Source organism: Loxodonta africana, chromosome 7 (genome assembly GCF_030014295.1).
Source record: "Loxodonta africana isolate mLoxAfr1 chromosome 7, mLoxAfr1.hap2, whole genome shotgun sequence".
Taxonomy (NCBI): Eukaryota; Metazoa; Chordata; class Mammalia; order Proboscidea; family Elephantidae; genus Loxodonta; species Loxodonta africana.
In genome coordinates, this window is record NC_087348.1 from 50,311,350 (window position 1) to 50,455,528 (window position 144,179).

At 37.8% G+C, this 144,179-nt stretch overlaps 2 protein-coding genes across 14 annotated transcripts; both read right to left on the minus strand.

Annotated features, from left to right (window-relative positions):
* Nucleotides 1-276: 276 nt before the first annotated feature.
* On the minus strand, nt 277-82,623 carry QSER1 (glutamine and serine rich 1). 11 transcript variants are annotated; one of them, XM_064288319.1, is made up of 14 exons: nt 63,262-76,228; nt 63,068-63,136; nt 51,382-60,855; nt 50,829-50,990; nt 43,724-47,410; nt 26,604-26,932; nt 25,400-25,516; nt 24,683-24,816; nt 22,872-23,089; nt 18,516-18,653; nt 15,531-15,628; nt 6,175-6,327; nt 4,884-4,979; nt 277-3,901 (listed from the first exon to the last, which is right to left on the minus strand). In XM_064288319.1, the coding sequence occupies exons 3-14, from the start codon at nt 51,545-51,547 to the stop codon at nt 3,761-3,763; spliced, it is 5,439 nt and encodes a 1,812-aa protein (XP_064144389.1). In that variant the 5' UTR covers nt 51,548-60,855; nt 63,068-63,136; nt 63,262-76,228; the 3' UTR covers nt 277-3,760. The 11 variants fall into 11 exon arrangements, 10 of the variants coding, with proteins under 10 accessions (XP_064144389.1, XP_064144386.1, XP_064144384.1 ...); XM_064288316.1 differs by lacking the exons at nt 63,068-63,136; nt 63,262-76,228 and adding an exon at nt 82,424-82,623 and having other exon boundaries at nt 26,604-26,809; nt 51,382-51,494; XM_064288314.1 differs by lacking the exons at nt 63,068-63,136; nt 63,262-76,228 and adding an exon at nt 82,424-82,623 and having other exon boundaries at nt 51,382-51,494.
* A 14,870-nt stretch (nt 82,624-97,493) lies between these two features.
* PRRG4 (proline rich and Gla domain 4) lies at nt 97,494-121,371 on the minus strand. Of its 3 annotated transcripts, none has more exons than XM_064288322.1 (7): nt 120,519-120,640; nt 116,926-117,064; nt 114,063-114,226; nt 112,258-112,306; nt 110,440-110,572; nt 101,150-101,348; nt 97,494-97,888 (listed from the first exon to the last, which is right to left on the minus strand). In XM_064288322.1, the coding sequence occupies exons 1-7, from the start codon at nt 120,531-120,533 to the stop codon at nt 97,844-97,846; spliced, it is 744 nt and encodes a 247-aa protein (XP_064144392.1). In that variant the 5' UTR covers nt 120,534-120,640; the 3' UTR covers nt 97,494-97,843. The 3 variants fall into 3 exon arrangements, with proteins under 3 accessions (XP_064144392.1, XP_064144393.1, XP_023406526.1); XM_064288323.1 differs by lacking the exon at nt 116,926-117,064 and adding an exon at nt 121,288-121,371 and having other exon boundaries at nt 97,609-97,888; XM_023550758.2 differs by lacking the exons at nt 97,494-97,888; nt 116,926-117,064 and adding an exon at nt 121,288-121,371 and having other exon boundaries at nt 100,140-101,348.
* Nucleotides 121,372-144,179: the final 22,808 nt, after the last annotated feature.

Here is a 144,179-nt window from a genome sequence, read left to right on the forward strand (position 1 = left end):
GAGCTCTTAATCACTGTGCCATCAGGGCTCCAAACAAAAATTAGAAAGGTAGAATCGAATGGATTTATAATTCTTGATAGGTGGAAAAGGACTAAAAGAGTTGTATCTTAAAACAGAAACTCTTAAGTATTTTCAGATATTACCAGTTAAGGCTGTATAATTCATCAAATGTTGACTTAAAATAATCTGAGAAAATGATGAACCATTTGTACCTATTTGTGTTATTACTGCTAATACTGCTTCCAACTGTTTTAATTCTTAAAAAAAAAAAAAAAAAACAAACATTTTGATTTTGTTGTTTAAAAAATTGTTTTCATTTTAATGATCTGAGTTAGTAATAAACAAATACACAAAATTGTCTTTCACATTTCCATACATTGCATTATGGACCACTTGAAACTCTGGGCTACAGATGCAGAAGGTTTCTTTGTATCCTTATCTTCAATTATTGTCACTTATAAATAAAGGTGATTTTTGAAAACATGCATTGTGAACATAGATGCCAGAAGTTGTACAAGTAAAATAATGCACAACCAATAGTGAACATTGTTCATTTGTGCAGTTATGTGTCAAGTGCCCCTGACACAGAAGCAGTTTTCCTGGGATATTTTACTCTATTTGAAAAGCATTTTTGAGAAATAGGTGGAAATATAATTTAAAACAAAACGTTTTCTACAAATATAATAAAATTCAGAACTTGCACATGTGAAGCAACTCTTGGGAAGTCTGATCAAAAACACTACTGCTATACTGGTTTTATGGGTATTATTTCAAAGGTCATAGGTTGGAATATAGCTGCTTTAAAGAAAATAAGTGTTCATTAGAAGAAAAATGAGACTAAAAATTTGGGGGAAAGCTTTGAAAAACAGGTCTAATACATGAGTCCATCTACGTAATTTCATCTTTTGAGTTTTAGTAATTTCAAGTTATTTCTGGAAAATTCCTAAAACATTTTAAAATAAGATTTTCCACCTTACTAATGTTTCATGTTTGATAGTGTACCAGAATCATTATAAATTTATGACTTCATTAGAGGATCGGATGAATGGAAACTGGGATGTAGTGAAAATGAAAACACGGAAGGCCCCTCTCTAACCCCTAATCTGAACTAGAAATGAGCACCAACACAGAATAATTTTCTACATTAAATTGTTTTCAGATCTCTGTATGTAGGAAAATCCAGTCTTTCTTTAAAATGTTTCCTGGGTTGTGGCAACATGTGCTTTACCTCTTGAACTCTATCTACAACCTAAAGTATTTCTATATCATAAATTTCAAACTCTATGGCAAGAAATGTAAATGCTAACTAGCTATTTATTTAACTTCATACAAAGAGAAGACTTGTGTATGGTTGTCATAATAGTCTCCCTTTTCTCTAAGGCCTGAGAATGATGTTTTTTTGTCTAAGCAATACAGACCAAATGAGAGAAGACAGTGCAGCAGAACAGTAGGGTCTCCTCGAGGCAGTATCATAGAATTAGCCTCCAATTTTATGAAAACACTTGTTTTACTAAATTGAATGCAAGTGCAAACAGTTTGAGGGCAACTGCGGTTCAAAAAGAAACAGGTTATTTTCTATAGGAAACAAGAAATATCTTTGTTTTTCAAGGGGCTTACCATGAAGAAAATGTGGCTAGTGATTTCAAACATCTACTTCCAGTCACCTAAATGCAAGGCAGCTTTCAAAAATATTTAAACCACCTATGATTCAGGAAAGTAAGCTAGGGGAGTAATGTAGACATAGACTTGTAATACTACCTTAGAAGATGTAGTTCTCTACTCTGCACTTTGGAAATGTAAGAAACCAATTCTGTCCAGAGTCGGTACTCTCAGAAAGAAATATGGCTGCTTCCTACTCTTCTCCACTTAGCAAAAATCATTTTATGACGCTCCCACTGCTGATATTGTGCATCTCTCATGTAAGTCAGGTAAAATGAATCTAAAAGGCTACTTCTGTTTTCAAAATAAGCTGCCCATGCAGGTTTTAAAAAATCTTTCAGAAATGGAGCATTTTAACTCAAGAGAAACTTCCATTATTGAGGATCTTATTGTCTAACAGCAGGTACGAGTATTAAGGATTATTGCTTTTAACAAGATAGCCATCAGAAATAAGTATGTAAGCTTAACTCAAATCCAAATACTGATTTTTCGCCCAATGTTACAATGTTGTTTTCCTCAAATCAAGTCATATGTTATCTTCAACTCTTTGCTAGTTTGCTGAGGTTTTAAGTATAAGAAGTTGACTGTTAATTCAACATCAAGACAATAGCAATAACCACATATACATGTCTTATCTGGGCATTGAGCAGTAACACTGCTTTCTTTCATTTAGGACTTAAGGCACTAATGGTGGTAAAATAAACAAAAGTATGATGATTAACAACTTCTTTAGAATCCTAAAAAAAGGACAGAGTTTAGAATGACACTAGTAAATCTTTTTTTTTTTTCCAAAACAAATAAGGCATCCTGTTGGCAAATGCAAATAAAAACAAGGTCATGTAGAACCTAATACATTCACTGTCTGAGCTAAACTACTTGAATTGCTAACTACTGAACTCAAGGAAGCTACAATAGTGTGTATCAAGGTTGGAAAGGCACCAAAAGGAGAGCTCTACCACTTCCAGTTCTAAGAGTTAGGTAAGCTATGTTTTACACTGCATATAGTCTAATTATCAACCTTATTTTTCAAAATGTATAACGTGGTTAGATTTTTACTTCAACAAATCAGTTAATCAAGTGCTAGTTCGTAAGAAATTTATTTTCATGAATTAGAAAAGTTACTGCAGTGTCTAACACAACCTCATTTATAAAGCTAAACTAATTTTAGTACTGAATGCATATTGTGGGTAACACTGAAGCTAGTCTGTACCAACAAAAATGGTTACCTCAAGATAGAGTTTACAACAGAAATCCAACATATAACTAAATAAGATTTACTGAAAATAATGAAAAGTGTATTACAGATATATCAAACATAATTATAACCACATTTTCCTTGTGAAAAATACACCTATTAGTGAGATAAAATGTACAATTGAAACATTTTCCAAAAGAAAAAAAACACAGTATAAAGGAGAATACTTTTCTTTGAGATAGGGAAAAATAGTATGTCATTGTTTGTTTTCATTACAATATAATTTGACACAAAAAGCAGTCATAGAATTGCACCAATTCCACATCCAGTTTCCTGAACATGTTAAGAGTAAAAGGAGTCCGGAAAGCAGAATGCCGTTTCTGAATTTTATATTTTAAATTGGTGATATTCTCATACAGAATGTCACATCATATCTGATCTGTTTACATAATGTACAATACTTTCCATTTTGCGGCCAGACATAAATGCAAATATATGCTTTCTGCCACTTCTCTTTCATTCTGGTGTTTGGCCAGAATAAGGGAAAAAAAAAAATCAAGTGTTATCTCTTTAGCAATAAAGAAAAATTATATTTAGTGCATGCGTCATCATTTGTCAAAAAACATTTCTGAAAATAAAACTCAGTTACCCAATGGTTTACAAAATAGAAAAATCATTCATTAGGATAAAATTGTGGTGGGATTTAGGTCCATTTCCAAAGGACTAACTTCCTTGGCAGCACCACTGTCCTTTAGCGGAGGTCACGATGTGAATTCCATGGTGGAAGCAGGCACGCCAACAGGAGCTCACTGCTTGACGCTCCATGAGCTGAGGACCTAGCCCCGTCTTTGCCGCCCGCCTCCGCCATTTCATTAGTGCTATGAGAGATGGGAGTCTGTGGCAAGATTATGAACACTTCTGCTGTACATGATTCAAAAGTTCTCCAAATTTTTCAAATAGATCCTCCACCCATTTTACATTTTTCATACAAAGTTGAACAATTTCTTCCTGTCCTAAATCTTCATTTTTTTTCTGCACAGAAGAAATCTAAAATAAAGAAAATTGCCACATTAGCTTATCACTTTATAATAAAGTTCTCTACAAGGGCTTATTCTTTCTGTATCTTGAAGGAAAGGAGGATTTATTAATTCACCTAAAAGAATTTTTTTTTTTTTAATTTAATTTATCCTTTCCATGGAGAATGCTTATTTCAGATAGGTTTGGTAAAGACCAATCCTTTCATCTTGGCACCACAGGGGTGGAGAAGACTCGAAAAAGGGGCCCAAACTTTCTCAATTCCTTCCAACTGTGTTAAAAGCTAAATTTCAAAGCATTGTAAAAATTGTCAACATATTTTGTATCACTGCCTTTACCTTCTCCTTTGCTAGGTTAGGAAGTTGAATTTATGAACATCTTTCCATACCATTGTCAAACACATCAGGTATGGGTTTGGGCCAACTTAACTCTTTAATTAAAAAACCGATAGTGCTGATCAGATGTAAGGTACTAAGTACTATCTACAACCACTTAAACTGCCTAGGGAAATTAATCTTTATATCCTATCCAAAAGGTGGTATTAATGTCATATATAATTTCTGAGCAATGAATATTTATGATACCTAAAGTTACAATTAAATTTTAACCTTTATTTCTTCACACCAAGGCACAAAGACCCATTTCTCTGCAATTAAGTGGGATAAGGCAGACAGTGAGATATCAAAGCAGTTACTGAAGTGAATTAAAGCAGGATCATTATATGGAAGAACAAAATGCAGTAAAACACCATTTATTATGGCAGTGTAAAGCAATTATAGCTCCTACAAGAGGTGGTGAGCCTCAGATTAATCTAAGCACAAAACGTAGGCGAGAATCAGAACAATAAATCTCCTAGTCATTACTTAGAAGAGAATTATGGGACATACATGCTTCAACAATTCTCTTTACAGTATTCAAAAAAACACTACGGCTCAAGTCTCCTTAAAGTTCAGAAAAAGAATTTTTTTTTTAAATAAGTGAAAAAATAGATTACCTCATCCTTACATATCAGATAAACATGATATTTATAATGATGAAGTGAATGATACAAAGAATACAACTGTATTTTCTCTGGATCTACAGCAAACTCCTATAAAAAGAAAAAAGTTTATAAATTTCATGAAGCATCTGAGCTATTAGGAAAACAATGGACTAAGTCTCAACGAAAACCTTGAAAATGACTTATTTGGATAGGTATTAGCTTGTAGTAATATGGGTAAAAGGCTTATTCAAAATAAGAATTTAAATTGTATTTTAAAATCCTCATTCTTTTTCCTGGATATAATACACACTATTCAAAAAAATTTAAACATTATGGAAATAGCTGACTTACATACTAAAAGCTTCCTATAATCCCCTGCTTCAGATATATATATATAAAATAGCATGTTATATATTCTTCCATATGGTTTTCACTTATGTATAACACATATATTAATAATAATATTAATATATGTGTTATACATGTTATTAATTACACTAATTTTGTACTGCGAAGGGAGCCATACTATCCGTATTGTTCTGCAACTATTTTTTTTCTTTTTGCCACTTGTTTTATACCTTACTAAACCTTGGCTATCTTTCCATTTATTACATATATCCACACTTCCCTCCTCCGAATGTAAGTTATATGGGGACAGGGATTTTTGACTGTTTTTCACTGTTGTATTTCCTAGACTTAGAACCATATTTGGCACTGTATAAGCACTCAAAAAAAAATTTTTTTGAAAGAATGAACGAATCAATCTCTTCTTTTAAAAAAGTGCACAATATGACATTGTCTGTGTGGCTCTTTATTGATCCAGCCTCACAATTGTTCTTACAAACAATTCCGCAATGGCTAAGGCATATATTTTATGTATTTGAGAATCTGTTTCTACCGAATAAATTTTTTTCTGTGGATTTATGTTGCCAAACTGTTTTCTGAAAAGGCCCTAACAATTTCCATTTGAAGAGGAATGAATTCTAATTTTAATGATTTTGCAGATATGGAATTGATACTGAAGTTACTTACGGATGTGTATCCAGTGACAAAAAAAAACTATATAACAAGTATATATAAATACAAGCATGGGATGATTCCTTGCTTATTAGTTTATATAAAAAAATTTGTGAGCACTTACTACATGTCAGGTACTGTGCTTGGCACTGGAGAAAAACAATAAACAAGAGTTCCCATTCCTCAGCCCAGAGCTGCCCATTCCTAACTGAAAAGACTTCAGACTTAAAAACAACATGGTAAAATATTTGCTTGTTTCAGTGTTTTAAGTAGGAATTATACTTACTTGTGCAGATTTAGTGGTTGTTTTGGAAGTCCTTAGAGTTTTCTTATTGTAAGCTTTGCCATTCATTTTGATTTTAGAAATAGCAGATCCCCCAGTTTTTGCTTTAGAGTCTCTAGTAATTATTGTCAGTTCAGGAAAACTTTCCAAAGCATTCTTTAAAACAATGAAGCAAAATAATTAAGATCAGAAGTTCTTTAAAAAAACAAAAGTTTGTTTATTTAATACATACATATTAATATAGACACACATATGGGGCGGGTACTTCTAGGGTCTAATAAATAGCTACATATGTATGTATACATCTACACACACTCATGTTGGGGAGTACTGCTGGGGTATGGTAAATTAAGCATGGTCACAAATTCTTTGTACCTTCTCTCAACAAGACGCGGAGTCTTTGAATCCGGGCTGATCTTATGACCTGCATTTGCAACAGCATGGTACACTGTGGGACTCCTGAGCAAGGCTGAAAGTTCTTTTTAGTAATGCCTTTCTGGCTTTAGGAAACACTAGTGACGTAGCGGTTGGTTGCTAAGCAAAAGGTTGGTAGTTGGAATCCACCAGGCATTCCTTGGAACCGCTAGGGGGCAGTTCTACTCTGTCCTATAGGGTTGCTATGAGTCGGAATCGACCTGATGGCAACGGGTTTGGTTTTTTTGGTCTCTGGCTTTACTGCCAGGGGAAAGAAGGGCATGTGTAAGTTTCTTCAAACCTCTGCCACTTGAAATCTCTGTTAACACCCTGAAACTCGGCCACCCCTGCTATAAAGAAGTCATCTGATCCTGGATGACGATGACAATGACAACAGAGAATGAGAAGCATTATGATGCTCTTCTTGCTTTGCCATTTCTCTTGCATTTTTTTGAGGACAAGATCCGGAAACAGAGCTTAAGTTTTCTGACCACAATGACAACAGTAGCTACTACTGATAATACCCTAGCCATGTGGCAGGACCAATTCCAGTTCATTCTTTAAAAGCCACTGGCATTATTTATGCCCTTACCTACTTGCTTCACATGAAAAGCTTCATGCTGAAATGAAAAGCTACAAACAATAACTGAATGATACGGCTAGATGTAGTTTTGTGGTAATTATACTTTTATAAAATTAAATTGAGCTGCCAGTATCATTTATTACTGTGACACTAAAAGGGTCAAAGTACTTCCATTAATATTTATGATTCAGAAAGTAGTCTTCATTTGATAAGCTCAGTTGTTTTATAAACATTTCTAGCCTTCAAGGCTGGTTTTTTTTTTTTTTTTACCAAACTCATATACTATCTTCCAGCACCTAGTATTGTGACCCTGATAACAGGGCCTTTTTAAAAAACAAAAACAAAGTCAGATTACATACTTCTTCCTTGGCTATAAATGTAGGAGGGAACTACATTTCATGTGCTAGAAACAATAGGATTTTTGATATTTCCTATCAGAGTAAGTTACCATTCAATTTCTAGCTGCTTTCTTTCTCAGATTATTTGTGCTTTTACCACATATTCCGGTACTTTCCATTTAAAATATGCCCAGGTTTGAAAAATTTTGGACCCAGAGATACTATATACAGCAAATGGAATTTAAAGACTAGAAATGGCGCCTAAATTTGGAAAGAATGAATGCTAGGTCAATGGCAAAAACGAAGAAAACTTAAATGATCTTTCCACTGAGCTCAAGGTACGTAAAGATGATCTGAAGTACATGGATTTCAGAGGAAAACAGAACATCCTAACTTCCAAAGGCTTTGAGACTCTGAAATCACCATCATGGGAACTAGTTGACAACTGTTTCTAAAGAATAGGAAATCTTTCTTTATCTGCTATTTGTAAATATTTACACTTACAGTCAAACCATTCTAACTTTTAATGTTAGAATGGCTTTAAAATGCAAACTACTTTCTGAGAAAAATTTCAGAATACTGTAAATTAGTTTTTTAGCTGTTCATGAACTATTACATAAACTTTAAATACCTACTGAATCTATTAAATCTCAACTGGTGGCATTATTTTAATACAAGTTATTAGATAATGGATTTGACATTTCTAAAATAGTTAGCCAAAGCTGATAATTTTTAAGATTTAGCAAATCTTTTTTTCTAGTGTTGCTATCATATTAACTACACCAAAGTTACCACTTATCTATTGTCTGTTTAGTGTTTTTCCATCCCCATCCCTCCCCTCCCTCATAACCATCAAATATTGTCTCTTTTTGTGTGTAAACCTTCTCATGAGTTTTTACAGTAGTAGTCTCATACAGTATTTATCCTTTTGTGATTCAGTTCACTCAGCATAATGCCCTCCAGATTCATCCGTGTTATGAGATGCTTCGCAGATTCATCACTGTTCTTCATTGTTGCATAATACTCTATTGTGTGTATGTACGATACTTTATCCATTCATCTGCCGATGGGCATCTAGGTTGTTTCCACCTTTTTGCTATTGTGATCAATGCTGCAATGAACATGGGTGTGCCTGTCTGTTCGAGTGACGACTCTTATTCCTACAAGATATGTTCCTAGGAGTGGGATTGGTGGATCATATGGTATTTCTATTTCTAGCTTTCTAAGGAAGCACCATATCATTTTCCAAAATGGTTGTATCATTTTGCATTTCCGCCAACAGTGCAAAAGAGTTCTGATCTCCCTGTGGCCTCTCTGATACTTGTTATTTCCTGTTTTTTTGATTCTTGCCAGACATTTTGTTATTTCTTTTTTTTTTTTTTTTATTTTTGCCAGTAATGCTGGGGCGAGATGGTATCTCATTGTGGTTTTGACTGGCATTTCTCTAATGGCTAGTGATCAAGAGCATTTCCTCACGTGTCTGTTAGCCACTTGAATGTCTTCTTTGGTGAAGTGTCTGTTCATTTCCTTTTACCATTTTTAAATTGGATTATTTGTCTTTCTGTTGTGGAGGTTTTGGTTTTTCCTGTAGATTTTAGAGAGTAGACCTTTGTCTGATTTGTAATAGCCAAAAAATTTTTCCCAGTATCTAGGTTCTCTTTTTTACTCTTTTCGTGACGTCTTTTGATAAGCATAAATATTTAATTTTTAGAAGATCCCAGTTATCTAGCTTATCTTCTGGAGTTTGTGTATTGTTATAGTTTGTATCCTGTTAATGCCATGTATTAGGGCCTTTAGCTGATCCTATTGTTTCTTCTATGAACTTTATACTTTTTGGCTATATATTTAGGTCTTTGATCCACCATGAATTAGTTTTTGTGTATGGTGTGTTTCATTTTTTTGTGGATGGACATCCAGTTTTGCCAGCACCATTTGTTAAAAAGACTGTCTTTTCCCCATGTGATGGACTTTGGGCCCTTGTCGAAAATCAGGTGACCGTAAGTGGGTGGATTTACATCTGGGTTCTCAGTTCTCTTCCACTGGCCACTGTATCTGTAGTTCTCCCGTACCAAGCTGTTTTGACTACCGTAGCTGTATAGAAAGTTCTGAGGTCAGGTAGTGCGAGGCCTCCTACTTTATTCTTCTTCTTCAGTAGTGCTTTACTTATCCGGGGCTTCTTTCCTTTCCATATAAAGTTAATAATTAGTTTTTCCATTTCTTTAAAGAATGTTGGTATTTGGACTGGGATTGCATTGTATTTATAAATTGTTTTGGGTAGAATTGTCATTTTCACAATGAGCCTACCTATCTGTAAGCATGTTTTTCCTTTTATGTAGATCTCTTTTGGTTTCCTGCAGTAGTGTTTTGTAGTTTTCTTCATATAGGTCTTTTACATCCCTGGTTAGATTTATTCCTGAATATTTAGGGGCTATTATAAGTGGTATTGTTTTCCTGATTTTTTCATCCTTCTCTTTATTGGTATATAGAAATCCAACTGATTTTTGTATGTTTATCTTGTATCCTGCTGATCTGCTGAATCTTTCTATTAGTTTCAGTAGTTTTCCATGGCATCTTTTGGGTTTTCTATGTATAATATATCATCCACAACTAGGGACACGTTAGCTTCTTCATTACCAATTTAGATGCCTTTTATTTCTTTTTCTTGCCTTATTGTTCTAGCTAGGACTCCCAGCACAGTGTTAAATAGGAGTGGTGATAAAGGGCATACTTGTCTTGTTCATGTTCACAAGGGGAATTTTTCAGCCTCTCTCCATTAAGAATGATGTTGGCTGTTGGTTTTGCATAGACGCCCTTTATTATGTTGAAAAATTTCCCTTCTATACCTATTTTATTGAGAGTTTTTATCAGGAATGGGTGTTGGACTTTGTCGGATGCCTTTTCTGTGTTCAGCTGAGATGATCGTGTGATTATTTTCTTTCCTTTTATGTATGTGGTGGGTTATGTTGACTGATTTTCTAATTTTGAACCATCCTTGCTTACCTGATATGAATCCTACTTGGTTGTGGTGTTATTTTTTTGATATGATGCTGAATTCTTTTGGCTAGAATTTTGTTGAGAATTTTTGCATCTATATTCATAAGAGATACTGTTCTGTAATTTTCCTTTTTTGTGGTGTCTTTGCCTTGTTTTGGTATCAGGATTATGCTGGCTTCCTAGAATGAATTCAGAAGTATCGCTTCCTTTTCTATGTTCTGAAATAGTTTGAGTAGTAGTGGTGTAAGCTCTTCTCTGAATGTTTGGTAGAATTCTCCAGTGAAGTTTCTAGAAATCTGTCCATTTCCTCTAGGTTTTCAAATTTGTTGGAGTATAGTTTTTCATAATACTCTGTTCTCTGAATGTTTGGTAGAATTCTCCAGTGAAGTTTCTAGAAATCTGTCCATTTCCTCTAGGTTTTCAAATTTGTTGGAGTATAGTTTTTCATAATACTCTGTTCTGATCCTTTTTATTTCAGTTGGGTCTGTTGTAATGTCCTCCATTTCATTTCTTATTTGGGTTATTTGCGTCCCTTCCTGTTTTTCTTTTGTCAGTTTGGCCAGTGGTTTGTCGATTCTGTTGATCCTTTCAAAGAACCAACTTTTGGTTTTGTTGATTCTTTCTATTGTTTTTCTATTCTCTATTTCATTTATTTCTGCTCTGATCTTTATTATTTCCTTTCTTCTGTGGCTGTGGGCTTTTTTTTTTTGCTGTTCTCTTTCTATTTGTTAGAGTTGTGTAGCTAATGTTTTGATTTTGTCCCTTTTTTTAATGTGTGCATCTATTGCTATAAATTGACCTCTGAGGACTGCCTTTGCTGTGTCCCAAAGGTTTTGTTATGATGTGTTTTCATTCTCATTTGAGTCTAATTTTTTGATTCCATCTCTGATTTCTTCTATTACCCAGTGGTTTTTAAGCAGGGTCTTACTCAGTTTCCATGTAACTGATTTTTTTTTTCCTTGTTCCTCCTGTTGCTAACTTTTACTTTGATGGTGTTGTGGTCAGAGAAGGTACTTTGTATTATCTCAGTGTTTTCAATTTTGTTGAAGATTGCTCTGTGGCCTAAGATGTGGTCTGTTCAGGAGAATACTCCATGTGCGTTGGAAAAGAATGTATACTTTGCAGCTGTTGGGTGGAGTATACTGTATATATGCCTATGAGGTCAAGTTGGCTCATGGTCCCCTTTAGCTCTTCTGTATCTTTGTTGAGTTTCTTTCTAGATGTTCTGTCTTTTACCGAGAGTGCTGCTTTGAAGTCTCCTATAGTTGTTATGTTGGAACTGTCAGTTTCTCTTTTCAGTGCTATTATAATTTGTTTTATGTATTTGGAGCCCTGTCATTGGGTGTGTAGATGATTATTATGGTTATGTCTTCATGATGAATCATCCCTTTAATCATTATATAGTGTCCTTCCTTGTCTTTTATGGTGATTTTTGTTTTAAAGTCTATTTTATCTGAGATTAGTATTGCCACTCCTGCTCTTTTTTGGTGGCTGTTTGCTTGATATATTTTTTCCATTCTTTGATTTTTAATACATTCTTGTCTTTGTTTCTAAGGTTTGTCTCTTGTAGACAGCATATTGATCGATCCTGCTTTTTGACCCATTCTGTCACTCTTTTTCTGTTTATGGATGCATTTAGGCCATTTATGTTTAGTATAATTATTGATAGGTGTAAGTTTATTGCTGTCATTTTGTAGTGCCTTTTTTTTTTTTTGTGGTGCATTTTCTTTGTTCCTCTTACTCTCCTGTGCTGAATTCCTTTTGTTTGTGGACTTTTTCTCCATTTGTTTTTGCTGAGACTTTGTTTTTCTTCTTTATTTTGATGAGTAGGTTTGTTAAATTTCTTTGTGGTTACCTTGAAATTTACCCTTATCTTCCTAGGTTTGAAACAGTCTATTATTACTTGGGATTGCCTTGGCTTCCTCTCCATTAGAAAGTTCTATACCTACATTGTTAATTCCCTCTTTTATTGTTCTGATGCAGTTGTCATTTGCAGATTAACCTATCTGGTTCCCTGTTGTATATCTTTTGGTTTTCACTAGTCCTTGAGAGTTAATTTCCTAGGTTGATATGTGGCTGGTGTAATCTTACATCCTAGATTCAGGCTGTGGTCTGATGTTATTTGTTCTCAGACTGATGGACTCCCTTTAATAATTCTTGTAAGTTTGGTTTGGTTTTTACATATTCCCTTAATTTCTGTTTATCTGGAAATGCCCTAATCTCAACCAACATATTTGAACAAGAGTTTTGCAGGATATATTATTCTTGGTTGGCAATTTTTTTCTTTCAAGTTTTTATATGTCATCCCATTGCCTGCTTTCCTGCATGGCTTCTGCCGAGTAATCAGAGCATAGTCTTATTGTTTCCCCTCTGTATGTGACTTTTCGTTTTTCTCGAGATGCTCTCAGAATTCTTTCTTTGTCTTTGGTTTTAGTGAGTGTGATTATGATATTCCTTGGTGATTTTCTTTTGGGCTCTATCTTATATGGGGTTCATTGAGCTTCTTGAATGCAATATTAGGGAAGTTTTCTGTCAGCAATTCTTCAGTGCTCCTCTCCGTGTTTTCTGTTTTCTCCCCATTCTGGAACTCTGATCACTTGTAGATTTTTGCTTTTGATTGTATCCCAACATAATTCTCAGGGTTTCTTCATTCTTTTTTCTGATTTTTTTCTCAAAGTTGTATCCACATGTTTGTCTTCAATTTTGCTGATCCTGTCTTCCACTGTTTCAAATCTGCTCCTCAGCCCTTCTGTTACACTGTTCATTTCTGAAATCTTGTTTATCTTTTGGATTTCTAATTGTTGTTTTTGTATGATTTCTAGTTGTGAATTTATTTTGTCATTTTGTTCCTGTATTATTTTCCTGAATTATTCCATTTTTTGTCCGTATTTTCCATGAAGTTGTCTATTTTTTCCTCGTTTTTTTCTGCTTTTTACTTTAGCTCTTTGATAGCTCTGAATATTGGAGATTTGAATTCCCTTTCAGGTAGTTCTAGTGCTTGTCTTCTACTGGAAAGTAATCTGGTGTTTTACTTTGGATGGCTTCTGGAACTATCCTGTCTTTTTTAAAAAATATTGTCTGCTGTCTTCAGGACATTCAGTTATTTCCTTCGTTTACTGATTGTAGATTTGTTTCGTCCTGTTTTTTGTTTTATTTTGTTATATCTGAGCAGGCAGGCTGTGCATTCTTTTGTTGTTTGCTTGTCTGTGGGCACCATACTTTTCACCTCCCTGTCCAATGGGCAGGGCCAGTCGCTCAGCTATGGTGCAGCAGGGCAGGTACAGCTGAAGGGGAGGGGTTGGGATGGGTGTTTGTGGCACATACTAGGGCCGAAGGTGGGCTGAGAGTCAGTACAGGGCAGTGTCTGGTAGGCTGTGCCTGTGCAGCTTGGGGATGTGATGTTCAGCACACAGTGCAGGAAGAAGGGGAGAGGTTGTGATGTGTGGAGCTAAGATGGGTATGGGAAAGAAGGGAGAGAGGAGAGAGAAACAGGAACCAAAAAACAAACAAAAAAAAGAGTGTTGAGGGAACGGGTACTCTGTCTCCTGCTGGGAGCTCCATGAAGCTGCTTTCCTGTACTCCCTGTCCACCGATCTCCAGTGTGGGCAGGGTGAATTCAAGTGGCACGGAGCTAGCACTTCCTGGCCAGCCAAGCAACCACAGCCAGCTAGAAAGTGCCAGAGGCCGAGCAGGAGGAAGAAGAATGCGGAGTGTAAAAGCGTGCGTATATCAGTAGTTACTGGGTGCTCTGTCTCCGGCTGTGAGGTCCATGAAGCTGCTTTCCCATACTCCCTGTCTGCTGATCTCTGACAGGAGTCCAAGATAGTGAATCTGTGCTGCATTAGCTGATAGGGGACCTCTGCTCATATCTCTCCTGGTTCTCCATTTTCTGTCAGTTTCTTATTCCATTCCATGCTTAGCTGAGTTCTTCATCTCTTCATTTGACACTTAGGGTTCCAGGATTGACGTTTGTCTCTGTTTTACTTAGTTTTTTGGGTCTTTGCTATGGAAGGATGGCCTGGTGCTTCTGTCTATAGCACTATATTGGCTCCGCCTCAAGATTCAGCAAATTTTTAGAAAACACCTGTTTAAGAACATTCCCTTACCTGCAGGAAATATGGCACTTCCTCAAAGAATATTCCATTTCAAGGCTATAGTTAAGCGGAAAACACTGGACTAGGGGTCAGGAGACCAAATTCTTTGTACTAAGCTTCTTACCAGCTTCTGGCTTTTTTCCCTCTTCAAGTACTTGACTGCTAGTACAGCCTGGTGCTGTTTAACTTTGAACTTAACTTTGTACCTAATCTCAGAGCCTCAATTATCACCTAGTTAAAATGAAGTCAGTATTCACTTTTAAGTGGCATTCAGATAAAACAGAGATGTGAAAAAGTTACACAAATGTATAACGTTATCACCATCAATAAAAAACATCTCCCAGGTAAAGATTCTAGATGTGGTAACATTATATTTTTGACTAAGAAAAGTTGGAAATTTTTCAAATATTAACTAGCTGCTTTGACAGATTTTCTGATTTTAGATTATGAAGTTGTTCAATTCATGGTGCCGAAATATATTAACAGATATAATTACATATATATCTCCTCCCATTACGCAAGCATTGATTTTTCCTTGGTATTAGATAAGTCAGGCAAGTAAAGGGAATTGTGAAAAGTGTGGTAACAAAAGGGCAGTTTTAATTATAGATAAGATGTGAAAATTTTGGAAAAGTTTAAAAGAAAAACAAGATTGAAGCAGTTTAAAAGATGTACTTTTGGAAAACATTTGCAATTATTATGTAGAATAAATACTAGATTAATATAAGTGCCTGAAAGAGATCATTTAAGCAGAGGAGAGCAAATAATTAACACTAAGAATTTGCTTAATAAAATAAAGACATGCTAAACAGACTTACAATGAATAAAAACCAATGTTTGTTAGGTGAAAATTTTTGTTAAACTAAGAATGACTTTCATAAATTTTCTTTCCAGTCAGACTATGATTGCCACGGAGTTTTCCTAATAAGGAAATACCTTGAATGATTGATCCAAATGAAGATTCAAAAGAAGCCTCTTTCGGTTATCATTCAGCATACCATCTATTTTTTTCATATGAGGCAAAAGTAGCTCATCTGAAACAACATTATAATTTATTTTAACAGGAAAAACTATCAACATAAAAACTTGTTAAAAATCCAACTTTTTGTCAAAACACCGATACACTAAAACACTTTTAAATTCACTGGCTTATGTAAAATACTGTTCACAAAAAATTGGACATGAAGCGTTCTGAACAAAGGCTAACTTGAAAAGTAGGTTTATACTAGCAAGTGATGAAGAGGCAGCTTAGTATGATGATGAGACATACTCTGTACTAGGATCAAAAGCCCTGGGTTTAAACCCCATCCCTGCCTCTAGAACTAATGGCAGCTATGGGATCACTGTGCAAGATGCCTAATTTCTCCAGACCTCACTTACCATCTGAACAATCTGAATAATAACAGTGTTACAAAATATAAATTCATCGGACATTATAAAATTTTATAAAATACTGAGTATGACCAAAGGATATTCTTAATTCATTGCAATTTGGGGCAAAGAAAAAGTAGGGGAAGAAAAATGATCAACATCCAGTGTCAGAAAAAGAAGAGTCAAATAATTATTTTAGAAGAGAGTAAAAGTATGCTAATGATTCCTACCCAAAAGTTTTGTTTTCTTTTCTCATTCCTAGGTACCTTATATTTTTTCAAAAGCACCTTTGGAGTGCAGGGTAATTGCTATTGGTACAGCATTAAATATTTTAGGTTATATTAGACTATTTCTTATCAGCATAATACTATGTTATGTAATACTAATTGCCTTTAACAACTTCTCTGAAAATGTATATACAATCCTCAGAATCTAGGTTACTACACAGCTAAATAATGTGACTATATATTTGGAATACAAACATAAGCACAGTGACCTGGGAAGAAACACCTCCTCACACTGAAGAAAAAGTCCTTAGTCAAGAAAACTCTGTTAGGTCACTGCAATACACCTGGAAGTTTTATCTTTGTAGTATTGATTAAATCTACTAAAATACTATAAAAATTTATATTTCACAGAAACAAGCTTTTGTGGATTACTTTAAAACATAACCTTTAAAAAAAATATTTTGTGTTTTAGGTGAAAGTTTACAGGGAAAATTAGTTTCACATTCAACAAATTGTACACAAAGCGTTCCACGACATTGCTCGCAATCCCCCTGCTGTGTCAATATTCTCCCCATTTCTGCCCTGGGTTCCCTGTTTATTTTTATCTGGTTTTTCTACCCTTTCCTGCCTTATCATCTTTACTTTTGGGTCAATGTTGTCCTTTTGGTCTCGTATAATTGTTTGTTCTTTGGATTAACTGCTTCCTTGAGTCTTTGTTTTTTTTGTTTTTGCTGTCCTTTACTCTGGATGGAAAGAGACTACTAGCTCTATCTCAAATGGCCACTTCCAAGCTCTTAAGACCCCAGACCCAATGCACCAAGTAGGGTGGAGTACATTGTTTTTATCCACTATGTTATGCCACTTGATGGAGATGTCTCCTGAATCTATGGTCCCCAGCCTTCAAGCCTAGTATCTTTGTCATGGGAAGTGTTTGGTTGTACATAAGAAATTTACATGTCCATGACTGTTTCCCTTGCATGTTCTAAAATATAACCTTTTAATTTTTTCTCCCTTTTATTAAATGGAAAAATATCAGAAAACACTGATAAAGCAGTAAAAAAAAAAGTTCCAAATCTAACCACCCTGAAATGACCACTATTAAGCGATGTACATTTGCCCATTTTATGATGCAAGGAGTTTTGATTGAGAACGGAAAGCTTTAACGGCAAAAGAAAAGTGCAGTTCAGGGGGGATATCTATATGGGTCTTAATCTTGGTTCTTATACCACTAAATGTTCTATAACTTTAGGAAATATATTTACTTTTTTTAATACCTTAGTCTACAAAGTAAATGTTTTAGACTAAGTAATCTCTAAGGTCTCTGCTAGCTTCACATGACTGTAAAATGATTGATATAGGGAGTGCTGTCTGATTATATGGAAAGAAAGGCACTGATCTAGAAATGAGACCTTGGATTCTAATCCTTTCTCTGTTACTTACAAGCTATGAGCCTTAAGCAAGTCACTTAACCTCTCTAAACCTCACTTTTTTGAGCCACAAAATACCCTCTCAATTGTTCTTGGGTTAAAATAATATATGTCAAAGTATGTGGAATTATAAAACAGTATGTATTATTAGGTATTATTGTTGAATTATATTCGTTATTGATTACTTTGTTTTTACTATCTTTTGATTTTACACCACCACCACTCATTTTGATAGACGGGTAAAGCAAACTGGTTTATTAATCCTTTTATTCCTCGGCACTGGCAGATGCTATAGTAGCTGAAGGGTAAAAATTACTGGACAACATTAACATTAGATCTATGAGTTACTAGCTTATTTCATATACCAATTTTGTCCCTGTTTTAACAACAACAACAAAAATTAGCAAAAGAATAAAGGGATAATATTAATGGGTATAACTCAGTGCATATACTGCTTTAATTAATTAGGGAATAATTCCTCTGTGATGTATCTTTTGCTGAAGACACAAATATAGTGTTCCAATTTTTATATCATTATCATCTAGTTCATCTTTCCAATTACTGGAAAACAGAATATATTGACATCTGGACCTTCAACTCTAATGTCATGTAATGCAGTCTTAGTGAAATACTATGACGATAACAAATATTCTAGAATTAAAAGAAACTGGTGGGTAGTTATGTAATTTTCCCAATTATAGAAAGCAATAAAAATGCATTCAGTATAAAGTTCAAATACTCAATGTGTGAAAAAATATGATCCATTTTACAGAATCAAGACATTATGAATTTGTACTGATAATATATAGGTATATAATACACAAACCATATATAAACAATAGACAAGAATGGGAAAAAAAAAAAAAATCCAAAAAGTACTACTTAGAAGTCTGTACCATTGCTCTTCTCTAAGGCTTGCATTGTGTCAGGGTCCAAGGCAATGCTAACAAGCAATTCCATGTAGCTCTTAAAGGTTTCCTTCATTGCTCTTGTGTTCAAAAAACGAGTGACAAAGGGAGCTGGAGGATCAAATTCTGGCAGGGGAAAGAAATGAAATATTAAATTTTCCCTCCTGACAACTTTAAAAGTGTTTGTCTATAACAACAGTTCATAAACATATGAAAAGACACAATTTCCTCAGAGTTCTCCCACAATGCATTAAAAATACTCTAGGTAAGATTCTCAAAGCTGGTTTGCACATCAGAATCAATGGAGAGTTTAAAAAAAAAAAAAAAACCAGATTGCTGAACCTACTGTAACAGAATCTCTTGTAGATGGTGGTAGTAGTGGCGATGATGCTTAAACATTTTTTAAAAGTTTCCCAGGTGATTCTGAACCCAGCACCAGACAATATTTGGAGACCTAGGCCCTGCGGGAACCTACTTCTCCTCTCCTGGCCCCCACCACAGATATATGCTGCCAGAAGGTGCTACTGTAGTCCTGATGCTTTCCTTATCTTCATCAGATAGTAAAGAAACCACAACACATCTAAAGTATTGGTTAATATCTATTCTTTTTTGCTTCCACACTTAAATTACTACAAACTTCTGGTATAGGACCAGGACATAATAAAAAAAATTTTCATGTGAACATAACCCATGCATAGAGAAAATTTCATTCCAATTCAATGTCAAGACTTCAAAATTAAAAGTTCATCTCAAGTGTGACTTTTTACGTTTGAATACATAATTACTATCACAGCCTATAAGAGCAGTTCTTAGTTATGGACTCTTGGGGCTACTGAGACATATTCAGGGGTCTTTGATGTCAAAACTATTTTCAAAATAAGATTAGATGTTACTTGCCTTGTTCACTGTGTTGACATTTGCACATATGGTGCAAAATAATGTTGGGTAAAACTGCTGGTGCCTTGCTTAGCATGAGTCAAGGCAATGGCACCAAACTGTACTAGTAGTCATGTCACTGCCATGCACTTGCAGAAGAAAAAAAAGAAAAAAGCCAGTTTCACTTAAGAATAGTTCTTGATGAAGCAGTCAAAATTAATTTTACTAAATCTCTACTCCTGAGTAAATTTATTATTATTTTTTAAAATTTCTTGGGGGCACTGAAAGGTAAAGTTCTTCCTAATTTTATAGAAACATTAAAATCAAGCTAGCATGATTTTGAAGTTAAACGGCTTTAAGAAGTTCTTGTGAAAATTGAGCAAGTATCTTTCTAATACTTTGTGTGATGAAATGGGAAATACACATAAAGCACTTATGCTGCAAAGTATAATGGTTATCATCTCCAGGAAGAGCACCTGGGAAACTGAGTTACATGATGAACTACCTACTTTTTTTTTCAAGGAAGCACTGTTTTTATTTGAAAGAATGGCTGACAGACACACTATACACCTATTTGGGTTTCAATATTTGGCAGACGTTTTCTTAAAAACCAATGAAGTAAATCTGTCACTTCAAGGAAACAGCTGACAGTATTTGTTGCCAATGATAAAATTTGGGTTTCAAGCGAAAACTAGAATTCTGGAAAACTTGTATCTGTCACTGTAAGCTTGACAGTTTCCCAGCCTTTAAAGACTTCATTGATGAGATCAGTGGTGGTATTTTCATTCATTTTGATACTGTAGAATGAAATGTGTGGACATTTGGAAGACCTGCATCATTGAGCCAACTAGCATTTTGCAGTGACCAGTGCATAAAGTTATAAAATCATGCATGGGTGAAAGATGCATTCAATGGGCAAGATAAACCAATAGATTTTAATGTAACAGAGCAAGAAAGTTCAACAAACTATCACTTGTCAAGCTTTGAGCATCAAAGAAGAACAACTTTGCTGTCAAGTCGATTCTGACTCATAGCCACCCTATAGGACAGAGTAGAACTGCCCCATAGAGTTTCCAAGGAGCGCTTGGTGGATCTGAACTGCCGACCTTTTGGTTAGCAGCCATAGCATTTAACCACTATGTCAACAGAGAAAAATATCCAGAATTATTTGAAAAGGCAACTAAAATAATCCTCCCTTTCCAACTACGTATCTATGTGAGACTAGATTTTCTTAATATACTTTAACCAAAACAATATACAACAAACTGAATGCAGAAGCAGATATGAAATTGTGACTCTCACTAAATATTGCTAGTTTTGAAAAGTATAGTTATTTTAAAAAAAGTATGTTAACATGTAATGGATTGATTTTAAATAAATATTTTAAAATTTGTTTTGTTATTTTGTAAATACCAGTAGATATAGCCTACATAAACACAAGTTTTTTTGGGATACTCAAAAAATTTGAAGATTGTAAAGCGGTACTGAAACAAAAACTTTGAAAACTGCCAGCCTATGAATCTGTTTTTACCGTCAATATTTACTTTCTTAAAAGCACTAAAAATGCTTAACTACTAGTGACACCTAGTGGTCACTCAGGTTGCCAATGGAAAGGAAATTTATTTTAATTATCATTTGAGGAAACTATATAATTGAGTGTAAATTCAGAACTCAAACCTCCCTATTATAAGCAGTAGGCAGGACTGCTAACTGCAAAAATACCAATGCTGTCTATTCATACGCAAAGCACTGATTTTTATAAATTCTGGTATGTACACTTCTATTACAACCATTCGTTAAGTAGGTTAAAACAGTACATTTAAAGTACACTGCTGCACTGGAGAAGACATTTTATGACTCTATTAAGTAAGTCTGTGTGTGGCTCCAATGGTTATGCATTCAACTACTAACTGAAAGGTAGGTGGTCAAACCCACGCAGAGGTGCCTTGAACAATAAGCTTGGCAATCTGCTTCTGAAAGGTCACAGTCTTAAAATCCCTATGGAGCAGTTCTTTTCTGCACACATGGGGTCACCATGAGTCAGAATTGACTCGGTGGCAATTAACAACATTTCTATTAAATTAATCTCTAAGATTAGCTCTCAAGCAACAATACTTATATTACAATGTTGGAAACCGTCCTGGACATCAACCTCTTCCTTATCCCAACACCCAAGCTATCATTCAGGTTCTGCCAATTTTACATCCTAAATTTCTCACATCTGTAATCTCTGCTTCATCACTGCTACCATTACTTAGGTTCGGATTCTCAATTCATGCCTGGACTATGAATTCAATTTCAGATTTTACCATGTACTCCTCCACTTAAATCCGTCCATGTACTCCCCTTTCCCTACAGAATCCCATGCTTTTTAGCTTTAGCACTGCATACACAGCCTTTTATGATTCCTTTATCTTCTCCTCCCTATCTTAAATTTTATACTTTAGAAGAAATGAGGTTAGCAAACTTTTTCCGTAAAGGGCCTGAGGGTAAATATTTTAGGCTTTGCTGGTCATATCGTCTCTGCAGCAACTACTCAGATCTCCCTCTATAGTGGGGAAGCAACCACAAGCAATATGTAAACAAGTGAGCACGACTGTGTTCCAATAAAACTTTATTTACAAAAACAATCTGTGGGTTAGAATTGGCAAACCGGCCATAGTTTGCTAATCCTTGCTCTGGAGTTCGGAACTGTTCAAAATTTCTTGCAGATATTACACACCTCACTTTGATAGCCAGTGGAATCTGTGCTGGTATATTCTCATGTTTTGTAACTATTTTAGTTTTAATTTCTAATATGGTAAATATCAATAGTGATAAGACTATTGTTGTTATCATAAACATTCTTTGGGCTTTAACAGTTTTTAAGAGGGTAAATGGGTTCCAAGATCAAAAAGTTTGAAAGCTGCTGATCTATTTCAGCCTTCTCATTTTATAAAAGAGAAAACTAAGGGACAGAGAAGATACCTAGCTTAGTTAGGGGCACATGGTTGGTCAGTAGCAGATACACAGTAGTGTGTATATATGTATACACACACACACGTATATAATACATTATTATATAAATATAACTACAGTTTCAGAGTTGCTGTTTCCTCAGCTTATTTATTGTTTTCCTTTAGCATGAACTTAGACCCAGAAGGTTAGAAGTAGAGGGCTCTTAGTAATCATTCGATCTAATCCCTGTCCTACCCAAAGAGGTGAGATAACTGGGATTACTAAGGCTGGAACTCACAAAGGTCTTCTTTCAGTTCACTTCCTTTTCCGTTTTACAAGGTGGCGTGTGAACAGCACTATCTGTTGAAGTGCTCAGGGAATGTGAATTTATTTTCATAAAAGCCTGAGCAGAACCTAATTAGGTGAATAAATTCCCCGAAAAATATATTCGGAATTGTAAGTATCACTGCTCCCCTCTGTCCATGTAGGTAATCTCACATTATCAAGGTATTTACTTCATGGAGAACTCACCCTCATCATCACTACTACTAGAATGGATTTCAGGAGACGAGTCAGATTGGGATGATGAAAATTCTTCTTTCCATTTCTTCCGTTTCTTTGGTGGTGGTTCAGCCTTTACTTTTAGCTGTTTAACTTTGGGTTTCATGGAAGGGGCTTTTGTAGTTGTAGCTTTTAGTGTTGGAGGATCAGAAGTTTTACTGCTATTGCTCAGCTTAGCCTGAACAGTTCTGCAATGTTACAAACAAACTCGGTTAACACTGAAATCTTGTCAAAATAAAATAGAAAAAATAAATAAGGGAATCACAAAAGAAGACAAATTGCCTCACCAACACCTCAAAATTATAGGTCAAATTCCTACACATCTCCAATGACGATTTCCAAAAAACTCTGTGAAATATATTCTTTAACTACTGACATTCAGTATTCAGTTATTAAAAACCCACTGCCGCAGAGTCAATTTCGACTCATTCTGACCCCATAGTTATTAAGGGGGTAGTAATTTCAATCTCTCTTCACTTCTCCCCTCTCCTTATGGACTCACCCAGAGTATGAACAACAGATGATCAATGGGCTTAAAGACAAAATGCATGATAAACCCCAGTGGCTACACCTAACTCCAACTCTCAGAACTCTCACAGGCTCTTGTTTTAGTGCCAGGTTTTGATGCGGACACTCAACTACGTCTGTCCTACAGCCCTCAAGAAGCTCTGCTCTATGCTGATCCTGAAGATTTGAATAGATAAAAGTCCACCATAATGGACACTTGACACGAGGTTGGCATCTCCTGCCTGGAGGGGAGATGAAAGGGTGGAGGGGGTTAGAAGCTGGCAAAAAGGACACGAAAAGAGAGAGTGGAGGGAGAGAGCAGGCTGTCTCATTCGGGGGAGAGTAACTGGGAGTGTGTAGCAAGGTGTATATGGGTTTTTGTGTGAGAGACTGACTTGATTTGTAAACTTTCACTTAAAGCACAATAAAAATTATTAAAAAAAAGTCCATCATAAACATAAGGTGGGCTGTTTCCATTAGATGGGAATCTTAATTAAACTAGACCTCCCCGGCACTGGAGCCCTGGTGGTACAGTGGTTAAGAGCTTGGCTGCTAACCAAAAGGTCAGCAGTTCGAATCCACCAGCCGCTCCTTGGAAACCCTATGGGGCAGTTCTACCCTGTCTTATAGGGGTCACTAGGAGTTGGAATCGACTCTACGGCAACAGGGTTTTTTTTTTGGTCCCTGACACTAGATTGAGCATTATCGATGGCCACATCTCATTTCCTACATATACCACAGGGAATCTGGCTACATCAGTTATCTTCCAGAGTCATGCATCAGACACCCCAGAATCACGTTAATGATGATGATAATTCGACTGCGCATTTGTGTAGTACTGTATAGGTCTCATACTGCTTTCTCAATATTTATCTTATTTTAAATTTGACACAGTGGTAGGTAGAAAAGGCATTATTATTTTCTTTTATAGATGAAAAAAAGGACTTCAGAAAGGCTGGTCTTAGTCTAGGTTACAAAGCTGGATTCAGACGTTTTCTCTCTAAATCTAATGCTATTTTCACTACATCCAAGTGACAGCAAAAACACTCAGGGAAAGAAAAGTGAACCCATACCACCACAAATGGCCAGAAGCTTTACAATGCCTGCCTCAGTACTTCAAAAAGAATAACTTCTTCCATCAAGCACTGAATTTTCAGACTTGTATGTAATGAAAAAAGTCAAGTCTCTTCAATTGATGTAATTTTTTGTACAATGACATCACCAATAATAAGCCTTCCAATAATTACTACACAAGCAGATAAGAAAATAAATACCGGATAGTTTGTGATGGCTTATTTCTGGGCTTTCTGGAACACACTCTGACATATTCCTTTTTGTTTGTGTTTTCAATGAACTTCACATATATCCTTTTGTATTTACTCTTTGCATCTCCAAAATATCCAAGGTACTAAGGAAAGAAACACTTTATGTAATTGTACAATCTGTACATAAATATTACTTTGTTCACTTGACTGACCATTGCATAGCCATTCAAAATGCAGCTTTGGCTAGGATTTTACCCTGAATAAAAATGATCTCAGGCTTATTCTTTACTGGAGGCCAATGCATAGGAGCCATCTCATTTGGCAAATCAGCTGATGCTAATTTACTCAAAGCTACTGAACAGCTACATAAATACAAAAGAGTAACTTCTGTCAGTCTCCTAACATATCAGGGTATCTGACTGATAAAAAAATCAATGTAAGAGCCTCTGAATCCATCTGAACCCTTTACAGACTAATTCTAATTCCTTTCCTTTATAAAAAATGTTACATAATACTAAATAATTATTGAATTTTAAGCAGTTTGCATTTATCCATTTGATTTTATTTTTAAATCAGACAATCATTTTATACTATACTTTGTAGTTAAAATTTTATGCTATTTTATATCAGAAATACTATAACATAAACCTAAATTTAAATCATGTATTTTCCCCAGGATCACTGTCAAAAAACAGGAAAGCTAATGTAAACAAACATTTCACTTACACTATTTGTAGCAGCAAATTCTCTTTGCCCATCTCTAATTTCAGGAACAAACTTCTGTAATAAAGCTTTTTGTACTTTCCAAATAGCTGGGGGTTCTTTTCCTGATCTTAAAGCCTCCTGTAGCAAGCAGTAAATTAATTATATTTATAAACAGTAGCATCATTATTTTAGATTTATAGAATCTTAGAACTGAAAGTAATCTTAAACACCTATCTACTTCATCCTCTTATCTCTTACCTGGCTCAACTTCCATAATAATTCTTATAAGCCTGTTATTTAGCCTCTACTTAAATTATTCTAGAAACAGAGCGTTCACTAACATGCAAAGTAGCCCAGTACCCTTTTGCATAGTTAAAAGGATTGGAATGTTTTCCCTTAATGATACTGTCATATATTATTTATGTAATTTTATAACAGTATATATACATGGAAAAACAGACCAGGAACAAATATGCTAAAATACTAACAAAAGTTCATTGTGATTGGTAGGGACGCAGAAGATTTGAATGTTATGTTCTTCATTGTACTTTTAATACCATTCTTCTCCACCCCCATTTAAAAAAAAAAATCAAAAGCAAACAGAAGCCCCCAAAATAGGTTTTCTTAACATAGCTAAAATTTTCTTGTATGAAATCATAACACTCATTTGAAATTCTGAAAATAAGTCTAATTCTACTTTTACGTGATAATCCAATTATTTTTCTTTAAAGTTTTAAATTGGTTAAGTAACCATTTTCTCCAAACTCCAATATGATGACTTGAGAACCTTTAAAAAAAATTAGCATTTCAAAATGCTCTAATTACCAGTACTTAAATGCAATATGGAGTGGTTAAGAGCTCAGCTGCTAACCAAAAGGTTGGCAGTTCAAATGCACCAGCAGCTCCTTGGAAATGGGGCAGTTTTACTCTGTCCTGTAAGGTACCTGTGAGTCAGAATTGACTGGACAGACAGCAATGAGTTTTTTTTTTTTTAATGCAACATAGTGAGGACTCAGAAATACATAAAACTAAGATAAAGTTAAAATTATTTTAAGCTATTTCATTTTTTAAAATATCTGATTTTATTATTTTAACACTTTTGATAACTTAGAAAAATTATAAAAATATAACCTTTTGCCATTTAAGCTAGATGCTATTGAAGTCATTGCAAAGACTATTATAGGCACTTCAAACTGATCTTTACACCTGTGAACATTCACATCACCTTAAAAGTCTCTATGTCTTCTATCTTTACCACAAATTCATCACGCTCTCTGTATTGGCCTTCTCCTCCACTTTCTGTGTTCTCCTCATCTGTACAACCTTCTATGGCAACAGTGTCCTGTCCTTTCGCAAACTTGTTTGAAGGAAGACCGTCATGTTCGACGTGTTTTGGGGGTTCTGCAGAGTTTATATTTTCTGGAATATTTACTGTAGATGAAGTAGAGCAGAGAGGTTCTTGTTTGTCAGCACCCACAGTGGTGGAAGAATTAGTAGCAGTACCAGTGGTACTGGCAGTTGGGCTAGTAGTTGCCACCTGTAGGGCTTCTGAAACTAAAACAAGCAAATACAAAACAGTAATATAAATAAACATTTACTTGTTTTTAGTAAAACTTGGAACAGTTTAAAAAGAAAGACTTGATTACTTTTGCAATCAAATTGGCTGAAACACTCAAAACCACAGTAAGAAATTAAAGAATGGTTGTTAATTTCCAAGAATCAGAAAGGAGAGAATTGCATCTTGATGAAAAACAGACTGAACCACTCAACAAACTAGGAATAAAGGGAAGTTTCCTCAGCCTGATAAAGGGCACCTACAAAAAACCCACAGACTGAATGCTTTCCCTCTAAGACCAGGAACAAAATAAGATTGTCCACTATCACCATTCTATAAAGTACTGTACTGGAGGTTCTTTTCAGGGCAATTACGCAAGAAAATGAAATAAAAGGCACCAGGAGAGAAAGAGAAGAAGTAAAATGATCTCTATCTGCAGATGGTATGACCATGTATATAGAAAATCCTAAAAAACTGTAAGAAATAACAAACTAGTTCAGCAAGGTTGCAGGATACAAGACCAATGAACAAAAATCAACTGTTTCTATAGACTAGCAATGAACAATCAGAAAATGAAATTAAGAAAACAATTTACAACAGCATCAATAAGAATAGGAATAAATTTAACAAAAGAAGTGTAAGACTTTTACCCTTTTCACTACAAAACATTGTTGAAAAAAAAAGCCTAAAAATGGAAATGCATTCCATGTTCATAGATTGGAATACTTAATATTGTTAAGGCAATCCTGGTGGCATAGTGGTTGAGAGCAACAGCTGCTAACCAAAAGGTCAGCAGTTCGAATCCACCAGGCGCCTTCTGGAAACCCTATGGGGCAGTTCCACTCTGTCCTATAGGATCGCTGAGTCGGAATTGACTCAACAGCAACAGGTTTGGTTTGGGGATTTAATATTGTTAAGATGGCAGTACTCCCCAAGCTGATCTACAGATTCAACACAATCCCTATCAAAATTCCAGCTGCATTTATTCGTAAAAATTGTCAAGCTAATTCTAAATTCATATGGTAATACAAGAGAACCACAGTAGCCGAAACAATCCTGAAAAAGAATGAAGTTGGAAGACTGACATTTCCCAATTTCAAAACTTAATTCCAAAGCTACAGTAATCAAGATATTGTAATACTTGTACAATGACAGACATATAAATCAATGGAATACAGAGTCCAGAAGTAAACTCTTATATTTATGGTCAATTCATTTTTGACAAGGGTGCCAAGACCATATAATGAGGAAATAATAATCTTTTCAACAAATGAGTTTTGGGACAACTAGATGTCCACATGCAAAAGAATGAAGCTAGACCCCTACCTCATACAAAAATTAACTCAAAACAGATCATAGACCTAAATATAAAAGCTGAAACTATAAAACTCTTAGAAGAAACAGGCATATGCCTTTGTGATCTTGGGTTACGTAATGGTTTCTTAGATACACCACCAAAAGCAGAAGTGAGAAAAGAAGAAGTAAACTAGTCGTAACCAAAATTTAAAAATTTTATGCTGCGAATGATACCATCAAGAAAGTGAAAATACAATCCAAATAATGGGGAACATACTAAAATTCATATATTTATCAGGGACTTGTATGCAAAATAAAGAAGTCTTACACCTCAAATATAAAGACAAATAACCCAATTAAAAAATGGTCAAAAAATCAGGATATTTTTCCAAAGAAGTCAATAAGCACATGAAATGATGCTTGACATCTTTAGTCCTTAGATATACGCAAATCAAAACCACAATGAGATACCACTTCACATCTACTAGAATGGCTTAATAAAAAATACAGACAAATTCACTAAAGAGAATATACAAATGGCCAACAAGCACATGAAAAGATGCTCAATGTCATCAGTCATCACCAAAACCAAACCCACTGCCATCAAGTTGATTCTGACTCATAGCGACCCTACAGGACAAAGCAAAACTGCCCCATAGGGTTTCTAAGGCTATAAATCTTTACAGAGGCAGACTGCCAAATCTTTCTTCCATGGAGTGGCTGGTGGGTTCAAACCACCTTTTCGTTAGCAGCTGAGCACTTAGCCACTGCACCACTAGGGCTCCCATTAGTCATTAAAAACTCACTGCCATTGAGTCAAATTCCGACTCACAGCAACCCTATAGGACAGGGTAGAACTGCCCCGTAGGGTTTCCAAGGAGCAGCTGGTGGATTCAAACTGCCAATCTTTTCATTAACAGCTGAGCTCTTAACTGCTGCGACACCACAGCTCATTAGTCATTAGGGAGATGCAAATCAAAATCATAATGAGATACCACCTCACCCCTACTAAAATGGCCATGACAGGTATTGGCAAGGATGTGGAGAATGCTGGCGGGAATGCAAAACAGTACAGCCACTGTGGAGAACAGTTTGTTGGTTCCTCAAAAAGTTAAACACAGAATTACCATATGATCCAGCAATCCCAATCCTAGGTACATACCCAAAAGAACTGAAAGCAGGAATATAAACACAAACCCATACACCAATATTAATTTCAGCACTATGCACAATAGTTAACAGGTGGAAACAACTTAAATATCCAGCAGACAAATGGATAAACAAAATGTGGTATATACATACAAAGGACTATTACTCAGTCATAAAGAAAACATGAAGTCTGATAAATGCTACAACATGGATGAACCTTGAAAACATGCGGTGAGTGAAATAAGTCAGTGACAAAAGGTCAAATATCATACGATCCCACTTATATGAAACAGGGAAATGTATAAAGACCAAAGCTGATTAGTGATTATCAGAGACGGAAGGAAGGGGAAAACAGAAAGTCATTGCTTAGGGGGCACTAGTTTCCATTACTGGTGGTAGAATAATTTGGGAAAGGATAGTGGTAATGATGCACAACATTGATGAACATAATTAATGTCACTGAATTGTAGATGTAAAAATTATTGAATTGGTAAATGTTCTGTTATATATATATATTTACCATAATTAAAACAAAATGCAGATAAATAACAAGTATTGACAAGAATGTGGAAAAACTGCAACCCTCATTCAGTGCTGGTGGGAATGTAAAATGGTGCGAGAATTTTGGAAAACAGTCTGGCCCTTCCTCAAAATGTTAAACATAGAATTATCACATATATCACGGTATATAACTCAGTTATATAGTACATATCTGAGTATCTGAGGAGTAGTAGAAGGAAAAATTTATCAATAAAAAATAATCAGTAAACAAGAGACAAGAAAGGAGAGAAAAAGAAACAGAGCAGGTAGAACCAAACGAAACCACAAAGAGGGTAGATTTCAGTCCAAATATGTCTTTAAAGATAGAAGGTAATTCTGACCAGCCCACCCAACAAAAGGTTATTTTAAAAATTAGTTGAAGTATAACAATTTCTTCTTTAAAACATGAAAGAATGAGTAAGAAAATAAGCTACCACCAGGCTGAAATTCAGGAGAAGATGGATATTCAGAAAGGGGAAACTGGTGTCTGGGGCCACTTTTGTCCAGAGGTATTTGTGGCCAAGAGGGGAAAAACATTGGAGTCCATGGCATGCATCATATGGGCTGCAGCCTAGATACCCTAGAAAATCCCAAGCCCTGATAGGCATCTGACAAAAGCAAAGGAAAATCTTCTATGAAGGGAGAGAGTATCAATTTCGGACTCAAATGATTTCTCCAAATATTTAGGATATAATATCAAGCATTTAATCAAAGGTAACTGAGCACATTAGGAGAAAAGACTACATAAATAGGAGAACTACCACCAAAACAGACAACAGATACAGACCTACAGCTAGTCCAGATAGTGAAATTACCAGACATAGACCTAAAAACAACTATGCTTACTATATTTGTAGGGATAAAAGCCAAACTTAATTTCAGCAAAGAATTGGAAATCAGAAGTGACACTCCAGTTTTTTGAACAAAATCTCAAACTGGAAAATATAATAATTGAAATTAAGAACTCAAAAATTTGTTTAATAGACTAACAGCCACAGCTGAAGAAGGAATTAGTAAAATGCAAGATAGGTTGGAAGAAACCATAAATGATAGAGACAAAATGAAGGAAAATAAAACTTTCAGTTTTGAAAGCAAGCACAAGGAAGAAGAAAAAAAGACTTCCATTCTCAACAGAGCTAAAGGCTAACAGTAACATGAAACAAGGATGAATGTCAAAATACAGTGGAATAGTATCAATGTACCAGGAAAATAACACTCATAAACTAGAACCCCACACCCAACAACATATCATTAAAATTGTGTTAATGGCTATAATCGGAAAGACAGACAACAAGAATTCACAAGAATGTGGAGAAGTTAGAACTCTAATACTCTGCTGAGGGGAATGTAAAATGGTACAGTATTTTTTGGAAAATACTTTGGCCATTCCTCAAAATGTTAAACACGGAGTTGCCATATGATCCAGCCAACTCCACTCCTAGGTGTGTATCCAAGAGAAATAAAGCATACATCTACACAAAAGCTTGCACATGAATGTTCATAGAAACATTACTCATAAAACGCTAAATGTAAAAAGCCAGTCTTAAAAGGCTACATATTATGATTCCTTTTATATGAAATATCCAGAATAGGCAAGCATATGGAGACAGAAAGTAGACTGATAGTTGCCTACAGCTAGGGTGGGGGTGAGGAGTGACTGCAAATGGACATGAGGTTTTTTTTTGGGGATAAAAATGTTCTAAAATTAGATAATGGTGATGGTTCCAGAATCTTATGAATATACTAAAAACCGGTAAAATGTACACTTTAAATGCATGGTATATATCACTAAAGCTGTTAAAAATGTAGATAATAGAGAAGATTTGATAGAATTAAAAAATTAGTTTTGAATCCATAATGAATTCAGGGATCTGGGTGCTGATCAACAATTGCTATTAGACATCACAAAAAGAGAGATAATCAAGATGCTGAGGGCCTCTTGAGGGAAGAAGAATACACTAGCATATATGAAGTAATCTTGCCAAAAACACAAAAAGAAACTAAGTCTGTTCAAGCCTGGCAACCCAACTATGAATTTTCAGTAAATACGAGGACAAAGGAATATGTTAAACACATTGTAGGATGTAATCAACAAAATCCTCACTATGTGAAATGCTACAGAAAACCCACTTTCTTCAACAAGTAAATTACAAAAGGAAATGGAGGAGAGAACCTATGGATTAAAAGAGTTTTAAGAGACATATCAATCAACCACAGCATTTGGACCTTACTTGGATCGTGATTCAAACAAACTGCCAAAAAGTATTTTGAGACAGTGGCAAAATTTGAACACTAACTTAGTGATGGTAGTGCCCAGTGAAAGGCCAATCAAAGGAACAGAACAGAAAGCTCTGAAACAGACCCATATATACACAGATACTTATAATACTCTGGAAAAAGAATTTTCGATAAATGTGTGGCATAATTGGGCCAAATGGATTACAGAATAAATGTGAAAAGTAAAACTATTAAGATTTTTAAAAGGTAAAGGACAGGACTGATATGTCCTCTCAACAAAAAAAGGGAGCCCTGGTGGCGCAGTGGTTAAGTGCTGAGCTGCTAACTGATAAGTCAGTGGTATGAACCCACTAGCCGCTCTGTGGGAGAAAGATGTGGCAGTCTGCTTCCATAAAGGTCACAGCCTTGGAAACCCAATGGGGCAGTTCTACTCTGTCCTATAGGGTTGCTGTGAGTCGGAGCCGACTTGCTGGCACACAACAACATTCAACAAAATGAGCCCTAGTGATGCAATGATTTAGTGCTGGGCTGCTAACCGAAGGTCGTTGTTCAAACCCACTGGTGCTCCACAGGAGAAAGATGTGGCAATCTGCTTTGGTAAAGATTTACAGCCTTGGAAACCCTACAGGGCAGTCTGCTTTGTCCTACAGGGCTGCTATGAGTCAGAATCGACTGGATGGCAACAGGTATTCAACAAAAAGACACCATAAAAAGTGTAAAAAAAAACCCAAAACACAAGTAGGAGATATTTGCTTGTATGTAACTAACATAGTAAAATCTCCTACAAATAAATTTTTTAAAGGGCAACAGGCTTTAACAAAAGAGGAAATCCAAATGGCCTATAAAATATGAAAAAGTGTTCACAGTCATTAATAATCAGGGAAATGCAGATTTAAACCACATCAAGAAACTATTAAATATCCAGCAACATGGCAAAAAAGAAAAGGCCTGACAATGCCAAGTTTGCTGAGGATATGGTACAAGAGGAACTCTCATACACTGGTGGACGGAGCATAAATCAATATAATCATTTTGGGAGAAACAGTATGGCACTATTTAGGAAAGCTGAACATATACATAGCCTATGACTCAGTCATTCCACTAAAGGTATAAAATCGGAAATACTTTCACATGTGTATCAGTAAGGCCAAGGTCCATTCATAACCACATTATTCATAAAAGCTAAAATGTGGAAACAAGCCAAAATGCTCAACAGAAGAATGAATAATAAACTGTGGCATGTTCATATAAAGCAATCAACTACTAATGGAAATAAACTAAGGGTATATGCAACAATATATAAATAAATCTTACAAATATTGAACAAGAGAAACAAGACAATAAATACTGTATGATTGTCTTTATATAAAGTTTTAAAAGAAGCCTAACAAAAATGTTTTTAGGGATGCATACACTGGTGGTAAAATGATAAAAGTAAAGCAAGGAAGTAATTACCATCCAAGTCAGTCAGTGGTTAGCGCTCAGGGTTATGACAATGTTTTAATATGAGTGGGACCCACAGGGTAGCTTCTAGGGTGCTGGCGACATTTTATTTCTTGATCTGGGTAGTGATTTATACTTGTATATGCTTTATAAGTCATTAATTATTCTGTAGTTTGCCCTCTTTCTTGATCCAAATGGTTATTTGCAGCTTTTTTTCTTAATGTATTCAAGGTTTGCCTATTAAACCTTTGCCTTTAAAAAGAACCAACTTACATTTTTTTGTTCCTGTTTTTATTTTTCACTTATTTTTTTAAATTTCTGCTTTTATTCTTTTCTCGTATATTCTTCAGATTTAATTTAATACTCTATTTATTTGTGAACTTTCTTGCTTTCTAATGAATGTCATTTAGAGTCACAAAATTTCTTCTTTGTACCACACCATGGCCACATCTCACTGGTTTCAGTATATGCTGCTCTTCTGTCCTTTTAGACAGGTTGTCATTTCCTTTTTAAGCCAAGAGTTATTTAGAAGGGCAAGTATCTTTCTTCTATTCATCCTTTCTTTCATCTCTCTCCCTTCCCCTCTGCCTGCTATTCTCTTATGAAACTATTGCATTATGATCAGAAAATATGGCTTGAATAATGTCTGGATTTTCAAATTTATGGAAATTTCTTCTGTGTGTTTTTCTTTAAGTGTGCTATATTTTCATACATGTGCTATATGTCACAAGAAAAAATTTTGAGAAAGAAAAAGAAAGACATGGAAAATATACTAAGAAAATGTTAACAAGAAGATTAGTATGGCTATATTACAAAAGGATATTATTATGGGAAAAAGAAACATTTTGTCATGTTAAACTGTAGTAAACTTTTACGCACCCAATTACATGGCTTCAAAACATATCAAGTAAATAATATTAGAAAAGCAAGTAAAACATAGTGGGAAACTTTAACACACCTTTCTCAGGAATCAACAGATCAAGCAATCTAAAAACAAATAAGGATAGAGAGAGGGTTTTTAAAAACATTGTATTATTAAAAAATTCAAACATATACAAAAGTAGAGAATACAAACTCATAAGCCCCATAGCCCAACTGTTAACAACCACAAACATTTTGCTATACTTATTTCATCTATCCACCATCCCTTTTATATTTGCTGGAGGATTTTAAGGCAAATTCTAGACATGTCCTCCAACATACACATTTTCTTAGATAACTCAATGTCATTTATCATATTAAATAATAATAAAATTTAGAGGACTGGACAGTATTACCAAATACAATCTATTAGCACTTGGTACTCATGGAACATTTACAAATATTGACCATGTACCACCCCACTAACAAAATTTCAATAAAGCACAAAATGTAGACATTATGCAAGCCATATTCCCTGACCACAATATCTTATTGGGCCATAAATTAATACTAAAAGAATGCAAGAAATAAAAATAAAACTTCGAGGAAAAGGGGAAAAAGCCCACCATTCTAAATAAATTTTGGATTAAAAAGGTAATTAGAATGGAAAGGACAAACCATTTGAAAAAATCAGCACGAGCATTATAAATTAAAACCAGTGGGACAGGGCCAGAATATGGTGCAAAGAAGAAGACATATGGGTTTAAAGGCCATCCATTAGAAAACAAAAATGCACAAAAATAAACTAAGTATTAAACTTGAGAAGTATAGGACCGGGCAGTGTTTCTTTCTGCTGTACATAGGGTTGCCATGAGTCAGAACTGACTCGCCAGCACCTAACAACAACAAATTCAAGAAGCCAGAAAAGAATATTAAATTAAAAACACAAGATGGGAAAGAAGGTAAAAGCAGAAATTAACAACAAAAAAAATGAGTTAAAAATGATAACAGGAGTAAAAGATGTAAATTGGCTCTCTGAAAAGAAATATTTCATGGGCAAACCTTTGACAGACTGGTAAGGAAAAAGATGCGAACCATCATATGGAACAACAGAAAGGGCATAATCATAGAAACAAAGGAGATAAAAAACTTGTGAGGGGATACTGTGTACAACTTAATAACAAATTTTAAAATCTAAGTTTTTTTTTTTAAGTGAAAGGAATGATTTTCCTAGAAAATCTGCCCTTTTTAAATTGACCCAGAGAGACCAAACGACCTCAGGAAAAAAATCAGGAAGATAGTCCCAGATCAACTCTTAGAAAAAGTTCTATCAAATCTCCCAGTTATATGCAGTAAGTGTTCTCAAAGCTTAGACAAATATGAAAAGTTTCCCAACTCAATTTATCTGACTAGCATAATCCTGAATACCAAAGTAAACAAAATTAAGGGGGAAAAAAACCCACAAAAACCTATAGGCCAATCTTATTTAAGAATATATGGAATCCCAAATAAAATACTAACAAATTAAATCTTGCAGTGGATTAAGATAATTTATTATGATCAAGCAGATTCCATGGTAGAAATTTAAATAAATAAATAAAGTTAAGCATTAAGAAATCAAGTAATAATTTACCACAGTAACAGACTAACAGAGGAAAGGGGAGAAGAGAGCAGACTTGTCAGAAGAAGCTTAAAAACAACCTCTGACAAAATTCATCATCCAGTGTTGGTAAAATAAATACATAATCTTAAGGCTTCAAACTAGAAGGAAAAATTTTTAAAGAATTTAAAATACCAGAAACCAACAGCAAATACATTTCATAGTGAAACACTACATATAACACAAAACATCAGGGAGACCAGGATGCTTACTACTACAGTGAAACCTGTGAAAGCCAGAACTCTAGGGGACTGCCTTGTTTTTCTGGATCTTGCCGGTTTTCCACCTCTGACAGGTGCAGTCTTACCACTTTTCTGTGGCTCTCTGTTAGTGGAAAATATTTGAGTTTTCCTTCTCTGACAGGTTTTTGCTTTACACAGGTCCTGGCTTTTGCAAGTTTTACATTATACTAGATTTACATTTAACATTTTACTAGAGGCCCAAGCCAATATGATGACAAGTTTAAAAAAAAAAAAGTATAAGAGCTAAAACTATGCTTATTTTTAAAAGATACAATTGTCCACTGAAAAATGCTAAGAGAATCCATTGGAAAAACAGAATAAGAATTCAGCAGAATTACCAAATACAGATAGAGATATGAAAATCAGTGACTGTCACACATCATCAGCAATCAATTAGAAAATACTGTTGGAAAAAGTATATTTAAAAAACTGTTCAAACTATACTATACAAACTTTATGTGGTAAGAACATTATAAATACTGATGGATGTGAAGTAAGATCTGAATAAACAGAAAAACATATTCCATAAGTGGATGAGATATACAGAAGACAATGTTGCAAAGATATTAGTTATCCCTTAAAATTTATTTATGAATTCAGTGAAATAACAAAATCCCAAAATGTTGAAGGGTCTCCTGCTGGCTCATTATAGGACAATGTGAGCACCAGAAAGAAATAACTATAATTGATAAAATGATGAATTTTTAAAAATTCTGGTGCCAATCATGATGGAGTCGGTGCACTGGAGCACATTATTACCCGCTGATTACAAATAAAAACAGAACAAAATATAAAATGCAACTACCTGAAGACTGAAAAGTTAGTAATAACAGTAAGGGGAATATAGAACGAAGAATTACTTTAACCAAAGACTTTGGCCTTAGTCCTCAGTTTCTGGGAGGTAACCTCTAAACTCTTGGAATTTCCTAAGTGACTGAAGTATTTGTTATTCATGAAGGACCTCCAAGACTTCACCTGATAGTTTATGCTAATGAGGCAATTCATGTGGGAGGTGGGGCACAGAAAGACCCACCAAAGTGGTATCAGCCTGACTTCCGGGGAGAGGAAAGGGACTGAAGATTGAGTTTAGTCGTGTAGCCAATGGCTCAATCAATCATGCCTCTGTAACGAAACCCCAGTAAAAACTCTGGACACCGAAGCTCAGATAAATTTCTCTGATTGACAGTACATCGATGTGCCAGGAGCATGACACATCCTGACACTATGGGGAGAGGACAGGGAAGCTTCACATTTGGGACTCTTCTAGACTTTACCTTATGGGTCTCATCTTTTGGCTGGTTCTAATTTGTATTCTTTTTTGCTATAATAAATCTGTAATAGTAACTGCAGAGAAGTCCTGTATCCCAAGAGTCACTCTAGTGAATTGTCAAACCTGAGGGAAGGAGTGGGAACCCCTGAATTGGTAGTCAGTTGGTCAGAAGTAAGGGTGTTCTGGGAACCCCTTGAACTTAGTTGACTTGGCAGTCTGGAGGACTGTGTCCTTAATCTGTGAAGTGTGGCCTAACTCTGGGTAGTCAAGTTTAGAGGAACAGATTTTGTAGGGAGGGAGGCCCAAACTTAAGTAAAAATTCATAGGGAGTGTTTCCCAGGTTTCTTTCATCTCTTCTCACCTGGTATTATTGCAGAGGGCGACTCCTATGCAGAATTAAACAGTGCACAGGCAACAAAACTCTAAGAAGCCTCTCTGGCCAGAGCAGCTGGGAAAGAAGCCCCATGCAAGGCTAAATCTGTTTCTTGTTTTTTCCTTTTTCTCTCTCAGCCCTGCCTAGAGGGCAGCCAGAGTCACTGAGCCGCACTACAGTGGCAGTGAACAAACCCTGGCTAAACTCTGACAGAACACCTGTCTTTTTGGCCAGAGGAAACTGGAAACAAGGTCCCTATGGCATGAAGAGTGTAGGGTGAATCTGTGTTCTTTTTCTCTTCTCATTGCATTGCCCTAAGGGCAGCCCCAGTTGCACAGACCTGTGCCGCAGCTAAAACTCAGAAATCCCAGCTTTCTAGAAAAAGGACTAGGAAAGGGGTCTTGGGGTTCAGCAGCGTGAGGAAAAATCTGAGAGGAGAAAGAATGGGATCATCTAATTCTGTATGAACCCACACAAATCCCAGTTTCACACTCGAGTTGTACAACTGCAGGATATACCCAAACTAGCACAGCAAAAGTTTTGAGATACGAACACAGTCTCTACTAGCCAAGTTCCAAACAAACTGGTGAGAGGCACATTTGTGGGACAGATCCAAAGCAGCATGGCAAAGGCTTTGAACACTGAACTAACATTGGAACCACCATTCCCAGAAACAGAACCTGCTAATAACAAACAAACAAAAATCAACATTCTCCAGAGGATTTTAATAGAACCCAGAGACTTAAAATACTCAAAATGTCCAGGATACAATCCCCAAATTACTCAACATCCAAAGAATCAGAAAAAAATGTGACCTGTCCTCAAAGTGAAAACATAATCAAAAGATGTTAATCCCCAAATAACTCAGATATAGGAATTGTCAGGCAAAGGCTTGAAAGCAGCTGTTATAATTATGCTGCAAGAGGTAAGGTGAGCTTAGCCTCAAAATGAATGGAAATATGTAAGCTCTCAGCAGAGAAAAAGAAAAATTCTGCCTTCTCCATTTTGCTATTGAGTCCATCCAGTGAATTTTTAAATCTCATATACTATACTTTTCAGTTCTAAAATTTCCTAAAAATACAGTTCAAGCAGAATAAAGGAAATGAGAACAGCAGAAATTAATGAAATTGTCAGAAAAGAGGAAAATCAATGAAACTAACAACTGGCTTCTTGAAGAGATCAATAAAATTAATAAATCTCTACCCAGACTGACCAAGAAGAGAGAAGACACAAAGCAAAACATCAGGAAAAATGAGGGATAATCACTACAGACCCTACAGACACAAAAAAAGATACAGAATGCTACTAACAACTCTTTGCCCATACATTTGACAACTTAGATAAAATGGGCAAATTCCTTAAAAGATACAAACTACCAAAACACAGTCAAAAGGAAACCAACAATCTGGATATTCTGTATCAATGAAACTGAATTCATAGTTAAAAACTTTCTGACAAAGAAAACTCCGGACACAAATGGTTTCATTGGCAAATTCAACCAAACATTTATGGAATACTCCTATACAATCTCTTGAAGAAAAAAGAAAAGGAGCCAACACTCCTCAACTCAGTTATGACGCCAGCCAATAGCCAGATACTAAAACCAGAAAAGAAATGAAAAAGATGTAGGTTGGAAAAGAAGAAATAAAACTATATTCTTTAGCTTGGCCTCTATTTTGAAAAAATATACCACTCACTTTGAATAAAAGCAAACTAGTTAGACTTTATTAGCATAAGCCTAACAGACTGCTTCCACTGGCTATGTAAATTACTTGATATAGATTTGGAAACATTTTAGTAGTTCAAAAACTAGTTTCATACTGCATTTGAACTCAATTTGAAAGGAAGAGGTATTGGTGAGAGTGACATTCTTCCCTAGTCTCAGCATTCAAGCAAGTCTTCACCTCTTTATATATTCCACTGGTCATTTTAATGTAAACATAGAAATGACTGTGTTAAGCACCTGTGCACCATCTTGCCCAAGTCTAGCATTTAGTTTACATTGATCCCAGGCAAGGTTCCATTGGTTTTTTTTTTCATAATGCAATTTAATAATGGAAGTAACAGATAATTTTTTGACAGTTCTTTCATCACAAAAATTACTATTATTTACTAGAAAACACTGTTATTTTAGAACAAGGAATATGCTCTTTAGGTATTTGAATAATTTAAAATCAACAAACAGGAGGAAATATCTTCTCATATAAGGACATCTCCTTCATATGCTAACATTGGCTGTAGCAGCAGGACATAAAAGCTAGCAAAAAGCCTACATTTCAGGAAATTTACAAGTGTTTAGGGTTGCTATCAATGAAATATCACCCTTCCCCCTTAAAACTTCCTATTTACCATGAACTCATGGAATTTGGGGTACCACAGGCCCATCATATCCTCTCTGTGATCTCATTCCAACTATTTCACATTGTGCGACGTGTGTGCAAAACTCAGAATTCTAGCCACAAAATTGAAGCAAAACCCTGCTACTTAACTTTCACCCACAGCCATCCCAATGTTCCATTTTTCTTTTACATATCCTCATTCAATCAACAAACATTTATTGACCACCTACTATGTTTCAGGCCTCAGAAATACGAAGATGAACATGTTGTGTGCTTTCAAGTCAATTCCGACTCATAATGACCACATAGGACAGGGTAGAACTCCTGCCCCCACAGAGTTTCCTAGGCTGTAACCTTTACAGGAGTAGATCACCAGGTCTTTTCTCCTGTGGAGCTGCTGAGTGGGTTTGAACTGCCGACCTTTAGGTTAGCAGCTGAGTGCTTAACCACTGCACCACCAGATGAACATAAACTCATTGCCATCAAGTTGATTCTCACTCATAGCGACCCTATAGGACCAGGTAGAACTGTCCCATAGGGTTTCCAAGGAGCGGCTGGTGGATTTGAACTGCCAGCTTTTTGGTTAGCAGCAAAACACTTAACCACTGCACCACCAGGGCTCCAGATGAACATAGCAAAATAAGTTAATGTGTCAGGCTAAGTGCTTTATGTCTTTGAATCCTCCCCAAAACAAAACAAAGCAAAACACCTTGAGGCACATACTATGTACTAGATACTTTATCATTATCCCAGTTTATAGATGAGCTAAGGGCCTAAGGCCACACAACTATTAAGTCAGAATTTGAACCCTAGGAGATTTAACTTCAAAGCCTAAATTTTTAACCATAACACTTCCCTGCCCTAAAGAGACTCATATGTAATGTAATTATATACAAATGTAAATAAGTTAAAACACAAAGATAAACATTTTCATGAATATTTAAGTACTGTGGGGTTCAGGAAACCCTGGCAGCATAGTGCTTAAGAGCTACCACTGTTAACCAAAAGGTCGGCAGTTTGAATCCACAGGTGCTCCTCGGAAACTATATGGGGCAGTTCTACTCTGACCTGTAGGGTCGCTATGAGTCAGAATCAACTCAGTGGCAACAGGTTTTTTTTTGGCGGGGGGGGGATTCAGGAAAAGAGGAGTAAATACTTCCTGGAAGAGAGTAAGGTTGGCAAACGAACGTAGGAGGCACCGTTATTTGCGTAAAAATACGGTTAAGTGTCTGTCTGCTGATCTCAAGAACTAAGAGAGCCCTCTAGATAGAGAAAAGCATGTTCAAAAGTTCAAAATTATGAAGGGGGTTCACAGGTCTAATAAACAATGAGAAATTCCGTCATGATGGAAGAAGGAAAAGTGAGAACGTAGAAATATAAGGGATAGATTTTAAAGAATTTTATGTATTGTTTTTATTTCTTTCTCATGAAGCAAAGAGAGGCGTTTTGAAGCAGAGAAGTAACAATCAGCTTTCCTTTTTTTATAAAGATAAATCTGATGACAGGGCAAAGGATGAACTGGTGTACAAACTGTTGGGGAGGATTCTAGTTAGAAGTCTGCTGCAATAGTCTAAGCAAGAGATGACGGGTTCTTAGAGAAGAGTCAATGGGAATGAGGAAGGGTTTCGAAACTTCAAAGTCCAACTAGCAAGGACTAGATCGATGGTGATGATTTTAACTGAGATACTGATAATGGCTGTCTGGAAGAAAGTTTTAGACTAGAGATTACAAAAGGTTTGTTCTAGGAAGGAAACCCTGGTAGCGTAGTGGTTAAGTGCTATGGCTGCTAACCAAAGGGTCGGCAGTTTGAATCCACCAGGCGCTCCTTGGAAACTTGACGGGGCAGTTCTAACTTGTCCTATAGGGTCGCTATGAGTCAGAATCCACTCGAAGGTACTGGGTTTGGTTTTCGGTTTTAGTTGTTCTAGGAATGTAAGAGAAATATAATAGTGGGGAGGGAGTGTAAAGCCATACCAGGATTAGCCTCATACATAATGTCTTTGATTCTATGACTGACTACATTATGCTAATTCCCCTCTGTGACAAAATAAGAATTCTATAAAAATGTATTATGAGACATTTGTGCTAATAGGTTACTTGGAATAGCAATTGTCGTATATTAGTTTAGTAGTCAAAAGTAGTCTCACACAGGTCAGGAACCATCCCCGAAGACAACTCATCAGAAATGAAAGGGACTGGTCAGCGGGTGGGAGAGAGACACTGATGAAGAGTGAGCTAATTATATCAGGTGGACACTTGAGATTGTGTTGGCAACTCTTGTCTGGAGGGGGGATGGGAGGATAGAGAGAGAGGGAAGCAGGCAAAATTGTCAAGAAAGGAGAGACTGAAAGGGCTGACTCAAGAGGGGGAGAGCAAGTGGGAGTAGGGAGTGAGATGTATGTAAATTTATATGTGACAGACTGATTGGATTTGTAAACGTTCACTTGAAGCTTAATAAAAGTTATTAAAAAAAAAAAAAAGTAGTCTCACATCCAGAAAGAAACAGAGAGGGCATCAAAAAACAAGGTTTAACTCATAAAGCGCCATCCTCTTTATACAAAAGAACTGAGCAGGAATATAGGCTCCAGAGCCAAACAGTCCTGGGTTCAGAGTCCAGCTCTGTCATTTACTAACTGTGGGGACCTGGTCAGTTTATTTACTCTCAGTTACATCATCTGTATATTGGAGATATCAATGCATTCCTCACAACACTACTACTAGTTCCTGGCACTGAGGTGGAAGCTATATCATTATTATAAATATTTTTTCCTTAGCATGTTCCTTAAAATAGTAATTTTTATACTTTACTGTCAATTGTTTACATAAAGCAGTACTCTTTAAAACATGTCAGTTTTGATGGAAGAAAGAAAGAAAGCAGAGAATAAAATGGAGCACATACTCAAATATCTGGGCATATAGTCCGCAGCCAGCACAAAATTATTTTTATGTTAATAATGTTAAAGTGCATGCTGCATATAATGTAACCATATTTAATAGTAAAGTGCTAATCTTCAGGTAAAATGGGTGTAGCAAGAAAACGTGCCAGGTTATTACCACAACAGGGCCCTCAACACAATGCCTTATATCTGTAACTACCCCAAGATGTCTCACATTAGAGAAGTCTGGATAGCATATTGTTTACGTTATGCTGCATGTGGCAGAAAGCCAAGAAAAACCAGAACTACGCAACATAAAACCCAGCACTTTCCTGTAGGCAAGGAACATTTAAAAAAATAAGTCCCTAAGATACCTACCTATGCATTTTGTCCTGAAAATTTATTTGCAGAACTGTTTTACTCTAAGAAAGCTTAAAATCCAGTCTATAGCTAGAAATATAATAATGAAAGTCATAATTATGAATCTAACTTTTAAAACTTACCTGTTTTCTTCTTTTTATCAGAAGTAGCATCCAAAGCAGTTAAGGTAGTAGAGATACTTTTATAAATATCGTGACTGGATACTCCAGGATCTTCTTCGTCGGAAGAAAATGAAGATAAATGTTCCAAGTTTTTAAGTTCATTATCCATTTTTTCTGATGGACTGTTAACCCCAGTTTCAGACACTAAAGACACGGGTGTTGTAGATAAAGTCTTTGGAAGAGGTGGGGGACAAAGTGTACGAACAATCTGCGTCCCCGGTCTTCTAGTCCTGTTAGGCATTCGTACAGCAAGAGTAGAAAACTGCTGCTTGGGCCCAGATTTCAGAAAATCTAAGAAAGAGGCAATAAATCCTGTTTTGACCTCTGGCTGTTTTTCCTCTACTTCTTTGATCTTTTGTCTCATTTTTTCTTGATGCTGATAACCATCATGGCAGCTTTCCGAGGATGGAGGAGTATATGGCAAATATATATCTGTTCCCCTTGGATTCTGGCGTTTGCCGTGGGTAGGTCTTTTCAGCTGTTTCTGATTATTGTTGTCTTCTTCCTTAATTTGCCCCTTTCCTTTAGTTTTTTTCTTTTGAAGGTTAAAATGCATTAAATCTTGGTTTTCTTCTTCAATCTTGACGTTGATTGCATCCCCAGGTTGGGCTATAGCCAGCGGTGCAATTGCACTCCTAGTCGGATTCCCTGACACACTACTGTCATCACTCCCTAAGGTAAATTCACTCTCTGATGTAGCACTCTCTCCACTTATACTTCTACTACTAGAAACAAATTCTTGGTTTCTGTTATTATTTAATGTATTATCAACAGGAACTTCACTGTTTTCTTCAGATTCATGATTGGTAGCAGAGTGTTTTTTGACTGAGCCAGAACTTTGCTCCTGGCCTTCATGACTTGGTCCAACCACTGATGAAGTTACTTTAGATGCTATATTTTGATCACGTGTTTCAGTGTGCTTTTGATCAAGGATAATTTTTGACTGAAGGGTAGGTACTGGTGAAAGATTGATGGCAATCTGACATCCATTTAAAGAAATTTCGTTTATATTATGTGGCTTTCCCACTGTGGGTGTTATAGAGTTAAAATCTGAAGTCACATGTCTGACATCTAATGTCTGCTGAAAATGAGATTTAGAATCACCTTCTTCAACAGCCTGAATACTTTCATTTGAAGTTGACCTGGAAAACTCAGAAGGTGTAACTCCACAAGCTGCTGCTGTAGCTGCTAAGATATCATCTACATTTGATAAGATATTTCTTTCATCACTGAGAAGCATTGCCTCAGGGAAACATATTGATCCAAGAGAAACAAACTGATTCTTGGACTCATGTTGATTTGTTTCATTAAAATGGTCCTTGGTTGTTAGATGCTGTTGTAATGGTTTTGAAGACTCAGAGAGGTTCATTTTCATAATTTCAGAATTTTGAGGATGGAGCTGCTGCTGATCGCCATTGCTCTGAATAATATGACCATCCATTTGAAGGAAAGGGTGTACTATTTGCTGAGGACTTTGAACACGCTGTACTTGTAACGATGCCTTTACTTGTCCTAAACCTGCCTGCAGTAATGACTGTTGAAGAATTTGTAAATCACAAGCAGAGTCTAAAAGGACCTGTGTATTAGGAACAGACACCTGATGGCCATGCCCTAGAGCATGAATTGGAATTTGGATCTGCGATGAAGCATTAATTATTTGATCATGCTGTTCCTGGATCTTGGCTTCAGGGACCTTACGCATAAGAGAATGTTGCTCATTGAGGTCTTTAGTATTCAAGCTTATTTGTGGAGCTTGCATTAAATTAGTTGCCTTCTTAATATCCAGGGTTGGTGTATTATTGACCTGGCCAATTTGCTGACTAAGTTGTGTCACTGATCCACCCATGCTTTCTTCTTTTTTTGACGCTTGTAGACCAATCCCAACAACTTGATCTTCAAGACGAGAATTACTTCTGATTACACTCTGAGAATACCTGTCATCTGCCTTTGATACCTTATAAGCTGATTCTTGGGCATTAATTTCCCCATCAGACAGCCTTTGGGTTGATGACTCAAGAGATGTTTGAGGTTGTAATACCTGTAACTCTTGCATTGGAAAATCATTTTCTTCCTTTGAAGATGTATAAACATTTGAGTCAAGCTTTCTTTCCGAGTAAGACTTTGCATCAGGGGAAGGTATATTATTCTGTAATGTCTGACAATGAGTAGAGGATGCAAAAGATGTTGACTGGACAGCAGGCAAATACTTTTGGGACTGGGGAGATGATGACCCTTGGGTCTGAGAATTTTGGGAAGAATGCAAAGAAATGTAATTCTGGTTTGGGCTAGATGCTGGCAAATTCTGAGAACGAGAGGCAGAAGAATAAGAAAGAGAAGGGGCTGTTAATGTTAGGGACTGCCCTGAAGCATAGCTTTCTGAAGGACTAACTGACAAAACTTGTGATTGAGATGAATAGCTAACCTGTGACTGGCTAACTGGTGATAAACTCTGAGAGTGACCAGATGAATAACTTTGAGACTGACTAGCTGAAGACAGATCTCTTGTTTGGGCAGGGTAATTCTCACTTGTAACTGAAGATAATACCTGTTGCTCATTAGGAGAATAACTAAGTGTCTGATTTTCAGAAGTTATAGTCTGAGATGACCCAGAAAAAGTCAATGTCTTGTATAAGGATGGCAACTTCTCAACCTTGCTAGACCTATAAACCTGTGAATGAACAATAGATGGCACATTATGTGGTTGCACTAAACCATAATTTTGGGACTGACTAACTGATAAAAGGCTTGGTAGCTGCGCTGTAGAATAAATCTGTGCTTGTCCTGGTATTACAGAACTCTGGTTATGTAAGGGTTTGGAATAGCTTAGTGTTTGCAAAGGCGGAATTACACTTTGAGGTTTGGGGGTCTTAGTTGACCTTGGTGGTTGTTTCATAGAACAGTTTTTTACTTTTGTAGAAGGAGGATACCCTGGTGATGGAATTGCAGATGAATAAGACTCAGCAAGTTCCACTGAGACCTGGGAGGTCTTTTGTTGCAATCCTCCATTGCTCACCTGAGTAGAATCTCCAACTGAGCTGCAGGATAAAGATGACTGTCTGGTTGTTTCCTGAAAATTAACTACACTTGCATTTGATAGATAACTATGTAAGGAATGCTGCGAACCAGTCAGTTGTGCCTGAATAGACTGGGTACCTGAAGGCCGCTGATGGTGTTTAATAACACTACATTCTCGAAGAAGAGCTCTTTCAATGGATGCAGTAGAGCTAGAAAAGAGAGTTGGATTGTAGGCTTGAGGAGTTTGCTGGGCTCCTCCAAGTGCAGAAGGCAACAAACTAAACTGAGGTTGTAAAAGATGGGGTGCAGACTCTTGAGCTGAGCGATATGTTGAAGACTGAGGTGGTATGCTGTTACTTAACGCAGAACTGCCCAGGCGCTCAAATGCCAAAGCAGTTGGAACAGTTCCCTGGGAAGTCTTGATTTGTAGCACAGGATCATGAGGATTTAAAATTCCATTTGATGTAGTGTTAAAAGTTGAATCCTGAAGCACCAAAGGTGAGGTGGTAGCAAAGTTTCTGTTGCTAAAGGTGGTAGGATGCTGGTAAGCAGAGAGGGCAGATGGTGGAAGCGTTCCAGTGGTTGGCAAAGGTCCAGTAACAAACAGCTCAGTTGCTGCTGAGGAATGCATACCTAATGAAGAGAAAGCACAAAGGTCTTTATAAAATGATAGCACAAATGCTTAAACATATATGTTTTCATAGTAGTGAAACCATCAAAATCTCTGTAAGACTGAAAAGCCTGATAAATTGGTTCTGCATGTAAATTTTGAAAATGACGTTTCAAAACAGCTTTCTTAAAGCAAAAACGAAGTTACAAAAGTATCAAAATTATAACTGTTATGTAAAAATGAGTTTACATATAGTTTACATATAGGCCATTTGGAAATTTAGAAACCAGTAAAAATGTACATGATCTCTAGTGATTTACCCTGCAATCCCAAAGCAAAATAATAACTGACAAACTAAAATGTATGTGACATCAAACTTGAAACATCAATACTCAAATGCCTACATTTAACATGATAAATAAATCTAAAAATAACAGTAAGTTTATTTAAGACTGCAAAGTTTCTTTTATCAAAATACATGCATTTCAAATTTTAACTTCCTATTAACCACTTCCCAATAACAACAGATGCATGCTTGTCATGAAAGGCTGATCAGAAATGGATAAAGTACCATCAAGAAGAGAGTCTTAACATTTGAGGACAGAATTCTAGCAACATCAAAAAAAAAGAGTAAAAGTAAAATGTGTATACCTTTGTGATTCAAAAGTTTTCATTTCTAGAAGTTTATCCTTTGGAAATAAGTGGACACAAGGATATTTGTACAAGATATTCCTCATAGTTATTATTTATAATAGTAAGTGGAAAAACCCAAATGTCCATCAACAGGAGTTGTTGTGTGCTGCTCAGCCAATTTCTGACTCATAGCGACCCCCATGTGGCAGAGTAGAACTGCTTCATAGGGTTTTCTCTGCTGTCATCTTTACTGGAACAGATTGCCAAGTCTTTCTCCTGTGGAGCTGCTGGGTCAGTTCAAACTGCCAACCTTTTCATTTAGCAGCTGTGTGCTTAACTGTTGTGCCACTGGATCGGTTAATAATTATGGCATATCCTAATACTATTGCCATAAACATTGACTTGGTGGATATATATGCTTTGACATAGGACAATATCCAAGAAAAATAAATATGAAAATGTGAAATACTTTCCAAAAAGTTTAACTGTAGTTATGAATAATTATTTTTCATTTTATATGCCTTTTCATAGTTTTGTTTTATAGTGAGTTTCCATTAAAAAAAAAAAAGAAAAGAAAATTGAGGGGAGGGAGGAAGATTCTCTGATCCTTTGAAAGAAATTATTCTCTCACTTCTTTCCAGTAAATGCCAAAAAAGTATTACTACTACAAAAACAAAACAATTCATTGCACTTGAAGGAAAAAACATTTGAAATTAACTTCTAAAATAATATAACCATAAGAACTACAGTAGACTTTAAAGATAATTTAGTTCAACTCCTTGCTATAGCAATGCAGAATAGGGTCCAGAGAGATGACGTGATTTGCCCAAGGTCACGGTCTGTTTAGTGGCATTCGTGAAACTCCGATCCACTTATTCCCCGGCTCTTTTCATTTCACTAGGTATCCCCTCTTTTGTATGTGTTTGTGTGGAGAGGAGTAGAAATATAAAAAGTAGATAGCAATAAAGAATTGAAATTTAACTAAGTTTAAAGTTATAAATAATTGATTCAGCCATAATGTTTATTCTAAAGTAAGAACAGGTTTCATGTTACATATGTCATAACTGTGCTTAAGAATCAATGGTAACTGCAGTGGTAACTGACACCCTCAGAGTTATTCCTAGAATGTGGATGAGGCTAGTTATGAAGACCAGAGAATTACATGGGGCTTAAAATACTGGGCGAGGAGCTTCTATTACTTGAATTTCTTCTCGTATTCCACAGAGTAATGAAGGATCTTATTTGACACATTTCTGCATGATTTATTAGACCAGCGTAGAAGGCAGTCCCAGAAGCTAGAAAATTTGCCACACTATTTTACTAGCAGAGCATATTTTGAAATGTATCTCATGTCATATTATAATCTCAGACATTCCAACTGAAAGATGCTCCTTTATCCTAACACATTAACACTAATACCCTCTTCCAACTAAGGGTATATGTATATGGTGTCCCAATTTTTAGATACAGTTTAATGTCTTCAAAAATCCATCAATATTTCTTTTAAGTGGGCATATGGTAGTGGAGCCTGTGGTGCTCTCGGGAAAAAAAGAAAAAGAAAAAAAAAAACCTCTATCTTACTAACCTGAGAATCCAAGGCCCTTCTGAATTCAATTATGGGGCCAGATACAAATTGCAAAAGTGAATTTTTGAAAACTGAAACCTAAAAAAATTACAAAAAAAATTGCACAAGATAAAAACATTTTATAGAAAGTGTTGGTTTACTTAGATGTGAATTAAAAGCTTTCTTGCCTTCATTAAACATATACAAAAAAAAACTTATATTTTTCTTTGCATTAATTTATTAAAATTCTTAGTATCAAGTTTTAGCATTAAGATACTGATTAACAGAAAGTCCAACTAAATACACAAAATGTAAAATTATTCCAGGAAGCAAAAAAATGAAGCTACTGTGTTTTTTTAAATTATTATTATTATTCTGTTTTATTTCACACTAAAATATTAATTACCCCTTAACAGCAGAAAAACTTGCTAAGGCATTTTAGAATCTCTGTGAGGGGAATTTATATCAGAATGATAAACTACTACTTCCTATATTTATGTTTAAAATATCTTCTTAAATACGCGCTGACATTACTTATCCTTTGTTTATAGAAACAAACCTCCCCGCCAAAAAAACTAACCTTTATGTTGACCTGATTTATGTATATCTGTGTATATGTGTGTGTATACATATATACACATATATATAAAACACACACACAAATCATTTTTGAGGGGAAACAGTTGAGAAATAAAATAAGTAAAACAGTAGAAAAGGGCACATATACTTTGTAATTATTGTTGAGAAATGGGTACAATGTAATAAAATATGAATGTGTAATGGTTTTATTAAACTAAATAGTGATTTCACCTGTTCATTTAAGAATATTTGAACATTAACACTAATGATGAAATAAATCAATTCCAAGATTGTTTTTCAATACCATCTACCCAACCTGAAGTCACTAAAATAAATGAAATTTAATCTTCGCTCCTTTCAAGCAGACAAGTATCTACTTAAATTGTCAGATATAAGCTTTACATCAAGGTATATCTCTAATAATATCTACCTTCTTCAATGTAAACTTGTTTAGTTTTCAACCAAGGGCTAAAACTGAATTCCTGCCAGGAACAAATGCTTGAATTTTGTCTACTTTAAAATTGTGAAAAATTTCAGGTTTTAAAGTTCACTGGAAGATCAATAATTAACATCACTCTGGGCAACACTACCTTGATGTGGTCATACAGAGTATATTTTTGTCAGTGTTTTTAGAAGATTTAAAAATTCCAAAAAGAAAGAATTACCTGTCTGCCAGGATGGAGCCCTGAATTGTGGTAAAAGAGTAGTTCCTGAAGAATCAGCCTGAGCAGTTCGGGATTCAACAGCAGAGAGAAAATTCATCACTGAAGATTCTTTAGTGTTAGTGATGGCACTGTTCACATTTGTTTCAAATATTCCAGAAAGACCTACATTTAAAGATAAAATATATCTCAAAGAAAAAAAAAACATAGACTTAAATAAAATTATATTCCTATATTTTAAAAAGGAATTTCTGAAAATTGAGGCCAAAAAATTCTACAACCCTAAGCTGTTTAATTTTGAAAAAGCAAATATTAATTTGACCAAGCACATTTATAATTTAACACTTCCAAAGTTGCAAAAAAATCTCCCAACCTATTTTCTAGATATTCTCTATCAGTAAAAGACATAGCTTTTAATCTGATTTTCATTTTAATACTTCCCATGGTATGTTTACACCCAAACACATTCATAACCTAACACATGCAAATTTTTTTTTTTTTTTTCTTATTCACTAAATGGTCCCAGATTCACAGCATATTTCATGAGAACTGTTACCAGTTGGCTGAGGTGTGGTAGCATATCCAGGAAGCTGGTGAGAGGCTGCAAAAGTCTGTCTCTGAAGGAGATCTGCTTCAGAGTGTGAGGGATGTCCTTCTTCATAGCTTAAACTAGAGGATATTAAAACACAGTGATCAAAAACATATACCCAAACCATATGCATATCAAAAAATTTCTAGGATACCAACTCTCAAAAGTGGCAGTAGTCTTTGACCAAATCCCTGACCTATATAGATCAGTAGATCAGTCTGACAATACTGTCACAATGGGAAAAATACATTGAAGATATAATTGGAAGAAAAAAATCCATAATATTTTCCTTAATTCAACTTTATCTCCAACAAAGCCCTTTTGCAGGGACAGACAGCATGGTACAGTGGAAAGAATAATATCCTAGAAAACAGGGAAGCTGAATTCATTGTCCAAGCTCTATTACTAGTTTACAGTGTGACTTAAACAAGTGATTACTCACTATGGGACTAATTTCCTTATCTGTATGAAAAAACGGCTTAGACAAAATTAACTCTAAGGTCCGTTTAATTCCAACATTCTATGGAATCAAACCATTCAAATGAATTAATTAACATTCTTTCCAATTACTCACCTATATAATTTCAAACATTTTAAGCAACTGTTTAAATGCGTGTACAAGTTTTGTGTAAACCTAAGTTTTCACTTCACTTATTAAGCAAATATATAGGAAGGCGAATGCTGAGTTTATGGTAATATATGTTTAACTTTCTAGAAACAATCTGTTTTCCAGTGGATTTCCAAAGTGGCTGTACCATTTATTTTGTGTTCTTACCAATTAATGTATGATTTTCAGTCACTCACATCCCTTGTTGACTAGGTATTGTCGATTTGTTAAAAAATTTTTTTTTATTTTAGCCATTCAAATTGGTGTGCAGTAGTATCTCAACTGGTTGTTTTTTTGCATTTCCTTAATAACTAACAGTGTTATCTGCTTATCTGTCATCCAGAAATCTTCTTTGGGAAAGCATCTACTCAAATCTTTTACCCATTTTTTACTGGGTTGTTTAGTTATTGAGTTTTGGGGGTTGTTTATATATTCTGGAATCAAGTCCTTTACTAGATACATATTGCAAATATTTTCTCCCAATCTATGGCTTATATTTTCATTCCCATACAATGTCTTTAGAATTAGAAGAGTTCTTAATTTTGTATCAACTTTTTATTTTCTAGATTGTACTTTTGGTGTTGTAGTCAAGAATCTTTGCCTGATCCCAGGTTTCAAAGATTTTCTCCTGTTTTCTTAAGAACTGAAAATATGTTCACACAAAAACTTCTACATGAATGTTCATAGCAGCTATTCATGATAGCCAAAAAGTAGAGATAGCCCAAATGCCCACCAACTGATGAATGGGTAAACAAAATGTGATATAGCCATAAAATGGAGTATTATTCAGCCATAAAAAGGAATAAAGTACTGATACATGCTAAAACTTGGATGAACCTTAAAAACATTATGCTAAGTGAAAGCCAGTCAAAGAAGACCATGTATGATTCCATGTATATTAAATGTCCAGGATAGACAAATCCATAGAGACAGAAAGTAGATTAGTAGATGCCAGGTGCTGGAGAAAGACAAGAATGGGGAGGGACTGCTAACAGGTATGAGGTTTCTTTTTGGGGTGGTGAAAATGTTCTGGAATTAGTGATGATAGTTGCACAGCCTTGTGAATATACTGAAAACTACTGAATCGTATACTTTAAATGGTGAATTTTACGGTAGGTGAATTAAATCTCAATAAAAAGAATAGTCACTCAGTCTTACTGATCCTTGCTAGTTTTCCATGAACTGACCTATACAGATCAGTAGATCGGTCTGACAATACTGTCACAATGGGAAAAATATATTGAAGATATAATACGAAGAAAAACAATCCATAATATTTTCCTTAATTCAACTTTATCTCAGAGATACACTATCAAACAAGGTGGTTATAGATGAGCCTTCTTGCCATGTACATCTTCAGTCTCCTATGATCTGCACACATCTCCATACGCCATATAACAGTGATGTTAATCTGTATATAATATCCTTCTTGTTTTAAAATAAGTTTTCAGAAGGTATTACAGCTGATGACCATTGTTTTGTTGAGTCTTTGTTTATTTTTTAAGTAAAACCCAATTATTTAAAAAAACTTATGCTGAAGAAATAAAACCACATGCCTCAAAACATGGTCTTTGTTTCTAATTCCTACATTTGGACTAGTATATGATCTTCTTTGAATACATGTACATTTGCTTAAGAAAGGACCTGGTGTGGCCCAGCATAGCCTTTCCTAGCCCCTAAACTTTAGATAGGTGGTAGGGATACAGGACTTTTCCCATCCTCTCCAAGCACCAAACATTACATGAGCTAAGGCCTAGGGAAGTAGAATGAACTGAAGAATAAAGGTTACATCTTCCTCAATCTTCATACTCCTAGCTTAGCATAAAATTTCAATCAACCATCTTCTCCCCACACACTCTTCAGTGGGGTGCTAACTCAATCTTTAGAATAACGAAGGTCAGAATACTGCAGGGGAAATATAATGTTTTCTTCAATTGCTGTCACTTACATTCCAAAAATATCGACTTTTTCCTCAAAATCAAAACAAACCGAAAAAGATAAATTATTCATCATTACCACTCTCTACTTAAGTATGAATATTCTTTCCCTAACATAATTCAATTTAACAAAGAAAATAATATTTTAGGGCAGATGAGAAAACTGAGACAAAAATCTAAAAATGGCAATTCATGGAGTGAAGATGGTATATGCTCCTAAAGGAAACTGCTTTTGAATACACTATTGAGAATATTTTGTTTCATATCCAGATGTTAATAACACATACAGATCTATTCCCTGGGTAGCCTACTCTTATGTCCATAATGCTTAAGAAATAAAGTACATTATAAGTTTAAAAATCAATTAGCAAAAGTTCCATGAAATATTTTAAAGCCCAGGTAAAGAAGCATTAAGTTATTTAAGCAGTGAATGAATAATTTTTGCCTTCACTAGTCATATCATTTTCTTAATGTCAAAGAATCTGGCCACTGGAAACTCTCCTTAAGCTTTGAAAAGACTGTGTTAGTCTTAGATATATCAACTTTTTCACAACTGAGAAAATTAAGAACCCCGAATTGGAAGTTCAGAGCCCCCGATTCCAGTCCTGATTTTGCAAATATGCTACAAGACTTTGAGCAAAGTCACTTAATCTTTTAGAGTTCTAGGTTTCTTATTTAAGAATTCTAATGTTCTTTTTTTTTTTTTAACGTTCTTTGCAATTCTGATACTCTGAATTAAGCTAAATAACTTTACTTCATCTAGCACATATGTACCTGTATTCTCTAGCATAAAATCTGTCTTCTAAATTGAGTACAGAAATAAACATTGAGTTCATTGAATTAACCTTGTGTGTGGAACTGTAGCATGCCTCTAGATTCATCCATTTCAGCATGCTCGACATTTTTTCATTCAACTTAAGTCAGTTTTGCTCCCATTAGATGCCAAATATTTTATATGTATCCTTATTTTATTTTAGCTAACCACAGTGTGAGAAAAACAAAAGCCTGAAGCCTAGAAATAATCATCTCTTATTAAGGAATTCTTAATCGTGAAATTGAAAAAAGTTAATTCATGAACTTTGAGGAGCCAGATCGTGGAAAATTATATGTCTAAATAAAGTTCTCACAGAATCTCTCAAAAATTATTTATCAGTAATTCTGGGATGGGACCCTGCAAATTTCTTCTAAAAAGCTCCTGAAGAAGTTCTGTCGTGCTCCTGCAGTAGAGAATCGCTACCTTAGAAAGATAATCTGATAGGCAGTGTAGAAAAGTGAAAGCAGGATGACCAACATCCTACAGCAGAAATCCAAGTGAGAAATTATATGGACAGAACAGTGGTAACTGACATTTGAGAACTCTTAAGAAACAGAATTGACAAGACTTGGCCAATGGTGATTTGTGGGGGAAAACAGAATGACAGCAAGCCACTCACAGGTTGAACAAATTTTTAAGGGTTCAATTTTGGATGCATTAAGTTTGAGGTGTTCATAAGTAATATGACAAATACTCAAAAGACAGTTAATGAACATTTCCACTTACAGCTCCGGAGATAATTTTTTCCCCCTATTTTTTTTTGTCTTTTAGATGAAGGTTTACAGAACAAACTAGTTTCTCACCAGTTAGTACACACATTGTTCTGTGACACTGGTTAACAACCCCACAACATGTCAGCACTCTCACGAGAGATATTTGAGCTAGAAATAAAAAAATTGGGAGTCCTTATCAATTGGGCTTTTTTGAAGTCCTAGAAGTAGGCAGAACTGCCTAAGATCATGTTGCAATAGAAGTGGGCTGAGGACAGAGTCTTTGGAGATCCTACCTTTACACATATAACTGATGATATTAATTAATTAATCTCAAGGATATTATCTGAAATTCAAAATACCTTGCAACCCAGCTAAAATCCTACCCTCTCTCTTCCTACTCAAGATATCATAGAAGAACATATATGAGAGTAAAATTATTATAGGGATCTGCTCTATTTTACTTAAAGAAACAAGGCAATAATCCATAATTTATTACTTTTACAATGTATTACTTAAAATATAAATTTAAGGGACAGAAGGAGAAAAAGGAAACCACAAAGGAGAATGAGAAAGTTTAACTCAAGGCTTGGGAGGAAAACAAGGAATGGGGTCTCAAAAAATCAAGGAAAGAGTAAGTTTTAAGAAGGGAAGGATCACCACTAAACACTGCAGCAGAATCAGGCAAGAGGAAAACTGTTAGAGAAAATAGTTATCAGACATCAATCATCACTATAACACAGATATTACCTTCAGGCACCATTATAATATACCCCTTCCCCTCCAAACTAGAAAGTTCTATAGACCTGAAGGCTATAACAAAAACAGAAAAAGCAAACTGAAACAAGGAAGCAGTTATAATGGCATACAGCAGTCGCAAGGAGTAGGGGAAAATACAGAAGAAATTGTATGTAAATCATAATTTAGAGTCTATATCTAAAATGCTTTTTGATTTTTACTCTACCTTTGATCTTAAATTTCATATTGAAAAAGCCCTTATTATACTGGCAGTTATAACTGTAGGATATCTCTAACTTATCCATTTCCACACATTCATTATTTTTCAGTTAACTCCAGTCAACATATATTTATTGAGTACATACAACACATATTTATTAAGACATACACATGACAAAGGTCCAGCCATCAAGACCATGTAATAGTGAGGGGTTAAACAGGATACATATGTGTAGCCTGTAAAATAGAATAAAACAAAAAATATGGCAAAGAATGATAATTCATTTCTTTATTCAACACATTGGATGTTATGTGCCGGGTACTGAGGAAACCACAGTAAACAAGACAATCACTGCCCTGGAAGAACTTACTAGGTGAGATGAAGTAACAAATAACAGGAAACAAACTATTAATTACAAACTCTATCTAGTAAAGGAAAAAAAAGGGGCTACAGAGACAGAGAATGATGGTGAAAAGAGGACAGAAGTGATCAGCGAAAGAGTCCCCGAAGGAAAAAAAAAAAAATTAGCCCTGTGCCAAACCACAGGAAGAGAAGAGGAAACAGCTATGCAAAAGTCTGAGGTGGGAAAGAGTTGGTACATGGAGAAGCTAAAAAAAGACCAGCATACTTTAAGTGTGCTGAGGGAAAAAGATAGCAAGTGGAGAGGTAGTAGGCAAGGGTCAGGCATGTGGAGCCTTATAGGTTCAATAAGGAGTTTGGCTTTTATTCCAAGTGCAATGGAAAACAACTGAAAGATTTCCAAGCATGGGAGTGACTAAACTTACATTTTAAAGTGATCACACTAGCTGCTACCTGGAGAACAGACCAGAGAGAGTCAAGAATGGAAGCAGGGAGTCCAATTCATGAGGATTTGGTGGCAGTCCGGTAAAGGATGATGGTGCCTTGGACCAGAATGATGATAACAGAAATGGAGAAAAGTGGAAGGCTTTGGGATATATTTTGAAGATGTAACTTGTGGATACATTAGAGGGTAGGGCATGGGTTGGTTTAAGCAAGTGGATGGATAATGGCATCTTTTATTGAAATGGGGAAGGACTGTGAGATGGGGTAGAAAACAGAATTAACGGGGGGGGGGATTATTTTGAGACATGTTAATTCCTGGAAAGTTATATACTGGTAAAACATCAAAGTATCAGGTAAGCATGTGGATGTAAGTCTAGAGCACAAAGGAGATGTCTAGGCTGGAGAAACTATTTTGATTCTTCCATCTGTGTTCTGGGGATTCCCCCTCTTTCAATTATTGCTCCTGCATCATCAGTCTCCTCTACTGAATCACTCCTCTCTCTCTGAGTAGCTCCTATGTTTAAAAAAAAAAACTTTTAATGCTGATGAGATACTTTGGGAATAGTGATAATGCTTGTAAAAAATGATAATGTTACTGAATTATACATGTAAAAATGTTGAATTGGCAAATGTTTTGTTATATATATATTTTTACCACAATAAAATTAAAATCACCTTTTTAAACCCTAAAACATAATCCAGCTACCCTTACTTTTTTTCCTGTTCCTGTTTAAAACCAGTCTCCACTTCCTTTCTTCCTATTTATTCTTCATCTCCCGCCCTCTGATTTGGCTCCTGCTTCTTCCATTACAGTGAAACAGCTCTTGTCATGATCAATAAGGACGTCTTGGCTGCCAAATACAAAACACTCTTTCCTGTCCTCATCCTATCTGATACTCTAAAGCTTTTGATCAGGTGACCAAGATCATTTCTTCCTTGAAACAATCTCTTTTCTTGGCTTCTCTGATATTGCTGTCTTCTAGTGCTACTCATTCTTGATCTGTCTTCTCCATTTCCTGATCATCTACCGAAAACCTCTTACTATAACTTCATTCCTGAGACTTCTCTCTTCCCTATCCCTATGTGAATTCATCCTTTCCATGGCTTTAAATATTCCTGTGACCCAGCTTTTCCTAGGGAAATAATGAAAAATACGTGCAAATATGTATTCTAAGATGTTTATCAAAGCATTGTTTACAGCAGCAAACAACAGTAGACAGTTTTAATGTCTACCGATGGAAATTGGTTAAGTATATTATATGCATATAAAGGGTAATTATGCAGCCTTTTTTTTTTTTTTTTTTTGGCTGAAGATAATTCAAAAATGGCTATGGGAGTACATCAGCAAGGAACTGCCAGAAATTCAAGCCGGATTTAGAAAAGGATGTGGAACAAGAGATATCACGGCTGATGTCAGATAAATCTTGGCTTGAAGCAGAGAATACCAGAAAGATGTTTACATGTGTTTTACTGACTATGCAAAGGCATTCAACTGTGTGGAGCATAACAAATTACAGATAACATTTCAGAGAATGAGAATTCCAAGACATTTAATTGTGCTCATGCAGAACATGTACATAGACCAAGAGGCAGTTGTTCAAACAGAACAAGGGGATACTGCATGGTTTAAAATCGGGAAAGATATGCATCAGAGTTGTATCCTTTCACCAAATGTATTCAATCTGTATGCTGAGCAAATAACTCGAGAAGCTGGACTATATAAGATTATATCAGGACTATATCAGGATTGGTGGAGACCTACTAATAACCTGCGATATGCGGATGACAAAACCTTGCTTGCTCAAAGCGAAGAGGACTTGAAGCGCTGATGAAGATCAAAGACTACAGCCTTCGGTATGGATTACACCTCAACATAAAGAAAACAAAAATCCTCACAACTGGACCAATAAGCAACATCATGATAAACGGAGAAAATACTGAAGTTGCCAAGAGTTTCATTTTACTTGGGTCCACAGTCAATGCCCACAGAAGCAACAGTCCAAAAATCAAACGACATATTGCATTGGGCTAGTATGCTGCAAAAGACCTCTTTTAAAGTGTTGAAAAGCAAAGATAACACTTTGAGTATTAAGACACGCCTGACTCAAGCCATTATAATCGCCTCATATACACGCAAAAGCTGGACAATGAATAAGGAAGACTGAAGAACTGGTGAATTTAAATTATGGTTTTGGCAAAGAACACTGAATATAGCACAAACACATCTGTCTCAGAAGTACAGTCAGAGTGCTCTTTGGAAGCAAGGATGGAGAAACTTCGTATCACAAACTTTGGATGTGTTTTCAGAATGGACCAGCCCATGGAGAAGGACGTCATGCTTGGTACGGTAGAGGTTCAGCGAAAAAGAGGAAGACCCTCAACGACATAAATTGACACAGTGGCTACAACAATGGGCTCAAACATAGACAGCAATTGTGAGGATGGCACAGGACCAGGGAATGTTTCATTCTGTTGTGCATAGGGCTGTTAGGGGTCGTAACTGACTCAATGGCACCTAACAACAACATGCAGCCTTTAAAGATGGTGTAGTATAAATTTGTTTAATGACAAGGAAAGAGGATTAAGGTAAATTAGATTTGGGGAAAACAGACTACACATATGTACAACAATGACATTTTAAATAGATAATGTATATGGTCATGTGTGTCAAGGTAGAAGAAGGGCTGGGAGTGGCTGCCTTGATGGTGTCCTCAGCCCATTCCTCATTGCAACAGTCTTCTTGGGCAGTTTCACCCATTTCCATGGCTTTAACAAACTCAGTTGCAAATGATTCCTAACTTTTTCCAAATAAAGAAATTCGAATGACAGACATGTTAAATCTAAAAATGCAATTTAGAGATATCATTTTAAAATTGCTGTTGTTAGGTGCCGTTGAGTCGGTTCCAACTCATCACAACCCTACGCACAACAGATTGAAACACTGCCCAGTCCTGGGGCATCTTTACAATCGTTATGCTTGAGCTCACTGTTGCAGCCACTGTGTCAACCCACCTCTTTGAGGGTCTTCCTCTTTTTTACCTACCCTGTACTTTGCCAAGCATGATGTCCTTATCCAGGGACTGATCCCTCCTGACAACATGTCCAAAGTATGTAAGATGCAGTCTCGCCATCCTTGCTTCTAAGGAGCATTCTGGCTGTACTTCTTCCAAGACAGATTTGTTCTTTTGTCAGTCCATGGTATATTCAATATTTTCTGCCAGCAACACAATTCAAAGGCCTCAATTCTTCTTCGGTCTTCCTTATTCATTGTCCAGCTACCACATGCATATGATGCGATTGAAAATACCATGGCTTGGGTCAGGTGCACCTTAGTCTTCAAGGTGACATCTTTTGCTTTTCAACACTTTAAAGAGGTCCTTTGCAGAAGATTTATCCAATGCAATGTGTAGTTTGATTTCTTGATTGCTGCTTCCATGGGTGTTGATTGTGGATCCAAGTAAAATGAAATCCTTGACAACTTCAATCTTTTCTCCATTTATCATGATGTTGCCCATTGGTCCAGTTGTGAAGATTTTTGTTTTCTTTATGTTGATGTACAGTCCATACTGAAGGCTGTGGTCTTTGATCTTCATTAGTGAGTGCTTCAAGTCCTTTTAAAATTATTAGGTTAACAAAAATAATAAAAGTTCATTGGTGTTGGTGAGTTTAAGTTGGTGAAGATGTGGAAGAGTGGGCATATTCTTATAGCCTTTCTGAGGAACAGTATAACAATTTTATCAAGAGTCTAAAATTTTGGGTCATGGGGCTGTACTTTTATTTCCTAAGATTTATCACCTGAGCTCTAGGTGAGGTTGTCCTTTGTCCATTCTTCTTTTGGAGTGTTTTGACTTTTTCATATTGATTTAAGAAAGCACTTTATTTTTTAATGATATTATTTGTTATATATGTAGCAAATATCTTCCCAGCTTATTTACCCTTTACCTTTGTTATGATGGTTTTTCAGCGAGCTATTTTAAAGTTTCATGTGGGCAAATCTCTACTCTTCTGCCTAATGGGTTCCTCTCTGAATGTCATATTTAAAAATATCATACCCATCCAAAGATGAATACAAATCCTCATCTCTATTTCTTCTAGAATTTAGGTGATTTCATTTTTAACATTTAACTCTTTAATTCATTTGGTATTTGTGTATCTGTTACAAAGAATAAACTTAATTATCAGTAATTAACCAATTATTACAGATTATTAAAGCATATATCATTTCTCTATTGGTTTGAAATGCCTACTTCATAACACACTAGATAATTTTACATAGTTTGGCCTTCCTATATCATTCATGGATGTCTATTTAGTTATGACACGCTGTTTTCACTACTGTGGCTTTAGAGTACATTTAATATCAAGAAATACAAGTCCTCCCCATTATTCTTCTTTTTTCACTATTTTCTTGGTTATTCAAATAAGTATTATATCAGCTTGAACGCTAAGCTCACTTTGTCACGTACACACACATATGCACACATGCAGATTCATGTCATGATTTTAATATATATCTATATTTATTTACTATAGGAGATGTATATTGAGCTTCCCATTCATAAGCATGATACAACATCTCACCATTTATAAACAATTTCTTGTAAAATCCCCAGTGCTAATTTTCTCTATGTAGGTCCCACATATGACTTTAAGGTCAGTCTACATGATTCTTTTTTATGTTTTTATTGTGACTGCATTGAAGGATTTTGAACATGGAGTGACATTAGATCAATAATGTGCTTACTAAGTATTATATGAAACAAACGAATTTCCATTTGGGGTCAGTTCAAGACAAGTGTCGTATTTTCAACTCATGAGTTTTCCTCTTACGTATTTATTGTACTCTCATGTTTTTGGAAAACCAAAAAACATTTCCCATACTGCTTCCATCTTCTCTCCAAACTTAAATATGCATCTACTCCTCTTATTGCATGCATACACACATATACTTTTTCCCCAATTTGAAACACCAAATATTGTGAGTACCTTTTGAAAGAAAACCAAAAAAAACTAACCCATTGCCAATGAATCGATTCCGACTCATAGCGACCTTCTAGGACAGAGTAGAACTGCCCCGCTAAGTTTCCAACGAGTGACTGGTGGATTTGAACTGCCGACCTTTTGGTCAGCAGCCAAGCTCTTAACCACTGCACCACCAGGGCTCCTTTGAAGCAAGGCAGGGCTTAAACAGAAAAAAACTCTAGCATAAAAAATGAGCTTTATCCTTGCAAAAGAAAATAAAAGATTTAAAAACAAACCTACTGCTTGCCAATGACTGCAGCACAGGGATAAGCAATCACAGTTAAGTCAATCCTGAATTAAATACTTACTTAAAAGCCACAGTAAGTCACTTAATTGAGAGTTTCAGTTTTTTCATATTTAAAAGGAGGCTGATACTTGCACTGCCTCCTTTATAAATTAATATAATAAATGACAGTAAAATTACTCTACTTCTGTAGAACTATTTCTCACTTAATCTGTTTTGCCCCATCATAGCCTAGACATGGGGCTGTCATTGTCTACTGTACCTCCAGCCTAATGGTAAAATGTCAGAACTAACACCTGCTATGAAACTTTCCTCAGTTTCCAAATTAAAATTGAAAGCAGAGGAATCCTACAATCAAATGTACTCTTCAATGTCATGATCACACCCCAACATACATATTAGTACCCAAGTAGCTCTAAGTGTCACTAAAACACTGCCTTAAAAAATGTTCAGGGATCTAGAGTTTAATAAGTTGCTTATCAACTGGTGAATAATTCCTTGTTTTTTTAAAAAAGTGAAAATAACAAATAATAAAGTTTTTTATAGTAAAAAGATACTTCCTGGGAGGCAGGACCAAGATATCTGAGTAATCAGACACTTCCGGTGATCCCTCTTAAAACAAAGACCTGAAAAAACAAGTGAAATGATTATGACAAGCTAAGAGACCTGAACATCAAAGGCAAAGTTAGGAAACAGACTGAGCGGCAGGAGGAAGGAGAGAGGGTTCAAAAGCGGAGAGGAGTTACCGGACCTGAATCTCCAGGAACCATCAGGCACCATTCCCTGGAGCGACCATGGCAGGGCTGGCGGTAGCGTTCCAATCACGGTTTCCTCAGGGAGAGACAGCGAACCGCACAGCCTACTCACACCTCCAGAACGAGAGAAGAATAGCACTCTCGGCAAAAGCTAAATACATGCGTTTCTTTTACCGTGTCCCCAGCCCCCAAGCCAGCATCAGTGGCTATCAGTTTCCTTGGGCCCAAGATAAGCCCTGCTGGGCACCCTGAGCCATTCTCCCAGCCTTGGAGGAGGAATAAATTCACAATTGGGGGAAAAGATAATCTGCCTACTCCACTGAGCTGGACAGAAGCGGCACCTGTCCATGCACAAGTGGGCCATGGACTTTGAATACTTTTCACCCCGGAATGGACCTGTGTGGGCCCTTTTCAGGAGAACAGGCCCTTGTTGGCAGACTGCAACTGTTTCAGCTGTGTGGCGGAGAGGTGGGTGTTTGATGTTTGACACCACTTTGCCTATTTAACAGGCCTACCCACATCAAGGCATAGGGCCTGGTGGCTCCACTCACGTTACCTAGCCACCTGCAACAGGGGTCCAAAGTTAAGTGGTACCTCCCAGTCCTTACAAACAAGAACTTTAGGTGCTTGTGTGATGCCTGCAGGACCCACCCACCTGTGCGCTCTAGGGAAGAGGGACGTGCTTTCCTCATATACACTCGGGGGATGGTTGTCAGCCCCCTGCCTTGTTCAGATCGTGACCCCCTGCTGCACCATGATACCTGTACCCACACCAATCACCCTGCCCCTCTAAGACTGTAGGACAGAGCCTACACCACACACCTGATGACCAGCTACTTGGACACCTGAGCTGAATCCACACAAGAAAAGTGAATGGACTCCCAGGCTCATATACCTTATAACAGCTCTAGCCATCTGGTGACAGAAGGTTAGAGCTTCAAAGGGGAAAATAAGCTAGCTCACTCAAGCAGCTTATTTGGGCATATCAAAACAAAACCAAGCAGGAAGTTAGGATACAGTAAGAAAACATACAATAAACTAATACAAGAACTTATAGATGGCTCAGAGACAACAGTCAATATATCATATAAAGAAGCAGACCATGATCGCTTCAACAAGCTCCCAAAACAAAGAATCAAGGGATCTGGATGAAGGTGTCTTCCTGGAATTACCAGATACAGAATACAAAAGATTAACATACAAAACTCTTCAAAACATCAGGAACGAGATCAGGGAAAATACAGAATGAGCCAAGAAACACACAGGTAAAGCACTTGAAGAAATTAAAAAAGCTATTCAAGAACATAATGAAAAATTTAATAAGCTGCAAGAATCCATAGAGAGACACCAATCAGAAATTCAGAAGATTAACGATAAAATTACAGAATTAGACAACTCAACAGAAAGTCAGAGGAGCAGAACTGATCAAGTAGAAGGCAGAATTAGTGAGAATGAAGATAAAACACTTGGTGCAAATACATTTAAAGAAAAATCAGATAAAAGAATTTTTAAAAAATGAAGAAATCCTAAGAATCTTGTGGGACTCTATCAAGAGAAATAACCTCTGAGTGATTGGAGTACCAGAACAGAGAGGGATAACGGAAAATACAGAGAGAACTGAAGATTTGTTGGCAAAAAACTTCCCTGATATTGTGAAAGATGACATCATATCTATCCAAGATGCTCACTGAACTCCACAAAAGGGAGATCTCAAAAGGAAGTCACCAAGACATGATCAGACTTGCCAAAACGAAAGATAAAGAGAATTTTAAGAGAGGCTAAGGATAAACGAAAACCTACAAAGTAGTCAATAAGAATAAGCTCGGACTACTCAACAGAAATCATGCAGGCAAGAAGGCAATGGGATGACTTATATAAAGCACTGAAGGAAAAAAACTGCCACCCAAGAATCATATCCAGCAAGACTGTCTCTCAAATACAAATGCGAAATTAGGACATTTCCAGATAAAGAGAAGTTTAGGGAATTTGTAAAAATCAAACCAAACCTACAAGAAATACTAAAGGGAGTTCTCTGGTTAGAAAATCAGTAATATCAGATATCAACCCAAGACTAGAACATGGGACACAGCAACCAGATATCAACCCAGATAGGGGAATCACAAAAATAAATCAAGACTAAAAAAAAAAACCTCTCAAAACAGGGAAACAGCGATGTCATTACATAAAAGAAGACAACATTAAAAAAATAGAGAGGGACTGAGAAATGTAGTCATAGATCTTTCATATGGAGAGAAAGACAAGGTGATACAAGGAAATAAAAGTTTGGTTTAAACTTAGAAAAATAGGGGTAAATATTAACCACAAAGGAGACTAACAATCCTACTCATCAAAATAAAATACAAGAAAAAAATAAAGACTCAGCAGAAACAAAATCAACAACAACGAATAATAGGAAAAGACATTATATGAACTACTCAGCACAGAAAATTAAGTGTGAAAAAGAAACTGTCAACAACACAAAAAAAAAGGCATCAAAATGACAGCACTAAATTTATACTTATCCATAATATGCTGAACATAAATGGACTAAATGCAACAATAAAGAGACAGAGAGTGGCAGAATGGATTAAAAAACACGATCCATCTATATGCAGCTTACAGGAGACACACCTTAGACTTAGAGACACAAACAAACAAAAACTCAAAGGATGGAAAAAATATATCAAGCAAATGACAATGAAAAAAGAGCAGGAGTGGCAATATTAATTTCTGACAAAATAGACTTTAAAGTTAAATCCACCACAAAGGATAATGAAGGACACTATATAATGCTTAAAGGGACAATATACCAGGAGGATATAACCATATTAAATATTTACACACCCAATGACAAGGCTGCAAGATACATAAAAAAAACTAACAGCATTGAAAAGTGAGATAGACAGCTCCACAATTATAGTTGGAGACTTCAACATACCACTTTCGTAAGACATCCAGAAAGAAGCTCAACAAAGACACAGAAAATCTAAATGCTACAATCAACCAACTTGACCTCAAAGACATATACAGAAAGCTCCACCCAATAGCAGCCAAGTATACTTTCTTTTCCAACACACATGGAACATTCTCTGGAATAGACTACATATTAGCTCATAAAGCAAGCCTTAGCAGAATTCAAAACATCGAAATATTATAAAGCATCTTCTCTGACCATAAGGTCATAAAAGTAGAAATCAATAACAGGAAAAGAAATCAAACACTTGGAAACTGAACAATACCCTGCTCAAAAAGGACTGGGTTATAGAAGACATTAAAGATGGAATAAAGAAATTCACAGAATCCAATGAGAAAGAAAACACTTCCTATCAGAACCTTTGGAACACAGCTAAAGCAGTGATCAGAGGTTAATTTATATCAATAAACGCACACATACAAAAAGAAGAAAGGGCCAAAATAAAAAAATTATCCCTACAACTTGAACAAATAGAGAGCAACAAAAAAAAACCCTCAGGCAGCAGAAGAAAGCAAATAATAATGATTAGGGCAGAATTAAATGAAATAGAGAACAGAAAAAAAATTGAAATAGTTAACCAGACTGAAAACTGGTTCTTTGAAAAAAAAAAAAATCAACAAAATTGATAAACCACTGGCCAAACAGACAAAAGAAAAACAGGAGAGGAAGCAAATAACCTGAATAAAAAATGAGATGGGCAATATCACAACAGACCCAAATGAAATTAAAAGAATCATATCAGACTACTACGAAAAATGGTACTCTAACAAGTTTGAAAACCTAGAAGAAAAGGATGAATTTCTAGAAACATACTACCTACCTAAACTAACACAGGGGTAGAACAATAAACCCATAACAAAAGAAGAGATTGAAAAGGTAATATAAAAACTCCCAACAAAAAAAATAGCCCTGGTCCGGACAGCTTCACTGCAGAGTGCTACCAAACTTTCAGAGAAGAGTTAAAACCACTACTAGTATAGGTATTTCAGAGCATAGAAAAGGATTGAATACTCCCTAACTCATTCTATGAAGCCAGCATAACCCTGATACCAAAACAAGGTAAAGACACAACAAAAAAAAGAAAATTACAGACCTATATCCCTCATGAACTTAGAGGCAAAAATCCTCAACAATATCCTAGCCAATAGAATTCAACAACATATCAAAAAAAATAATTCACCATGACCAAGTGGGATTTATACCAGGTATACAGAGATGGTTCAACATAAGAAAAACAATTAATAATGTAATCCATCACATAAATAAAAGACAAGAACCAGATGGTTTTATCAATTGATGCAGAAAAGGCATCTCACAAAGTCCAACGCCCATTCATGATAAAAACTCTCAGCAAAATAGGAATAGAAGGAAAATTTCTCAACATAATAAAGGGCATTTATACAAAGCCAACAGCCAACAGCCAACATCACCCTAAATGGAGAGAATCTGAAAGCATTCCCCTTGAGAACAAGAACCAGACAAGGATGCCCTTTATCACCACTCTTATTCAACATTATGCTGGAGGTCCTAGCCAGAGCAATTAGGCTAGATAAAGAAATAAAGGCCATCCAGACTGGTAAGGAAGAAGTAAAAGTATCTCTATTTGCAGATGACATGATCTTATACACAGAACACCCTAAGGAATCCTCAAGAAAACTACTGAAATAGAAGAGTTCAGCAGAGTATCAGGATACAAAATAAACATACAAAAACCAGTTGGATTCCTCTGCACCAACAAAAAGAACATCGAGGAGGAAATCACCAAATCAATGCCATTTACAGTAGCCCCCAAAAAGATAAAACACTTAGGAATAAATCTTACCACAGCTGTAAAAGACCTATACAAAGAAAAGTACAAGACACTACTGCAAGAAACCAAAAGAGACCTACATAAGTGGAAAAACGTAACTTGCTCATGGATAGGAAGACTTAACATTGTAAAAATGTCTATTCTACCAAAAGCGATCTATAGGTACAATGCAATTCCGATCCAAATTTCAATGACATTTTTTCCTAAGTTGGAGAAACAAATCACCAACTTCATATGGAAGGGAAAGAGGCCCTGGATAAGAAAAGCATTACTGAAAAAGAAGAACAAAGTGGGAGACCTCAACACTACCTGATTTTGGAACCTATTATACCACCACCGTAGTCAAAACAGCCTGGTACTGGTACAACAACAGATACATAGACCAATGGAACAGAATTGAGAATCCAGACATAAATCCATCCACATATTAGCAGCTGATATTTGACAAAGGCGCAAAGTCAGTTAAATGGGGAAAAGACAGTCTGTTTAACAAATGGTGCTGGCATAACTGTAGATCCATCTGCAAAAAAAATGAAACAAGACCCATACACAAAAATGAACTCAAAATGGATCAAAGACCTAAATATAAAATCTAAAATGATAAAGATCATGGAAGAAAAAATAGGGGCAATGTTAGGAGCCCTAATACATGGCATAAACACTATATAAAACATTACTAACAGTGCAGAAGAGAAACTAGATAACTGGGAGCTCCTAAAAATCAAACACCTATGCTCATCCAAAGACTTCACCAAAAGAGTAAAAAGATTATCTACAGACTGGGAAAAACCTTTTAGCTATGACATTTCCAATCAGCGCCTGATCTCTAAAATCTACATGATACTGCAAAAACTCAACAACAAAAAGCCAAATAACCCAATGAAAAAATGGGCAATGGACATGAACAGGCACTTCAATAAAGATGACATTCAGGTAGCTAAAAGATATATGAGGAAAAGCTCACAATCATTAGCCATTAGAGAAATGCAAATCCAAACTACAATGAGATGCCATCTCACTCCAACAAGGCTGGCTGGCATTAATCCAAAAACACAAAATAATAAATGTTGGAGAGGCTGTAGAGAGACTGGAACACTTATACACCGCTGGTGGGAATGTAAAATGGTACAACCACTTTGGAAATCGATTTGGCGCTTCCTTAAAAAGCTAGAAATAGAACTACCATCCGATCGGCAATCCTGCTCCTTGGAATATATCCTAAAGAAATAAGAGCCTTTACATGAACAGATATATGCACACCAATGTTCACTGCAGCACTGTTTACAATAGCAAAAAGACGGAAGCAACCAAAGTGCCCATCAATGGATGAAAGGAGAAATAAATTACAGTATATTTGCACAACAGAATACTACACATCGATAAAGAACAATGATAAATATGCGAAACATTTCATAACATGGAGGAATCTGGAAGGCATTATGCTGAGAGAAATTAGTCAGTTGCAAAAGGACAAATATTGCATGAGACTACTATTACAAGAACTCAAGAAATAGTTTAAACAGAGAAGAAAATATTCTTTGATGGTTAAGAGAGTGGGGAGGGAGAGGGGTATTCACTAATTAGATAGTAGACAACTATTTTAGGTGAAGGGAAAGACAACACACAGTACAGGAGAGATCAGCACAACTGGACTTAACCAAAAGCCAAGAAGTTTCCTGAATAAACCAAACGCTCTGAAGGCCAGCATAGCAGGGGCAGGAGTTTGGGGACCATGGTTTCAGGGACATCTTGGTCAATTGGCATAATAAAATCTATTAAGAAAACATTCTCCATCCCACTTCAGAGAGTGGCATCTGGGGTCTTAAACACTAGCAAGCGGCCATGTAAGATGCGTCAATTGGTCTCAGCCCATCTGGAGCAAAGGAGAATGAAGAACACCAAAGACACAAGGTGATTATGAGCCCAAGAGACAGAAAGGGCCACATAAACCAGAGACTACATCATCCTGAGACCAGAAGAACTAGATGGTGCCCGGCTACAACCGATGACTGCCCTGATGGGAACACAATAGAGAACCCCTGATGGAGCAGAAAAGCAGTGGATGCAGACCTCAAATTCTCATAAAAAGACCAGACTCAATGGTCTGAGTGAGACTAGAAGGACCCCAGAGGTCACAGTCCCCAGATCTTCTGTTAGCCCAAGACAGGAACCATTCCCAAAGCCAACTCTTCAGACAGGGATTGGACTGGACTATAGGATAGGAAATGATACTGGTGAAGACTGAGCTTCTTGCATCAAGTAGACACATGAGACTGCGTGGGCAACTTCTGTCTGGAGGGGAGATGAGAAGTCAGAGGGGGACAGAAGCTGGCTGAATGGACATGAAAACAGAGGGTGGAGAGAAGGAGTGTGCTGTCTTATTGGGGGAGCACAACTAGGAGTATATAGCAAAGTGTATATAAATTTTTGTATGAGAGACTGACTTGATTTGTAAACTTTCACTTAAAGCACAATAAAAAAAAAAAAAAGATACTTCCCTTCGCTTGAACCTGACTATACAGAAAATCATGGGAGAAGAGACAGACCTAGGCATAAATATGGTGGTGAACTTTTCAGGATATGAATGGCTTACATGACACAATTACAAGTATTGACAAGGATGTAGAGAAATGGAAACCCCCTAAATTATAAGTGGGAATATAATACAGTGCTGCTAATTTGGAGAACAGTTTGGCAGTTTCTCAAAATGTTAAGCATTGAATTACTATATGCAGTAATGGCATGGTAGCAGCATCAGATCTCCTCGTCTAATTTCACAAGAGGGAAGGAGAGTCATTATCAGCATTAACAGCCCCAAGCTGCTTCCTATGAGGTGGAGGTCAGACATACCTCTACCCTCCAACCTTTTTACCAGTCCTGACACAAGGTGTCCCTCCCCTGGCACTCTCTACTTCTCTGCTGGGTTCATTAATTCGTTGCAGTGTCCACACAGAACTCACAGACCATAGTCGTGATTATGGGGTTTATTAGGGAAGTAACAGGTTACAATTCAGGATACAGTTCTTCAATCAGCACAGCCTCTTCTCAGCTGTTGCCACCAGGCAGGCCTCTCTCTGGCCCTTGGCCCAGCCTCCACCCTGCTTGGGCAAGTGTTACCAAGTTCTTTAGCTCCACCAAGTACATGGCTGTGCCCCACTCCACTAGTAAACCTTGGCCTGAAGGCGCTTAGCTCTTTCACTCCGTGGGATGGCAAACCTAGTTCCACTGACAAGTGTCCAGGGGCACCCCACTCTGCCAGGAAGCCTCCTACCCAAAGGTACTCATCTCGTATCCACTGTAACCGCCTTGCTCCATGGCTGGGAAACCGATCATGCTGTCTCCTGCCAGTCTCCTGGTTCTGCTGCTGCTAGCTCTCTGCCACACTTGCTGCTGCTTCTCACCATTCTGCACCATCTGTGGTGTTACATCTCTCTGTCTCCTTGGTCTAAGAGGTTCTCAGTGCAGGGACTCTGGGTCAAAAGGACACACTTCACTTCCGGCTCTTCTTTCTTGGTAATAGTGAGGCTCTCCTGTTTCAAGTCTGGGATGGCTCATTTTAAGCCTAGTGGGATGGCAAAACTGACCAATAGCCTCATTAGAGTTCCATACACCTTATTTGCATGATCCCACCCAATCATTTGGTGTGAGTTACAAGACCATGGTGAGAAAGGCCATATAAAAGCAATCTATTACACCAGTTTTAGTTTAGCTTCTTCAGTGTATCTTCTTATTGTTTGTGGCCTAGTCTTTCCTTTATCAAATTAAATTTTCTTCCTTATTTGAGAAACTGGTTGTTCACTATTATTAGCATGGTTTAGGACTACTGGCATTAGGTAAGGAAGTATGTCTAAAGATACACATTCGTTACAACAGTTCAGTGATGTCACTAGGGTTGGTGTCACCGCCTCCATGCTAATTACCACAATATTGTAGCTAAAACACCAGAAAGTTTGACAAAATCAGTAAAATCAGTTTTTATAAAAACAAGGGCAGCATGAAAACAACACCATGAGCTTGGAGTGCATGCAGAGGAAACCACATGATTCAAAGCACCGTTGTAACTGGGTAATGGCAGCTCGGACGGAAACTCATTAGAAGGTTCAAAAAGTAAATCAGCATAGATTTTTAGCCTCGTAGATATATTGGTACATGTAAGCTGAAATTATAAAATTTGTTGTTGTTAACTACAGGGATATTTTTATAAAAAACAAGACATGTCTGCTGAAGCACTGCACAAAAACTTCATAGACGGTCGTTTTGGTGTCACCTCCTCATCCCCTCCGCCCCACAGTATCACACAGTGTGCTCTGCACCCCCACACCCCCCTAGTGGTGCCACAATTCACCTTTTTTGAGTTATTTGGTTAAATATATGGTTATGTTAAAAAGCTTTTAAGTTTTTATCTTGTAGACACATACTATGATGAAAGAGGGATGTGGCCTGAAATTTGTTTAAAATAATACATGGGAGTAAGTGAGGAAACAAGAATGACCATGTGTCAAAATTGTTAAAGCTGAGTAACAGATACACAGGGATTTCATCATACCATTACCTCCAAGTTTGTTTACATTTGAAAATTTCCATAATAGAAGTGTTTTTTCTCAGAGAGAAAATCAACATTTAGGTGGCCAATTCCTGGTTCATAACAGAGGTTAACACAGAGGAAGAAATTATAACGAATTCTAGAGAAAAAAAAGGGGTATATATTTTTTAAAAGATTTCATAAAATATTATTCAAATGACAATTTACAAGCTTACTATCTTTCTTTAAATTTTATTTTGGTAAAGTATATATAACAAAAATGTTACCATTTTAACCATTTTTAAGTGTACAATTCAGTGACATTAATTACATTCACCATGTTGTGCAATTACCACCACTCTTTCCAAAAGTTTTTCATCACCCCAAACAAACTCAGTACCCCTTGGTTTACTACCTTCTTCAATTTCTCTAAATAAAACATGGTCTGTTAAATGCAAATTATATATCTATTCACTCCAAAATACACTTTCTATCTATGAGGATGCTAAAATTCCCTTCTTAATAGGGTGCACAGTAAATCATGGTTAATTAACTGGTATACAAGATAACCGCAGCTTTTAATAGCAAGTTTGAAACTTTGATCTCATATACAATATTGACACACAATTTACAAGTCTTAAAAACAACTCTAATTGTTAGCATGTTAAAGAGGTACAAAGCTGAGCCAAAAATTTACTAATTTTTTTTAAGTAATACAACAGTATCAACCAATAGCATAAGACCATCTCCAGGTTTTTTTTTTTTTTTTTGCATGCGCCAAGTTCTACTTAAATCCCACCCTTCCAAATGGTTCACACTTTTATTCTGGCATCATTCCATTACTCTCTTTGTGGCTCTAGCCAAATCAAACTCTGATTTAAATAGTTTAATGTCTGTTCAAGTGACGACAGTACCAGCTGTTTTCAGGAGTAATGTTCATCTTGCAGTCTGCACAATATAGAAATGTTCTAACGTGTTAAGCCATCTAATTTAAGCAGATCCAAGCAAATGCAATACTTATTGACATTCTTTGTGACTGCCATGCTTCCCTGGGCCAGACAAATCTGGTCTCTAGTTATTTAATAGGATCACACAGTAATGAGAATGATGGTATTAGATCATATAAAAATTTCATTATTTTATGTTTAGTTATACCCAGTAAATGCCTAGCATCATAGGCCAGGATCCTTAAAGAACTTCAAACTTATGGAGAGTAAATTTAAACTCTGAAATATTAAACAACAAGTCAAAGCAGAATATACTCGAGCATTAAATATATTCATCATTAAATCAATATTGAGCACTTACTATATGCCAGGCATGTGAAAAGTTCTGCAGTCAGGAAACACCCAAGCTAATGGGCAGAGACCAACAATAAAAAAGAACACATAAATACTTATATCAGGGATTGGTAAATGCTATGAAGAAAATAAAACAGGGTACAGGTCTACACAGTGATGGGGGTGGAGGAAGAAGTGCTGTTCCACTGAGGGTGCTAAGAAGGGGTCTCTGACAATGAAAATGTGTTCTAGGAACATCTAATTTTTAAAGTAATTGATAAAACAAAAATGTGAAGTCCCCAGGACCCAACATCCTCCTTCAAAGTCTGCTATCACAGACTCCCCTTCCTGGCTTCTTTTCATTTGCCACTTCTACTTTTCTTAAGAAACAAATCCCCAAATGGAGTTTTCCTGAGAAGGAGAACAGCCTGTTTTAAGAGCACAGTCTCTGAAGTCATACTTCCTGGCTTAAAATTCTGGCTCTGCCACTTACTAGCTGTGTGACCTTCAACAAGTTAATTAACTTATCTGTACTTTGGTTTTCTTGTCTGTAAAATGGGTTAAAAGGAGCCCTAGTAGTACAGTGGTTAAGTACTCGGCTGCTAACTGAAAGGTCAGTGGTTCAAACCCAGCAGCTGCTCCACGGAAGAAAGATGTGGCAGTAGGCTTTCACAAAGATTTACAGCCTTGGAAACCCTATGGGGCAGTTCTACCCTGTCCTATAGGGTCACTATGAGTTGAAATTGACTTGCCAGCAGTGGGGTTTTTTTTTGGGGGGGGGTGGTGGCTTAAAATGGGGGTAATAATAGTAGAGCTGTTGTGATGATTACATGAGCAACACATAGAAAATTATTAGAACAGTGCCTGACACACAATAAAAGTATTCAATAAATACTAGTTATCACCAACAGCTAAGGCTCAGTTCTCAGCCCTCTACTCTTCAACCCTGGAAACCTTAATTTCTGAGATTCCACTGTCATCTCTATACAAATGTCTAGTCAGACTCCTAAATTCACATCTCTGATCCTGTCAGTGAAAGACAAAAGTTTTGAAAAAAATAAAAGCACTGTTATAAGGAAAATTTGGTGGAACTACTCTAGATTTGGTGGTCAGGGAAAGGCCTTTGTGAAGAGTTCATATTTAAGCAAATGAATGTCAAGAAACCCAACCATGATGAGATCCAGGTCAGTAGTTCTCAAGATATGGTCCCTGGCAGCAGGATCAGCATGACTTGGGAACTTGTCAGAAATGCAGGTTTTCAGGCTCCACTCCCAGACCTACTACTGACTCGGAAACTCTAGGGTTCAGCCCAGAAACAAGCCCTCTGTGTGATTCTGGAGGACTCAAAAGTTTAGGAACTACTAATCTTGGGTAAGATCATATCAAGGAAGGGAATTGCCGGATTTGTTCTTGCCTTAGGACATTTGCGGTTGCTGTTCCCCTCAGATCTGAGGGACATGCTACCTCCTTAAGGAGGATATTTTCTTGTGTATATGCTTATCTGACTCCCCCACCCAAGAACGTAAGCGCCACAAGAACAGATTTTGTCTCCTTAATTATCATGGAATCCTCAATGCCTAGAACAAGCTGTATGCCATATTTGTTGACCAACTGAATGAACACTTGTATTTTTATTTACTTCATCATTCTTCCTTGAGTTACCCAGTTCAAAACATCCCTTTTTTCTTACTCTTTAACATGCCCTCTGCCAACAATCCCAGGTGATTTGATCTGTAATGTCTCTCACATCTACCCCTTCTTTTCTATACCAATATCAGTATGGCTAGTCTGGTGAACTGCCTCTTATCTAGTATTCTATTCTCTACCTCAAATTACTCCAGAGGGTGATAATGCTATAATGAAAATAAAACTCTGTGATATGATAAAGAATGATAAGTTACTTTAGACAGGGCCGTCATAGAAGCTAGGAGTGACACACAGGACAGTGCAAATGGTTAATGGTTAAGGCACTCCGCTACTAACTGAAAAGCTGGTGATCTGAACCCACCCAGAGGCATCCAGAAAGAAAGGCCCGGCAATCTATCTTCAAAAAGTCAGTAATTGAAAGAAAACACTATGGAGCAGTTTTACTCTGACACATGGCAACAGGTTAGCATGTAGGATACCTGAACATCCAGGAGGAGCAGCAAAAAAAAGAGCTGGAAAGGGAATTCTGGATAAAGAAAACAGCCAGTTCAAAAGCCCTAAAACAAAAATAATCTCGGCATGTTTCAGGAATAGAAATAACGTCAGTGTGGCTGAAGCGCAGGGTGCTAGGAGTGGAATGAAACGAGACTGGAGAATTAGCTGAGGCTCATATCACACAGGGCCTTGGAGGCTATGATAAGAACTTTGGATTTTACTCTGAGTAACACTGGAAGGTTTTCAGTGATATTACCTGATTTATGTTTTGGAAAGTTAATTCAGGCTACTGTGTGCTTAATAAATTTGAGAAAGACCAAGTGGAAAGGCAAAGAAAGTACTCAGGAGGCAAGTGCAATAGTCCATGTGGAAAACCATGAATATGGAGATCTAGCCAACAGGATTTTCTAAGGAAAAAGATATGGGAGGGAAAGAACTGAGTCACGAACAGCTCTAAACTTTTGGGCCCGAGCAGCTAATTAAATTGTGGTATTATTTATTGAGGTGAGAAGGGTTAAAGGAGAACCAGGTTGGAGAGGAGTGTAGGCTGTTTATCACATTTTGAACATAAGGTTTGAGATACCTATTACATACCCAAGTGGAGATTATATGACTCTAGAAATATAAATTTGAAAGTCACCTGACATATATATGGCAACTTCACCTAGGGAAAGTGGAGAAATAAGAAAAATGGATAAAACTCCAAGCTCCTGGGAACTTCGACATTTAGAGGCCAAGCAGAGAGGTAGCCAGGGTATTACTGTCTCTCTTCTAGATCACAAGTTCTTTGAGACACAGGACAGTGTCTTTTTCATTTATGTGACACTGTAGAACTCAGAAGCCCTGGTGACACAGTAGTTAAGTGTTGTTCAGCTACTAACCTAAAGGTCAGAGGTTCAAACCCACCAGCTACTCCGTAAGAGAAAGATGTGGCAGTCTGCTTCTGTAAAGATTACAGCCTTGGAAACACTATGGGCAGTTCTACTCTATCCTGTAGGGTCGCTATGTGTCAGAATCAAATCAAGGCAATGGGTTTTTGGTTTTTTTTTTTTTTTTTGGCTGTAAAACTTGAGTAGCAGCAACTCAGAGATGCTCAGTACATTTTAAGAAGTCAATGTTTGCAATTTGATTTCTTGACCTTACCCTGCAGAAATATAACACCTGAGGACAAGGGCAACAGTGCTTAGCACCTAGTAAAAAAACTAAAAAAAGCACCTAGTAGGTACGCAAATATTTGTTTCATGAAAGAAAAAAGCTTGGACTGTGTGTTTTGCTAGACACATTTTAGTACTCTTTGTTCCAGAGAGCATAACAAACTAGAAAGAAAGCAGGGGCCCATCTCCTCATACACCTAACCCACTATAAGTACCTTAAATGCCTCATCTTAGTCCCTATCACAAAGCAGAGGAGGAAGACAAGGAATAGCATTAGAGGCTGCGCCAGGGAAAGGGGGTCCCGTTTCTTGCACTAAAGCAGAGTTCTGGCTTTCATTCATCTTTCAGGTCATACATATGTATTAAGCACCAGCTACATGCCAGGCACTAGAGTACTAGGTACCAGAAATGTAACAATAAGAAAAACTGATAGGGTTCCTCAAAGAACTTTCATTCTAGAGACGGTGTCTAACAAATAATTACATAAACAGCCTATAGGAATACACTTTTAAGAGGTGATAATAAAAGTAAAAAAATACCATGAAAACATATGTCATTGCAACAAAACAAACTGGGAGGGAAGGCCTGGAAAGCACCAGGTTTCTAACATGAGATTCCTGATGAAAAAATGAGGTTGGAAGCCAGGGGTAAGGTGAAAGTTATGTAGGTAGAAGAAACAGCATTTATGAAGGCTTTAAGGTAGGAAGGAATTTAGCAAGATCCAAGGTGTTTAAAACAGGCCAATGTATCCAGGGCCATACTGGGTACATTACATTTTTAAAAACTTGACCCTAAAATCTAAGAGTAGCTATGGAAAGGTTTTAAGCAATGGAGTAAGATTGCCAGACTGGTAGATGTTTGTTTTTAAAAATCACTGTGGATGGTATGAAGAGAATGAATTGAAAAAGGGGGAAAGAAAAGATTGGAGATCTCTAGTTAGGAGGTTACTGCAGTTACCCAAGTGAAAAGTAACAGTGGCTTGGGTCAGGGTGGAGGTGTATGTAAAGGGAAAGAAGTAGACAGTTTGAAGATATTTAAGAGATACAACGTAGCAGCATGTGACTGAGCACACACAATTCCCAGGTTTCCCGCCTGAGCAACTAGGTGAATAGAGGTGTGACTTACTGAGATGGGCCTCACTAGAGAAGAAGTGGTGCGGTAGGAGGGGAAAATGCCCAAGACACAAAGAGGCAGCTGGACATGTGACTTGTGGGGCAGAAGAGGTTTTGGCTGAAGACATAAATACAGGCATCTTCACACACAGATGGTATTTAAAAGCCAATGGGCATGGATGTGATGTCCTTAGGAGAAATTACAAAATGGACAAGTTGTATCAATCCCAAACCCGGAGGGAACAACATATAAAGATTAAACAGAAGAGGATTAAGAACTAGTTTAAAAAAACACAGAAAAGCAGTGGTCAGAAAGGTAGGAGAAAAATCAGGAAAGTAGAAGTGAAAGGCAACATGTTTCAAGAAGGAAATGGTCAAGAGTGACAACGAACACTGAAATAGGGGTAATAATAATGATTAGGTTTCTGGGCCAGCTCACAAAAGAGCATTTAACCTATAATATAGATAGATTACAACACTATACTACCACAAAGTATTGCATACAGTGGTTAAACATGCAGGCTCTGGGCCCACACTGCCCCAAGTTTAAATCCCAGCTCCACTACTTATCAGTTATGTGACTACGGCTATATTACTTAACACCTCCGTGCCTCAGTTTCCCCTTCCACAAAAAGAAGGTACAAATAGTACCTGTCTCAAAGGATTGTTGTGAGGATTAAAGTAATATATGTGTAAATGAATATATATACACACATACATATACTTAAAATAGCACAAATTATTTGCTCAGCAATTGATAAAATGATAGCTACTATTACAACATTGTTTCCATGTAAAAATACTTTCTGAACTCTAACAACAGAAGTTTGATTTGAAAACATTCTTTTACCATAGAGTCGCTCTGAGTCGGAATCAACTTGATGGCACTGGGAATTTAGGATGTCCCTGCTCCTTACAAATTGTGATCTTACAAAGTTTTTTTCCAAAAGCCTTGAGGGAAACTCTAGATTTAAAACTTAATTCAAAATGTATTCAAACAACCGCCCTTCATATGGAAGCTGACCATTTTTAGAGAAGCTAATCATTGTCTTTTTGGAGGAGTACCTATCACATATATTACACATTCATACTATAAAAAGAAAGTACATATGTATTAGGAAATTCTAAAAACTATCTTTAGTGGCAAAAAGTAAGACTGTGTTTCAAGTTAGAAAGGCAACAATCAAATATAAATCTAAAAACAAAGTATTTCCATTCACTCTCTCGGGTGTATTCAAATGCAAACACGACATCCATCACTATAATGAAACAGCCTGTCTCTTCCTGTTCTGCAAAAGATATAAATATCAGGTAGAAAAAAGGGCAGTAAGTCTGCAGTTTAATGCTTCCTGACCATCGTTTTACTTCCAAAAGCTGCAAGGGTATTTACAGGATCTAAAACAACCCCACAAAAATTATTTCCAACTGCATGGTGATAGACAAAGGATATGTTCTTTTGGTACCTAAATCTCAGACAAGCACAAATAAACGGACATTTATATAAGCAATGTTTATACCTGAACTTTTCATGTACCTAGCAAACACTATTTAAGGTAAAATGCTGGGTTTTCCCATTGGCTCATTATTTTTCAACTGCTAAAACAACAGAAACACCTGATATCTGATGGAGCCGTTTTATCCCAGAGTATTGCTTCAAAACTCATGAAGAATTGTTTACCACGCTCTCTCCCCACCAACTGATGAAAATGTTTCATTTCAGGATCAAAGACATAAGGTAGGTTGTTAGATCCCATGTCAGTAACAACTGCATGTCATTACCATCTGTCAGCTTCTGAAGAGGTTATTAGAAACAAGGTGACAGACAAGCTAATTCTTTATGGATAAGTATCTGTATTACGTCATCACAACTAGTACTCATTTGCACCTTCAGAAGAAACTGCCACAAAGGGGAACAAAAACATTCAACTGCTACATTAATTATGAAAAAGCTTTTATAAATGTTATACAAATATGAAGAAGCTTCTGAAAATGCAGAATATTTAAAAATTTGCAGGACATATTTCAGATTCTGTATTTTTTATATAACTGAAATCAAAGAGGACATTTGCAGTTTGAGGAATAAAATGAGGTACAATTAAGAAATGTGTGCAGCCCTGTACAGATGGCCTGATCCTAACACAAGATGTTAACAAAGCAGGTTGGTGGGGAGAGGAGGAAAAGCCTGCATTTCCTACACTGCAATTCAGCTGACCCCACCCCAAAAAATATTTTTTTTTATAAAGGAGTTGGAGGGGGTTAGCATTTAAGTATCAATTACTTCCAATAAACAAAAAAATCAATCTTTTTTTAGATTATGTGTTCCAAATGAATCTACTTACTGTTTTCAAATGTGTTTGGGAAGTCATTCTGTGTTACTTTGATAAATAACATTTGGAAAATATGACAAGTAGATTTTAGTTTCTTGCCTCAGAAGTACTCTGCTAAAAGAAATAACAGAAATAACTAGGTTGCATTTGTTTCATTTACCTAATAAAACATTTTACATCTAAAATATAAAAAATGCTGCACAAATACCTATCATTGATATTCACTGAAGAGTAATTTTAATTTGTAAATTATCATATTCAATGCAAAAGCTCCTTGAAAAATGATAGTCAAATTACTACCAAAAGGAAATAACTAAAGGGCCAAGTAGCTTTCATAAAACTCCTTAAAATGTTTTAGTTCTATATAATACCAAATAATGGCTGTTTCTGAAGGGTTTCAGCGATCAATTTAGCTCCAAAATGGCATATCACTTTTTTTTTAACCCAGTTCTTTTAAACAAAGGCCCTAAAATTTTCTACGAAAGCTACACATTTTCCTTTTTATTGAACCAAATTGTTCTCATTCTCATTCACAGTCATTCCAAGGTACAAACTAAGACAAAGGCCAGCTACATATTTTCCAAATCATGAACACAGAAACTTTCATTAAAAACAAGCAGTCACCTAAAACACTATAATATATAAAATTAAAAAAAAGTTCACTTTTGTGAAAATAATGAAGAAATCGGATGAGATCATAAAGCCACAAAGCTTCCTGTTGGTAACTGAGGATGAAGTCATTAGCAACCCAGGATTCCCCGGTCCTTGTAATCAGAAGCTGCACCTACCAGATTCAGTATTGTTCGGAAGAGGTGGCTTTAAAACACCCCGCTCCCAAATCCTCCAAATCAGACCACGCCTTCCAGTTATCATTCAAATGGGACCGTTTCACAGTGTGGTACTTCTACACATATTTCACGACCTTAAATATTTAGTAAGAGCCAACATTCTAGATTTCCTTGGTCATGCTGGAGAAAAGATGAACTCTTGAACTCCGCGCTACATAATGAACCCGGGCTTCAGAAACGGAGATGCAGAAGCATGCTTTGGTTCTTCAACCTTTATGGCCTTCCTTGACCCTCCCCCCAAAACCTTCCCAACTCTTGGTCACCTCGAGACACAGAAGGAAAAGAGAGGTTCCTTACTTCCTGCTGTTGTTAAAAGGGGCGGGGGGGGGGACCCAAGAGTAACTTTGAACGCGTGGAAAAGAAATCTCATTCTCTTGGCCACCACAGCAAACATATGTCACCCAGCCCGGCACAGCGTTCGCGCCCCGCCTAGCCCCGGGGTTTCTCCCGCAGCTCATTCCTCCCGGGTCTCCCACTGTCAGGGACACAGTTGGGCTCGACTGGGCTTGGAGCCGCCTCCTCTCCCCGTCTCCCCCACTCTCACACCGCCGGGGGCCCCAAGACCACATTGTCGGCCACTCAGGTTCCAATACAATGGAATATCACTGCCCGGAACTCCCGGGCGCCCCCCTCGATGCCCTGAAGCCAGTCCCGGGTCTCCCCGATCGCCGAGTTCAGCCACGAGCCCAAACTTCACCATGTGAGAGCCCAGGACCCCAGAGGGTGACGGAGCCCCACAGCTCCCGCCCAGCCCTCCCTCCACCCGCGCTCCCCGACCAGCCCCAGGCGCGAATCCTGCACTGGGCTCCCCCATCCAGCCCGGGACCACCCCAGAGGAGTCATCAGCCGCCTCTCCCGGCGAGGGGCGAGGCGAGCGGAGGCTCTCCGCCCGGCCCGGACCCCTGGGCGGCGCTGCACCGGCGCGAAGGCCCCAAACGCATCCCCGGCCTTTCCTGGCCCACCGCGACCCCGCTGCCCACCCTCCCTACCTGGCCTTGAGGCTGGGGCTGCTGCCGCTGCTGCAGCTGCTGCTGCTGCTGGCCGCGGCGGCGGCGGCCCCCGGTTCGTAGGCCCAGGCGGGGGCGGGGGGCTGTGCGGCAGCGCTGGCTGCGGCGGGGGCCGCGGGCGGCGGCGGTGGGTCGGCGAAGCCCGAGGTCGCGTAGTTCCTGTCCATCGTAGGGGCTGCGTCGGGAGGGCGGGCGGCACTGGGGGCTCCTCTCGGGCCCTGTGTGAGGGGGACGGGCGGGGGGGAGGGGGCGGGGGGAGGAGGAGGCGGCGGCGGCGGAGGGAGCTGCCCCCTCACATGGCCCCGGCGGGCGGGCGGGCTGGCGGGCGGGCGAGCGGACGGCGCGCTGGGGAGTCTGTGCCGGGGACTCCGGGGCCGGGGCAGGCGGCGAGGCCCGAGCCGGGCGTCAGGGAAGTGGAGGCGCCCGCAGCCGGGACTCGCGGCGGCGCCCGCGGCGGCGGCGGCCGCTTCGCCCCATGTTGGTGGATTTCCCAGGATGCACCTCCCGCCCCCCTCCGCCCCACGGCCTCGCCCCGCCTCCCCTCGGCGCCCCGCGCTCCCGGCTCGCGGGCCAGACGGGCGGCCGGTGAGGCCGCGGCGCGGCGGGTTTACTCCCGAGAAGCAGCCGGCACGGCGGAGGCGCGAGGCCTCCCGGCCCTGCCGGCACTGGCGACGAGGAAGGACGCTCGCTTGCCCGGCTGGCGAGGCCGTAGTTCACGGGTCGCGGACTTCCCGCTCTGGGCAGCTCGGAGGGGAGCTGTCAGCAATCGCCGCGCCCTGCGTGGGAGGGGGCAGCGCCTGGGGCTCGCCCCGCGCGGGGAGGGAAAATCGAGCGGAAACTCAGGGTAGGGTGCTGCAGAGGGGGTGCCTTGTCAACGCTTTGGAAGGAGTTCGTTATTTGACCCTTCCAGTTATCTTGAATGACTCAAATACTCAGTTCCCACATTGCGATTTTTCTCAGCGCTTAGCCCCAAACCAGAAACAGCTGAGCAGGCTCTTTTACAGTTCCGCTTACTCCCTTCCTGCCCAAAGCTTGCTGGGCTATAGAGGACCCTTTTCCTGCTGTTAGGGGTAGTTTATATTCAAAGAGATTTAAATTCAAACGTATTATTTTCCAGTCCTCGTTGAAAGGGCCTTTCCCAGGGGCTCTTATTAACTGTTCCCCACCCCCACCTTGGGGATTTTCTCTTTCTGGATTTCCGAATCTTCTATCCCAAGATAAATACTGTCTCTTCATTGATTAATCCAACCACCATCTGGATGGCTTTAATTACAATAAATTTAAACTTGCCATGCACACTTGGTGTGAGGGCTTTTTGTTTAAAGACTTGGAAGTTAAGCAGGACCCTCTACCCAAACATTTCCTCTCTGACCTCCAAGCTGTTTGGTGTGTGGTAATTTAACGATTATTTGAGATTCTTCTATTGTATATCAAGGTTGTGTTTCTTTTAATAATTAATGAATAGAGGCACTCGGAATCATAGAACTTGTCAAGTTTGGCCCTTAAGTCATAAATTAAAAAGTTAAAAATAACAGTAAAATTTATATTTACTTTAAAGATCTCCTCCCTTTAAAAAAAAATCAATATTAGTTTAACACCTAATATATGCTCAGCACAGAAATCTCACCCTCAAGATAAGCCTAACATAAAAGTTTAAGCAAACCAGACAGACATAATAGAAGGCCTAATAAACTTGATACAGTATCTCTGGTCACCGATTTTTAAAAGCAGTTTAAACTTGGTTAATACCCATTTAACTGATACTGGATCTGCTATTCCTTCCGAGTTTGGCTTAATCTTTCCTGAGATTGTTTTCCTCCTGGAGCCTACATCCTTTTGTTTCCATTCATTCCTTTTTGTAAATCTTTCTGCACCTGTGATGCTTGGAGCCTGGTCCTGGAGTGAAGAAGCAAGGAAGTGAGTAGTTGTTATTTGCAAATGAATTCAACATGTAGATACAAGTGACCTTGCCAATTTTATGCTAATTCCCGTATGCATTTACTGAGGTTACCTTTGAAAAGTGGCTTTCCTTGGGGAAGGAATTTGATAATCTGAGATCCTGCATAGAAGTAACATAAATCATCCTTACAACATTTATTTTCTTCTTGCAGACTTGAAATCTATAATCTAAATAAAACAAAAACGTTTTCATTACTATTACATTTATGAGTACTTTTGTGAGCACTAAAGTTTTGTCTCTATGGAAAGTGTAGGAAATGGAGTGGCATGCTATAAATGTTTTATGGCACTTAGTTTGAGATGCCCACAACTGGTACTCTCAGAGTGAGTTATGCTGGCAATACCAAACAAGTGGCAATAAAATCTTTATAGTCTCTCACACCATTATGTAGTTTGTTTATGTCACATAAATCAGAGAAAAGATATTAAGGGAAAATTTTAGTATTTTTAAATACTACTGTCACTATATGTGTTGTTCCTTTGCCTGTTCAGTGAAATTTCCTTAGTTTACCCAAAGTCAACACAATTATATTTCCACATGTATATAACATGTCTACAAATAAAAAAAAAAAAAATAGCAACATTAAATATTTTTACAATTTGGTAAAATTGATGATTCTATTTGAAGAATGTCTTCTTCCCTACTGAAAATATACTCCCAACTCTGCAGCCTTGTCCTGGTCTCTCAAATTATACTCAAGTTGCTTTAAGTCTGAAATAGGCAGTGTCAAAAATCTAGAATGAATTTTGTTGTTCTTGTTCTAAATAAGGAAACCCTGGTGGCATGGTGGTTAAGAGCTATGACTGCTAACCAAAAAGTTGGCAGTTCGAAATCACCAGGTGTTCTTTGGAAACTCTGTGGCGCAGCACTCCATCCCACAGGATCGCTGTGAGTCAGAATCGACTCGATGGCAATGAGTTTTGCTTTAAATAAAAATTTCCATTCCATTCTTTGCCTATGGAACTCCTACTCATCCTTTAAGATCCGAATCAAAATGTCTTTCTTGACATTTCCCCAACTCCCCCAGGCAAAACCACTTGTTTCCCTTTCAACTACCCCATGGTGCTTTATTCAATCTTTATTATATTTAGCATTATCATGTTGCATTACAATTAGTTGTGTATCTGCTTCTCTTCCTCATATATTATGAGTTCCTTACAGGTAGGGGTTGTGTTTAATTCATCCGTGCATCACCAGCACCTAGTACTATAAACCCGTTGCTGTAGATTCCAACTCATAGCGACCCTATAGAGCAGAGTAGAGCTGCCCATAGGGTTTCCAAGGCAGAAATCTTTAAGGATAGATTGGCACAGTGGCTGCAACAATGTGTTCAAGCATAACAATGATTGTGAGGATGGTGCAGGACCAGGCATTGTTTCCTTCTGTTGTGCATAGGGTCACTATGAGTCAGAACCCACTTGACTGCGCAACAACAATCTTTACAGAAGCAGAATGCCACATCTTTCTCCTGCTGAGCAGTTGATGGGTTTGAACTGCAGACCTTTGGGTTAGCAGCCAATCACTTTAACCACTGCACCACCAGTGCTCCTCCTAGTACTATGCCTGGCACTGTTTTAGGCTCTAAATAGAAGTTTATCGAGTGAATAAATACACATACAAAACCTAAAAAAATCAAAGCCATTGCCATCAATTTCAATTCATAGTGACCCTATAGGACAGAGTAGAACTGCCCCATAGGGTTTCCAAGCAGCAGCTGGTGCATTCGAACTGCCAACCTTTTGATTGGCAGCTGAGCTCTTAACAACTGCACCATTAGGGGTTCCTACTACTTTTAAAATACCCATTCAGAACTTCCATTTAGTCATTACATGTTCTTTCAACTAGGAAAAAAAACCTATTTGTAGCTCAGTCCCAAAATTCAAGGATAGGGTTCGAAAATAGATTAAACTAAAGGCGGTTTGGTTGCAAGATGAATCGAAGTAAGTCTTAGGAAGGAGTCTTTCCTCCTACCCAGTCTCCCCATTTACACTCTCTTCTGATTTTATTGTCTAGGAGTTAATGGTGATTTACATAATGTACACCAGTGTTCATTGCAGCATTACTCACAATAGCCGCAAGGTAGAAACAACTCGAGCGTTCATCAAGAAATGAATGGATAAACAAAATGTGATATATATGCACCAAGCCCATTACTCTGGAGTTGATTCATACTAAAGTTATTGTTAGGTACCATCAAGTCGGTTTTGACTCATAGTGACCCTACATACAACAGAACAAAACACTGTCGGATCCTGTGCCATCCTCACAATCGTTGTTATGCTTGAGCCCATTGTTGCAGCCACTGTATCAGTCCATCTGGTTGATGATCTGCCTCTTTTTCGCTGATGCTCTACTTTACAAAACATGACAACCTTCTCCAGGGACTGGTCCCTCCTGATAACATGTCCAAGATGAAGTCTTGCCATCCTTGCTTCCAAGGAGCTTTCTGGCTGTACAGCTTCCAAGTCAGATTTGTTCATTCTTCTGGCAGTACGTGGCATAGTCAGTATTCTTTGCCAACACCATAATCGAAGGTATCTATTGTCCTTCCCTCTTCCTTATTCACTGTCCAGCTTTCATATGCACATGAGGCAATTGAAAACACTATGGCTTGGATCAGGCACACCTTGGTCCACAAAGTGACATCTTTTTAACACTAAAGAGGTCTTTGGCAGCAAATTTGCCCAATGTAAAGCATCATTTGATTTCTTGACTGCTGCTTCCATGAGTGTTGATTGTGGATTCAAGTAAAATGGAATCCTTGACAACTTCAATCTTTTCTCCATTTATCATGATGTTGCTTATTGCTACAGTTGTGAGGATTTTCTTTACGTTAAGGTGTGATCTATACTAATATAGATTTTGGATGCAGGCTGCCACATCTATAGTCTTTGTGCTTCACTTTCAGCAAACAAGGTTGTCATCTGCATATCACAGGTTGTTAATGAGTCTTTCTCCAATCCTGATGCCCCGTCCTTCTTCTCAGATTATCTGCTCAGCATACAGATTGAATAAGTACAGTGAAAGGATACAACTCTGATGCACACTTTTCCTGATTTTAAACCACAGTATCCCCTTGTTCTGCTCAAACAACTGCCTCTTGGTCTATGTACAGGTTCCTCAGGAACATAAAATTAAGCGTTCTGGAATTCTCATTCTTTGAAATGTTATCCATAATCTGTTATGATCCACACAGTCAAATGCCTTTGCATAGTCAACAAAATACAGGTAAACATCTTTTTGGTATTCTCTGCTTTCAGCCAAGATCCATCTGACATCAGCAATGATATCCCGAGTTCCACGTGCTCCTCTGAATCTGGCTTGAATTTCTGCCAGTTACTTGTTGATGTACTGCTACAAACATTTTTGAATTATCCTCAGCAAAATTTTACTTATGTGTGATATTGATGATATCCAACTCATAGCAACCCTACAGGACATAGTAGAACTGCCCCATAGGGTTTCTAAGGCTGTACATTTTTATGGATGCAGACTGTCACATCTTTCTCCTGTGGAGCAGCTGGTGAGTTCAAACAGCCAACCTTTTGATTAGCAGCTGAGTGCTTAACCACTGTGCCACCAGAGCACCTGTATATATGTACAATGGAATATAATTCTGCCATAAAAAGAAATGAAGTTCTAATACGTGCTACAACATGGATGAACTTTGAAAACATTATGCTGAGTGAAATAAGCCAGACAAAAAGGGAAGAATACTGGGTGATCCCATTCAAATATGATATCTAAAATAAGCAAATGTATAGTTTTATAGAGACAGAAAGTAGATTACTGGTTAACATAGGCTGGAGGGAAGAGGGAAAGGGGAGTGATTGCTTAATGGGTACAGAGTTTCTGTTTGGGGTGATGAAAACATTTTGGAAACAAATAGTGGTGATAGTTGTGCAACACTGTGTGATTAATGCCATTGGATTATACATTTGTAAATGGTTAAAATAACGGTTTTTTTTATGTTTTACCACAATAAAAGAAAAAAATATGCCCATGAACCATCTTCTCACATTCCCAACCCACCCTGCGTCCAATTAGAAAATAAAAAAAATATTTCAACCGGTAGGAATCTTATAGTTGGACCCTCATATTGAGGTTCAGAAAACTGAGATTCAGCAGCATTCAGTGACTCCCTTCAAAGTGATGGAGAGAATTGGTGGGAGAGGGAGCAATGGAACTCCATCTCCACTGAGGCAGCCCTGTTTACTAGCTTGCTGAGAAATGCAGCATGTGGGGTGCCTGGCTAAAACTGTAGTCGGTAAATCCATACATTCCCAGTACAAATAGATCAACAATTTTTAGATGGAAAGATCCAGGAAGCTCAAGTTTGTAGTTTCAAAGAAAATGTCAGGAATATGTGGATGAGTGGGTGAATTGAGGGAGAAGGATTTGGTTTTCCTCTCTCTTTTGGGGGCAACTATAAGCTCTATCTTTACCAGAGCAGCCTTCATTTATTCCATAAAATGAAAACTAGATGGCAGGTTTTTTGTATTTGTTTTTAAGTTTCTAGGAGAACCTTATAGTCAAAATCTTACTCAGAATCCTATTATAGAAAATAGAAATAATAGAGTGGTTCTCCTTGATTTGGATTTGGGAGGAGTGATTGAGAGTACTGCCTTCTCTTTGCCACACTTCAGATGGCCCCAAGAAATTTCTTTAATTCCTTGGCTCGGAGAAACATAATTAGAAAACCCTTGGAGTAGTTGGACTCTAAGTTAGTGTAATGCCTGTTGATTTTCCCCTTCCCATCCGTTTCCTTTCCTTTCCATTTCCATCTCACCCCTTGCAAAATTTTCTTCTACCTCATCTCTCATCCACCGGCATCTCCCATCTCCAGTCCAGCCAGGTTAATTTCCACAACTTTCAGTTGTATCGATGCAAAACCCTCAATTATACCTCATGAGAACCAAACCCATTGCTGTCAAGTCAATTCCGACTCATAACAGCCCTATAGGACAGAGTAGAACTGCCCCATAGCACTTCCAAGGAACGGCTGGTGAATTTGAACTGCTAACCTTTTGGTTAGCAGCTGTAGCTCTTAACCACTGTGCCACCAGGGCTCCATACCTCATGAGATAGGGCCAAATTTCCTAGCTTAATATTTAAAGTCATTCACAAACCAGCCTGTAAAATGGTGTGGGGGCAGTGTCTGACCGCCTCCAAATCCACAAGGGGGAAGAAGAACCAAGATCAATAGCCCATGGCTGATTCTTATAAGGCGGAGGTCAGACATGCCTTCTCTCTCTGCTCTCTGCCATCTTTACTACTTCTGACACCAATCATCCCTCCCACAGCACTCTCTACTGATTCAATAATTCATTACCATGGCCACACAGAATTCACATACCATACTCACAATTATGGGGGTTTATTTATTTTTTTTTTATTAGGGAAGTAACAATTACAATTCAGGCTCAGGAACATACCGGATACAATTCTTCCATCGGGATAGCCTCTTCCCAGCTGTGCTCACAGGCTTGGCTCTCCCTGCCCCTCAGACTCTGCCCAGAGGCACTCAGCTGTCTTACTCCTTGGGCTGGGAAGCCTACCACATTGCCTCCTGCTGCTGGGTCTCTCCTATTGGTCTCTCCTTCCTTTGTGGTGATGGGATCCTCCTCTCTGCTTTGGAATTGGCTCTCTTTTAAGGCAAAACTGACCAATCCCCTCAGTAGACCACAATTTCCCTATCACACAGTCCCGCCCAATCACCTGGGTGGGAGTTACAAGACCATGGCTAGAAAGACTGCACACAAAAGTAATTAATTGCACTGTACAACCCCATTCAAACTAGCTGCATCTTTTTCCCTTCCAGTCACACTGATACACATTTAGGTACACTTTGGAGACCGATCATTCTATTCCGCAGCCCCCCCCCCCCGCCCCTATATAATGAATCCTGCCTTCGAGTGGATCCCAATTTATAACAACACTACTACGGCTTTTTTTATACAAAAGAGTAGAACTGTCCCATAGGATTTCCGAGGCTATAATCTTTACGGAAGCAGACTGCCACTTCTTTCTTCCATGGAGTGCTGTTGGGTTCAAACTGCTGACCTTTGATTAGCAGCTGAGCACTTAATCACTACACCAACAGGGCGCCATGTATTTCTGCTTAGGCAAATCCAATCCATCATTCAAACCTAAACTCAAGCTGGATATATTTCATTTTACCCTCCAGATCCACTCCCTACCTTCTCTATGTCCCAGAGGCTGACTCATACAGAACAAGTCAACAGGTTCCTTTGCCTCCTGGCTTCTAGTTTAGTCCAGCCAATGGGGAGCACAGGCAGGAAGGAGGAGAGAGAGGTCAGGGGTACCTCCCTCTTTCTGCAGGTGTCCCTTGACTCACTGAAAGAAGGGAGGTGACAGCTTCTGTAAGGCAGCCGTTTCTACACAACTCTCCCTGCCTGTTCCTCTATCCCTACCTCAATCTGGAAACCATTTCCTCTTCTCAGTAATATTGCATTATTCCTTGTGGATTTCCTACACCCTGAAAGTAATCATTTTTAAGTAATCCTTTATTAAATCACCTCAAATTACCCAATTTGAGGGTGTTATCTTTTTCCTGCTGAGATCCTGATTGATATACATTTCATGACCTTTCTTGGCCATTCCAACCATAGAATTCCACATTCATCCCATGGCTGACCTCCCATTCTTCCATGTCTCTCTCATGTACCTCAAAGATCAAGATGCCGAAAATACCCAAAGGGCAAGGGAGACTGTGTGCTGAAGGAAAGGAGCTTTGGTGGAAGAAGCAAAGGAGTAAATATCCTCTTACTGGGTCACCTACTCCACTCTCTAGCTGCTTGGTAAGAAGAAGTTAGGTTTGCCTTCTTTTTAGAAGATGCTCCTTTATCTGTAGAACTGAGCAAGGCCAGAGTGAGATTTGGCAAGAGAAAACCTGGTCCAGGCTATGAAGAACAAGATTAAATGGGCATCTACCCAGTGCCCAGTGCAAATAGGCATCTAGGAGTACTATAAAAGGTCCAGCCCAGGTCAGCAGGGAGGAGAAAAGAGATTTGAGGCAGAGGTTTGGCCAAGGTTGGAGGTCATATTTCACAGATTCAGACACAGGATAAGAATACTATCTCCCTGACTAGATTGTATATATACATATACATATATATATTATATATTAAGAAAACAAAAACCGTTGCCATCGAGTCGATTCCAACTCATGGAGAACTCGTGTGTTAGAGTAGAACTGTACTCCATAGGGTTTTCAAGGGCTAACTTTTCTGAAGTAGATCACCAGGTCCTTCTTCGAAGGCACCTCCAGGTGGACTCGAACTGTTGACCTTTTGGTTAGTAGCTCAGTGCTTAATCATTAGTGCCACCCTTGGACTCCTATTCCTTTTTATAGATGACTAATCTACTATTGTATGGATATACCACATTTTGTTTATCCTTTCATCGATTGATGGCTATTGAGGTTGTTTCCACTTTTAGCTATCATGAATAATTAATGAACATGGGTACAAGTTTTTGTGTTAATATATGTTTTCAGTTTTCTTGGCTATATATCTAGGAGTTGGAAAATAAAATTTTAAAGATACCATTTGGAATAATACAAAAAGACATGAAGTACTTAGGGATGAATTTAACATAATATATGTAACAACTGTGTGCTGAAATCTATAAACATTGCTGAGAAGAATTTTAAGAGACCTACATATATAAGAGGGAAGGAATACACAGAGTCATTATACCAAAAAGAATAGGTCGGCTGTTTTAGTCATTTAGTGCTGCCATAACAGAACTACCACAAGTGGATGGCTTTAACAAAGAGAAATTTATTTTCTCACAGTCTAGTAGGTTACAAGTCCAAATTCAGGACGCCGGCTCCAGGGGAAGCCTTTCCCTCTCTGTTGGCTCTGGAGGAAGGTCCTTGTGCTCAATCTTCCCCTGGTCGAGGAGCTTCTCAGGCACAGGCACCCCGTGTCCACAGGACGTGCTCTGCTCCGGGTGCTGTTTTTTTGGTGGTATGAGGTCCCCAACTCTCTGCTTGCTTCCCTTAGCCTTGGTCCTTACCTCATATAAACACAAAATTTCAACTTACCTGTAAAAGCTAAAACTTTAAAAGGCCTAGAAGAAAATCTTCACAAACTTGGGGCAGACAATGGTTACTAACAGGACACAATACACGATGAACATAAAAGGAAAAATTGATAAATTGAACTCCATCAAAATTCATAACACCTGCTCTTTGAAAGACGCTGTTAAGAAAATGAAAAGGCCAGCCATGACCTAGGACAAAATTTTTGTCAAATACATACCTGACAAAGATTTTATATCCAGACTATATAAAGAACTCTTATAACTCAAAAGTGAGAAGATAAACGACCCAGTAAAAAATAGACCACAGAGTTGAATAAACATTTGACAAAAGAAGGTACATGAATGGCCAATGGGTATATAAAAAGGTACTCAACATCATCAGTCATCAGGGACATGCAAATTAAAACCACGATGAGATACCACTCCGCAAACACCAGATAGTTTAAATTAAAAAGACTGGTAATAGTGTTGATAAGGATGTGGAGCCACTAGAACCCTCATACATTCTTGTTGAGAGTGTAAAATGGTTCAACCACTTTAGAAAACAGTTTGGTAGTTTCTTATAAAGTTAAACATATACCCACCCTATTACCAGCAATTCTTAGGTATTCATCGAAGAGTAATAAAAAGACATGTCCACACAAAGACTTGTACATGAATGTTCATAGAAGCTTTATTTAAAAATGCTCATCAACAGGTGAATGGATAAACAAATTGTGGTATATCAATACAGTAAAATACTACTTAGCCAAAAAAGGAAAAAATACTGATACCTGCAACCTGCAACAACATCCTGCTGAGTGAAAGAAGCTAGACACTAAAAAATATATGCTGTATGATTCAATTTATATAGAATTCTAGTATGGTTTAAGCAAAAATAATTGATAATGACAGAAAAGAAAGCTGTGATATATTAGGGCTGGGGTTTAGGAAATGGACAGTAAAGGGACAGATGAGAACTCTTTGCAGTTGGGATGGTTATTTAATGTGTATACAAACCCAAACCAAACCCACTGCCATCGAGTAGATTCCTACACATAGCAACCCAATAGGACAGAGTAGAACTGCCCCATAGAGTTTCCAAGGAGCAGCTGGTGGATTTGAACTGCTAAATTTTTGGTTAGCTAGCAGCCAATCTCTTGAACACATTTGTTAAGCTTATGGAACTGCTCACTTCAGATGACTTCATATAATGGCATGTAAATTATACACCCGATGAAGTTGATTAGAAATGTAAAAAAGCAAAACAAAACAGGTTGTTAGGAAAAGAAACACTCAGAGAATAGGAAAGTTCTCTTAGAAATTAAAAACACGATAACATGCAAACATAAAAATTTAATAGAGTTGGAAGGTAAAGCGTAAGAACTTTTGCAGAAAGCAGAATAGATAAAGAATGAAAATGGAGGAACAATTGAGGACATCCAAGATTCAACCACTAGTAATAATAGGAAGACCAGAGAAAACAGAGAGGATGAAAATAGCAGAATATTTAAAAATTTTTCTAGAATTGGGGGCACAGATATTTAGATTGAAAGGAAGCATTGTGTGCCATGAACAATGGAAGGAAACTTATACCAAGCCTCAATATTGTGAATTTGAAATCACCAGGGATAAAAAGAAGATTTGAAAAGGTTCCACAGGGAAATAAAAGGTCGTATACAAAGGGATGGAATCAGAATGCTATTAAAACACTCAATAGCAATCAGATGCTAGAAGACATTAGAGCAATAGCTACAAAATGCTAAGATAAAATTACTTTCAACTTAAAAAACTATACAGCCAAAACCATAAGTCAAATGTGAGGGTAAAGAAGACGTTTAAGACGTGCGAGGACTAGGGATTTGATCCACTCTTTTCCAGATCCTTTTCTTTAGAGTGATTGCACTGGCCAGCTGAGGAGTGTGGCTAATTTTCCAAATTGTTCCCAGTCTTATCGTTTCTGATATAAATACTTTAACCAGTTTAAGGCTATATAACACCAGGAATTGTAGGAAAATGCCTGTGACTTGTTTCTAACCAATCTGGTGATAACACTGGTTGCTGTTGAATTGATTCTGACTTATGGCCACCTCATGTGTGCAGAGTAGAACTGCTCCATAGAGTTTTCAAGGCTGTGACCTTTCAGAAGCAGAACACCAAGCCTGTCTTCTGAGGCACCAATAGGTGGATTCAAACTACCAACCATTCAGCTAGTAGTCGAGTGCTTAACTATTTGCACCAGGGACTCCTTTCTAGTCAATAGATATGGCAAAAGTGATGAAATAACACACTTGTGATTATGTTACATTATAAAAGTCTCTCTCTTGCTAGTAGACACACTCTAGAGATTCTCTGCTGGCTTGAAAACTAAACAGCCATGTTGAAGAAGTTCATGCAGTCTCTAGTAACTGTAGGCAGCCTCCAGAGCTGAGGTCAACCTCCATTCTCCAGCCCATAAGAGCCCTCAGTCCCACAGACACAAGGAAATGAATTCTGCCAACACCTTGATTGCATCCTTGTGAGACCCTAAGAGGGCCCCACTAAGCCATGTTCAGACTCCTGACCCATAGTAACTGTCGGATAATAAATGTGTGTTTTTTGTAGCCACTAAATTTGTGGTAATTTGTGCTGTTGTTGTTAGCTGCTGTCAATTCCAACTCACGGTGACCACATATGTTACAGACTAGAACTGCTCCATAGTGTTTTCTTGGCTGTAATCTTAACAGAAGAAGATCACCAGGCTTTTTCTTCTATGGTACTTGCTGGGTGGGGTCAAGCTGCCAACCTTTAGTAGGCCAGTGCAAACCATTTGTGCAACCTAAAGACCTAATTTGTTGTATGTAGCAATAGAAAACTTGTGCCAAACCCAAACCCATTGCCGTGGAGTCAACTCCAACTCATAGCGACCCTATAGGGCAGAGTACAACTTTTCCATAGGGTTTCCAAGTCTGTGGAAGCAGACTGCCACATCTTTCTCCCTCAGTGGGGCTGGTGGGTTTGGACCACTAACCTCTCATTTAGCAGCCAAGTGCTTTAACCACTGCGCCACCAGGGCATCTTCAACACTTGTACAGCGCTCCACAAATGTTAATTCCTTTGAAATGTTAAGTGAGCTAAGGGCTAATGTAGCATAACCCTCTTTCTGACCATCCTCTTGGTTCTGGACTGTTTAACCCTTGCTCCACCTCACCTGAGGTGCTATAAAACCAAATGCTTAGGTATTAATCTGAGTTAGATTCTGATGGGTCTTGTCAGCAGTCTTGGGATGATTTTTGCTTTCTGAGATAGAGAGCTGCTGGTTTTTCTGCCCAGCATCCATTTGTCCCTTCTTTAGTAACAGCGGAAACCCTGGTGGCATAGTGGTTAAGTGCTACGGCTACCAAAAGGTCAGCAGTTCAAATCTACCAGGCACTCCTCGGAAGCTCTATGGGGCAGTTCTACTCCGATCTATAGCATCGCTATGAGTCGGAATCGACTGGACGGCAACAGGTTGGTTGGTTTGGTTTGATTAGTAACAGTATCAGCTTCTTTTGGGAAAGGGTCTTTCCCATCTTCTGAACACAGTATGCTGCTCTCCAGCCACAGAGTGGGCACATGAACCAGGACTGCTCACTAATTGGCCCAATTAGAATCCTTTTAGCTCCACTGTAATATGTGGGCATTGGGCAGGAGAAAATCTGTTTCCTTTGCAGTCACTCGGCAGGTGTGATGTAAGCCTATCTATGGCTGTGCCTTTGGAGAAAGTCTGTGCAATAGGAAAGAATGTGGTTAACACAAAGAGGCAGAGTTTAGAACTTGAGAAGACATTGAGTCCCTCAGGATTGCTCCAACCCCAGACTTCCCACTTATGTAAACCAGTATGAGTCAAGTTTTTGTGACTTTCAACTAGAGTCCAGACTTATGTAGTACCTTTTAGACCCTGCTTCCTAATCTTTTTACAGGTGGCCACTAAGTCATTTCCTCTGGTCCCTGAGTGAGAAAAATATGCCTAAAGTCAGTGATGGACTTGAGACAATCCTGCATCAGCTTTGTAAGGGCCTTTCTAACCACCCTTCACCAAGTTTCTATAGTTCTAGTCCCCAAAGTCCTCCCTCTTCTCCAAGTTAGTATCTCTATTGGAAAAATATTTACTACACTGTTGTTAGGATAGGTTCTCCCTTTAGATGAAATTTGGCAATTCCATTTCGTTTTGTAAAATTTTTATCTGTGTTTCTGTCACTATCTTGTCATAGCAACCAAAACCTAGGATAGATTTTTTAATCTCTTGAAATTTTGTTTTATAGATTTCATCTAGTTAAATATTCTAGAAGAATTGTTATTAAAATAATTCACTGTTTTTAACCTACTTTTCAATAGCATATAAAGATATTTAAAAAACAGAACAACTTTCAATTAGTCCTAAGAAAACTTTTTTAAGTCTGAAAGGTAATTTTGAGGAGTATAAATGTTAACATTTGTATATAACGCACTTGGATCCAAAACAAGTTTAAGGTGGCCCAAATGTTTAACATGAAGTAAGTAATATTTTGTAATAATCCATGTTCATTTGTGTTATGAAACTTAACATTACTTAATGCGTTTCTCTTAAAGGTGCAGTGGTTAAACGCTCAGCTGCTAACCAAAAGTTTGGCGGTTCAAACCTACCAGCTGCTTTGTGGGAGAAAGATGTGGCAGTCTGTAATCTTTACAGCCTTGGAAACCCTATGGGGCAGTTCCATCCTGCCCTATAGGGTCGCTGAGCCCGAACCAACTCCATGGCAATGGGTCTTTGGGTTTCTCTTAAGCTGGAAGTACTACGTTACTCTTATAATTTAGCATAATATTATTATTATTTTCTGATTTTTCAATTATATACAGATATAGACCACAGAAATAAATTCAGTTTTAGGAATGTTCTAAGTTTGTCTCAAACAAATTTGGAGACAGACAATAAATATTAAAACTGTGTTTAAGAAAATAGCACTTTCACAGCTGCACCTAAATTGTGTAGATAGAATGCTAGCTCCACTGGGTGAAAGATATGCTCAGCAACACCATACTGTAAACACTGTTTAGAAGACAGGCAATGTGTTGTTCAGATTTAATTCATATAATGGCATTATGAATCATTGTATGCCATTATTTAAGGAAGGAGAATGCTTAAATAAAACAACAAGCAATATTCACTTAGTATAAAATGCCCTTAAAGTTTATTTACATATATAAGAGTGTATATAAAAGGAAATTCATTAGAATCAAAACACAATCAAGGCTTTAGGAAAAGTATATGCACTGCTCTTTTTCAGATAGTAAAAATATTGGTATATTTGTACTAGACTACCTTAAACTGTTAGGGAACTATTTTAAGCAACAAAAAAAGGGTTGGAGGAAATACACAGAGAAGATTGAAGGTATCAATATCTGTCACACATGTTCCAAAATGACCACACAGGCAGAATCTACGGAAGAATATAAATTTTTAAAAATTAGAGAAATGCTAGACATTCCAGTAACAGCGTAAATGTCATATACATTTCAAATCAAATAATAAGATTTTTAACTCACATCTGATCAAAACAAAACCAATAAGCCGATGAAACTGAGTTTTTGTTAAGTATTGGAAAATCTTTTTTTAATTTAGGTGAAAATATACACAGCAAAACACACATCCATTCATCAGTTTTCTACATGTACAATTCAGTAACACTGGTTACATTCTTCTTCTTGTGTCACCATTTTCTCTATCTCTACCCATATTGTTTGTTTCACCACCATTGGCTTAAACTCACTGCCCACTAAATGTGTCATCTATGTTTTAGAGTTACTGTTTACAATTTGATCTCATATAGATAATTGTTTAAAACAGTACAATGCTCATGTCAAATATTCAGACCTACTGGACCTAGCAAATCTTTTAGAAATAAAAAATTCTCTTGTACATATAGGAAAAGTATACACACACATAAATTATCTGAGAAATAGAAAAAATTGATTAGAATTTTAGAAGGAAACAGGAAATTTAAGAAATGGAGGCCACTGTTGTTCTAGAGTCCGTAATTGTTCTGAGAGGCTACACCCCTGTGTATTCACTCAGAGGGCACATTATTAAAATATGCAAATATTTGCAACGGTCACAGAATCTGTGTTCTCTTTATGATTTTTTTTTCTTTTTGAAAAGAGAATATTCCATATAGAATTATCTATCCTCCTGAAGATAAAACTTATAAATGTCCAATCTCCTTTTTATACCAGATTGCATTCATTTTCTGATTTTATTAGAGGGGAAAACTGTTCTAAATATATATATAAAACCTTGTTGTGTCAAAACAGATTTAATGGTTAACACTAATCAATTGCCTGGGGAAGAAGCACAAACAAAACAGATCAAACAAAACCAAAAATCCACCAAAAGCACAATAGGAATACAAAAAAAATGAATGAGATAGAAATATATAACAGTGATTTTAAATTAAAATATTTTCCTTTTAACCAATATGAAAAAAAAATAGCATTTGTCAATTATGGTTATATCACATTTTCTCTTTTATACTTGAAGTATCATGAACTTGACATTGGATGCTCTATAAATACCAGTGATTTTACAATCTTCATAATAAATTCTAGGTTCATTCAAGCTAGAGCAATAGCAGTACCCTAAATCATGGCAGATGACACATTTAGACTGCTGTGAGGGGGGTGGTGTCACCGGTTCTGAAGCTAGAATTGCAGTTAGGCTTTTGGGAGTTTATGGGCATAAATGAATTCAGGGGATTTTTCAAATTATGATTCTGTAAAAGATTATCAATATATTTGTTAGCCCAAGATACAGATATAGATATGGATATGACAAATGCTTGTAAATTTCTCTAACTTAGAATTAAGTAATAAGATCCCCAGATTTCATAATTTCAGACAGTGTCATTCTATGGGCATGAGATGGAACTGAAAAAGTGTGCTCGCTTATTCTAACCCCAGTTCTCACCAACCTGTTAGATTTTGGGCGAGATATCGTTTCATGTCTTAATCTGATTATTACAATGTGAGCAAGGTGGAGTTTGCCTCTGACCTTTTAGAGAGGTTTAAAGTAAGTGCAAAGTGCAAAGTTACATGAGAAAAAGTGCTTATGTAAAACCAAGGAATGATTAATAGCAGACTTTTTATAGGTACTGTGGGTGGCTTTAAACAGACCACTTTTCCTAATTAAATCTAGATGTTGCTAGATGACTTATTTGCAACAAGCACCTAAAGAGAGTCTGATACTCTTTGGCTGTCTGTAATGATTAAGATCTTACTTTTATCTGCCTTAAGACTGTGCTGTCTTAAGCATATCACACATGCACTGTAATATGGTTTATACTGCCTAAACATTTAACTCGGAAGGAATAATCAAATCCATGTGGCTTTCAGTCTCACCCCTGTAAAAATTATAAAACAAAATAAAGTTTTATCAATGATCTTAAATAATAGGAAAATGCAATACCTGGCAAAAACATCGAGAATAGAATTTTCTATCCCATTTCTCAGAGGCATGTTCTTTCTTGCCCTTCTTCAAAGTGGAAATAAATTCGTATATACACATACACACACAGACACACAAGCCTACCCACATAACTTGGTATACATACACACTCACTTCAGAGGTTTATAGCTTATACTCTATTATATTCTTGAGGAGAGACTGGTCATATATAAGGTTCAAAGAACACAGTATAGGTTAAAATGATTATCTAGGATGTTTTTCTTTTGTGTTCAGACATATTAACAGATGCAAGAGGTTGATGGTAAATTTAATCAATATTTTTTAGTAGCAGAAAATTATTTTTTCCAGATTCTCAAAGTATTATGTATAGAGTTCAAATCATTTTCAAGATAATTGCATGTAGTTTTACACAGATAATTTAGCTCTAAAAGATGAGTGAATATGGGCAACTGTATCAAGTTCTAGTCACTCCTAGATCTGAGGCCCAATTATTTATTTGATAGCGTAGCACTCCTTGCAAATTCTTGCCATTGCAACCCTGTACTCTCTGAAGAAATAACTCCATGTCAAGTAGTAGCATTTTTTTTTAAAAGAAAACTACTAACCCCATTCCCCATAATGAAATATGACTGATAACAACGGCTAACAACTAAAATCTACAAAGTATGGTAAATGCTATGCAATAATTTAAAATAAAAAACCAAACGATTATATTAAGGTCACCAATTTATATTGAAACATCAAATTCTATGAAGTATCTCCAACCAAAAACAAATCCCAATAAAGATTGAGTCCAATATCATGACTAGGAATAATCTAATGATTAAAAATTCTTACATTTTTTCATATTCAACACAAGAGGTCTACAACTTTTATCTGTACAAAAGGATACAAATTATTCACCAGTTGTAACTATGCCATCAATAAAACAGATTTTTTTGAACCATTAAAACAAACTTTATGAAAAAGCACTTTGCTCTTAACTGCAAGGCTAAGGAGTTGAAGTTTCCTATCAAGCTGATAATGATCAAGTTCAGGTCTAAGATGCAGACAGAACTTCCATGATCCAGTACAGTGCTTATTCCTCCTTTGCTCCCTGCAGTTTGTCATAAAGGGCTGGACTGACATGTCTTTTTTGATTCAGGGAGAATGAACCGTTCAAGTAACATAAATTCCCTATACCACCAAGATGGCAAGATTGGGCTTAGCGAGATGGGAGTGACATAGATTTTTTAAATACCCGAAACCCTTTTGTTGGCCCAGGATACGGAGGTGGTGGCGAAACATTGTGTTTTCTGGTCAGTGCCACTGCCTGTTCATAAGAAGGTAATCCTGTGTCCTCCACAGAAGGTGGCGATGGAGACAAGATGGTTTCCTCAGGTCTTCTGAAAATGATGGAGGGAGTGTGCCTGCCTCTCCTTACGTAGACGGCTGAAGAACTACACAAAGAGACAGCATTTAGGTTTACGAAAAAATAAAGGTTTACGAAAGGCAGCACTTTTAGGTTAAGATGGCAATATTAGAAAATCCAGGACTGTTTTGATAAAAATTGAATACAACTTATTAAGAGAACAACAGTTTTATTTAACTCACAAACTCAGAAAGTCTTGGTATAGTGAAAAGATCAAGAGCTTTGAAGTCAGACATGGGTTTGAAACCTGACTGTGCCATTTCATAGTTATGTGGCCAAAGAAAGGACCCTGGGTTGGGCAATTGTTTGTGCTCAACTACTAACCTAAAGGTTGAAGGTTCAAACCCACCTAGCAGGCCACAGGAGAAAGGCCTGGAGATATGCTTCCATAAAGATTACAGTCAAGAAAACCCTATGGAGCAGTTCTAGTCTGTTTAAAGTTTAAACACATGGTCACCATGAATAGGAATAGACTCAACAGCAACGGGTTTGGTTTTTTTGGTTGGTGGCCAAAGGCAAATTACTACCTAATTCAAGTCTCCATTTCCTCCTCTTTAAAATGAGGATAATAATAGCTATCTCACCAGAATTGTTTTGTGTGGATTAAATAAAATGTTGTATGCAAACCATCTAGCAGGGTCTGCTACACTAAAATAAGGATGGAAAACATGCCAATTCCCCATTCTCCACCTCCTGAATTAAAACTTTCTGAAAGTATGGTGTGAAACCCAAACCAGGCTTGTTGGCAGGCGGCACAGCTCCAAGCTGAGGGAATAGATGGCATAGAGATCATCACAACAGCTGATGCTGGTTTCTCTCCTATGTTCCCTCCTGCACTCCTGCTGCCCTGTCCATCTTTCCTAAGCAGCACTTTTATCATGTCATTCTTCTCAAAAGTCTAACCTGCAGCCTACTTTTCACTCCTTTGCCTCCTTTTCAAAGCCTCCTTTATTCTGGCCTCACCTTATTTTTTATAGCCCTCTGCCCTTGCCAAGCAGCCTCTTTATACTGCCCCGAATGTGCAATGACTTCTCAGCCTCTGTGATTTCACTGTTACTGTTTCCTTTCTCTGAATTTGGTCTCCTCCCTCTTCCACTGGGTTTAACCCTATATATATATATATATATATATTTAATACGGCCTACTTCATTCTCTACCAAGGAGCCCTCATGACGCAATGGTTAAGTGATCAGCTGCTAACTGAAAGGTCAGTGGTTCAAACCCACTAGCAGCTCCGCAGGAGAAAAGACCTGGAGATCAGATCCCATAAAGATTACGGCCTAGGAAACTGTATGGGACGATTGTACTCTGTCCTGTAGGGCTGACACAACAACAACCATTCAGTCCCAGCATTTTCACAAAACCTTGCCAGCTACACTCATCAATGAAGGTGGAAATGCATCTTGGGTCTGGTGTTTTGAGCCTACACTTTCTCTTCTCACCTGTAAATTATAAATTATTCAGTTGATCTGTTTAGACTATGAAGTTGGCTTTCTATGAATTTTCTAGGCAGAACTTAACCTCATATAGATTTGGTTATGTAAGATAAGATAATTAAAACTTATAGGTTTTCCCCAGCCTTTAGTCAATATTTACAATATTCTTCCTACTAAGAAAGAGTTTATCAAAAACCAAACCTGTTGCTGTCTAGTTGATTCTGACCCATAGCGACCTTATAGGACAGAGAAGAACTGCCCCACAGGGTTTCCAAGGAGCATGTAGTGGATTCAAACTGCCAGTATTTTGGTTAGCAGCAGAGCTTTTAACCACTGAGCCACCAGGGCTCCAAGAAAGAGTTTAGCAGACTCAAAATACGATAATCTTTTACAAAACTAAATCAGTCAATTTGTGATTTAGAACGTCTCTTTCCTTTGGAAGAAATAATGTGATCTGAAGTTGGAGGGAGGGAGAGAAAAATTACAGAGAGAGAAGAAAAGCAAAATTCTGTGTAAATCTAGGAACTGGATAATCAGCCCTTTAACAGTTGAGAGGTGACTGAGAGGATCACACGTTTACTTAGAGGGCTCAACACAATTCCTCCTCTGTCAGAAATCTGGAATGCATTCAGGGTAGGCCAGTCACTTGCCACATTCATTAGCTTGTGATGAAAAGTTTTATTTGCTTATCCTGAACAGGAGAGGCAGATATTTTCATTTGAAGAAATAAATGTTTCCATGTTGACGTTAAGATTTTAACAAATAGAAATAATGTATTATACCAAAGTTATTACATATCCACACAGTGTTTTTTTATGCATCCCACACCTTAAATGATTGAAATGAGAAAGTATGCACTGATAATATCTCAAAAACACGGGCAATATGTTATGCTTATTTTTCTCCACAAAATCTAAGAACTAAGAAATGAAAAGATCTTGTCTTCCATTTCTTGGCATGTTTTTCAGAGAAATGAGGCAAATGTTTCTCACAATGGTCTTCTTTTTTACTCCTTTCTTTTTCAAATATTCCCTTGCCCTCTGCCACTTCCAGACTTGCAAAATATAGAAAGAGAACAAATAACTCTGCTGAAGAATTTCTTGGGACAATAGATGAAAAGTACTTTAGTAAATATTTAAAAATCGATCCTAACATAAGAGAATGTCTAGTCAACCTAGTTTGAAATGGGGAATTGTTGCTGTGAGGATCAAAGGAAGACAATGGATATATATAAAAATGATCCGTGAGCTATAAAGCATTCTAGGGTACAAACATCAAGTATAATTAATCTAACTTTTAAAATCAGAGATGTCCAGAGTTTCTTATTTTGCAATAACATACGCAGAAGGCATGCATGAACATAGCACTTTGTTCCCTCTGTCTGAATGCTGCTTAGCTTCTTGTGCAGGGAAGAAGGTAGGAAATGAGTCAGAGACATGCAGCAGGAAGATAGTTGTGGTACAGAAAAGGAGAAAAATGAAGAAAAATGGGAGAAAAGAGAAGATGTCAGGCACGAGCACACTGTGCCATCATAGAAGGTCAGCAGTTCAAATCCACCAGCTGCTCTTTGGAAGCCCTATGGTGCAGTTCTACTCTGTCCTATAGGGTCACTATGAGTCAGAATGGACTCGATGGCAGCGGGTTTGATTTTGGTTTTTATCATAGAATAGACCTCAAACACCATTATTAAACTGGAGGGTATGAATGGGGTAAAAAGAAGGATAAAAGGCAAGATGAGTCTCCAAAAACAATTTTTGCGTATTTCTTCATTAACCTGTGAGTTTCCAAGACAATCCCAGCTTGTGGAGGAAATCAAAACAACAAACCTGTTGCTATCAAGTTGACTCCAACTCATAGCAACCCTATAGGACAGAGGAGAACTACCCCAAAGGGTTTCCAAGGCCGTAATCTTTTTGGAAACAGACTGCCAGATCTTTCTCCCATGGAGCAGCTGGTGGGTTCAAACAGACAACCTTTCAGTTAGCAGTCAAATTTCTAACAACTGCCCTACCAGGGCTACTTTTGTGGAGGAAGCCACATTGAATAAAACCTTAGTCAAAGATCCTAGAAAATGGAAAGACCCAGCTCTTTTCCTGTCTGTTAAATAAGGGAAATTAATAGAGGTCGGTCAGCTTAAAAGATAGTGGTGTAAGAAATATTAAATAAATTCTTTCTTATTTTGTCTCACTTCTCAAAATTTTTACTGGATTTACAGAGGCCTTTGACAAATCCTTAGTCCACACTCATAGGTCACATAATGCCTCAGTAAGCTTTTCAGGAATTCCAGCTTGAAGCTAGAATTACAATTAATGTTGTCTCTGTCCTCAGCCCTCTTTGTTGGCTCCTCCTCTTCTTTCTGCATCTTTACTGTCAACCAAAAAACCCCAAATTTGTTGCTGTGGAGTCGATTCTATTAATAGTGCCCTATTTTTTTTTTTTTTTTTTTTATAGGACAGAGTAGAACTGCCCGGTAGGGCTTCCAAAGAGGATCTGGTGGATTCAAACTGCCAGCCTTTTGATTAGCAGCCAAGCTCTTAACCACTGCACCACCTGAGTGCCTTACTGCAAACATTCTTTAAGTTTCTGTCCTTTCAGCACACGCAAAGAACTTGCCTACTCTCATTTTAATCATCCAACAGATACATGTCAATTCCACATCAGTAGCCCTAAACGTCTATCTTTTCTCGTTATCTCTAAAATGCCACTTTATTCTGTCAAAATCCAAATTAGTTTTTCTTCCTCCCAGTGTGTGTGTATGTGTGTGTGTGTGTGTGTATAGCCCTGGGTAATGCAAGCAGTTAACACAGTTGGCTTCCAACCCAAACGCTGGTGGTTTGAGTCCACCCAGAGATATCGCAGAAGAAAGTCTTGGTGACCTACTTCCCAAAAATCAACCACTGAAAACCCCAGGCAGCACAGTTCTACTCTGACACACACGAGGCCACCACGAGTCAGAATCGACTTGACAGCGACTGGGTTGGTATTTTTTAAAAATGTGTGTGTGTGAATATGTATATATATAAACCCATGGAAATCAAGTCAATTCTGACTCATAACAACCCTATAGGACACAGCAGAACTGCCCCCATAGAGTGTCCAAGGAACGCCTGGTGGATTTGAACTGCTAAGCTTCTGGTTAGCAGATGTAGCTCTTAACCACTATGCCGCCAGGGTTTCCTACATATATATGCCTAGAAAACCCAGTGGGGTCAATTCTACTCTGTCACATGGAGTTGCTATGAATTGAAAATCAACTTGACAGCCCCTAAGAACTAACAGGAGCCCTGGTGGCACGATGGTTAAGAGCTGGGCTGCTAACCAAGAGGTCGGCAGTTCGAATCCACCACCCACTCCTTGGAAACCCTATGGGGCAGTTCTTTATGTCCTATAGGGTTGTTACGTGTTTTATACATATATATATATATATATAAACATGTAATAACCTGTTGCCGTCGAGTCGATTCCAACTCACAGTGACCTTAGAGGACAGAGTAGAACTGCCCCATAGAGTTTCCAAGGAGTGCCTGGTGGATTTGAACTGCCAACCTTTTGGTTAGCAACTGTAGCACTTAACCACTACGCCACCAGGGTTTCATACACACACACACACACACACACACACACATATATTCTGTTCCTTTACAGAAGCTTAAGTTCAACTCACATTCTTTCAGCATCTCCTAGTTCTTTCTAATCAGGCATCAAGTCCTGCAGATTCTTCATCAAGACCAATTCCAGACTCATGACCGCACAGCTGAATTACTACACTAGCACCCTTACTGACTTTCCTCTGTTCTCCAGTTCCTCCCTGCTCTAGTACACATTACTTAAGTAAACCAGAATGTAAACTTCATGGGGCAGGCACTTTCTATGTCTTTACTCACCTCTGTGTTCCTAAGACCTAGTACATTGTCCTGTTCTCGAAATCTTTTCTCAAAGACCATTTTTCCTTTTAACCCTCTGCGTAAGTGGTCCTTCGTGTCTGGCAACTCAAATGTAAATTCCCTATAGCTGGCATTCCATTGATTTCCCCAGGCACTCATACACTTCATCAGAGCTCGTAAATCCCTGGTTAAGACTATTTTGATTATCCTTCCTACATGGGCCTTGATAGTACCCACCTTTGCTCCTGTAGTTCTACCTTCTTGAAACATTCTCCCTGTTAATTTTCTCCAAAATTCATATCCTCCAAGGAAGCTAACTGGAACGATGTAATGGGGTAGCTCCAATTATTATCCCAAATTTACTTATGGGAAAACTGAGGTGGAGTCTGCATTTAAATAGCATGCCCAAAGTCAAATAGCTTGGTACCAAGAACTCAAACCCAGGCATTCTGGCTAGGTGGACTGGGCAGCATTTCATTCTGTTGTACACAGGGTCACTGTCACAGATTGAATTATATCCCTCAAAAAATGTGTGTATCAACTTGGTTAGGCCATGATTGCCAGCATTCTGTGGTTGTCCTCCATTTTGTGATTGTAATTTTATGTTTAGAGGATTAGGGTGGGATTGTATCACCGCCCTTACTCAGGTAAAGGGAGTTTCCCTGGGGTGTGGCCTGCACCATCTTTTATCTCTCAAGAGATAAAGGAAAGGGAAGCAAGCAGAGACTTGGGGACCTCATACCACCAAGAAAGCAGCACCAAGAGCAGAGCGTGTCCTTTGGACCCGGGGTCCCTGTGCCTGAGAAGCTCCTCGACCATGGGAAGGTTAAGGACAAAGACCTTCCTCCAGAGCTGATAGAGAGAGAAAGCCTTCCCCTGGAGCCGACGCCCTGAATTTGGACTTGTAAACTACTAGACTGTAAGAAAATAAATTTCTCTTTGTTAAAGCCATCCACTTGTGGAATTTCTGTTATGGCAGCACTAGATGACTAAGACAGTCACTATGAGTTGGAACTAACTCGATGGCACTGAACAGCAACAACAGTTTGGCTCCAGAGTGTACACGCTCAACCACTATTACTATGGCTTCACCTGGGGTAGAAATAATATCCCTTGTTCTCTTCCCACAAACAGATATTGTGTTAAGATGAATGTGTTTTAGAAAGGAATCACATTTTATTACATTTTGGAGTAAAAAATACTGTAGGAAACACAAATGAAATGCTGCAATAAAAAAATTTGGAGAGACTCTCTTAATGACTTATAAGTATGGCACTTGAAATATATCTAAGACATGTTGTTACTTGACAAAGGCAAGTTGCAAACAGACATTTCTTTCTACAGTCATAAAATATGATAGTATATGTGTGAAAAAAATCTGGACACCAAATTCATAATAGCAGTTATCTCTGAAAAGCAGAATTGTGGGGACCTTCACTTTTGATATATCTTTCCATAATATTTGAACTTTTAAATAACATACCTGTGTTATTTTTGTAGGCACAAAATAGAATAAAATTTATTTAAAGACCTTCATCTCCTTTATCAATACATTTTCAGATACTCCCATTGTAACAAATGATTTTTAAGTGATTCATGGCAGATGAAATGAAACTGCTTACTTTAAACCTTCTTTAAGAAAAATACTTGTACTAAATTTCAGAAAAAATATGTATCTTTTACATTTACTAATTTCATTTAGGTGCACATATATGCAAAAGTTTCTTTTTTTAATGAGTAAACTTTCAGAAACTCTAATTTTGATAAACTAATAATCAAGGGCATAACAGTCATTCTTAAGGAAAGAATACTATGGAACTTTATGAGGAATTAGGGAACTTTGAGAGAAATCAGAGATTGTTCCCTTCACCTCACAGATGAGCAAAGCTCAGAAAATCAAGGAATTTGCTTCAAACTCAGAGCTAAATAATGGCAGAACTAACATGAGAACCTTTCCTCCATATATCGTATTATTTCTATTTGCTGTGAGATAATTAAGAACAGCCTGACTCCAATTAATTAGAAGAGTTATGATTCAAGCCTTCTGGTTACATAAAGGTCTACTTGTATATTGCATTTAGAGTTGAGCAGTTGTATAATCCTCTTTTAAAATGGACAAAAGTTTTAAAAATTCAACCAAATAAACATAATTTTTTGATGCTACGTTATTTTAATTATTTTTATTTTTTACCATGACTCTCCCTCAATGAAATTTTAGAGCCATTATATCATTAAGATCATTTTCAAATGATCTTAAAGTAGTTTTCAAATTCAGGAAATTTAACACTGGTTCAATACTAATATCTAAATAGCCAGTCCATATGTGAATTTACCCCAAAGTTCTTTATAGCACTTTATCTTTTGCTTCACGACCCAGTCCAGGACCACACATTGCATTTAGCTATCATGTCTCTTTACTTTAATTTGGAATAGTTAGTTCATCAGCATTCCTTTGTGTTTTATGATATTGATATTTTTTGAAGACTATAGGTCTGTTGTTTGTAGAATTTAAATTTTACTTAATATGAGTTGAAAGTGATCCTTAACTTTGAAGATACAAAGTCTTCTAATAGAATAAAAAAGAATATTTTATATTTTATTGGAAAGGTACAAAAACACCACCCATTTGCAGAAAAGATAAATTAAATGTCTAACCTATCACAAAAGAGTACATCTGGTTACCGCCACGAGCTTGCTCACAGAACTTGAAAGTGTGAAAAAAAAAAGTGTGAGTAAGGATATATAAACAATATCAATCTCTAATAGCCTGTTCAGCCTGGAGCTTTTTTGATTAGGTTATTTCTATACTTAGATATCTATAATTATTGGGAAGAAAATCAGCCCTTTTTAATAAGGGTGTTGAGGATCTCTTATGCAAAAAACTATGGCTTTTGTGAATCTCAATGCACTTTATTAATGTGCTATTATCCTCAAGTGGTAACCATTATATTTTATTCATTTTTGTTTAATTGAAAGTATCAATAAAAATAGTTGAATTAAAAAGCCAGTTACACGATTTCTACTTGTTTCTATTAACTGTATGATGCAGAGTAAACTATGGGACTTCTTGCCTCTGGATGTGTGCTGAGTCAATTATGACTCACAGTGACCCTACAGAACAGAGTAGAACTGCCCCATATGGTTTCCTAGGTGGTTATCTTTACAGGAGCAGATCTCCTTGGGTCTTTTCTCCCACAGAGCTGTTGGTGGGTTTGAACTGCCAACCTTTCAGTTAGCAGCCGGATGCTTAACCACTGTGCCACCAGGGTTCCTTGTTTCCTGCTTAAGAAGGAAATATTGAAAAAAATCAAGCTGACACATGTAAAGCTTTCTGTATTCTTTTGAAGGACCTAAGAAATAGCATGATTATCTCATTTATGTTAAATTAGGCAACCAAACAACTGAGACATGGTTATGGACCAGAGAAGACTGGAGAGACATGACAGGTAAATGCAATATGGTACCTTTATTTGGATCCTGGAGCAAAAAGAGCACACCAATGTAAACACTGGTGAAATCTAAAAAACATCCGGAATTTAGTTAATAGTAATGCACTGAAGTTGGTCTCTTAGTTCTGACAAATGCACTATGGTAATGTAAGATGTTAACAATGGGGGAAACTGGGTGAAAGGAATACAGACACTGTCTACTGTCTTTTCAAATTTCCTGTAAATCTGGAATTATTCCAAAGTAAAAAGTTTATTTAAAAAAAAAAAAAGTCAGCCATTTGCTTGATCCATTAAAAAATAGTAATATAGAATGTATAATGGTGAATTAAATATTTTTGCTTGGTACTTACCTTGGATGTCGCTGTCTATTACACTTTGTGATACAAAGATAGTAACCAAGTAATCCGAAGATAACCAAAAGTACTCCAGCAGCAATTAATCCAGTCAGAAGGCCCATAACGTCGATTTTCTCTCTGTTATCATCTTAAGAGAAATTATTAAGATAACAATTATAACAACTAAAAAGCACCACATGTGGTTTCAATACATTTAACACTGAGTCCAAGCACACTATTAAGCACTTAATAATTAATATTGATTTCTTTAAAAAGTCTTTGTGCTAACTGAGTTCAGTACAACTAGATGGTGCCCGGCTATCAGCAGTGACTCCTCTGACAGGGATCACAACAGAGGGTCCTGGACAGAGCTGGAGGAAAATGTAGAACAAAATTCTAACTCACAAAAAAAGACCAGACTTACTGGTCTGACAGAGACTGGAGAAACCCTGAGACTATGGCCTCTGGACACCCTTTTAGCTCATTAATGAAGTCATTTCTGAGGTGTACCCTTCAGCCAAAGATTAGACAGGCCCATAAAACAAAACAAGACTAAAGGGGCACACCAGCCCAGGGGCAAGGACTAGAAGGCAGGAGGGGACAGGAAAGTTGGTAAAAGGTAACCCAAGGTCGAGAAGGAAGAGTGTTGACATGTCGTGGGGTTGTTAACCAGCGTCATAAAACAATATGTGTACCTGTTGAATGAGAAGCTAGTTTGTTCTGTAAAACTCTAAAGTTCAATTTAAAAAAAAAAAAAAAGGTGATCCCGCAGAATGCGGAAATGTCGAACATCATTAAAAAAAAAATAATGATAACCAATTACATGTTAACAAATAACATTTTGATGAAAAATAACTATATTTTACAAATAAGAAAGTTACTGATTTAAAAAAAAAGTCTTTGTGCTAGACACATTACCTGAGAAATTTTTAAATGACACTTCCTAAAAGCCCTAGTTATGGTAATTAAAATTTTCATTTATTTTAAACAGGTCATATTAAATGGATAATATTCAACACTGTGTGGGATAGATATATTTTTTGTTCAACTGGACATATTTAATAATAATTTTTAAGACAAATTTGTTAAGCAACTTCAGTGTAGCTATGTAATACAATCTCCCTTATAGCTGGAGCCCTGCCTAAGGGGAATAAAAGAATAGCTGGCAAAAAAATTAAAAAAAAAAAAAAAACCAACTAAAAAGCACCTAGAGATGAACAATCCAGATGAGATAAAGATCTCCCTTTTCTAAAAAAAAACAAAAACAAAAACCCATTGCTGTCAAGTCAATTCTGACTCACAGCAACCCTATAGGGCAGGGCAGAGCTGCCCCATAGAGTTTCCAAGGAGCACCCAGTGGATTTGAACTGCCAACCTTTTGGTTAGCAGCTGCAGCACTTAACCACTACACCACTGGGATTTCCATTTCTTGCAGTTACTTAATTCTATCCAACTATCTTAATTCATCTAGCATAAGCATCTCCTTCATTTGCAATGGTAAATAGGGGAAATAAACAGTTAAAAAAGAGTTTACTACTTGAAAACTGAGTCCTACTGATATTCTGTGCAAGTCTTGACTTAGCTGAGTTGTTTAAAACAGCTTTAAGCCTATCATCTCATTTCCCTAATATCTCACCAAACTTGATTTTCAGTGTGCAAATAGATGAATACGGCCTTCTCTGTCTTAGATGGCCCAGTGTATAATTAAGAAGTCCTCCTTGGATTTATAAGGTATGTATGTTGAGCAACAACCAAATTCAAACAATAAGATTAAATGTAATACAATAGAGAGAGGGTGAGAAAAACATTAAATTTGATCAGTTCTTGCCTTACTTGATTTTGTTGTCGGTCCTTTAATTGAATACTCCTGCCAAAATTTCATCTGTGAAAAAGGTAAAATTTCCAAGTTTATTTAATTTCTTTATTATTACTTTATTTGATCTCAATGGACCAAGACTAAGGGTGGTAAACTCTTGGCATGTGCAAGGGTAGGATACCAGTTTATTCAAGCCAGAGGGTGTGACTCATTCTAATTAAAGCACCACCACCCACAACTGCCTGTGCCTTCTCTGGAATTGGTCAGGGGATTATTGCCATTCCCAACTTTCTGTTATTATATCCTGCTATTCTCCCCTCACCTGCCTGGAGCCCCTGCTCAGGCATCACTTACTTTTCCCTCCAGATAATTATTTTTCCAATAAATGACAAGTTAGACTACTCTATTTCTAAAGAGTTGGCTCCCCAAATTATCCTGACTGAGAATAATTGGTGTGGAGTAATGGAAAATATCACATTAGAGAGGGTTGATGAAAGTACCAAAGCTGGAAGTTGAGGCTGTGGAGCCATTGTCATGTTCCCCAAAGACAAGGAGTCCAAATCTTTCTACATTAGGTGGGCCCTCAGTTTGCCAGGTTTTATTGAAAGGTATTTACTGATTTAGAAAAACAACCCTGAGACAGCTCTTGAGAGAGAATCAAAGCTGTTTTTAAGGAACCATGATAAAATTAGAAAATGGATTGTGGAAAAACAGAATAAAATCCCAAGAGGCACAACTACAAAGTTTGCTTGGTTTTCCCTCTCTCACAGATGTGGCAAATACTTGTAGGGGATTTTCTACGGAAGAATGCAGAATTTGGTTTCATCATATTGGCATATCTGCATTTGGAAAAAGAAACCAAGAGAGGTCTTATTGACTAAAGAGTAAAACGGAACTCTCAAGGAAGGGAAAAAAGAGCTGGGGATACTTAATGTAAAAGTAAAAATTTGGGGTCATTTAACATTTTTTTAAGAATATGCCAGATTATAACAGGAATGGTGCTGGCTACCTGTTTTTCACCTTAACAAGATTAGCAGATACAATTTAATTACATTTTAAGTAAATTACACAGATATAAAAAAAAAAAATTCACCAAATGATAAATTCCTGAAAAGCAAGGGCTATATATTTTGTATTCTCAGTGCCTAGTACAGTGCCAGACACATAGTAGGTTGTCAATTAATGCTTGAGATATAAATGCAGGTAATTAAAAAAAGGTAAGGTCATTTCTACCTCTAGAGAAGCTCTATGGTTCTTCAGATAGGAGAAATCCTCTAAGGCTTGAATAATTGAAGCCTAAACCTAAGGAGCCCCTGGGTGGCAAAAACGCTTAAGTGCTTTCCTACTAACTGAAAGGTTGGTAGTTCCAACCCACTAAGAGGTGCCTCAAAAGAAAGGCCTGTCAATCTGCTTCCAAAGTTTGTAGCCTTGAAAACCCTGAAGAGCAGCTCTATACTGCACACATGGGATCGCCATCAGTCAGAATCAACTCGATGGCAACGAGTAACAGCAAATCTGCCGAAGTCAGAGGACTGGCTCAAGTAATATTTGAAGTTTAATTCACTCTGCATCATGATAGTTTTTTAACATAATAAATATTAAACCTACAAAATCACAGCACAGTTAATAATTTGCTAATTACTATAAACTCTGTTAATAAAGTACAAAACCAGGTCTAAACAGGTTAATAAGTATTTTAAGGAAGTAGAGGTAACAGGTAGTCAGCCCTGATTTTGTTTAAAACATAAAAGTGTAACTGAAAGTGTCGCTTAAGTACAGTTTAATACTTTTCTAGCCAATTTAACATAATGAACCAAATTACCGTTTTATCTTCATCCACAAAAATTTCTCTAGCTTCCTCATAATTACAAAGTTCTTCTTTGCACTCTCTTTCTAGGTTACCGGGAGTGAAGAGTTCCAAATCAAATCTATTATACAGGAGGCGTCGATGTATGAAAAAGTTTGCTTCTTCTTTTGATCTAAAGACTGATAAATAAAAGGATTTCAAATATTGATAAAAGAGAAAATTCATTTTCATTGTGGAAAAAGTGATCGTTCTCTTGATGTGGCTAAATTGTATCTAACTTGCTTGTATGGTTTTAAATTTCAACAAAAAGAAGTAACTTCACTTAGAATAATTTCTACTGAATAGGAAATACAAATATTAGCATAATTCCTGAGCATACTGGAGTTATGTACAAAAATATTAACACAAACAAAAATTATTTAAACATCACTTTTCCCTCCAGATAATTACTTTTCTAATACAGTCACGTGCCGCAAAATGTCCATTAGGGCAATGTCCGACTGCATATATGTCCATGATCCCAAGCCCCGTAAAGCCTATTATATTAAAAATTCGAGGTAGTTACAATGGTTCACAATAACAAATGGGAGCTACTTTGCGATATGCATCAAAACATTATTACTGTATTGTTATGTTAAAGATGTTTTAGTGTATCTGGAAGTGTTTTTCTAATGTTTTTTATGCACAGATAGGTACATTACATACTATATACCAAGACAAACATTATACTGACATTAGATACGAACCATACCTAACGGTTCTGACTTACATACAAATTCGACTTCACAACTGATTTAGGAATGAAACTCATCATAACCCAGGGACTGCCTGTATATAATATGGTGTTCACACAAGGTTCAAATTACATAATGTTGTATTTCACAGAACATATCGTGGACGTTAAGCAATGTATGACTGGAAATGACAAGCCAGGCTATTCTATTTCTAAACGGTTGGTTCCCTGTTATCCTGACTGAGAATAATTAGTGAGGGGTAACGGAAAGAGTATTGGACTGAGAATTAGAAGACAGGGATTCTTAATTTTGATTTGACTTAGCTATTTGCTTATGTATCCTGAGAAAAGTCACTTATCTCTCGGATTGCCATTTCCTCATTTGTAAAATATGGGAATTGAACTAAATGATCATTAAGATCTCTTTAAGTTCTAAAATTATAAACTAGTACATTTATATTAACATTTTTATATTCAAGTTTATATTAAAACTTATAAATAAAATCATAAGCTAACTATCAGATTAATTAAAACACATTCAGCCCTTCCCAAAGGAGTAGTTCCCCGTTCCCCTCCCTCCCTGCAAGACTCCTTGGGGAGGTAAACGGTAAGCGACAGGGTTAAGCACAGGTTGACACAAAACCAAAACCTCCCACCATGGCAGTATTTAAAAAACAACCCACAAATGTTAAACTTGTTTTGGTGCCACACAAACAAAGCTTAAGCGATTTTGCTTCAGATTACATTACTGAGATTGGAATTCAGAAGCTCTCTATCCATCAAAAGCATAACAGAATGTAAGTCTTGGTATTTCTCACTGCTAACTTACACTAAAGGAAGAATATATTGAACTACACAATCGAAAGACAGCTCAGAATTGTTGAGAGAACATGGCTTGGAAGATAATGCTGATACACGAGCGACCTCAGGTTGCCGTTTATTCTTAGCCCTCTGAGAACAGCCATGTCATGTCCAAGATGTTTTATTTTTTTCCTACCAGTTAACCATCTTCCCAAATAGGTTTGAATCTTTTAGAGCTGTTTTGTCCAATACAGTAGCCACCAGCTACATATGGCTATTGAGCACTTGAAATGTGGCTAGTCCGAATTAAGACGCGTTATCAACTCCCAGGAAACCCTGGTGGCGTAGTGGTTAAGTGCTACGGCTGCTAACCAAAAGGTTGGCAGTTGGAATTTGCCAGGTGCTCCTTGGAAACTCTATGGGGCAGTTCTACTCTGTCCTATAGGGTTGCTATGAGTCGGAATCGACTCGACGGCAGTGGGTTTGGGTTTTTTTTATCAACTCCCTGGCAACTAACGACAATGTACTCTGCATGTAAGATGTGCTGTAAAATACATGCCAAGTTTCAAATATTTAGTATGGAAAAGGAACCCTGGTGGTACAATGGTTAAGCACTCAGCTGCTAACCAAACGATCAGAGGTTCGAACCCACCCAGCAGATCCCTGGGAGAAAAGACCTGGCCTATAAAGATTTCAGCCCAGGAAACCCTATTGGGTGGTTTTACTGTCACATAGTAGTTTTGAGTTGGAATTGACAACACACAACAACAGTATGGAAAAAAGAACGTTAAATATCTTATAAGTAATGTTTTATATTGATTACACGTTGAAATGATGGTATTTTGGGGTAAATTAAATACATCATTAAAATTAATTTCACTTATATCTTTTTGGGAAACTCTGATGGCGTAGTGGTTAAATGCTATGGCTGCTAAACGAAAGGTCGGCAGTCCAAATCCACCAGGTGCTCCTTGGAAACTCTCTGGGGCTTCTACTCTGTCCTATAGGGTTGCTATGAGTCGGAATCAACTTGACGACAGTGGGTTTGTTTTTATGGGTTTATATCTTTTTACCGTTTTTAATGTGGTAACTAGAAAATTTTAAGTTATTTATGTGGCTCACACTGTATTTCTATTGGCCAGTGCTGTTCTAGAGTGTCTAGCATATAAAGGCTATCTGAACCAAGGAGGGAAGCTGGAATGGGATAATTGGGGATAGTTGTTTTAAGAAATATTCTAAACGGAGGCTAGAGGGATCAGCGTGATGAAATATTTCTGTTATCTTTCCTCCTACTCCCAGTCAGTAAAGCACAACCAGGCAACACAACAGCACTACTGGTTCTACCTTCAAAATTCAGCAGGAATCCAACACTTCTCAGTACCTCCACCACTGCCATCCGGCCATCTGGGTGCAAGCCTTCATTATCTCTCACCTGGATTCCTGCAAATGGCCTTCTAAATGGTCTCCTTGCTCCCCATACAGTCTGTTTTAAACATGACAGCCAGAGTGATCCCTTTAAAAGGTAAGTCAGACTATGTTCCTACTTTTTTAAAAACCTTCTAGTAGCAATCCTATCTCCCTTGGAGTAAAAGGCAAAGCACTTACAATGACCCACAGGCCCTACATAATCTGGCTCCCAACCTTATCTTTTTTTTTTTTTTAATAATGTTTGATGGTGTTTTTGGTGAATGTTTACACAGCAAGTTAGGTTCCCATTTGACAATTTCCTCACAAATTGTTCAGTGACAATTGTTACATTTATCACAATGTGTCAAAATTCTTTTTGATTGTGTTGTTTGTTCCCTTTCCAGTACTCTAGTCTCCCTGCCCCCTTATCTTCACATCTTTGCTTTTGAGTAATTGTTGGCCCCACCCCTTATCTTTCTGACCTCATCTCCTGTCATTTTCCCTCACACGCTCTGTAGTAACTGCATTCTATTACAGCTACACACTCTGTTGTAACCAACACGCCCATTTCTCTCCTGACTTTGCAGTTGCTGTTTCCTGGGAGTGGAAATCTCTTCTTTCAGTTCCCTCTCTCACCTCTTTCAGGATTCTGTTCAACGTTACCTTTTCAGTGAGGACCTTCTTGACCGCAGCTGTTCTCTCACCCACCTCTGGTGTGCCCTCTCCCCTCCTGTACTTTGCTTTTCTCCACAGCACTTATCACCATTTCCAGTTCTATAGGCTTTACTTATTTGTTACTACTGTGTTACCCTGACTTGAAGGAAAGTTCCACAAAAGCATGGATGTTGGTACCTGGCACCTAAGAGGTGTTCAAAAATTACTTACTGACTAAATGAATGAACTCAACTTTACTATAGTGGGAAGGACCTAAAGTCTTTCAGCTGAGGCAATTCAACCCTGGTGGCATAGTGGTTAAGTGCCACAGCTGCTGGCCAAAAGGTCAGCAGTTCGAATCCACCATGTACTCCTTGGAAACTCTATGGGGGCAGTTCTACTCTGTCCTATAGGGTTGTGATGAGGCAGAATTGACTCGATGACAACAGGTTTGTTTTTTTTTTTGTTTGTTTGGTCTCATGACTCTCGACTTGGTGTAGGTTTAAACCACAGACTGCCTAACTTAGCTATGTTTACTGCATGAAGTCTAATTTCAGCATGGAGAATTAGAAACCCATCTCTGTCTTGGTACTTCTCCGATATACTCAGATTCTTAACTTTTATTGGCTAAAAAAGCAATAAAATTCTTCTGTTCAAGTCTGTCATCTGACTTTTAAAAATACCCTCCACCATGGCCTCCATAAAGCTACTGTCAACTTGAAGGGAAAAAATAAAAGACAGCTATAAACATTTTTAGTTTTCTCAAAATGATATTTATGCCAAAAAATGTCCTTACCCCTGTATTAAAAGTGTCTTCCAAGGGTTGCTCTTTGTCACACCTCTGAGTATGAAAGTTCTGATTCAGTCCATCAGCGGGTAACCTTAGACTTCACTCTTCAGTGCCAGATCAAACTTTTTCCTGCCTTCCTTATGATCTCAGGAGAAATACTGCCCTTTGCTATTCGGGTTCTAAGTAACTCTGAATTTGCTTCTAGTGGAAAATAAGCAAACTTCCCTGCTCTTAGGGTTTCCTTGGCTTCTGCGGAGTCCTCCCATTTTCCCTGTGGTCTTAGCTGAAGGATATACGGGTCTTTGCCCTTTTTTATCTGGCTCCTCAGATTCTTTTCCTATCTCCATTTTCTCCCATCTTAGATTATCCCAAGAGGCTGTCTATGTATTCCACTCTTTCAAATCCACCAACCCCGATATTCCATTCTTGTCCTCTCCCCTGTCTCCTCATGTTTTCTAAATAAGCATCTTTTAAGTCATTTTAGCTCTACTCTCTTACTTCATCAAAATTTATCCCAGGGTCCCTTCTTTTCCCAGTTAGTTTTCATATCTCAACTTATTATATTCCATTTGCAGGTAGAGAGCACTGGCTTCTGTGTAATACAACTCTACCAAGATTACTCTTTCCTCTGCTCTAGGAGCCCTCTGTTCCTACCTCTGTTACAGAATTTATGGAGTTTATCTGTTTACACCCTGCCACCCCCACTAGGTGAAGAGGTCCTCCAGGGCAGGTATTACCACTTTCATTTCTACACCTCCGGGACCCAGCATAAGGCCCAGCACATAGTATGCGTTCATAAAATGGTTACTAAATGAACAAATTAGCTTTAATGAACGAATTAGCTTTGCAGCTAATTTGTTCCCTTCCCACAGATATCTCTAGCCCTCCCCGCTCAAGCATGACCTCTAAATTCCGTTCACATTTTGTGATGTCCTGGGAGTGTCTTTTGTGCTTGTATCATGTGAATGAATGACTATACTCACAATCATTTTGGGGAGCAGCATCTAGTCCTACTGAATATGAGCCATCGCCTTATACATTAACTTATACTTGGAAGGTACCTAGAAGGGTCCCCTTCCAAAATGTCTCCCTGTCCCACTAGCTAGCCTATCCAATTGCCTAGAAGAATTCTACCATCAGTGTTTAATTCTTTTGTGTTAAAGGTGTTGTCTTATCTTAACACATACACACACACCCTGAGGAGGTTTAACACACTAAGCTGTATTAATCATTAATAAGTCAGCCAGGAGTATCAGTGTAACAGAGCCTTCCCAAACGAAAATGAGCTGAGAGTAGGCTCTGATGAAGATGGGATAAGGGACAGGAATGTGTGCAGAGGTAGATCTACCATGCTGGCACTAGGCCAAAAAGCACAAGGACTAGACAGGGAGAAGGAACTGAGATCTAAAAGCCATTTTTTTTTCTCCTCCAGTTTTTCTAGGTTAGACTTTTAAAATGTGGGGCTCAGGTTCAAGATGCTGGAACTAGTTTGTTTGCAAAATGCAACACACAAGGTGTGGGATTCTAGGTCAGCAAGTCCCAAAACCTATGCTCCTCTCAAGCTCTGCCTTTATCCAGATAATCAAAGTTTGGACAATTTAAAGCCAAAAGGACCTCAGAGACCTTTCTGCTTCTCGGCCCCATCATTTTACCAGTGAGGAAATTCAAACACAAAGGGATTAAGTAATTTACCCAGGGTCTCACAACAAGTCCAGACTAGATCCATCTTTCCATGAAGAATAAGTAATTATCCTCATCATAATTACCACATAGCCTCATCTAAAAAAACAAAACAAAACAAAAAGGCACTCACTGATTTTCAGCAGCTGAAACAGCTTTTCATTCAGTTAACCACAAACCAGGTCTTAATACATAGTTATCAAAGGAAACTCACAGAAATAAATTTGTATCAACTGTAGTTCAAAAAACACAAAAAAACCACATTACCAAACGAACCACAAATTAAACTAAGCATATTTTAGTGCAGCTGTAATTGCTGGGAGCATGCAATTTCAAATACTACACTTTCTTGGAATGCAACTCCAGTTTCCAGGAAGTTTTTTTCCGAAACCGAAGCCATGCTTACCTTCTTCTTTCGCATGCCTGGGATCCTTTGGACTTGTGCAATGAGGAAATGCGAAGGTAACTATGGACAGGTGGCTGAGTAGAACCAGAAGTTTAAACATAGTCTGGCAACTGTCAAACAAACTAAAACAAAAAACACGTCAAAAAAGCCCCTGGCTCAGCACTTCGAGTTTCTGTGAGATTTGAGTCACCGACCTGTTGTGCTCAAAGCCACAGCGCAACTGCGCCCCGTGCCGGTTTCGGCCTCCTAGGACCTACTCACCCTTGGAAAGCGAGCCCCCAAGAACGCCTGCGGTCAAGTGCGGTGCCCCGTAACCTAGTCAACCACCGAGTGGGTGACGCCGCTCCTTGCGCTCGAATCCGGCTGTGTCTGCCGGGCACGACCCCGAGGACACCCCCTCCGAGAAACCCCTTCCCCGCCAGGCCCGCACCTGCAGCCCCGGGCACATGTTCCTGCTGCCCCGGGGCCGGAGCCCCGTTGTTGGGTGGTCCCTGCGGCCGCCAGGCCCTCCGTCTCCGGCGCCCCCCAAATCTCGGCGACGCTTTGGGCCCGGTTCTTTGCAGGCCCGGGGTGACCCCGCGCTCGGGCCAGGGAAGCGCCTGCGGTCCTCAGAGGGGCGCCCAGGCAGACCTGGGGACGCGCGCGGTTCGGCTAGCTGTGGGGCTCCTGGGGGACCGCCGAGCAGAGCCGAGGGAGCGGAGGAGGCGGCTACCTGGAGAGCACCTGGTCGCGCCCGCCCCACCCCGCTCCTCCTCCCGGGCCGGCCTACCTGCGGCGAGCCGGCGGTGGGGTGGTGTCTCCGGGCGGCCGCGCTTCGCTCTCGCAGCCGCGTGGGTTCTGCCCGCAGCCCTGGGCCAGCCCGCCCGCCCGGCCGCCGCCGCCGCCAGCTCCCGCCCCGCCTAGGCGGAGGAGGTGGCCGGTTTAGATTCGTTTCTAGACTCGATTTCAGGAGAGCATTTTCAGTTCTCAGGGCTAAGCAGAGTGCCCTCCGCGCGTCCAGGGCTTTTCGCTTTGGGTTTCATTCGGTAGACGTCTTGTGATCACCTCAGGTCAGTGGTTCTCAAACTGTAGTCCCGGGACGGGAATAAAATATTCAAAAGTTTTACGGTCTCAAACTCAAATACACTTTGTTAGTAAAGTATAGGAAATGGAACGAGACATTACAATTGATCTATCTGATTGGGTCTCAGTCTGGGGGACGTCTCCAAGATCCTTTCAAGGGGTCTCCGAGGTCAAAAGTATTTCCAATAAGATAATAAGATATGATTTGCTTTTTTTCATTCTCATTCTCTCATGAATGTACAATGATTTCCAGAGGCTATTTGACATGTAATGATGTCATCATTCTGTCTGCAAATAGAATGCCTGCATGTGCATTCTTGGGTTTTCTAGTATTTTCAACGCTTGTAAGTTTTAGGGGGTACCTGAATGGCGCGAACTGTTAGCTCTCTGCTGCTGTCTTAGTTATCTAGTACTGCGATAACAAAAATACCACAAGTGGGTGGCATTAACAAACAAATTTATTTTTTTACAATTAAGAGGCTAGAAGTCCAAATTCAGGCTCTAGGGGAAGGCTTTCTCTTTGTCAGCTCTGGAGGAAGGCCCTTGTCCCTTCTGTTCCTCTGAGATCTTCTTGTGGCTTGGCATCTATCTTTTCCCATCTCTGATTTTTTCTTTTTGCCTAATCTGTTGTTTTTGTATCTCCAAAGAAATGGAAAACGCCTACACTAATACTGCCTCATTAACATACAAAGAAAACTCAGTCCCAAGTGGGATTATAACCACAGGTATAGGGGGTTAGGATTTACAACATATGTATTTGGGGGACACAAATCAATCCATAACAGCTATCAAACTACTAACTGAAAGGTCAGCAGTTCCAATCCACCCAGCTGCATGGCAGAAGAAAGGCCCAGAGACATGCTTTGGTAAAGCCCACAGCCAAGAAAACCCTACGGTGCTCAGTTCTACTCTTAACACGTAGGGTGGCCATGAGTCGGAATCAGCTAGAATGTGATTTTTTTTTTTTCCTTTGGTAGTAGGTTTAGAGTATCAGTATGTATAATTTGTAATGATTAATCAGTTTGTTTTCAGTATTTCTGTGCTTTTTAAAAAACTAGCTATCTTTGGTTGTACTTATTAGGGTAGCTGTAACCTCATTATCATCCAATAAATAGTTATTTAGAAATGCTGAAATGTCCCTTAGATGCATGTGGAAACAGAATACTGTGTTGTCTTGGTTCAAAATAACATTTTGAACATTTCTCAGTTTTAATACCCAGTATGAAAAATAACTGTAGATACAATCCACGTAAACAAAAGTTCTTTGGAGCCATCAATAATTTTCAGGAATATAAAGAGTTCCCAAGATTAAAGAGTTTGAGAACTGCTGTCTCAGGTAACAAAGGCTGCAGGTGGACAGAGGATCCATGCCAGGTGATGTTCACATTCTTCCTTGTCCAAAAACATGCTTAAAAAAATGTTTGGAACTTTATTTAAGTTTCCATGCTTTGGCCAGAGTGGCCTGGCACTCGCTGGAAGCTAGTAGAAACTCTTCCCTCCCTAAATTTTGATTAATTCATTCACCAATTTTTTTCCCCCTACAAACGCTGGTGTCCATTTTATTCTAATTCCTTAGAATCAGCTGAAATCTTCCTAAATTTTCTGCAGAAATTGTGATTTCACTGATTCCTTCTGGTCAGTGCTTTTTTCTCTTCCCTTCTCCCAATCTCTTCCTTTTCACTTCCCACCTTCCCACTTTGTGTTCTAACCTGTCTCTAAGATGGTTCTTCTTCTCTCCCTCTTAGTTTAAGCAATTGGCGTCAGAGTATGAAGAGCTAGAAATGACGTCTTGTGTTTGATATCCTAGAACAGAGGAAACATCTTTACTAGAACACAATTCTTTTATTTATTCATTCATTTAGTCAACCTACAGCGCCAAGCCCCGGGGATATGAAGATAAATGCCACAGTCTCTGTCCGGGAGAACTTAATCTGGCTAGGATTTATGTCTAAGTAAGAACTTTAAAGTTCTAATTAAGGGTGAGAACTGACTTATTCATTGCCACATCTTCCACAACACTGGCAGAGTGCCTTCTATGCTGTATGTGCTCAATACATTTTTGTTGGGTGCAGTGTATTTTCAGGTAGGAAAAATGTTTCACACTATGTTGGTTAGAGACAAATGGTCAGATGTCTTATGGTCTAGAATCAGCAGATATGAACTTTGATGACATTCCTTGATGGAGTTCATCCACCCACATATCTGGATGTTTGGACTAAAACAAATGAGGCTTTGTGCTCACATCAAATATCAGCATCTACAGACTGAGAAAGGAGCCCTGGTTGATCCAGTGGCTAAGTGCCCAGCAGCTAACTGAAAGGTTGATGGTTTGAACCTACCAGCCACTCTGCAGGAGAAAGATTTGACAGTCTGCTTCTGTAAAGATTCAAAACAAACCCAAAACTAAAACCAAATCTGTTGCCAACAAGTGGATTCCAACTCATGTGACCCTATAGGACAGAATAGAACTGTCCCATAGAGTTTCCAAGGGTGTAATCTTTACAGAAGCAGATTGCCATTATTTTTTTCATCATTGTCCCATGAAACAGCTGGTGGGTTCTAATCACCGACATTTTGGTTAGCAGCCGAGTGCTTAACCATTGCACCACCAGGGCTTCTTCCATAAGGATTACCGCCTTAGAAACCCCATGGGGCAGTTCTACACTGTTCTATAGGGTTATTATGAGTCGGAATCCACTCTAAGGGAACAGATTTACAGTACAGACTGAGAAGGGAGGCAGATATAGAAGTGAAGGTCTGGTTCTCAGTGGTGAATTACACCCCCACATATTTCTGTATAATACAGGACTGTCAAGAATATTACCGTATTTGGCAGTACGCACACACACGAACACTCCGAAACTGCGAGCTATTTTGTGGTTAGGTGGCAAAGAGAGAAAAAAAGAATAGCAAGGAACAACAGTGTTCAAGATTGCTGGTTTCTTCTGTTATTTACTTGGTATATTCATTTTCTTAAGAGTCCCTGGTTGGCACAAATGGTTAAGTGCTTGACTACAGGCCAAAAGGTTGATGGTTCGAACAACAATTTTTAAATTTTGTATCATTTGTTTTTAGAGTACCGTTTGCACCATTTAAAGTACCATTTTAAAAACATTATTATGGATTTCTTTCAAAGCATTTTAAGTATTCTCACTTATTCTAGTATTTCTCTTATTCTCTCCTGACACATCTGTGGAGTTGAACTGGATATTATAATTCTTGTTTTTTACAAAGGGGGAAACCGAGGCATGTAGTAAAGGGACTTGAGTAGTCATTATCCAAATAGTAACCCTTCTCTTAACTCTTTCCAGTACCTTTTTGAGTTATTACCAAGCGATGGAGGGCAGTAGGCAAAGGATTATTTAATTTCAAAGGAGATTTAAAAAAAATCAGAGCAATGAGATTAATGGACCTGGATTAATGTGATAATGCATCTCTTAGTTTGAGCACATACCCACCCACTTACCTGTGTGAATTCAAGAATGAAATGGAAACTCGCTTTATTGTGTGGGCATGAGGATTGACTCAAGGACTGTGACAGGAAATGATAAGGTTGTGGCCATGAGTCTATATTATGTAAGATCACATCCACATCATTACAGACACACTGATGACTGTCAAGAGACTATGCGGTACAGGAGATGCAACTTTACTGAACTTAATGTTTCTGTGACATTTTAGCCTTGACATTTCAATAGCAATTGTTTGCTAGTTTAATTTAGCCCAGAAAAGTCAGCAGGTAGAAAGTGAAATACTCCTAGTGTTCAAGATTGATTATATAGCTATATGCAGGTATCTTCAAATTCGACAAACAAGTAGGGGGTGTAAGATTTTTTTTTAACATTTTCTGAAAACTCTAAGGAAACTTTAAAAAAAATTTTTTATTGTGCTTTAAGTGAAAGTTTACAAACCAAGTCAGTCTCTCATATAAAAACTTATGTACACCTTGCTATATACTCCTAGTTGCTCTCCCTCTAATGAGACAGCACGCTCCTTCCTTCCACTCTCTATTTTTGTGTCCATTCGGCCAGTTTCTGACCTCCTCTGCCTTCTCAGCTTCCCTCCAGACAGGAGCTGCCCACATAGTCTCACGTGTCTACTTGATCCAAGAAGCTCACTCCTCAGCAATCTCATTTACTGTCCCAACCCCTGTTTGAAGTGTTGGCTTTGGGAATGGTTCCAGCCTTGGGATGACAGAAAGCCTGGGGACCATGACCTCCAGGGTCCTTCTAGTTTCAGTCAGACCAATCAGTCTAGTCTTTTTAGAAGAATTTGAGGCCTGGGAAAATTTTGACTAGAGCTCACGTTTAATTCTATCAGTTAAGAGCACTAATGGTTAATAGCAACAATTAAAAAGATCAAGAACAGTGTGAGAGTTCATCTGGTTTCATGCCATGCTATGGATGGGTAGTAAAAAGAGCTACACTGAATCCTTAAAAAAAGGGAGTAATCCGTATAGTCCTTACAGGGCGCATAACACCTTGAATCATCTGAGCTGCCCCCAGGGGCTTGTGACAGGGTCTTGTGTCATAGCTTATCACAGAACTCTCACTCTGAGTTCAGATGTTGGCTTTCCTACAACTGTAATTAATTCTTGCACTCATCAAGCTCATTTCTTCATCATAATCTTACTCTCTGATTGCAACACAATTTTTGGGGGGGGGAATCTGTTTTTTTTATTCTAAGTAAATACAGACTTTTACATACACAAGTTTATCTGGCATCCGCTGCAACATGATAAATGGAGAAAAGATTGAAGTTGTCAAGGATTTCATTTTACCTGGACCCACAATCAACTCACAGAAGGAGCAGTCAAGAAATCAAGACACGTTGCTTTGGGCAAATCTGCTGCAAAAGACCTCTTTAAAGTGTTAAAAAGCAAAGATGTCACTTTGAGGACTAAGGTGGGCCTGACCCAAGCCGTGGTATTTTCAATAGCCTTATATGCATGAGAAAGCTAGACAATGAATAAGGAAGGAAGACTGAAGAAGAACTGACACATTTGAATTATGGTGCTGGTAAAAAATATTGAATATACCATGGTCTGCCAGAAGAACGAACAAATCTGTCTCGGAAGAAGTACAGCCAGAATGCTCCTTAGAAGCAAAGATAGTGAGACTTCATCTCATGTACTTTGGACATGTTGTCAGAAGGAACCAGTCCCTGGAGAAGGACATCATGCTTGGTAAAGTATAGGGTCATCGAAAAAGAGGAAAACCCTGGAAGAGATGGATTGACACAGTGGCTGCAACAATGGGCTCAGCAATTGTGAGGATGGCACAGGACTGAGCAGTGTTTCAGTTCTGTTGTACATAGAGTCGCTATGAGCCAGAACCAACTTGGCAGCACCTAACAACAACAAAAACAACATTTTGCCTATCAGGACACTATCTTTGCAGTGTTGGACACTCCATAAATACTGGATGAATTAAATTGTTTATTAAAACTTGATTGACTTTTAGTATTATATGTTTTTATTACTCTCTTCTTTTTTTTCTATTCCCCAATTCTTTTTCTTTCTCCTTTCATTCCCCCTTACCATATTTCTTCTAAGTCGCTATTTTGAAAATTTTCTTTTTCTTACAATTCTCAACTCTCATTCTTATCTTCTTTCCCTCTCTGGGTAATTTTCTTAGGTTGGACTATGTGAAATTGCTGATATTCATTTATTTTTGACTACAAAAATGGCAATTTCATACGGTTCAACCTAATAGTTTCCTCTACGCCTGGCACAGAGCCCGGCAGGTAGGCAATTAATCTTTGTTGAATGAACTAATAAGTAAATCCTCCTTTCCATCTGCTTCTATCAAAACGTTCTAGGAAATTTATATTCTAGAGGCTGAGGGCCTAGATAATGTTAGGCAAACTCTAACTGTTATGGACTCAGAAGTCTGTAATCATCAGTATTCTTACTAAATTTGCTGATTCTTGATTCTATTAGTCCTTTTCATCACCTGAGGATATGGTTGTTGGCATGTATGCAGCTACCTACATCAATGTTATCACATGCGTATTCTGTAAATGTTAGTAAAAATAAATTCGTGGAATATGCATCTTTTTGTGAGTGCTTGAGTATGTTTATATACGTAGTTAGCATCCTAAAAAGCTGAACTATTTAATACTTTATATGTTAAAAGAGGAATAGCAGAAAATGAAAGCATATAGTAGCAGAAATTGAAGTAGTTCAGAAGCTGCAGAAATTGAAAGGAAGGTTTGGTTTCTTAAAATACATCATTATTTGAGTCTCATTAGCAGTAACAGGAAATATCTGTTATTCCAAACCATTCACTTCTGATATTTCCCTACCCTCAATCGGCCTTTGATAATATATGTACACTGAAATGACTGTTGAGCCCCAGAGAAGAGTCTTAATAATAGAGGAAAAATTTTAGGTTTCCTGAGTTAATGATGACTGGAATTGCTGACCCTGTCCATGGACTTTTTAGTTCAAGATGCTTTTAATACTTTAATATCTTAACTCATAAACCCACCTTTTTCTAACACCTAAATAAAATGGTCATTTAATTCATGGACAAATGGGTGCAAGAAATTTTAAGAGACTGACCTAAGGAAATTTAGTAAGTGAATCAGGGGGAGTATTGAAACTTGTATTTCTGGTTTCTACCCAATATGCTTTCTACTTCACCCCTTTGGCATTGGAATTCTACGTAATGATTCAGTGATTGCATTTATGATTCACACCCTGTGAATCATGAAGAGATTCTTTTGTTCTCTTTTAGTTATTAAAAGGTGAAATTCAAGATCTGACTATGATGTCTGTCATTATCCTTTCATGCAATGAAGGGCTGTGGGATAAATGACCTAGTTTTACCCTAAGTGAGGTGGCCTTTGTCAATGGGGAAATAACCCTTGAAGTAATTGGAGTGCCTTAGTTTAGGACTTCCAGGCCACACCTGAGGATTTGTGCTGGTAAGGGGGCATCGGCCAGACCAGAAAAGACTCAACTGGGAGGCTAATATCAACTAGCCTCAGAAGGCATGACTTAGCCTGTCGTGCAGGACTGGCTGATAAAAGCCCTGAACATGGAGGCTCAGACAGCTTCCTGGTTGACAAGAACATCTGCTCTGGGGAGGGCAGTGTGCCCCTTGGGACTTAGAAGCGCCATGTTGGGAACCCTTCAAACCTCACCATAGATATCTCTTCATTTTTTTCCTTTTTGGTTATAATCTGTGGTTATAAATAATGCTGTACTCTCCCTGACTTTTGTGAGTCATTCTAGCAAATTATCGGACATAAAGGCTGGTGTCTGCCCATTTGGTAGTCTGAAGGATTGTAGTCTTTTAGCTTATGAGTTCTGACCCAGCTCTGGGTTGCTAGGGCCAGAGAGAAAGAGAGTGCCATGGGGGCGACTGGTGATAAGGATGGAGAGGTGGGAATGTGAGGACTGGATCAATCTCTACATTTTGGAGATTAAATTCATGCTGTTTTTATCATGCAAGGGCTTTTTTATTTCTTTTTTAAAAACAAAATTATAATTATTTATTAGCAAAGCAATACATATTCTTTGCAAAACATTAAAGAACTATAGGAATTTATTAGTAAAAAGGCCTCCTTTTCCAAAAGAAAACTGTTAAAATAAGTTTCCACCCAGCCCAAGCCTTTTTTAAGTGAACTCTGAAGAGCTGTCTAGATGCTTATGTCATAGCAAGTTTCGTTTTGAGTGATGATTCCTTGTACACATTTAATATTGCAAATATTTTCTTTGCACGGTTTCTATTATAATTTATAATGTTTAAAAAATGTGTTTTTAAAAGTTAGTTGCCTCTTTCACATCTTACTCCAAAATAAACTCCAGGTAACTTTAAGAATTAAATTAAAAAAAAAAAGAAAAACAAAAGAACTAGAAGAAAATACAGGTGGATAATCTCTTAGAGTGAAGAAAGATGCTCTAATAATAAAAGCAAAGGAAAGTGACAAAAGATTGAGAGATTTGACTTCATAAAAATTAATCATTTTTAAACATCAGAAGACACCAGTAAAGTTAAAAGGCAAATGACAAACTGGGGAACATATTTGCAACATATATGAGAGATAAAGAGTTAAGACCCTGACCCTTTAAAGTACTGTAACAAATCAACAAGATCATTTAAAAAACAGGCATAACACATGATCAGACAACTCACAAAAGCAGAAATACGAACAGCCAGTAAACCTTACAAAATGTTCAACTTCACTAGCAATGAAGAAAATGAAAACTAAAATGAGATTCATATTTCGCTAGCTAGACTGGCAAAGATAAAAAATAATGACACATTTAGTGCTGGAAAGGGTGTGGTAAGAAGGGCATTTTCTGTTTCCTACTGGAATGACCATTTTAGAAGGCAATTTAGCAATCCTCTTCAATAAGCATGGAGAATCTGTAAGAAATTATTGCTTCATCCATTTCCATAAACTTAACTGCTGCACTTTTGCTTTGATGCTTTATAAAGATCCCATGAGTCATTCTCTAATTGCAGACCTAATGTCCCCTCTGTTATTTCTATAATTTGTCTATTTATCATTTTCTATGGGTATCACTGATAAGCTCAACAAAGTTCTATTTTATTTCTAAAAGTTTTTCAAAAATTTACGAGTTGACTTCAACCAAGTGAACAGGGGTTTTTCCCCCTCTGAATTGCTTTTCAAAAAAGTTAAGAAATACTTTCATTCTTTTCTATTACAAAAACAATACTTATGCTTATTATAGCAAAATTTAGGGATAGGAAAAAGGACAAAAATGCCTAATTCCACCTCCAAGAGCACCACTTAAAGAGTATACCATTCTGGGCTTTTTTTCTATCAATAATGTGTAGATATATTATACATGTTGTTAAATTAGCCTTCAGAAAGGGTATATAAATGTGTATGTCCACACCATATAATATCTTTAACCCTTCTCAACAATGGATGTTGAGATTTTAAAAGATAGTTTTAAAATGGCTTCTTATTGTTTTTATCCTCATTTTTCCACATGCTTACCCACCAGCCATCCCACGGGAGAAAAGACCTGGCTATCTGCTCCTGCAAAGATTAAACCCAGTAATCCAGTGAGATTACAGCCTTGAAAACCCTTTGGGGCAGTTCTACTCTCTCCTATATGGTCACTATGAGTCAGAATTGACTCACCGGCAACTGGTTTTGTTTGTTTTTTGTGTAATCTTAGAATTTCTACAGATGAATAGATCACCATTATCTATGGCTTGTCCTGCCTGCAAATTGTAGCCACTATAACATTTCACCTTCGCATTTAAGGCCATGTTTAATATCTTCCTCTTCTTTTTACAAAATCACCTTTTTATTGATAATGCTTTGGGTGTTCTAAAGGATACAAAGATGAATAGTAATATTAGCAACTTTTTAAAAAGACACATTTCACATAAGACAAAATTCACCATTTTAAAGTTTACGACTCTGGTTTTTAGTATATTCACAATGTTATGCAGCCATCGCTGTTGTTAGGTGCCGTTGAGTGGTTCCATCTTATAGCAACCCTATGTACAACAGAATGAAACACTGCCCAGTCCTGTGCCATTCTCACAATCATTGCTATGCTTGAGCCCACTGTTGCAGCTACTGTGTCCATCCATCTCATTGAGGGTCTTCCTCTTTTTTGCTGACTCTCCACTTTACCAAGCATGATGTGTGTCTTAGTCATCTAGTGCTGCTATAACAGAAATACCACAAATGGATGGCTTTAACAAAAAGAAGTTTATTTTCTCACAGTAAACCCACCCAGTGCCATCGAGTCGGAAAGTAGGCTAAAAGTCCAAATTCAGAGCGTCAGCTACAGGGGAAGGCTTTCTTTCTCTCTGTCGATCTTCTCATCAGTGTTCCCCCAAACTAGCAGCCTCTCCAAGCAGGGATCCCTGGTCCAAAGGACACGCTTTGCTCCCAGCACTGCTTTCTTGGTGGTATGAGGTCCCCAACTCTCTGCTTACTTCCCTTTCCTTTTATCTCTCGTAAGATAAAAGGTGGTACAGGCCGCACCCCAAGGAAACTCCCTGGATTAGGGATGTGATCTTAGTAAGGGTGTTACAATCCCACCCTAATCCTCTTTAATATAAAATTACAATCATAAAATGGAGGACATCCATACAATACTGGGAATCATGACCCAGCCAAATTTATATACACATTTTTTGTGGGACATATTTCAATCCATGACCATGTCTTTCTTCAGGGACTGGTCCCTCCTGACAACTTCTCCAAAGTAAAACCTAAAAAAGTATGTGAGATGAAATCTCAACATTCTTGCTTCTAAGCAGTATTCTGGCTGTACTTCTTCAAAGACAAATTTGTTTGTTCTTTTGGCAGTCCATGGTATACTCAATATTCTTTGCCAATACCGTAATTCAAATGTGTCAATTCTTGTTCAGTCTTCCTTATTTCTTGTCCAGCTTTCACATGCATATGAGGCAATTGAAAATACTATGGCTTGAGTCAAGCCCACCTTAGTCCTCAAAGTGACATCTTTGCTTTTTAACACTTTAAAGGGGTCTTTTGCAGTTGTTATTGTTAGGTGCTGTAGAGTCAGTTCCAACTCGTAGTGACCCTATGTACCACAGAACAAAACACTGCCCAGTCCTGCGCCATGCTCACAATCATTGTTATGCTTGAGCCGACTGTTGCCGCCACTGTGTCAATCCATCTCGTTGAGGGTCTTCCTCTTTTCCACCCACCCCGTACTTTACCAAGCATGATGTCCTTCTCCAGGGACTGATCCCTCCTGACAACATGTTCAAAGTATGTAAGACACAGTCTCACCGTCCTTGCTTCTAAGCAGCATTCTGGTTGTTCTTCTTCCAAGACAGATTTGTTCATTCTTTTGACAGTCCATGGTATACTCAATATTCTTTGCCAACGCCACAATTCAAAGGCACCAATTCTTCTTTGGTCTTCCTTATTCATTGTCCAGCTTTCACATGCATATGATGTGACTGAAAATACCATGGCTTGGGTCAGGCACACCGTAGTCTTCAAGGTGACTTCTTTGCTTTTCAACACTTCAGGGAGGTCCTTTGCAGCAGATTTGCCCAATGCTGCTTCCATGGATGTTGATTGTGGATCTAGGTAAAATGAAATCCTTGACAATTTCAATCTTTCCTCCGTTTATCATGATGTGGCTTATTGGTCCAGCTGTGAGGATTTTTTGTTGTTGTTGAGGTGTAATCTGTACTGAAGACTATGGTCTTTGATCTTCATCAGTAAGTACTTCAAGTCCTCTTCACTTTCAGCAAGTATGGTTGTGTCATCTGCATAACACGGACTGTTAATTAGTCTTCCTCCAATCCTGATGCCCCATTTTCTTCATATAGGTCAGCTTCTTGGATTATTTGCTCAGCATACAGATTGAATAGGTATGGCGAAAGAATACAACTCTGGCACACACCTTTCCTGACTTTAAACCAATCAGTATCCCCTTGTTCTACCCGAACAACTGCCTCTTGTTCTATGTACAAGTTCCTTATGAGCACAATTAAGGGTTCTGGAATTCCCATTCTTTGCAATGTTATCCATAATTTGTTATGATCCACAGAGTTGAATGGCTTTGCATACTCAGTAAAACGCAGGTAAACATCCTTCTGATATTCTCTGCTTTCAGAGGATCCATCTGACATCAGCAATGATATCCTTGTTTCCAGACAGCAGAAGGCTAAAAATCTTCAATTTCTTCATCTTTGGCCTTAGTGGGTGGTGTATAAATTTGAATAATAGTCATATTAACTGGTCTTCCTTGTAGGTGTATGGACATTATCCTATCACTGACAACATTATACTTCAGGAATTCAATGCCATTCCTCTTCAAGTTGTCATTCCCAGTATAGTAGACCATATGACTGTCCGATTCAGAATGGCCAATACCAGTCCATTTCAGCTTGCTAATGCCTAGGATATTGATGTTTATGTGTTCCATTTCATTTCTGACAATTTCAAATTTTTCTGGATTCATATTTCACACATTCCATGTTCTGATTATTAGTGGATGTTTGCAGCTCTTTCTTCTCATTTTGAGTCCTGCCACCTCAGCAAATGAAGGTCCTGAAAGCTTTATTCTATCCACATCATTAAGGTCGACTCTACTTTGAGGAGGCAACTCTCCCTCTGTCGTGTTTTGAGTGTCTTCCAACCTGAAGGGTTCATCTTCTGGCACTAGGCCAGACAGTGTTTCACTGTTATTCATAAGGTTTTCACTGGTCAATTTTTTCAAAAGTAGACCTCCAGGTACTTCTTCCTAGCCTGTCTTGGTGTGGAAAACCAAAACCCATTGCCGCTGAGTCAATTCCAACTTATAGCAACCCTATAGGACGGAATAGAACTTCCCCACAGAGTTTCTAAGGAGTAGCTGGTGGATTAGAACTGCTGATCTTTTGGCTAGCAGCCAAATGCTTGACTATTGCACCACCAGGGCCCTTCTTATTCTGGAAGGTCCACTGAAACCTGTCCACCATGTGTGACCCTGCTGGTATTTGAAATACCAGTAGCATAGCTTCTAACATCACAGAAAAGTGCAAACAACCACAGTATGACAAACTGACAGATTGGAATGCAACCATCATGACTACGTAATTCCAGAACATTTTCATCAATCCAAAAAGAAACTCTATAATTATTAACTAGTCACTCCCCATTCTCCCCTCCTCCCAGGCGGTTGCAACTATTAATCTACTTTCTATCTCTGTGGATTTGCCTTTCAGGACATTTCAAGTAAACTGAATCATATAATATGTGGCCTTTTGTGACTGGCTTCTTTCACTTAGTATAGTGCTTTCACGGTTCATCCATGTTGTTAGCTTGTATCAGTGTATCACTCCTTTTGTGCTTGAATAATACTCCATTGTATGGATAGACCACATTTTGCTTATCCATCATCAGTTGATGAACATTTGAGTTGTTTCTCGTTTTTTTTTTTTAAAGTTCTCTTTTTTCTAACTCCAAATAGTCTTTTGATTCTTTTTTTTAATAATTTTTATTGTGCTTTAAGTGAAAGTTTACAAATCAAGTCAGCGTCTCACATAAAAACTTGTATACACCTTGCTCCATACTCCCAATTACTCTCCCCCTAATAAGACAGCCCACTGCGTCCTTCCACTCTCTCTTTTTGTGTCCATTTCGCCAACTTCTAAACCCCTCTACCCTCTCATCTCCCCTCCAGGCAGGAGATGCCAACAGAGTCTCAAGTGTCCACCTGATCCAAGAAGCTCGCTCCTCACCAGCATCTCTCTCCAACCCATTGTCCAGTCCAATCCACGTCTGAAGAGTTGGTTTCGGGAATGGTTCCTGTCCTGGGGCAACAGAAGGTCTGGGAACCATGACCACTGGGGTCCTTCCTGTCTCAGTCAAACCATTAAGCCTGGTCTTTTTATGAGAATTTGGAGCCTGCATCCCAGTGCTCTCCTGCTCCCTCAGGGGTTCTCTGTTGTGTTCCCTGTCAGGGCAGTCATCAGTTGTAGCCAGGCACCATCTAGTTCTTCTGTTCTCAGGCTGATGTAGTCTCTGGTTCATGTGGCCCTTTCTGTCTCTTGGGTTCGTAATTACCTTGTTTCCTTGGTGTTCTTCATCCTCCTTTGATCCAGGTGGGTTGAGACCAATTGATGCATCTTAGATGGCTGCTTGCTAGCATTTAAGACCCCAGACGCCACTCTTCAAAGTGGGATGCAGAATGTTTTCTTAACAGATTTTATTATGCTAGTTGACTTAGATATCCTCTGAAATCATGGTCCCCAAACCCCTGCTCCTGTTACACTGGCCTTCAAAGCATTCAGTTTATTCAGGAAACTTCTTTGCTTTTGGTTTAGTCCAGTTGTGCTGACCTCCCCTGTATTGTGTGTTGTCTTTCCCTTCATCTAAAGTAGTTCTTATCTACCATCTGATTAGTGAATATCCCTTTCCCACCCTCACTCCCTCCCCCATCTCCTAACCACAAAAGAATGTTTTCTTCTCAGTTTAAACTATTTCTCAACTTCTTATAATACTGGTCTTACACAATATTTGTCCTTTTGCAACTGACTAATTTCACTCAGCATAATGCCTTCCAGGTTCCTCCATGTTATGAAATGTTTCACAGATTCCTCACTGTTCTTTTTCTATGTGTAGTATTCCATTGTGTGAATATACCATAATTTATTTATCCATTCATCCATTGATGGGCACCTTGGTTGCTTCCATGTTTTTGCTATTGTAAACAGTGCTGCAGTAAACATGGGTGTACATATATCTGTTCGTGTAAAGGCTCTTATTTCTCTAGGATATTTCCAGGGAGTGGGATTCCTGGATCGTATGGTAGTTCTATTTCTAGCTTTTTAAGGAAGCGTCAAATCGATTTCCAACGTGGTTGTACCATTAGACATTCCCACCAGCAGTGCAGAAGTGTTCCAGTCTCTCCACAGCCTCTCCAACATTTATTATTTTGTGTTTTTTGGATTAATGCCGGCCTTGTTGGAGTGAGATGAAATCTCATTGCAGTTTTGATCTGCATTTCTCTAATGGCTAATGATCGTGAACATTTCCTCATGTATCTGTTAGCTACCTGAATGTCTTCTTTAGTGATGTGTCTATTCATATCTTTTGCCCATTTTTTAATAGGGTTATTTGTCTTCTTGTAGTCGAGTTTTTGCAGTATCATGTAGATTTTAGAGATCAGGCGCTGATCGGAAATGTTGTACTAAAAACTTTTTCCCAGTCTATAGGTAATCTTTTTACTCTTTTGATGAAGTCTTTGGATGAGCATAGGTGTTTGATTTTTAGGAGCTTCCAGTTACCTAGTTTTTCTTCAGTATTCTTAATAATGTTTTGTATACTGTTTATGCCATGTGTTAGGGCTCCTAACATTGTCCTTATTTTTTCTCCCATGATCTTTATCGTTTTAGATTTTATATTTAGGTCTTTGATCCATTTTGAGCTCGTTTTTGTGCATGGAGTGAGGTATGGGTCTTGTTTCATTTTTTTGCAGTTGGATATCCAGTTATGCCAACACCCTTTGTTAAAAAGACTGTCTTTTCCCAATTTAACTGTTTTGGGGCCTTTGTCAAATATCAACTGCTCATATGTGGATGGATTTATGTCTGGATTCTCAATTCTGTTCCGTTGGTCTATGTATCTGTTGTCGTACCAGTATCAGGCTGTTTTGACTACTGTGGCAGCGTAATAGGTTCTAAAATCGGGTAGAGTACGGCCTCCCACTTTCTTCTTTTTTCAGTAATGCTTTAGTGATCTGAGGCCTCTTTCCCTTCCATATGAAGTTGGTGATTTGTTTCTCCATCTCATTAAAAAATGTTGTTGGAATTTGAATCGGAATTGCATTAAATCTTTAGATCGCTTTTCGTAGAATAGACGTTTTTATAATGTTAAGTCTTCCTATCCATGAGAGAGGTATGTTTTCCCACTTACGTAGGTCTCTTGGTTTCTTGCAGAAGTGTTTTGTAGTTTTCTTTGTATAAGTCTTTTACATTTCTGGTAAGATTTATTCCTAAGTATTTTATCTTCTTGGGGGCTACTGTAAATGACATTGATTTGGTGGTTTCACTTTCAACGTTCTTTTTGTTGGTGTAGAGGAATCCAACTGATTTTTGTATGTTTATCTTGTATCCTGATATTCTGCTGAACTCTTCTATTAGTTTCAGGAGTTTTCTTGAGGATTCCTTAGGGTTTTCTGTGTATAAGATCATGTCATCTGCAAATAGAGATACTTTTACTTCTTCCTTGCCTATCTGGATGCGCTTTATTTCTTTATCTAGCCTAATTGCTTTGGCTAGGACATCCAACACAATGTTGAATAAGAGCGGTGATAAAGGGCATCCTTGTCTGGTTCCCGGCCTCAATGGGAATGCTTTCAGGCTCTCTCCATTTAGGGTAATGTTGGCTGTTGGCTTTGTATAAATGCCCTTTATTATACGGAGTAATTTTTCTTCTATTCCTATTTTCCTGAGAATTTTTATCACAAACGGGTGTTGAACTGTGTCAAATGCCTTTTCTGCAACAATTGATAAAATCATGTGATTCTTGTCTTTTATTTATGTGGTGGATGACATTAATTCTTTTTCTAATGTTGAATGATCCCTGCATACCTGGTATGAATCCCACTTGGTCATGGTGAATTATTTTTTTGATATGTTGTTGAATTCTATTGGCTAGAATTTTGTTGAAGATGTTTGCATCTGCATTCATGAGGGATATAGGTCTATAATTTTCTTTTCTTGTGGTGTCTTTACCTGGTTTCAGTATCAGGGATATGGTGGCTTCATAGAATGAGTTTGGTAGTATTCTGTCCTTTTCTATGCTCTGGAATACCTTTAGTAGTAGTGGTGTTAACTCTTCTCTGAAAGTTTGGCAGAACTCTGCAGTGAAGCCATCTAGACCAGGGCTGTTTTTGTTGGGAGTTTTTTGATTACCTTTTCAATCTTTTCTTTTGTTATGAACCTATTTAGTTGCTCTACCTCTGTTTGTGTTAGTTTAGGTAGGTAGTGTGTTTCTAGGAATTCATCCATTTCTTCTAGGTTTTCAAATTCGAGTATAGTTTTTCATAGTAATCGGACATGATTCTTTTAATTTCAGTTGCGTCTGTTGTAATATCGTCCATCTCATTTCTTATTCGGGTTATTTGCTTTCTCTTCTGTTTTTCTTTTGTCAGTTTGGCCAGTGGTTTATCAATTTTGTTGATTTTTTTCAAAAAGCCAGCTTTTGGTCTTGTTAATTCTTTTAGTTGTTTTTCTGTTTTCCGTTTCATTTAGTTCAGCTCTAATTTTTATTATTTATTTTCTTCTGGTGCCTGTGGGTTTCTTTTGTTGCTCTCTTTCTACTTGTTCAAGTTGTAGGGATAATTCTTTGATTTTGGCCTTTTCGTCTTTTTGGATGTGTGCATTTATTGATATAAATTGGCCTCTAAGCACCGCTTTTGCTCTGTCCCAAAGGTTCAGATAGGAAGTGTTTTCATTCTCATTGGATTCTCTGAATTTCTTTATTCCATCCTTAATGTCTTCTATAATCCAGTCTTTTTTGAGCAGGGTCTTGTTCAGTTGCCAAGTGTTTGATTTCTTTTCCCTGCTTTTCCTGTTACTGATTTCCACTTTTATGGCCTTATGGTCAGAGAGGATGCTTTGTAATATTTCAATGTTTTGGATTCTGCTAAGGCTTGGTTTATGACCTAATATGTGGTCTATTCTAGAGAATGTTCCGTGTGCACTAGAAAGGAAAGTATAGTTGGCTGCTGTTGGGTGGAGTGTTCTGTATATGTCTATGAGGTCAAGTTGGTTGATTGTGGCATTTAGATCTTCCGTGTCTTTATTGAGCTTCTTTCTGGATGTCCTGTCCTTCACCGAGAGTGGTATGATGAAGTCTCCTACTATTATTGTGGAGCTGTCTATCTCACTTTTCAATGCTGATAGAGTTTATTTTATGTATCTTGCAGCCCTGTCATTGGTGTGTAAATATTTAATATGGTTATATCTTCTTGGTGTATTGTCCCTTTAATCATTATATAGTGTTCTTCCTTTGCTTTCCGATGGATTTGATTTTAAAGTCTATTTTGTCAGAAATTAATTTTGCTACTCCTGCTCTTTTTTGATTGTTGTTTCCTTGATATACTTTTTTCCGTCCTTTGAGTTTTAGTTTGTTTGTGTCTCTAAATCTAAGATGTGTCTCTTGTAGGCAGCATACAGACGGATCTTGTTTTTTATTCCATTCTGCCACTCTCTGTCTCTTTATTGGTGCATTTAGTCCATTTACGTTCAGGGTGATTATGGATAGGCATGAATTTAGTGCTATCATTTTGATGTCTTTTTTTGTATGTTGTTGACAGTTTCTTTTTCCCACTCAATTTAATGTGCTGAGTAGGTTATCTTTGTATATTGTCCTTTCTATTCGTTTTTGTTGATTTTGTTTTTGCTGAGTCTCTGTTTTTTTCTTATATTTCATTTTGATGAGTAGGATAGTTTGTCTCCTTTGTGGTTACCTTATTATTTACCCCTATTTTTCTAAATTTAAACCTAACATATTTCTTTTTATCGCCGTTATCTTCCTCTCTATATGGAAGGTGTATGATTACATTTCTTAGTCCCTCTTTATTGTTCTAATGTTGTCTTCTTTTATATGATAACATCGCTGTTACCCTGTTTTGAATTTTTTTTTTTTTATAATCTTGCTTTGTATTTTGAGATTTCCCTGTCTGGGTTGACTTCTGGTTGCTCTGTCCAGTATTCTAGTCTTGGGTTGATACCTGATATTATTGATTTTCTAACCAAAGAACTCACTTTAGTATTTCTTGTAGTTTTGGTTTGGTTTTTACGAATTCCCTCAACTTGTGTTTATCTGGAAATGTCTTAATTTCACCTTCATGTTTAAGAGACAGTTTTGCTGGATATATGATTCTTGGAAGGCAATTTTTTTCCTTCAATTTTTTAAATATGTCATTCCATTGCCTTCTTGCCTGCATGGTTTCTGCTGAGTAGTGTGAGCTTATTCTTATTGGCTCTCCTTTGTAGGTGACTTTTCGTTTATCTCTCGCTGCTCTTATAATTCTCTCTTTATCTTTGGTTTTGGCAAGTTTGATTATAATATATCTTGGTGACTTTCTTTTAAGATCTACCTTATGTGGAGTTCGATGAGCATCTTGGATAGACATCTTCTCATCTTTCACAATATCAGAGAAGTTTTCTGCCAACAAATCCTTAACAATTTTCTCTGTATTTTCTGTTATCCCTCCCTGTTCTGGGACTCCAATCACTCATAGGTTATTTCTCTTGATAGAGTCCCACATGATTCTTCAGGTTTCTTCATTTTTTTAAATTCTTTAGTCTGATTTTTCTTCAAGTATATTAGTACCAACTGATTTGTCTTTAAGTTCAGAAATTCTGTCTTCCACTTGCTCAATTCAGCTCCTCTGACTTTCTATTGAGTTGTCTACTTCTGTAATTTTATTGTTAATCTTCTGAATTTCTGATTGCTGTCTGTCTATGGATTTTTCCAGCTTATTAAACTTTTTATTCCTGAATAACCTTTCTAATGTCTTCAATTGCTTTGTCTGTGTGTTCTTTGGCTTGTTCTGTGTATTGTCTCATTTCCTTCCTGATATGTTGAAGGGTTCTGTATATTAAAATTTTGTATTCTCCATCTGGTAATTCCAGGAATGCACTTTCATTTGGAAGATCCCTGGATTCTTTGTTTTGAGAGCCTGTTGAGATGATCATGGTCTGTTTGTTTATGTGACTTGATACTGACTGTTGTCTCCGAGCCGTCTATAAGTTATTGTATTAGTTTCTGCTTGCTTACTGTGTCACAGCTGCTTGCTTTGTTTTGCTCTGTTATACCCCTATGGGTTGCTTGAGTGAGCTAGCTTGATTATTTTCACCTTTGGAGCTCTGACTTCCTGTCCCCAGATGGCTAGAGCTGTTATCAGGTATATCAGTCTAGGAGTCCATTCAGTTTTCTTGTATGAATTCAGCTCAGGTGTCCAGGTAGCTGATCATCAAGTGTGTGGCACAGGCTCTGTCCTACAGTCTTAGGGGCAAAAGAGTGATTGGCAGATATATCAGTATCTGATTGCAGCAGGGGGTCAGGCTCTGAACAAGGCAGGGGGCTGAGAACCAACCCCCGAGTGTCTCTGAGGAAAGCACACCCCTGTTCCCTAGAGCATGCAGGTGGGTGGGTTCTGCAGATGGACCATGGGCACCCAAAGTTTTTTTTGTAAGGACTGGGAGGTACCAGTTATCTTTGGACCCCTGTCGCAGGTGGCTGGGTGACCTGAGTGGAGCAACCAGTCCTTAGGTCCCTGATGTGGGTAGGTGAGGGCCTTGTTTAATAGGCAAAGCAATGTCAAACATCAAACACCCACCTCTCCATTGCACAGCTGAAATGGTTGGAGTCTGCCAACTAGGGCCTATTCTCCTAAAATAGGCCCACACAGGTCCACGCAGAAGAGAAAGGTGCTCAAAGTCCACAGATGGTTTATGCCTGGACAGGAGCTACTTCTGTCCTGAGCGCCCCGGTTAGTGGAGCTAGCAAATTATCTTTTCCCCCAAATGCAATTTTTTTCCTTCCCCAAGGCTGGGAGCATGGCTCTAGGTGCTCAACAGTACCTATCTCAGGCCCAGGGAATTCAGCCGCTGAAGCCGGTTTGTGCATGGGGTGGGTGGGGGGTGGGGCAGTAAAATATATGCAAGTACTTAGCTTTTGCCGAAAGCGCCCTTTTCCTCAGGTTCTGGAGGTGTGAGTAGGCTGTGTGGCTGGCTGCTTCTCCCTGAGGAAACTGCGGCAGAACACTAGTAGCAGCCTGCTGCTGCCACCACTCTCTGGGAATGGTGCCTGAGGGCTTCCTGTGATTCAGGTCCAGCAATTCCTCTCCACTTCTGAAAGGTCTCTTTCTCCCCCTGCCCCTCAGTTCATTTTCTAAGCTTGCTTTTAAAGCTCAGGGCTCCCAGCTTGTCACAAATATACTCGTCTCACTTGTTTTTTCCGGTCTTTGTTGTAAAGAGGGCTCCCCTGAAGCGTCTGTCTATTCCACCATCTTGGCTCCACCTCTTGTTTCCACTTTTTGGCTATTATAAATAATGCTGCTATGAACATTCGTGTACATGTTTTTGTTTAAGAATTTTCAATTCTGTTTGGTGTATATCTAGGAGTGGAATTGCTGGATCATATAGTAACTTTATGTTTAAATTTTTGAGCAATAAGCAACATTTTTGAAGGCTTAATATGTATATGGCACTTAGCTAAGTGCTTGAATCCACACAACTTTTTGAAGTAGATCGAGTTATTATGCCCATTTTACAGATGAGGACACTGAAGCTCAAAGAAGTTGAACAACTTGCTCAGAGGCTCACAGCTATTTGGGACAGATCCATGATTTGGACTATGGCAGTCTGACTCCAGAACTTGAATTCTCTCTGTTCGTACTGCCTTAAGATGCTTATGGTCCAAAAAGGAAATATAGCAACACACACAAGTACCAAAACAAGGCAAATTGAAATAAGAAGTATGACAGCCATGTAATGTGTTTAGAGAATTAGAGGTAACAGAGTAAAATTAGGAAAGGATTTCTAGAGTAGGGAGCATTTAAAGAGAGCCTCAATTGATGGGTAGAAATTCAAGAAGAGAAGCTCAGATGAAGGCCAACTAGGTGAAAGGGTTATAACAGAGTTGGCAAATTAGTTTCTCCTCAGGTTTCAATTACAGTTTATTCGTAGTGGCTCAGTGTAGCACTGCCTTAAGACATTGCATCCTACCTCAGTGGGAAAGAATATGGTGATTCATTAGCGATGTCTGCCATGGGCAGGGGAGGGGAAATTTTTAGCACCTTTGTTATGTGTTTTCATCATTGGACTATTATGACATAGAGATGAGAAATTATGGGTCATGTTTTGACAAACAATGACTGTATGATTTTGACTATATCATAGGCTAGAGACTAAATATAAGACTAAAATAAAGTTAGAAATATGTGATAAGGCCATATAGTGGATTGTCTTAACTGACACACTGAAGAGTTTGTACTTATTCAGTAGACAGTGAGGAGTCACTGAAGAGTTTTGAGTGGGGGAACAGGATCGTAGGAACTCTATTATAAGACTATTAATCTGGCAGTGGCATACGGAATGACCTGGTGTGGGAAAGACTGGAGACAGGGAGACTATTTAGGGTGATGTTAAAAAATTTAGGTAGCTAGTGATAAAGTTCTGTCAGAACAGGGAACTACTTTTTCCACCCCCAATTTGATAAAGATTAAAACGTAGGTTGAGGAAATGAATACTCTCATAGTCTGCTGGTGATAAATTGGCTCAACCTTTCTAGAGAGCAATTTGGCTACATATATAAAAAGCCTTAAAATAGGCCATTCCTTTAAATTTAGAAAATTACACCAAAGAAATAACCCTGGAAATATATGAAGGTGTAGCTCCAAAGATCTTTATTGCATTGCCATTTTTTTTTAATAGACATTTGTTTTGGGAACGGTTTTAGATTTATAGAAAAAGTGAGAAAATTGTACAAGGATTTCCCACATACCCTTTGTTCAGTTTCCTCTATAATAAGATCTTACTTTACTATAGTATATTTGTTATAATTAATGAACCGATATTGATATATTATTTTTAAATAAAGTCCATAATTTATTCATATTTCCTTAGTTTTTACCTAACATCCTTTTTCTGTTCTAGGATCCCATCCAGGATAGTACATCACATTTACTTGTCATATCTCCTTAGGCTCTTCTTAACTGTGACAATTTCTCAGGCTTTTTTTGTTTGTATGTTTGTTTTTTATGATCTTGACAGTTTTGAGGAATACTGGTTGTCTTAGTTATCTAGTGCTGCCATAACAGAAATACCAAAAGTGGATGGCTTTAACAAAGAGAAATTTAATCTCTCACAGTCTAGTAGGTCACAAATTCAAATTCAGGGCATCAGCTTCAGGGGAAGGCTTTCTCTCTCTCTGTCAGCTTTGGAGGAAGGTCCTTGTCCTCAATCTTCCCCTGGTCGAGGAGTTTCTCAGGCACAGGAACACCTTGTCCAAAGAATGCACTCTGCTTCTGGTGCTGCTTTCTTGGTGGTATGAGGTCCCCTACTCTCTGCTTCCTTCCCTTTCCTTTCATCTCTTGAGAGATAAAAGGTG

Excerpts from the sequence above, each read along its gene's own strand:
- QSER1 (XM_064288314.1), bottom strand. The coding sequence starts at position 82,608 with ATGGACAGGAACTACGCGACCTCGGGCTTCGCCGACCCACCGCCGCCG. Across the intron at positions 26,933-43,723 it reads TGATAAAAAGAAGAAAACAG|TTTCAGAAGCCCTACAGGTG; the intron begins GTAAGTTTTAAA and ends TGCTTGTTTTAG. Across the intron at positions 24,817-25,399 it reads AATTTGCTGCTACAAATAGT|TACCTTGGATATTTTGGAGA; the intron begins GTAAGTGAAATG and ends TTCTTTCCTTAG.
- PRRG4 (XM_064288322.1), bottom strand. Across the intron at positions 114,227-116,925 it reads ATTCCTGCTGAATTTTGAAG|TCTTTAGATCAAAAGAAGAA; the intron begins GTAGAACCAGTA and ends TTTATTTATCAG. Across the intron at positions 112,307-114,062 it reads TTGTGGATGAAGATAAAACG|ATGAAATTTTGGCAGGAGTA; the intron begins GTAATTTGGTTC and ends CCTTTTTCACAG.